At 43.6% G+C, this 123,579-nt stretch overlaps 1 protein-coding gene and 1 long non-coding RNA gene across 3 annotated transcripts; both read right to left on the bottom strand.

Moving 5' to 3' along the window:
• Positions 1–5,487: 5,487 nt before the first annotated feature.
• On the bottom strand, positions 5,488–17,834 carry LOC106567516 (uncharacterized). 2 transcript variants are annotated; one of them, XR_014380114.1, is made up of 4 exons: positions 16,279–17,834; positions 8,120–8,306; positions 6,810–6,856; positions 5,488–6,322 (listed from the first exon to the last, which is right to left on the bottom strand). It is a non-coding gene; the product is annotated as an uncharacterized LOC106567516 (long non-coding RNA). The 2 variants fall into 2 exon arrangements; XR_001320088.3 differs by having other exon boundaries at positions 5,491–6,322; positions 8,125–8,306; positions 16,279–17,833.
• A 2,182-nt stretch (positions 17,835–20,016) lies between these two features.
• Positions 20,017–97,085, bottom strand: LOC106567515 (PDZ and LIM domain protein 4). Its single transcript, XM_014136837.3, has 7 exons — positions 96,748–97,085; positions 73,647–73,798; positions 47,208–47,295; positions 33,337–33,611; positions 32,393–32,568; positions 21,625–21,778; positions 20,017–20,966 (listed from the first exon to the last, which is right to left on the bottom strand). The coding sequence occupies exons 1-7, from the start codon at positions 96,838–96,840 to the stop codon at positions 20,762–20,764; spliced, it is 1,143 nt and encodes a 380-aa protein (XP_013992312.1). The 5' UTR covers positions 96,841–97,085; the 3' UTR covers positions 20,017–20,761.
• Between the last annotated feature and the right edge of the window lie 26,494 nt (positions 97,086–123,579).

The raw sequence follows: 123,579 nt of genomic DNA, 5'->3' as shown, positions 1-123,579 counted from the left end.
GGGTTTTTGCTCCTCCCTTGTACTTGATTGATGAATTAAGGTCACTAATTAGGTACGAACTCCCCACACCTGGTTGTCTAGGGCTTAATTGAAAGGAAAAACCAAAAACCTGCATTTGCTAGGCCCTCCATGGAATGAGTTTGACACCCGTGCACTATGACATTGCAATCAAGAACCTTGTTTGGTTCCAACTTGCACCTTTATTTTAAAATATATTTGGTGTGACATTACAACGTTCCCATGTGTGTAGAACATGAATGTCTTATATTCTGAGAACATGGCAATCATGTACTGTGTATGTTTGGTGTGACGTTGATGGAGAATCTCCTAACCCTCAGTAAACTGGACACATACAGTATGTTCTTGCAACGTCCAATGAAACATGTCTAGAACAATAATATCTTATATTGTGAGAATATGGCAATCATGTACTGTGTATGTTTGGTGCGACGTTGATGGAATATTCTCCTAACCCTCAGAAAACGAAATGTTCAAATAAATGTTCTTGCAACGTCTCATGAAGTGTCTGGAACATTGATATTGTATATTCTGAGAACATGGTAACCATGTTCTGGGTAAGTTCTGTTTGACATTAAGGGTATGTTCTCCTGATTCTAATGCCAAAGATGCTAAATAGGTTCTCTGGAGGTTTTTGCTAACATACATAGAATGTTCCCGTAACAAACGGAAAACTGGACACTCAAACATCTGGGGAACATTACTGGTAACATTACAAAAATATTCTCTCTCCCTAGAATAGTTTGCTGGGAGGGAATAGGGTGTAGGGAATAGTTTGCTGGGAGGGAATAGGGTGTAGTTTGCTGGGAGGGAGTAGGGAATAGGGTGCCATTTGGGACACAGCCTAAGACTTTGTAGGAAAGGCCTCTGACTGAATCAACATCCAAATGGTCTTATGGTGCATTGGATATGTGTCAATAGCCAATTGGCAGAGAGTAGGAGCAACTTCGTTGATTTGCCTCTCTCCTCTGAAACCATGGAGCTGACTAGAAAGCAAGTAGTGTCCACATTCGCAGGCTTCTTCTCTCTGACATCCGCCTCTAACGTCTGCTGCTGTGTCAGTGTTCATGATGAAAACACCACAGTAACGTTAAACTGTTCGTTAGAGCAAAACATTCAGATACCAAGGACAAGTCAGGCATTAGACATTGATGGATTCCTTTTTGGCCCACGGATGGTTATGTTGAATCAGGGAACTTCAATCAACTTTGGTTGAAGTGGGCATGAAAGGGGGGTAGCTAGGGTGTGGATGTTGGTTATACACACGTTTTACAAGAAACACGAAGACACAGTTTCCACACACACACACACACACACACACACACACACACACACACACACACACACACACACACACACACACACACACACACACACACACACACACACACACACACTCCTTGTTGGGACCAAACAATGAATTTCCATTCAAAATCCTATTTTCCGTAACCCTTCACCTAACCCTAACCCTAACCTTAACCCTAACCCTAACCCTACCCTACCCTTAACCTTAAACCCAAAACCTTAATCCTAACCCTAACCCTTAACTCTAATTCTAACCCAGAACCTAACCCCTAAGCCTAAAATAGCCTTTTTCCTTTTGGGGACAGGCGAAATGTCCACACTTGTCCGAATTTTCCTTAATTGACTATCCTTGTGAGGACTTCTGGTCTCCACAAGGATAGTAAAACCAAACACACACACACATTACAACTGTGTTGGTGTGTGAGGACCATGATAGATCCTTAGTGAACTGGAAACAGAGGAACTTGAATCTCTCAAGCCGCTCCACTACAGCCCAGTCGATGTGAATGGGGATGTGCTCAGCCCTCCATTTCCTGTAATCCACGATCAGCTCCTTTGTCTTGCTGACATTAATGGAGCGTTTGTTGTCCTGGCACCACACTGCCACGTCTCTGACCTTCTTCCTATAGGCTGTCTCACCGCCGTCGGTGATCAGGCCTACCACAATTGTGTCGTCAGCAAACCTAATGATGGTGTTGGAGTTGTGTGCGTCCAGATGAATAGAGAGTACAGGAGGGGACTAAGCACGCACCCCTGAGGAGCCCCCGTGTTGAGGACTAGTGTGGCCGATGTGTTGTTGCCTACCCTCAACACCTGGGGACGGCCCGTCAGGAAGTCTAGGATCCAGTTGCAGAGGGAGGTGTTCAGTCCCAGGCTCATTAGCTTAGTGATGAGCTTGGAGGGCACTATGGTGAGCTGAGCTGTAGTCAATGAGCAGCATCCTCACATAGGTGTTCCACTTGCCCAGGTGGGAGAGGGAAGTGTGAAGCTCAATATTGATTGCATCATCTGTGGATCTGTTAGGTCGTTATGTGAATTGGAGTGGGTCCAGGGTGTCTAGGATGATGGTGTGATGTTATCCATGACCATCCGTCATGGCTGTGGGTAGATTGATGGTAGATAGAGCTTCACCTGGCTTTTTTTATACACAACACACGCAATATTTTTTTTTTTTACATTCTTTCAGAACTGCCCTTAACCAAACATCTCTCTCTCTCTCTCTCTCTCTCTCTCTCTCTCTCTCTCTCTCTCTCTCTCTCTCTCTCTCTCTCTCTCTCTCTCTCTCTCTCTCTCTCTCTCCAATAAAATAAGTTGTGTACCGTGATCTACTGTCAGGTATCTCTGCTGCCAGAGACTTAGCACAGATAAATGTGCTAAGTCGGCAGGGTAGCCTGGTGGTTAGAGTGTTGGGCTCGTAACTGAAAGGTTGCAAGTTCAAATCCCCGAGCTGACAAGGTACAAATCTGTTGTTCTGCCCCTGAACAAGGCAGTTAACCCACTGTTCCTTGGCCATCATTGAAAATAAGAATTTGTTCTTAACTATCTTGCGTAGTTAAATAAAGTTAAAAAAATAAATAAAATGTTTTCTGAATTCATTTAAATACTTGTCTATAGAGCAGGGGTGGGCAACTCCAGTCCTCAAGGGCCTGATTTGTGTCACACCTTTTCTCCATCCCTAGCAAACACAGCTGATTAACCAAATTGCATTCTAAACTGAAGATCATGATTAGGTGATTATTGGAGTCAGGTGTGTTAGCTGGGGCTGGGGCAAAACTGTGACAGCAATCAGGCCCTCGAGGACTGATTGGGGGAGATGGGGTTAGAGGGGGTGATGGTATAACTGACATGTCTCTCAGCGATGCCCTTCCTGGGCAGGATGTTGATTCGTAGCAGATATAAACAATGTGGCACCAGGATATGTCGACATATTAAAGAAGTAGATCCAGGGAAATTTGAACCAGTGTGTGGAACACCTGTAGTAACAGGTGGAGCCTGGCTGGGTGCTCCTCAGGGCTCAGTACTGGGTCCCATGCCAGGAGTTTGGAGCGGTAAGTGAAAGCACCTCAAGGACATCAATTAGCAGAGCTCCTCTGTGCCCGAGCAGCATGTCTGGATCCCTGCCTTCATGCTCTGGTTCTGGTTCTATTAATCCAGCCACCTCATAATTACCCTGCAGGGTATTACAGCATCCTCTCTACTGGCATGCCATGATTTGTGCATTCTCACAATAACAACTCATTGTTTCAGCAAACTCTCCCTCTCCCTCTTGCTCAATGTTCACATTTTCAGCCTCCCAGGGCTGTGATTCTCATTTTGCCATTGGCTGGTAATGACTTCATGCTTTCTAACATAATATACTGACTTGGTTTTACTCAGGCTGTCTTTAGGAAACCCCAGCACATCTGCGGAGGGCTCGGCCATTATGTCATATTAACTCATCTATAATTACACCACTCATGTCATTTCGAAGAGTAGCACTCTGGATGAGAAGTATTGAGGATTTTTGTGTTCTGGATGTACATCCAAGAGGTTATTATCTTTTCATGAACTTCATATTGTGGTCAGTGTTTTAGTTGCTGCAAAAGCAGGAAGAGAGAGAAAAACATAGTAGTCATACCATGCAAAATCATACATTCCACGTAAAAAGACTATGCTCATTCTTATCAGTAGTGTGCAGCTTGGAAATCTCATGAATAAAAAGCAAGGCTAAATTAGACTAAGGCCTAGATTCAATCCATAGCGCTGAAGATCCACAGTATAGAGAGATTGAAATGTAAAGACAATGTTTCCGCATTCGCGGAGACTGCATTCATGGTAAACGCTGCATATGTCGGCTCAATCAGAAATGACCTTTGAATGTAAATTGCCCTACTGACTGAATCTAGCCCTTACTCTTCAAGCACGCGAAGTTGAAACTTGTCCAATTGTGTGATGCTTGGAGCGACAGTGTCAACAGGGGCTAAATGACAAAGGCATACATATCATTCTTTCTCTTTCCTCTGTCTTTAAGATCGAAAACACTCCCTGCTGTACTTTTATTTATTTAACTAGGCAAGGTAGTTAAGAACAAATAATTATTTACAATGACGGCCTACCCTGGCCAAACCTGGGCCAATTGTGCGCCGCCCTATGGGACTCCCAATCACGGCCGGATGTGATACAGCCTGGATTCGAACCAGGGACTGTAGTGACGCCTCTTGCACTGAGATGCAGAGCCTTAGACAGCTACACCACTCAAAAGCCTAGACATACTAGGTCCAGACATGACAGCTCAGGCAATTGTATCACGGCTATCTTCTTTTATGAAGTTGATGCCAAGTTGTTGATGGAAAGGGAAGCCTTGTCTCTTTTCTCATAGTGGCAGAGAGGCCAAGGTGGCAGGCCCACGGTTGGCCTGTTAATCTCAGTGCCCGCTGGTTTGGCACTTTTCATGCAGTTGCTATGGACACCACTAAAACACTTCACCCGCTGCTCTGAGAGAGAAAGGGAGAGGAGGAGAGAGAGGAGGGGTAGAGGCAGAGTATATGAGTGTGAAAGACAAAACAGAAAGAGGGGGGTGGAAGCAGAGAGAGAGAGAGCTTGTACAAGAAATAGTCAAAGAGAGAAAGACATGCAGAGAGAGGGAGAGACTGAGATTGAAAGAGAGGGCGAGCGAGTTGGTACAGGAAAGAGTCAGAGAGAGAAAGACATACAGAGAGAGAGAATTATATAGAGAGAGAAGCTCCTGCCAGTATTGTTCCTGAGAGGGGACCTCCGGCCGTACAGTCTTTTCTGGCCTAATGTTTGGGACAGCTGAGCTGGTCTTTCCTGTTTCCTGTCTCCATCAGTCCATCCCTGACTGGCCACCCCCTCAGACAATCTGCAGGAATTTGAGGAAAATACTGACTCATACTCTAACAATAATGACCAAAAAAGCTGTTTCAAAGGTTAGTGAAAGTATCTATGCTCTGTAATGTGTATGTTTGACAAGGAATCAGACTGCACATTGTCACTGATAAATGTACAACTTCGATACCAAAATATTAAATTATTCTCTAATTACAGTAAATTTAAATGTGAATATTTGGGATATATTGTACTTGTTTGAGAGCACTTGGATGATGGTTTACTCTATCTAAGCAGTGTTGTCATAGATTGGGAAAGGAGAAACAACAAGTGGGATGATCTATGAGAATGGGATTTTTTGGTGAAAGGTACTCCACAGGAGAGGATGTGTTCAGTATCATCCCATTTGACTAATTTCCTCGTATTTTAGCCAAGTTTGGTAGAGCTGACAACTTTCTCAAACCTAAAGCCATCTGTTTGGTTTTTATATCCAGTTTTATGTACATAACTATAAGAAGGTGGATATTTACTGTATTGCATGTGTTTATAAACACATAGCTCAACTCATAGATGGACCTCAGCCACTCTCAGACCTTGGCTGCTCGCGCAGGATGTAAACAAACTCCCTAGGATAGATTCCCTCTGTGTCATATTAACCACAGGGCAATGGATGATCAATGTGTACTTAACAATGCCAAAATACCATATGCATTCATGCTTGTTCCACTGATGGACAGCATTCCTTTCTATTATTCTTCTCTGGTAATGTAGTTTCTTTTCCCAAGCGTTAAGGGAGGTCAAGATCCCCCGGCCTGTGAAAGTTTTCAAACCCAGGACATTCTTTATTCTCAATCCCATTTTGATGAGTCTAAGAGCACAGCTCCCCCCAATAAGAACTAGCCAAACATTTGGAGGTTCAAGGGGTCCTTTATAAATCCTCATAAAGCAGTGGGTGGAATAAACATGGTTACAAATCCAAGCCAAACGCACAAGATGGGGCGTGATGCTCCTCTAGCCGTGTTATTATTGCGTTCTTGCATTGCACCGTAATGCAATCTAAACCCAAGTGTTATTTGCAAGGCGTGTAAGTATCAAATAAGCAAGCGTTCTCTTATGTTGTGTGACAGGCGTACTGGAATGGAATTTGGTTGCATCTCAGAAATGTCCCCTGATACTGAAAAGAGAGAGAGAAATAGTTAATATCTACAACCTCTCTCTTCATCAACCAAACTATGTTTACACACCATTACAGTACTGTACGTATTCATTTCAAACATTTTGGAAATTGAACTATTTCAAAGAATGATCACAGATTAAGATAATTCCACCTCATTAGAAACTCTTTCATCTTTGAAGTTTTGCTGCGTCTTTCAAGCTGCATTGTTCTGATGGTGGATTGGGAATAACAAACGTACCACTCTTTAATACCCTAGCATCTAGAGCGCTTAACCCCAGGTTTCACAGCAATGTGATCTCAGGGCAATTCGTATTATTCTGTATGTAAATCTGTGACAATCCGTTTAAAATAATATTTTACGTTAGGTTACCTTACGAAGGGAATAGCGGTCATACAAAATCATACAAATTAGAGGACGTATAGTATCATACGTCTGACTCGGTCGTAGAATATTATACGAATTGGATGATGTAATTTATCTTACCTCTTGGAGGAGTATAGTCTTTATCTGAGACCAGGTTGCTTGTTGCGCTGTAGCAACAAAGGAGAATTACGTTATGTGCTAATGGACACATAGACACGTAACGATACGATACACAACAAAAGTTAGGTGAATTCACGCAACAGGATAGTTGAATTGGGTTTCATTTACAATAAGGGTTAGGAGAAGGGTTAAATTGCTACAGTTGAGCCAATTGCAACTCGAACATGCAACCTTTGGATTGCAAGACTGTCACGGATTACACCCACCCATCCTCTTAGACCAACCTCCCTACTTTTGTTTCTGTCTCAAGTAACTACACCATTAGTAGGTACAGTATCATACGACTTGGAGGTGCTCAGGAATAGGTCAAGTATATTTTGTATGGCTCTGAGGCCAGGCTGTTCACAGGCACCCATCCAATAACTCACTACAAATCACAACTGTTAGAAAAAAACTGGTTGGTACCATATGGAAGGGGAGGAGAGGAATGGACTGAAGAAAAGGAGAGATTGAGTGACTGAGTGAATGATTGAGGCCTGGTTTCAGACACTAAATGGAACAAAGCCCAACAGTGGGCTCCATAAGTACAATGGACTGACAGGAATCCTGCACATCAAGTGAATGAGCTGGGTTCCTATTTGATCCTGTTCATCAATTACACCAGGGGAATGTGGAGGGAGAGGACAGGGAACCACACACCTAATGCTTTCCAGATACAGCACTTTAATCTCCCTCTGAGCCTTGGAAGAATATATTTATTTGTTTAGGTGTTAGAAGTTAGAACCCTCCAGCTGAATCAATCTAAGACAATATCACTCGATTCAATGAAAGATAATTAGCTTAGATGTTGTATACGCATCAAATCAAAATGTTATTGGTGACATACACGTGTTTAGCAGATGTTATTGTGGGTGTAGCGAAATGTTTGTGTTTCCAGCTCCAACAGTGCAGCAATATCTAACAAGTGATATCCAACAATTTCACAACAATACACACAATACACACATCTAAAGTAAAGGAATGGAATTAAGAATATATAAATATTTGGACGAGCAATGTCAGAGCGGCATAGACTAAGACACAGTAGAATATAATATAATACAGTATATACATATGAGATAAATAATGCAAAATATGTAAAGCATTTTAAAGTGACTAGTGTTCCATTATTAAAGTGGCCAGTGATTTCAAGTCTATGTATATAGGGCAGCAGCCTCTAAGGTACTACTGATGGCTATTTAACAGTTTATGGCCTTGAGATAGAAGCTTTTTCAGTCTCCCGGTCCCTGCTTTGATGCACCTGTACTGACCTCACCTTCTGGATGATAGCGGGGTGAACCGGCAGTGGATCTGGTGGTTGTTGTCCTTGATTATCTTTTTGGCCTTCCTGTGACTTCGGGTTCAGTTGGTGTCTGGAGGGCCGGTAGTTTTCCCCCGGTGAAGTGTGGATTCCGATTGGTCAGACCAGCATTGAACAGTCCTTGTTTGAGTTTCTGCCTATAGGAATTGAGGAGCAAAATGGAGTCGTTATCAGATTTGAAGGGAGGGCAGCGGAGGGCCTTGAAGGCATCCTGAAAGTTGGAGTAGCAGTGGTCGAGTGTTTTAGCAGCGCGAGTGCTACAGTCAATGTGTTGATAGAACTTCTGTAGCGTTTTATACAAATTTGCTTTGTTTAAATGACCAGCTACAATAAATGAGGCCACAAGATATGTGGTTTCCAGTTTGCATAAAGTCCAGTGAAGTTCTTTGAGGGCTGTCGTGGTAACGGCTTGAGGGGCAATATACACGGCTGTGAGTATAACCGCAGAGAATTCTCTTGGGAGATAATACGGTCGATTGTGAGGTATTCTAGGTCGGGTGAACAAAAGGACTTGAGTTCCTGTATGTTATCACAATCACACCATGAGTAGATAATCATGAAACACACACACCTGCCCTTCTTCTTCCCGGAGAGATATTTATTCCTGTTTTTGCGATGAATTGAGAACCCAACTGGCTTTACGGATTCAGACAGTATATCCCAAAAGAGCCATGTTTCCGTGAAACAGAGTATGTTACAATCCCTGATGTCTCTCTGGAAGGTATTCGTTGCCGTGAGCTTGTCAACTTTATTATCCAGAGACTGAATATTAGCGAGTTCTTCCTGGCTGTATGTAATAACACAAAAGATTTTTGGGACAATAATGTAAGAAATAACACATAAAAAACAAAACCCTGCAAAGTTGCCTATGAGCTAGAAGCACGGCTGCCCTGTCTGTTGGCGCCATTTTCAGGCGTTTTGTTGACGCCAAGCGCCAAGACGGACATTTTGTTGCTAGGTTTGAAGCTCTCACAACACACTCCTCACATCAAGTTTATTCTGATGGACAGTCAGCTAGCTGATGCTGAACTAGTGATGTTGGCCACAATACACAACACAGACAGTTACTGAGAGACTTGAAGTGTTTATTTTCTGATCAGGCTCAGTGTTTAGAGTAGAACTGAGATTTGTTGAAACACTAGCGCTCAGAATTATTTCCATGGAGTAAAGGTCTCTCACTCTGTGTCTCTCCCTCTCTCTCTGTCACGTAAAGTATCTACATTACTACATACAGTGCCTTCGGAAAGTATTCAGACCCTGTCACGTTCGTCGTAAAGATGGGACCAAGGCGCAGCGGGAATGTGTATGCTCATCTTCTTGTTTATTGAGAAGAACACGAAACAAAACACTTAATCAAAACAACAACGACGAAAAAACAGTCCTGTGAGACATACATCTGCACATGGAACTACCCACAAAAACCCATGAAAAAACACCCCTACTAAATAGGACCTTCAATTAGAGGCAACGAGAAACAGCTGCCTCCAATTGAAGGTCAAACCAATAAACTAAGCATAGAAATAGATAAACTAGACACAGACATAGAAATAGACTAACATAGAACATTGCCCAACAAACCCCGAAACACATTAAACAAACACCCCCTGCCACGTCCTGACCAAACTACAATAACAAATAACCTCTTTACTGGTCAGGACGTGACAGACCACTCAACTTTATCCACATTTTGTTACGTTACAGCCTTATTCAATTTTTGTATTTTTTTTAATCCTCAGCAATCTACACATAATACACCACAATAATAAAGCAAAAACAGGTTTAGAAATTTTTGCAAATGTATTAAAAATAAAAACAGAAATACCTTATTTACATAAGTATTCAGACCCTTTGCTATGAGACTCGAAATTGAGCTCAGGTGCATCCTGTTTCCATGTATCATCCTTTACGTGTTTTTACAACTAGATACCTGTGGTAAATTCAATTGATTGTACATGATTTAGAAACGCAAACACCTGTCAGTTTCCAAGATGGCGTAACAGTTCAGACGTCTTTGTCTTGTCGTGTCTCGTGTATATATATTTTTTTCCTCCGTGTATATTTCGTATAATTTTTTTCTATTTTTAACCTCAGTTTCAACATACTCTCCTGCAACCCGCCTCACCCAATGTGGTATGGATCTGCTATTTTCTATACTTTAGAACCGGAACCCCCAACAGAAGCTAGCCAGCTAAGTAGCTAGTAGTAGGTTAGCCACTGCTAGCGGTCATCAGCAAACCTTAGCCCGGTCAACTCCTGCCAGTCTGCACAGCGCGATTCAACCTAAAGCATACCGGACTGCTTTTTCTCCACATCTCCGGTTTCCTACCGCAAGCTCTGAACCTTTTCACCTGGATTATCGCAGCTAGCTAGCTGCTATCCGAGTAGCTACCCCTTGGCTAACATCTCTGTTCCGAAACAAGCACCAGTGAGCCTGGAACTAGGCCCATCTCCCGGCTAGCTGAAGAGGTCCATCAGCCACTCCTTGGGCTACAATACATATTCTGCCAATTGGCCTGGACCCTTTTTACTGCCCGACACGGAGCCCCGCCGATCCATCACGACTGGTCTACCGAAGTAATCCGCCCGAGAGGTTTCAACAGGCTCCGCCGTCGCAACGTCCCCTACAGGCCCATCCGCAAGCCTGTTAGTCGTGGCCCGCTAGCTGTCTAGATCTGTCTAGTACTGTTAGCTGAAGAGGATCATCAGCCAATTTCTTGGGCTACAATACCTATTTTGCCTATTGGCCTGGACCCTTTTACTGCCTACATGGAGCCCTGCCGATCCAACACGACTGGTCTGCCTACGTAACCGTCCGAAGGGGCTACAACAGACTTCTTCCGTCGCGACGTCCCCCTAAGGTCCTTCTGCTAGCCTGCTAGCCCCGGCCCGCTAGCTGTCTGAATCGCCGTGTCTCCAGCTCGCCTAGCTACCCACTGGTCCATAAGATCACTCGGCTACGCATGGTTCTCCCTATTGTCAATATGCCTTGTCCATTGCTGTTTTGGTTAGTGATTATTGTATTATTTCACTGTAGAGCCTCCAGCCCTGCTCAATATGCCTTAGCTAGCCCTTTTGTTTCACCTCCCACAAATACGGTGACCTCACCTGGTCTAAATGATTTCTCTAGAGACAAAACCTCTCTCATCGTCACTCAATGGCTAGGTTTACCTCCACAGTATTCACATCCTACCATACCCTTGTCTGTACATTATGCCTTGAATGTATTCTTCCGTGCCCAGAAACCTGCTCCTTTTACTCTCTGTTCCAAACGCACTAGATGACCAGTTCATATAGCCTTTAGCCGTACCCTTATCCTACTCCTCCTCTGTTCCTCTGGTGATGTAGAGGTTAATCCAGGCCCTGCCGCGCCTAGCTCCACTCCCATTCCCTAGGTGCTCTCATTTGTTGACTTCTGTAATCGTAAAAGCCTTGGTTTCATGCATCTCAACATTAGAAGCCTCCTCCCTAAGTTTGTTTTATTCACTGCTTTAGCACGCTCTGCCAACCCAAATGCCATAGCCGTGTCTGAATCCTGGCTTAGGAAAGCCACCAAAAATCCTGAAATTTTCATCCCTATCTATAACATTTTCCGACAAGATAGAACTACCAAAGGGGGCGGAGTTGCAATCTACTGCAGAGATAGCATGAAGAGTTCTGTCATACTATCCAGGTCTATGCCCAAACAATTCAAGCTTCTACTTCTAAAAATCCACCTTTCCAGAAACAAGTCTCTCACCGTTGCCGCTTGTTATAGACCACCTTCTGCCCCCAAATGTGCCCTGGACACCATATGTGAATTGATTGCCCCCCATCTATCTTCAGAGCACGTACTGTTAGGTGACCTAACCTGGGACATGCTTAACACCCCGGCCGTCCTACAATCTAAGCTAAATACACCTCTGCTGTCTTCAACCAGGATCTCAGCGATCACTGCCTCATTGCCTGCGTCCGTAATGGGTCTGCGGCCAAACGACCACCACTCATCACTGTCAAATGCTCCCTAAAACACTTCAGTGAGCAGGCCTTTCTAATCGACCTGGCCCGGGTATCCTGGAAGGATATTGACCTCATTCCGTCAGTAGAGGATGCCTGGTTGTTCTTTAAAAGTGCTTTCCTCACCATCTTAAATAAGCATGCCCCATTCAAAAAAAATTGAACCAGGAACAGATATAGCCCTTGGTTCACTTCGGACCTGACTGCCCTTGACCAGCACAAAAACATCCTGTGGCATACTGCATTAGCATCAAATAGCCCCCGCGATATGCACATTTTCAGGGATGTTAGGAACCAATATACACAGGTAGTTAGGAAGCAAAGGCTACCTTTTTCAAACAGAAATTTGCATCCTGTAGCACAAACTCCAAAAAGTTCTGGGACACTGTAAAGTCCATGGAGAATAAGAGCACCTCCTCCCACCTGCCACTGCTCTGAAGCTAGGAAACAGTCACCACCGATAAATCCACGATAATTGAGAAAAACTATTTTCTACGGCTGACCATGCTTTCCACCTGGCTACCCCTATCCCGGTCAACCACCCTGCACCCCTCACTGCAACTTGCCCAAGCCTCCCCATTTCTCCTTCACCCAAATGTTCTGAAAGAGCTACAAAATCTGCACAACTACAAATCAGCCGGGCTAGACAATCTGGACCCTCTCTTTCTAAAATTATCCACTGCAATTGTTGCAACCCCTATTACTAGCCTGTTCAACCTCTTTTTCGATTCGTCTGAGATCCCAAAATATTGGAAAGCTGCCGCGGTCATCCCTCTCTTCAAAGGGGGAGACACTCCAGACCCAATCTGTTACAGACCTATATCTATCCTACCCTGTCTTTCTAAGGTCTTCGAAAGCCAAGTTAACAAACAGATAACTGACCATTTCGAATCCCACCGTACCTTCTCCACTATGCAATCTGGTTTCTGAGCTGGTCATGGATGCACCTCAGCCACGCTCATGGTCCTAAACGATATCATAACCGGCATCGATAAAAGACAATAATGTGCAGCCGTATTCATTGACCTGGCCAAGGCTTTCGACTCTGTCAATCATTACATTCTAATCGGCAGACTCAACAGCCTTGGTTTCTCAAATGACTGCCTCGCCTGGTTTACTGTGTCAAATCGGAGGGCCTGTTGTCCGGACCTCTGGCAGTCTCTATGGGGGTGGCACAGGGTTCAATACTCGGGCCGACTCTTTTCTCTGTATACATCAATGATGTTAACTAACCTCCATACGAGCTTCAATGCTATGCAACTCTCCTTCCGTGGCCTCCAACTGCTCTTAAATGCAAGTAAAACTAAATGCATGCTCTTCAACCGATTGTTGCCCGCACCTGCCCGCCCGTCCAGCATCACTACTCTGGACGGTTCTGACTTAGAATATGTGGACAACTACAAATATCTAGGTGTCTGGTTAGACTGTAAACTCTCCTTCCAGACTCCCGTTAAGCATCTCCAATCCAAAATTAACTCGAGAATTTGCTTCCTATTTCGCAACAAAGCATCCTTCACTCATGCTGCCAAACATACCCTCGTAAAACAGACTATCCTGCCGATCCTTGACTTCGGCAATGTCATTTACAAAATAGCCTCCAACACTCTACTCAGCAAATTGGATGCAGTCTATCACAGTGCCACCTGTTTTGTCACCAAAGCCCCATATACTACCCACCACTGTGACCTGTATGCTCTCATTGGCTGGCCCTCGCTTCATATTTGTCGCCAAACCCACTGGCTCCAGGTCATCTATAAGTCTTTGCTAGGTAAAACCCCGCCTTATCTCAGCTCACTGGTCACCATAGCAGCACTCACCCGTAGCACGTGCTCCAGCAGGTATATTTACGTGTCACCCCAAAGCCAATTCCTCCTTTGACCGCCTTTCCTTCCAGTTCTCTGCTGCCAATGACTGGAACGAATTGCAAAAATCACTGAAGCTGGAGACTCATATCTCCCTCACTAACTTTAAGCATCAGCTGTCAGAGCAGCTCACAGATCATTGCACCTGTACATATCCCATCTGTAAATAACCCATCCAACTACTTTATCCCCATGTTATTTTTTTGTTACTCCTTTGCACCCTAGTATCTCTACTTGCACATTCATCTTCTGCACATCTATCACTCCAGTGTTTAATTGCTAAATTGTAATTACTTCGCCACTATGGCCTATTTATTGCCCTACCTCCCTAATCTTACCTCATTTGCACACACTGTATATAGATTTTTTCTATTGTGTTATTGACTGTATGTTTGTTTATTCCATGTGTAACTCTGTGTTTTTACTTGTGTCGCACTGCTTTGCTTTATATATAAGTTCCCACAGTTAACAGTGCATGTCAGAGCAAAAACCAAGCCATGAGGTCGAAGGAATAGTTTGTTGCACTCCGAGACAGGATTGTGTGTAAGCACAGATCTGGGAAGGGTACCCAAACATTTCTGCAGAACTGAAAGCCCCAAGAACACAGTGGCCTCCATCATTTTTAAACGGAAGAAGTTTGGAACCTCCAAGACTCTTCCTAGAGCTGGTCGCCCGGCCAAACTGAGCAATCGGGGGAGAAGGGCCTTGGTAAGGGAGACGACCAAGAACCCGATGGTCACTCTGACAAAGCTCCAGAGTTCCACTATGGAGATGGGAGAAGCTTCCAGAAGGACAACCATCTCTGCAGCACTCCACCAATCAGGCCTTTATGGTATAGTGGTCAGACGGAAGCCACTCCTCAGTAAAAGAGTAAAAGGCACAACAGCACGCTTGGAGTTTGCCAAAAGGAACCTAAAGACTCTCAGACCATGAGAAACAAGATTCTCTGGACTGATTAAACCAAGATTGAACTATTTTGCCTGAATGACAAGCGTCACGTCTGTTGGAAACCTGGAACCATCCCTACGCTGAAGCATGATGGTGGCAGCATCATGTCGTGGGGATGTTTTTCAGTGGCAGAGACTGGGATACTAGTCAGGATCAAGGCAAAGATGAACAGAGCAAAGTACAAAGAGATCCTTGATGAAAACCTGCTCCAGAGCGCTCAGGACCTCAGACTGGGCCGAAGATTCACCTTACAACAGGAAAACAACCCTTAGAACATAGCCAAGACAACGCAGGAGTGGCTTTGGGAGACGTGAAAATAGCTGTGCAGCAACATCCCCATCCCCATCCAAACTGACAGAGCTTGAGAGGATCTGCAGAGAATAATGGGCAAAACTCCCCAAATACAGGTGTGCCAAGCTTGTTGTAGCATGACACCCAAGAAGACTCAAGGCTGTAATCGTTGTCAAAGGTGCTTCAACAAAGTACTGAGTAAATGGTCTGAATACTTATGTAAATGTGTTATTTGAGTTTTTTATTTTAATATATTAGCAAACATTTCTAAAAACCTGTTTTTGCTTTGTCATTACGGGGTATTGTATGTACTGTAGATTGATGAGGGGGAAAAAATATTTGGTACATTTTAGAATGATTCTGTACCTTAACAAATTGTGTAAAAAGTCAAGGGTTCTGAATACTTTCCGAATTTAGTGTTTATGTGCCTCTGGTATTTACATTTTTTATTTTTTATTTAACCTGTATTTAACTAGGCAAGTCAGTTCTTATTTACAATGACCCTCTACAAAAAGACAAAAGGCCTCCTCCGGGGACGTGGGCTGGGATTAAAAATAAAATATAGGACAAAACGCACATCACGACAAGAGAGACACCACTACCTATTTGTACAAATGACCTTGACTAACCTGTACCCCCACACATTGACTCGGTACCGGTACCCCCTGTATATAGCCTTGTTATTGTTATTAATTTTATTGTGTTTATTTTTTTTATTTTCTTTTACCCTAGTTTATTTAGTAAATATTTTCTTAACTCTATTTATTGAACTGCATTGTTGGTTAAAGGCTTGTAAGTAAGCATTTCACGGTAAGGTGTTGTATTCAGCACATGAAACAAATCAAATTTGAGTTGAAACTACGTCAAGAGAGACCTAAGACAACAACACAGCATGGCGGAAACACATGACAACAAAGCATGGTAGCAACACAACATGGCAGTTGCACAAAAGATGGTACAAACATTATTGGGCACAAACAACAGCACAAAGGCAAGAATGTAGAGACAATAATACATCACGTGAAGCAGCCACAGCTGTCAGTAAGAGTGTCCATGATTGAGTCTTTGAATGAAGAGATTGAGATAAAACTGTCCAGTTTGAGTGTTTTTTGCAGCTCGTTCCAGTCGCTAGCTGCAGTGAATTGAAAGAGGAGTGATCCAGGGATGTGTGTGCTTAAGGGACTTTGAACAGAATGTGACTGGGAGAACGGGTGTTGTATGTGGAGGATAAGGGCTGCAGTAAATATCTCAGCTAGGGGGGAGGGTTTTATAAATAAGTATCAACCAGTGGGTCTTGTGACGGGTATACAGAGATGACCAGTATCTCTATTATTAAAATAGATTCCACTTAATTGTACATGCTACTGTGCATTGCAAATATATGAATGAAAAGTGTACTGCATTTTAACTGTAATGGTGAAAAATGTTAAGCTTCTGTGAAAGCTTTCTTTTATACAAAGTTGGAAGTCTTTATCATGTTCTCCATGCTTGATTAAAGTATGAGACGACTTCCTAAACGCCATGTTCCTTGCTGCAGCTGTTTGGGGATTGACTTGTGACCAGCAGCATAACATATGTGTCACCAATGTGGAAAATGTTACCCTATGCCTGTTAAGATGAGTGTTCAAAGCCTTGGATTAGTCACTAACTGTTGGCCACGTTGCTAAACCACATCACTCTTATATTGACTGAATCATTTAAATTAATGACTGGGACTCCAAAACAGACCAATTTCTCTTCCTTCTCTCTCCCTCCCCCTGTATCTCTCTTCCTCTTTTTCGCTCTCTCCTTCTCTCCCCTTTTGCTCTCTCTCTCCTTCTGCTATCTCTCTCTCTCTCCCCTTTTGCTCGCTCTCCTTCGCTCCCCCTTTCTCCCCTCTTGCACTCTCTCTCTCCTTCTCTCCCCTTTTGCGCTCTCTCTCCCCCCTTTTGCTCTCTCTCTCAAGGCGTTAAGACATATTTAATGGGGTATGAAGGGCTCCCCTGCCTTCTGCTTCTGATTATAGTTAACCATTGAATCTCAGCCATACATCACAACTGTATGGTAAACTTGACATTCGATCTTAAACAAACCACAAACTTCTCATATTACATCAAGTGCCACTCAATTTTCTCCAAAAACATTTTGTGGGGGTAAAATGTGAAGAAAATCATTATGTGTAGGTTTTGGATGACACCGTTTGAACATAATCCAAAAAGGCAGTTTTGTGTTCAAAGTCTGCTTGTAACAAATTGAAACATGGAGTACTTGTTGTCACAGGCCCTAGGACGTGGATGTCTCTGGGTTTGGATCAGTCAATTTGTGTTCATCCCAAATGGCACCAACCCACTGGGCACACACTGTTTGAATCAACGTTGTTTTCACGTCATGTCAATGAAATTACGTTGTACCAACGTGAAATAGAAGTTTAATTGACATCTGTGATCAGTGGGAAAGCAGTGCACTATGTAAGAAATAGTGTGCTATTGGAACGCAAGGCATTGACTCCAAGCTGTAGGTCTGAATAGATGCTGTGGGTACAGTGCTTTGTCATAGCCAGGATATACAAATCCACAAAATGGAACCCTATATCTATGTAGTGTGTCCACAGGCAAGCTAAAGTACTACTCTCCAAACATTTCACAATAAATACAGCATGCCTGTAAAAGAAAGTCTCAATCATGGGTATGATTTTAATACTTTTTTCACTTTATTATATCTTAAAAAAGAAATAGAAGAAACCAGAACAATATGTGTCGACAAAACAATAAGTTAAAAATGAGAGGATTCTGTGACTTAACACGGTAAGCACTTAAATGACACAGACGTGTGAAGGCAGAGTGACAAGTTATGTTTGTTAAACAGCCATGACGAAACAAATATGTACAATTAGAACTAAAACACCAACATCATGACAACATAATTTCACATAATTTACAAAGAACTACTGTCCTAGTTGGCATTGCAGTAGCTAAACATTAGGGTCACGGTGGATATCGAATAACAAGCACTTTGAGATTTGAGTTTTTCATTCAAATTAAAATAGCACTTTTCATGCAACTATTTCAGTTCACTGTTTGCTGTCCCTAAGGCTGCATGATTATGTACATGGCCACATATGTAAGTGATCATAATTCATCCAACACTTTCAGGGGTAGAGACTTTTTGCTCCTAACACAGATATTTTTGTCACTTCCAAAAGCACATACAGTACCAGTCAAAAGTTTGGACACACCTTCTTATTCAAGGGTTTTTCATTATTTTTTTTTTTATTTTTTTTACATTGTAGAATAATATTGAAGACATCAAAACTACGAAATAACACATATGGAATCATGTAGTAACCAAAAAAGTGTTAAACACATATTCTTCAAAGTAGCCACCCTTTGCCTTGATGACAGCACTGCACACTTTTGGCATTCTCTCAACCAGATTTACCTGGAATGCTTTTCCAACAGTCTTGAAGGAGCTCCCACATTTGCTGAGCACTTGTTGGTTGCTTTTCCTTCACCCTGTGGTCCAAGTCATCCCAAACCATCTCAATTGGGTTGAAGTCGGGTGATTGTAGAGGCTAGGTCATCTGATGCAGCACTCCATCACTCTCCATGGTCAAATAGCCCTTACACAGTCTGGAAGTGTGTTTTGGGTCATTGTCCTGTTGAAAAACAAATGATAGTCCCACTAAGCGCAAACCAGATGGGATGGTGTATCACTGCAGAATGCTGTGGTAGCCACGCTGGTTAAGTGTGCCTTGAATTATAAATAAATCACAGACAGTGTCACCAGCAAAGCAACCCACACCATCACACCTCCTCCATGCTTCACGGTGGGAACCACACGTGGAGATCATCCGTTCACCTACCCTGCGTCTCACAAAGTCACGGAGGTTGGAACCAAAAATCTCTAATTTACACCAGTCTAATGCCCATGGCTCGTGTTTCTTGGCCCAAGCAAGTCTCTTCTTCTTATTGGTGTCCTTTAGTGGGGGTTTCTTCGCAGCAATTCGAAAATGAAGGCCTGATTCACACAGTCTCCTCTGAACAGTTGATGTTGAGATTTGTCTGTTACTTGAACTCTGTGAAGCATTTAATTTCTGAGGCAGTTAACTCTAATTAACTTATCCTCTGCAGCATAGGTAACTCTAGCTCTTCCTTTCCTGTGGCAGTCCTCATGAGAGCCAGTTTCATCATAGCGCTGATGGTTTTTGTGACTGCACTTGAAAAAACTTTAAAAGTTCTTGAAATGAACCTTCATGTCTTAAATGAATGATGGACTATTATTTCTCTTTGCTTATTCGAGCTGTTCTTGCCACAATATGGACTTGGTCTTTTACCAACTAGGGCTATCTTCTGTATACCACCCCTACCTTGTCACTACATAACTAATTGGCTCAAACACATTAAGAAGGAAAGGAATTTCACAAATTAACTTTTAACAAGGCACACCTGTTAATTGAAATGCATTCCAGGTGACTGCCTCATGAAGCTGGTTGAGAGAATGCCAAGAGTGTGCAAAGCTGTCATCAAGGCAAAGGGTGGCTACTTTGAAGAATCTATGATATAAAATATATTTTGATTTGTTTAACACTTTTTTGGTTACTACATGATTCCATATGTGTTATTTCATAGTTTTGATGTCTTCACTATTATTCTACAATGTAGAAAATAGTAAAAATAAAGAAAACCCTGTAATTAGTAGGTGTGTCCAAACATTTTACTGGTACTATAAATCCCCTCCCTCCCTACCCTCCCTCCCTCCCTCCCTCCCTCCCTCCCTCCCTGGAAATGTAGAAGTGTGATTCATTCAGTGGACCTGGCTGTGACTAGATATATGTTAAAATCAAACAAGAAATAAATGTATATTATTCCCATATGTTTCTAGATTCACGGGTTGGATTTCAATATTTTCCATGCCCTTGTCCTGCGTCTTTGCTCCCCACAGCTTTTTAAAAGCTGCTACAGTGGAGAGACAAAAGGCTTTCTCGTGTGGCACTGGATTGCACTCCAACAGATGTAAAAAAGCTGGGGTTCTTTAATTGTAGCAGTAACAGTATGAGAAGCAGTGAAAGGTGAATTCCATTCTTAGTCAGGTGCTTGACCCTATTCCATTCCACTAACTGTATTGTAGTCGGCAGAGTTAAAAATAGAAAACCATCCCAAGATGTGAGAGGTCATTCGGTTGAATATTGCTTATGTTTCAACATCATCTAAAAGTGCTATTGACACAAAGAAAAGCCCGCAATTTGAGTAAAATAGGTTGAATAAAACATAGTTTTTTTTTTACTCAGCAGGTGTAAAAATGTTAATCCGTCCGAAATAGTGTGAAAGAATTAAAGAGAGACTTAAAACCTTTGGAAACTCCATTTTCTCACTCTCTAGTATCCAACTCTAAATGGATATTTCCTGGCAACAGCTTGGACATGTAGTGCATTGGAAGTGGAACACATTTATACAGGCTGGAAGCTGTGGATAAGACTGCAGGCACATGTCTGAGGGGGGCTGTGTGAGAGTCAGACAAGTTCAGACCAGTTCAACCTTGGAGTTGGGGTAGACGGCGACCACGTCATATCCCTCGGGAGGCTGTACGCGGGCCATGGCGTGGGTCTCACAGTACAAGTTCTCCTCGATGAAGAAGTAGCCCCTCTGCTTGAGGTTCATGCCGCAGTCATCACACATGAAGCACTCTGTGTGGTACAGTTTGTCTCTGGCCTTCACGATGGTTCCCCTATACGGACAGAACATAACCAGGTTGTTAGTGTCATGTCAAAGATAAGGGGTTTTCAAGGTTATATAAATAAAGAGCTATTTGATTAGCATTCATTTTCTTATTTAACTATGTCACTGTGCATTCAAGTGACCAGTATTCTATTCATGGATCTGGGTATTTGCATTACCAATAAGGATTACATAGCTTCACAACAGCCAGAACTCATTGGTTGAATTTGAATCTCCCCTGTATCCGGGCCTTTATCCTAACCACTACTGCCTATAACAGTAGGTAAATGCTTTAGTGCCCTGCCTAAAAACCCCTGTGTAAACAGTCTATATAACAGATCCATGGTACTAAGCCTCCACAACAGTCTCTTGTTCAAATGACATCACTGTTTACCCATGGTGCTTTAACAGTGTGGGGATTACTGGCATCTCTGGGTTCCTGAGGAGGAGGGCGTGGCACAGAGGTTTATTCATTCAAAGTGCTATATGGAGATCATTTTCCCTCTCTGTTATTAGCTTGGGCCTGTTGTAGCAGGACTAGATAGCATCCCAAAATGCACCCTATCCCCTGTGGTCTATGGTCAAAAGTAGTGCATTTTATAGGGACTACGGTGCTATTTGTGACACACTCCTAGTGTGCAGCGTCATCTCTGTTTTTTATGACTTACACTATGCCGTTGCCACAGCGCGTGCACTGGGGGAGTTTCTGTAGGCCGGGCATGGGGCCCATGTGGCCGGGGATGGGGCTGCCCAGTTTAGGGACTGGGGATCGGTCCGGGGACCTAAGGCCTCTCACTCCAGACATGTCAGTGGGGGACACACCTGTGGACACAGACACACAAAATAACACCTCAGTTAAATATATATATATTTTTTTAATTAGCATTATTATTTATTCAACTTATATAGCGCAGTTAAGACACGTTTAGATATTGTAAATCAACTTACAATGGGGAGATGTTTCCTCTAGGTACAGATCTAGGATCAGCTTCCTGTCCCCCAATCCTAATCTACGATATCAGTTGGATAAAATGCTAAACTGACCCAAGATTTAGGGGCAACTTCACCCTATACCAGTATATGAGAGCTAGAAAGGCAGCAGTCAGCCATGGGTGAAAGCATGGAGATGGAAGAATGAATGGTGTTCACACTTGGCTCAGGGACGCACCAAGGTCAGCTACTGTCCACAACAGACATCACTCCTCAGTAAGCACTCCCTTCACTGGTGTGTTAACCTCAGAGGGCATGGCAGGGGTACAGGCAGAGGGCCAGGGTGGTGCTCACACGCTGTCAGCCTCTCTACCTCTTTCTTTCTCTCACTCTACCATACCCTCCCCTCTCTCTCTCTGTACTGTATTACCTACAGTATTGCTCCCCCTCCCCATACCTCTATCTTCCTTTCCCTATCTCTACCTCTCACTCCCTATCTATCTCCCTCCATTCACATTTCTGGGATACCAGGGCTGATGTGAGATCCTGGCACACAGCAGGAACACATCAATTAGGAGAGGAGAGAGAGGCAGCTGCCTGGCAGAGCAAATATTTCACATTCTCATCACACCAGAGTGTCACAATCACACTCTCCCTGAACCACGGGAGTGATGAGGTGCCAGCAGGCCCCATTGACCCAGCACGCCACTGCCTCTGGCTCTGGCATGGCCTACCCATCACACTGGTGAACTACCTGGCACAGAGAAGTTTACATCACTCCAACACTTAAACACTAATGATGTGACCGTTTAAAAGGTTGGAGTAATAACGGGGTCTATTTTTACTGTAATAATTGCTGTATTCAGCCTGGTCTCATAGCCTAGACGTAATATAGTAAATGTAAATCCGGGACACTCAAATTAGTATATGTTATATTTGGTATGGTTACATAAGACAGATGCTTACTTAAGGCAAAAATGGAAGTAGGGTGGTTGGTCGGGGGGGATGGGTAGACGTATAACGCAAATGTCTAGCAACCCAAAGGTTGCATGTTTGAATCTCATCATGGACAACTTTAGCATTAGCAACTTTACTTAGTACTTTTTAGTTACTTCGCAACTACATTTTGTTAATAAAATAATGATAAAAAAATACTCTTTCAAAATGAAGATGTTGATTTAGTTATGGATCCATAACAAATTACTATGGGAATACAGTTGAAGTCAGAAGTTTACATACACCTTAGGCAAATACATTTAAAATCAGATTTTCACAATCCCTGACATTTAATCATTGTAAAAAGTCCCTGTCATAGGTCAGTTAGGATCACCACTATATTTTAACTTTTTTAGGATAGGGGGCAGCATTTGGAATTTTGGATGAAAAGCGTGCCCAAAGTAAACTACCTGCTACTCAGGCCCAGAAGCTAGGATATGCATATAATTGGTAGATTTGGATAGAAAACACTCTAAAGTTCCCAGAACTGTTAAAATAATGTTTGTGAGTATAACAGAACTGATATGGCAGGTGAAAACCTGAGGAAAATCCATCCAGGAAGTGCCATTATTTTGAAATGGCTGTTTTTCCAATGAAAGCCTATCCACCATTTAAAGGGATAGGACCCAAATTCTGTTCCCTATGGCTTCCACTAGTTGTGAACAGTCTTTAGACATTGTTTCAGGCTTTTATTCTGAAAAATGAGGGAGAATGACCACATTGAGTGAGTGGACCCTGGGATGTCCCCAGAGCTGGTAACTGCACGCGACTGAGGGCGCACCTTTTTTGTTTTTCTTTTATATTGACGACGCTATTGTCCGGTACAAATATTATCGATTATTTAGGCTAAAAACAACCTGAGGATTGATTATAAACATCTTTGACATGTTTCTACGAACTTTACGGATACTATTTGGAATTTTTGTCTGCCCGCTGTGAACGCATTTGAGCCATTGGATTACTGAACAAAATGCGCCAATAAAATGGAGCTTTTTGGATATAAAGAGGAACTTTATCGAACAAAATGAACATTTATTGTGTAACTGGGAGTCTTGTGAGTGCAACCATACGAAGATCATCAAAGGTAAGTGATTCATTTTATTGCTATTTCTGACTTTCGTGACTAATCTACTTGGCTGCTAACTGTTTGTAATGTTTTCTGTGCTGAGCACTGTCCTCAGATAATCGCATGGTTTGCTTTCACCGTACAGCCTTTTTGAAATCTGACATGGTGGCTGGATTAACCACAAGTTAAGCTTTATTTTGATGTATTGCACTTGTGATTTCTTGAAAGTTAAATATTCATAGTAATTTAATTTGAATTTGGCGCTCTGCAATTTCACCGGAAGTTGTCGAAATGAGACGCTAGCATCCCACTGATCCACATGAAGTTTTAAGAATGTGAATTGTCAGAATAATAGCAGAGAGAATGATTTATTTCAGCTTTTATTTCTTTCATCACATTCCCAGTGGGTCAGAAGTTTACATACACTCAATTAGTATTCGGTAGCATTGCCTTTAAATTGTTTAACCTGGGTCAAACATTTTGGGTAGACTTCCACAAGCTTCGCACAATAAGTTGGGTTAATTTTGGCCCATTCCTCCTGACAGAGCTGGTGTAATTGAGTCAGGTTTGTAGATCTCCTTGCTCGCACACGCTTTTTCAGTTCTGCCCACAAATTTTCTATAGGATTGAGGTCAGGGCTTTGTGATGGCCACTCCAATACCTTGACTTTGTTGACCTTAAGCCCTTTTGCCACAACTTTGGAAGTATGCTTGGGGTCATTGTCCATTTGGAAGACCCATTTGCGACCAAGCTTTAACTTCCTGACTTATGTCTTGATGTTGCTTCAATATATCCACATAATTTACCATCCTCATGATGCTATCTATTTTGTGAAGTGCACCAGTCCCTCCTGTAGCAAAGCACCCCCACAACATGATGCTGCCAACCCGGTGCTTCACGGTTGGGAAGGTGTTCTTCGGCTTGCAAGCATCCCCCTTTATTATGGCCAAACAGTTCTATTTTTGTTTCATCAGACCAGACCAAAAAGTGCAATCTTTGTCCCCATGTGTAGTTGCAAACCATAGTCTGTCTTTTTTATGGCAGTTTTGGAACAGTGGCTTCTTCCTTGCTGAGCGGCCTTTCAGGTTATGTCGATATAGGACTCGTTTTACTGTGGATATAGATACTTTTGTACCTGTTTCCTCCAGCATCTTCACAAGGTCCTTTGCTGTTTTTCTGGGATTGATTTGCACTTTTTGCACCAAAGTACATTCATCTCTAGGAAACAGAATGCGTCTCCTTCCTGAGTGGTATGACGGCTGCGTGGTCCCATGGTGTTTATACTTGCGTACTATTGTTTGTACAGATGAACGTGGTACCTTCAGGCATTTGGAAATTGCTCCCAAGGATGAACCAGATTTGTGGGTGTCTACAATTTTATTTCTGAGGTCTTGGCTGATTTCTTTTGATTTTCCCATGATGTCAAGCAAAGAGGCACTGAGTAGGTAGGCCTTGAAATACATCCACAGATACACCTCCAATTGACTCAAATTATGTCAATTAGCCTTTCAGCAGCTTCTAAAGCCATGGCATCATTTTCTGGAGTTTTCCAAGCTGTTTAAAGGCACAGTCAAATTAGTATGTAAACTTCTGACCCACTGGAATTGTGATACAGTGAATTATAAGGGAAATAATCAGTCTGTAAACAATTGTTGGAAAAATTACTTGTGTCATGCACAATGTAGATGTTCTAACTGACAAACTATAGTTTGTTAACAAGAAATTTGTGGAGTGGTTAAAAAAAAGAGATTTAATGACTCCAACCTAGGTGTAGATGAAAACTTCCGACTTCGACTGTATACAGGACTAAGATTGAATCCTACTAAACCGGCTCCAACCCTCGTCGGGTGTGGCAGGGCTTGCAAACTATTACGGCCTCCAAAGGGAATCCCAGCCGCGAGCTTCCCAGTGACGCGAGCCTACCAGACGGGTTAATTGCTTTTATGCTTGCTTTGAGGCAAGCAACACTGATGCATGCATGAGAGCACCAGCTGTTCCAGATGACTGTGTGATCATGCTCTCCGTAGCAGATGTGAGTAAGACCTTTAAACAGGTCAACATTCACTAGGCCGCGGGGCAAGACAGATTACCAGGACACGTACTCAGAGCATCCGTGGACCAACAGGCAAGTGTCTTCACTGACATTTTAAACCTCTCCCTGACCGACTCTGTAATACCTACAAGTTTCAGGCAGACCACTATAGTGCCTGTGCCCAAGAACGCCAAGGTAACCTGCCTAAATGACTACCGCCCCATAGTACTCACATCTATAGCCATGAAGTGCTTTGAAAGGCTGGTCATGGCTCACATCAACACCATTATCCTAGAAACCCTAGATCCAATTTACATACCGCCCCAATAGATCCACAGACGATGCAATCTCAATTGCACTCCACACTGCCCTTTCCCACATGGACAAAAGGAATACCTACATGAGAATGCTGTCCATTGACTACAGCTCAGCGTTCAACACCATAGTGCCCACAAAGCTCATCAATGAGCTAAAGACCCTGGTACTAAACACCTCCCTCTGCAACTGCATCCTGGACTTCCTGACGGTCCGCCCCAGGTGGTAAGGGTAGGCAACAACACATCTGCCATGCAGTTCCTCTACATGTGTGCCCCTCAGGGGTGTGTGCTTAGTTCCCCCCTGTACTCCCTGTTCACCCACAACTGCATGTCCAAGCACGACTCTAGCACCATCATTAAGTTTGCTGAAGACACAACAGTGGTAGGCCTGATCACCGACAACGATGAGAGGAGGTCACAGTGTGGTGCCAGGACAACAACCTCTCCATCAATGTGAGCAAGACAAAGGAGCCGATCATGGACTACAGGAGGAGGACGGCCAAACACACCCCCATTCACATCAACGGCGCTGTAGTGGAGCGGGTCAGGAGCTTTAAGTTTCTTGGTGTCCACATCACCAACAAACTGTCATGGTCCTAACACACCAAGACAGTCATGAAGAGGGCATGACAAGGCCTATTCCCCCTCAAGAGCCTGAAAAGAACTGAGGTCCCCAGATCCTCAAAAAGTTCTACAGTTGCACCATCGAGAGCATCCTGACTGGTTGCTTCACTGCCTGGTATGACAAATGCTCGGCATCAAACCATAAGGCACTACAGAAGGTAGTGCGTGTGGCCCAGTACATCACTGGGGCCAAGCTTCCTGCCATCCAGGACCTCTATACGAGGCGGTGTCAGGGGAAGGCCCAAAAAATTGTCAATGACTCCCGCCACCCAAGTCATAGACTGTTCTCTGCTACCATACGGCAAGTGGTACCGGAGCACCAAGTCTAGGTCCAAAAGGCTCCTTAACAGCTCCTACCCCCAAGCCATAAGACTGCTGAACAATTAATCAAATGGCTAACCGGAATATTTGCTTTGACGTCCCCCCCTTTAATTTGTACACTGCTGCTACTAAATGTTTATTATTGATGCATAGTCAGTTTAGCTCTACCTACCTGTACATATAACTTAAATTACCTTGACTAACCTATACCCCCGCACATTGACTCGACATCGGTACCCACAGTATATAACCTTGTTATTTTTATTGTGTACGTTTTTTTACTTTCATTTATTTACAAAATATTTCCTTATCTCTTATTTTGTTGTTGGTTAAGGGCTTGTAAGTAAGCATCTCACAGTACGGTCTTCACCTGTTGTATTTTGCACATGTGACAAATACAAATTGATTTGTGCACAACACATCAGCTGTCTGTGACCAGGTGAGAAAACCTTTCCAAGCCAAACCTTCATATCATAATCGGTAACCACTACACACAGTTTACATTGTGGTCACCATATTAACGTCATAGTCAACATACATATTAGAACTGATGCATTAGTAAAAACGCTATAATCATGCTGTACAGTGTACAGTCAGCAGCAAACACTTTAGCAGTTACACCGGAGGGCCCCGATGGCAATACATTTATAAAACCAAAAGGTTACCTTGACTTGGAAGAGTTCCAGTGTTGGATAGCCACAGCCAGCTAGCTAAACATAGCATCCTTCCCTTTTTGAGCCGGGTATTTGAGTAGGCTAAACCAGCTTTTTTCATAAAGACTACTGACATGTAAGGGGTGCGTAACCGGTGGCAGGGAAGTCAGACTCAGGAGAGCAGAACTTGGTAATACCCGGAGCAGTTAAATCGCAAAACCAACGGCATAAAAATAACAAGATATGGGTAGATATGGGGGGAACAGAGGGTTAAATACACAACAAGTGATTGAGGGAATTGAAACAAGGTGTGAGAAAAAACAAGACAAAACACACGGAAAATGAAAAGTGGATCAATGATGGCTAGAAGACCGGCGATGGCTAGAAGACCGGAGCACCGCCCGAACAAGGAGAGGACCCGACTTCGGCAGAAGTCGTGACAGTACCCCCCCTTGACGCGCGCCTCCAGCAGCACGCCGACGCCGGCCTCGGGGACGACCCGGAGGGCGAGGCGCAGGGCGATCCGGACGGAGACAGTGGAACTCCCGCAGCATTGAAGAGTCCAACACGTCCTCACCCAGCACCTCTCCTCTGGACCGTAACCCTCCCACTCCACGAGGTACTGAAGGCCCCTCGCCCGATGCCTCGAATCCAGGATAGAGCGAACGGAGTACATCGGAGCACCTCAGACTCCTGGAGCGGGCCAACCACCACTGGCTTGAGAAGAGACACATGGAACGAGGGGTTAATACGGTAATCAGGGGGAACCTGATTACCGTAACCTTTAACAAAACTTGTTCACTCTCCTCAGGACTTTAAATAGCCTCACAAACCGCGGACCCAGCTTCCGGCAGGGCAGGCGGAGGGGCAGGTTCCGGGTCGAGAGCCAGACCCAGTCCCCCGGTGCGAACACCGGGGCCTCACTGCGGTGAAGGTCTGCACTGGCTTTCTGGTGCAGCATGGCCCGCTGGAGGTGAACATCGGTGGCGTCCCATGTCTCCTCCACGTGCCTGAACCAGTCGTCCACCGCAAGAGCCTCGGTCTGACTCTGATGCCAAGGCGCCAGAACCGGCTGGTACCCCAGTACGCAGTGGAAGGGGGAGAGGTTAGTGGAGGAGTGGCGGAGCGAGAGCCTTTAGAGCCTTGACGACAGCCAACAGTTCCTGGTCCCCCACATCATAGTTTTTCTCCGTCGGGCTGGGCTGAGAGAGCACGGCTCCTATCCCAGCCTCGGACGCGTCCACCTCCACTATGAACGCCAAGGAGGGATCCGGATGGGCCAGCACGGGAGCCGAGGTAAACAGAGCCCTCAGGTGACCAAAAGCCCTGTCCGCCTCAGCCGACCACTGCAAACGTACCGGGCCCCCCTTCAGCAGTGAGGTAATGGGAGCCGCTACCTGACCAAAACCCCGGATAAACCTCCGGTTGTAATTGGCAAACCCTAGGAACCGCTGCACTTCCTTTACCATGGTGGGAGTCGGCCAATTACGCACGGCTGAAATGCAGTCACTCTCCATCTCCACCCCCGAGGTGGAAATGCGGTACCCTATTAAGGAGACGGACTGCTGGAAGAACAGGCATTTCTCAGCCTTGACGTACAGGTCATGCTCCAACAGTCGACCAAGCACCTTGCGCACCAGGGACACATGCTTGGCGCGTGTAGTGGAGTATATCAGAGTGTCATCAATATACACCACTACACCCTGCCCATGCAGGTCCCTGAAAATCTTGTCTACAAAGGCTTGGAAGACTGATGAAGCATTCATCAACCCGTACGGCATGACGAGGTACTCATAATGCCCTGAGGTCATACTGAATGCCGTCTTCCACTTGTCTCCCTCCCGGATACGCACCAGGATGTAAGCACTCCTGAGATCTAGTTTGGTGAAGAAGTGCGCCCCGTGCATTGACTCAATCGCCGTGGCGATAAGAGGTTGCGGGTAACTGTACCTCACCACGATCTGATTCAGGCCTCGGTAGTCAAAACACGGGCGCAGACCTCCCTCCTTCTTAGTACTTGGTGGCAAAACCCTTGTTGGCAATCACAGAGGTCAGACGTTTCTTGTAGTTGGCCACCAGGTTTCCACACATCTCAGGAGGGATTTTGTCCCACTCCTCTTTGCAGATCTTCTCCAAGTCATTAAGGTTTCGAGGTTGACGTTTGGCAACTCGAACCTTCAGCTCCCTCCACAGATTTTCTATGGGATTAAGGTCTGGAGACTGGCTAGGCCACTCCAGGACCTTAATGCGCTTCTTCTTGAGCCACTCCTTTGTTGCCTTGGCTGTGTGTTTTGGGTCATTGTCATGCTGGAATACCCATCCACGACCCATTTTCAATGCCCTGGCTGAGGGAAGGAGGTTCTCACCCAAGATTTGATGGTACATGGCCCCGAAAATCGTCCCTTTGATGCTGTGACGTTGTCCTGTCCCTTTAGCAGAAAAACACCCCCAAAGCATAATGTTTCCACCAACATGTTTGATGGTGGGGATAGGGTTCTTGGGGTCATAGGCAGCATTCCTCCTCCTCCAAACACGGCGAGTTGAGTTGATGCCAAAGAGCTCCATTTTGGTCTCATCTGACCACAACACTTTCACCCAGTTGTCCTCTGAATCATTCAGATGTTCATTGGCAAACTTCAGACGGGCATGTATATGTGCTTTCTTGAGCAGGGGGACCTTGCGGGCGCTGCAGGATTTCAGTCCTTCACAGCATAGTGTGTTACCAACTGTTTTCTTGGTGATTATGGTCCCAGCTGCCTTGACATCATTGACAAGATCCTCCCGTGTAGTTCTGGGCTGATTCCTCACCGTTCTCATGATCATTGCAACTCCACGAGGTGAGATCTTGCATGGAGCCCCAGGCCGAGGGAGATTGACAGTTCTTTTGTGTTTCTTCCATTTGCGAATAATCGCACCAACTGTTGTCACCTTCTCAGCAAGCTGCTTGGCGATGGTCTTGTAGCCCATTCCAACCTTGTGTAGGTCTACAATCTTGTCCCTGACATCCTTGGAGAGCTCTTTGGTCTTGGCCATGGTGGAGAGTTTGGAATCTGATTGATTGATTACTTCTGTGGACAGGTGTCTTTTACAGCTGCGGTTAGGAGCACTCCCTTTAAGAGTGTGCTCCTAATCTCAGCTCGTTACCTGTATAAAAGACACCTGGGAGCCAGAAATCTCTCTGATTGAGAGGGGGTCAAATACTTATTTCTCTCATTAAAATGCAAATCAATTTATAACATTTTTGACATGCGTTTTTCTGGATTTTTTTGTTGTTATTCTGTCTCTCACTGTTCAAATAAACCTACCATTAAAATTATAGACTGATCATTTCTTTGTCAGTGGGCAAACGTACAAAATCAGCAGGGGATCAAATACTTTTTTCCCTCACTGTATACAGTGTAAGTGGTGGATTCTTCAGTGATTGGTATGCTGGGGAGTTCAGTGTAATAATAAGCTGAGAATCTTGTCATGCAAACGTCTCCTCTCCTCTCCTCTTGTTTTCACCCTCCGCACTGTCTGACACCACAGATGGTCAAATCAGAGCCTGTGGGGCTATATCATAACAGCGCCTCATGTTTGCGCTCCATTGAAATCCCAGGGATGCCGACATTTTCAAAACAAGAGCGTATTCCTTTTAAAGGATGAGGATGACAATATCACATGCAGTCAAATGCCCCTCTCCGTCTAAAGGTCAAAGCAAAAAACTCCTTCAGCAGAAGATAATGTAAGCATTCCCACAGACAGAGAGCAACAACCGGAAACAGGCAGACAGAGCTTTAGGGCGAGTCTTGTATAAGCCCCAAGGTGTGTAAGCATCGCACCAGAAGCTTAAACCCAGTGTCAATGACGCCTTTTGCGGTCGTGAAAAAAAGAACAACTGTGCAGGAGGCGAATTGGTGCCGTTTAATCTAATTCTGTTAAAACCATTATTGACTTTTCGCTCTTCCTTAATCCCTTTTCACACCTGCAAGTGATTAGCACCAAATTCAAAGAATAACATGGGACTGGTGTTGACACAAAACCATCTCAATGATCTCCAATAGACAGCATGACTTGTTCCTGGGGATAAGCCTGTCTGTTTGGGTTCTCCTTGAAGAGGTGAGATCTGGCCACGACACTGACGAAAACACAACGCATTACTTCTAAGGAAAACTGTGAAAAAAGTTTGAAAGAAACACCAGGAAGTCATTTCTCTGTTTATTGTCTTTCATAAGGCTGTGTTGCAGTAAACTTTCTTCCCCCCCCTTTATCATTTGACTTTCAGCTCTCTCGGCCTATAAAAGGAAAACTATGCCAACGCTCCCTCTCCTCTTAGGGACAACACGTGCTACAGTGCACATACAGTCATGTGGCTGGAAAAGATCACACGCTCCACTTGCAGAAGAAAACTATTTATCTCAAATATACAAACATACATCTAACATACATAAACAAGCATGTTGTTTAGGTAAACTGTAGGGTGAATGAAGACTCATATAGAGCAACAAATAAGGGTACCTCCATCCTCTGCCTCCAATATGCCTTGTAGGTATTTGAAGGAGCCGGATTGTTTGGGTGCAGAGACTGGCTCCTCTGGGTCCTGCAGCATCTTGTACACGTCTGACTCTGTGGTGACTTCGAAACTATGACCGTTTCCATTACGGCCCATAGGAGAACGCATCGGAGGCTCAGGGCTGAAAGAGACGAAGACAAACAAATATAGTTGTTTTCAGTTTGAATTCAGTGTGACCAACAGCTTCTGTGACTGAAATGTCTCCACTAACTGTTGCACTGTTCATCAATTTAATTTGTGAATGCTGTGACTTATTTTGGGGGTAAAATAAATGCAGTTTAAAGAAGGAAAAAGGGATACCTAGTCAGTTGTACAACTGAATGCATTCAACTGAAATCTAGAGTACAACACATGAAAACATGATACAACACTTATTTCCAATGTGGTCCTCACATTGACATATTCACATTGACATGGTGTATCTACCAGAATATCTTGAAATTACTGTAAAGGTCCTTTTTTCCATTGAAGTAAACTATGCTGCAGGTTCATCCATTCCACCTTGGTATTCCTAGTCCAAACAGGAGATAGACCCCATTTGCTGTTCACAGTCTTTCCACAAAACCCACCAGAGAGAATCCTCAAGCTCCATTAGGCCAATAGTGTATAACATTTAGCACTGCTCTGTGAATATCAGCACGGCTGATCTATATTTTCTGATCCTGTCAAGATACAGTGCACTTGGTTTTCCTCCACTCCGGAGGGACCCTACAAGGTAAACTTCACTGTGAGGCCCTGGGAGGGGGAAACGTGTGCAGTCAGCACAAACAGCAGGGCCCAGAGGACATCTCTGGGCGCTGTAGGTTGTAGCCTAGGAGAACACACACATTTATCACACATCCGAGAGGCCATGCGATAACAAATGGATTTTCCACTCCACATGCCTTACCTGTGAGGGGAACTCAGGCTCAGGCCGCCCATTTGTTTTGGCAAGACCCTGTCTCTGTCTCCGTTGCTGCCGTTGTTGTGTGCGTACAGGCTGGTTGGGCTGTTGTACTGCGCATTGTTGGACTGCTTGGTGGTGCCGTTGTTGAGGTGCGGCAGCTCGGGAGTGTAGGCGGGTTTTCGGCTGTAACCGCTGCTATTGTTCCCCCTGCTGTAGCTGCTGCTGTAACCACTGGTGTAACCACTGGTCATTGGTCCAGTGCTAATGGGTCGGAAATTCTAGAGAAGGAAAGAGCAGAGGAGTCATTAAGAAAAGTATGGTTATTCCCAATGCACTTCTATGTCGTTGTCATAGTCTATTCATGGCAACATTAAGGTGACTGTTTTCACAGAGGCAAAAACATTTTGCATGGACCTGCGTCAACTATCCAACGACGTAACCAAATATTAACTGCAGATACAGACTTCCACGAACTACACTGATAATCGACAGTATATTGCATGTGACATGCGTGTTCATCTATCCAGCCAAGCCACAGATAAGGATCAGTTGCAATATTTTGTTTACGTCATCACTTTTCTAATGGCTGGTTTTAGTGGTATGACTGTCATCCAAAATAAAGTGACTTAAAGGCTGTTGTGGGCTGCACACAATCTAGATCCTCTGTAAATATGTAATCTAAACTGGAGTGACTTGTTTAACGATTGCGCAATAAGAGTACTGAAGACAAAGTTGTCATTCCTCACAGCTAGCCTGTTGATTAACCTGTGTGTTCACATTGGGTGGTGGGTTAGTTTGAGTGGTTGGCCCCAGGAAGCGGAGGTTCACAGGCTCTCTAGGCAGGCAGGCAGGAGATGTGGCCTGGTCTTTGTTCCCTGGCCCAGACCACCCATGCCTGGGCCATCTCTAATCACCACTCTGCTGGGCCCTCGATCCCACACCCCACATCCCTACCCCAAGCTGCGTCGCCAACCCTGGGCTTGGTCCATACCTCCAAGCCACCTCCCCTCTCGGCAACAACAGTAAAAGAGAGGCAGAGCAAACATTTGAGTGTATTGTATTACCAAGTGTTCCTGCAGCGACAGTAAACTTAGCCTTTTTACGATGTGTGGATGGATTCCAGCGCCTCCTTCAAATAGTTACAATAGAAGCCACAGAGCCCCGAGATCACCAAGAGGAAGAGTGAGAGGACTGCTGAAAGGCTTGGCAAACACTTTGGCTATACCATACCCTATTGAGAGTGAGTGCAGATTACATCAGTGATGATTTACTGTATCAAGCACGGCAAAATGAACACAAAGGTTTTGATATTGCCTATTTACAGTAGAGTGGTCGTTTTCACATAAACAGATGGAGCTAGGGAGAGGTAGAGAGAAAAGCCGGCTTCAAATCCTTGGCACAAGGGCCGGCGCCAGAACGAATCAGTTGGACGGCTATTTGATTTCCATATGGGGGCATGTTTTTTTCACTGGACTTCCTATGTGTGCATGTGCTCGCTTGTGCACACATTTTTTAAATACCATAGGCGGAGTTTCAAGTTTGGGAAAGCTTACAACTTAGACTACAATTTCTACCGATCTGCGTGCCAATTATGGTTTTCACATGTGCATTTTCGTTTCAATAATAACTTTTACATTTTTCTAAATCCTTGTCAAGTGGTTAATCATAAAAATCTGAATTAAAATGATAAAAATCTAAAAGTAAAACTTAAACTAATGTGAGAGCACCAGCCTCTGCCATATGGACACATTGATAAACCATGATCCATTGGCGGCTAAAGAAATGGAACTGTATTCTGGGCCCTATATTCAGGGCCCTCTATTCTGGGCCCTCTATTCTGGGCCCTCAGAGTTCTCTCGCCAGTGAGCTCGGGACAGACAGCTGTTTTTGTGCAAGGGAAACATGTTCAGGTATTTTATGACTTTTCGACTGGACATACGTATATGATCATCAGATCATGATATTTTGGTCTTTCACACCGAGGCTTGGTGATTATCAAGGCCAGGAAAGTGTTGTAAAGATTTTTCAGATACTGTGAGGAACTATTATCATACGCACTGGATGTAAAAAAAAAAATGACTTTGTTGACTTACTGTGTGAGGTAAAGAAAAATTACTTGCGAAGCTCAGCTTATTAGTTGTGGAAGTAGTGAGTTAACGCTTAGCTTACAATTTCGGGGCCCCGCAAATCTATCTTCTCACAAAAACACCTGTAGCATCTGAACAGTCTACAAAGTTTTATGGACACTCTATTGAAATATGAGACTCTTATGAACACGATGGCGTTCTCCGTTTTGTTCTAGGATGCCCACAAGCCTCACAAGACTTGTCTAAAGTCGGTACAGCCTCTTCTGCTAACTTCTGCCTGTAGCGTCCAAATGGTTTGGGCTACAAAGTATTATGACCATTCTATTGAATGTTGAGACTCTTACGAACACAATATCATTCTCTGTTTTGCTATAGGACACCCAGAAGCCTCAGGAGCCCCCAAAATTACTATCTGTTGTTCCACGCGTTTCTGTTGGACTGACGATGTATGTTATAGAGCTTACTGTCTCACGTGGGAAAACGTCACACCTCCGCGTTATTGTGCTGCTGGGCTGTTTGTTGCGACTTGGCTACCTGCCAAACTTAGTTTTTTACTGTTTAATCAAGACACTTCATTTAACATATTTACCAACGTCTTAGTTTTTTCCACGCTCATCATTTTTCATTCAACTTTTTCACCCCGGACGCTTTAGTACCTGGATACCAACAACCGAGCAAGGCTACCAAGAGCTCAACTCATACAACGGTCTCTATAGAACTACTATAGAACTAAGTCCTTACTTCCAGCGTGTGAGTGTGACTCCAATTGTTGGCCAGTACATAATTGAACTGTATGTTTTGTATCCCCCAAGACTACATTCACTCCCGACACAGCTCTGAGAGGCTACACCAAATGCTAACACGCAGCCGGCCGGTGTGTAGCAAGGAACAGCCGGCGACCTGTTGTCACGGGGAAAGGTCCGATGGATAACTTCATTTGTGAAAAATGTATTGATCTTGATGCAGCTAAATAAATAATTATTACTCTTCATGAAGAAAAAAAAACATTTGACCAAGCACCTGGAAGGGAATAAGGATTCCATGAGACTATCGGCATCTTGTCCGCTACTGCACTCCTCTACTAGCTTGAACCAGAAAATGGCTGCTCATTGTTTGATTCCAGGTGAGCATAAATGGATGCGTGTCGGAACCAGAAAGAAGAAGAAGAATCATTCTTGGCGCGCCTGCCTTCTTCCCCCGTGTCCGGACTTAAGACTTTCAAATCGCTTTGAGCCCCTGTACCAGCTGTATTCTGCCAGAGACTTGGGTGTTCACTCCATGGCTGTGGATATCCCTTCAGCTACCTCTCCCTATCCTAGTCAATCAATTGCCTGGGCGCAGCCTGGACCACCGTGGCCCCCCTCCGCTGTGCCGTGCTCTCTGGATCAGAGCTCTGTCCCTTTGGCTGTTGTGGCCTGCACGCAGCTGGCATCTCAGCAGCCTTCTTCTCAGGTGAGTTTTGTGGCTCTGGCCTCGTAATCAGCTTCGAGACACGGCAGAGGCCAGATCATTCTCTCTATTGTGATAGGGAGTTCGATAGTGAGGCATATACCTGTACGTTTGTGTTTTCCTGGGACAAAAGTTCATGAAATCAACAGGTTGCTTCCCGAGGCTGTGCGTCAGTCACCGGGGGCTGATACTGTCATGGTTCATGTGGGGTCGAATTACATTATGAGGAGCAGCTCATAATCATATGCCTATGAACCAGAGTTATACTGTTAGCACGGAGGTGGTGTGCCATAGCAGGAAGTCCACTGTGTGCAGCTCACCCTGCACTAACATAAATAACCTGTGCATGTCTACCTCTGCTAAGCCTCCAAGTAAAGCAAGAAAAGCGAGTAAAAATCCCAGAAAAGTGTTACAAATTGCCCACGTTAACATATGTAGCTTATGAAACAAGTTCATGAAATCAATCATTTGCTAGTAACAAATGACATTCATATTCTGACAATCTCTGAAACTCACTTAGATAATACCTTTGATGATACAGTAGTAGCAATACATGGTTATGAGATCTACAGAAAATACAGAAATGCTAAAGGTGGAGGTGTGGCTGTTTATATTCAGAACCATATTCCTGTAAAGCTTAGAGAGGATCTAATGTTAAATACCGTTGAAGTAATATGGCTACAGGTTCATCTGCCTCACCTAAAGCCCATTCTGGTAGGATGCTGCTATAGACCACCAAGTGCTAACAGTCAGTATCTGGATAATATGTGTGAAATGCTTGTATGTGATATCAATAGAGAGGTATATTTTCTGGGTGATTTAAATATTGACTGGCTTTCATCAGGCTGCTCACTCAAGAGAAAGCTTCAAACTTTAACTAGTGCCTACAACCTGGTTCAGGTTTTCAATCAACCTACCAGGGTAGTTACAAACAACACAGCAATGAAATCATCAACATGTATTGCTCACATCTTTACTAATTCTGCAGAAATTTAATTGAAAACAGTATCCAAATCCATCAGATATATTGATCACAATATAGTAGCATAGGAAAACCAAAGATCCAAAAGCTGGGCCTAATATACTGTATAAGAGGTCATACAATAAGTTTTGTAGCAATTCCTATGTTGATGTAAATATACATATTTTTTTAACCTTTATTTAACTAGACAAGTCAGTTAAGATCAAATTCTTATTTACAATGACGGCCTATATGTGTTAACTGCCTGTTAACTGCCTTGTTCTGGGGCAGAACGACATATTTTTACCTGGTCAGCTCAGGGATTTGATCCAGCAACCTCTTGGTTACTGGCCCAGTGCTCTAACCACCAGGCTACCTGCCATGGTGTGTAATGAGGAGCAACCAGACTCTGCACTTGACACATTTATGAAATTGCTTATCCCAGTTGCTAATAAGCATGCACCCATTAAGAAAATGATTGTATAAACTGTTAAATCCCCATGGATTGATGAGGAATTGAAAAACTGTATGGTTGAGAGGAATGAGGCAAAATAAATGGTAAATAGGTCTGACTGTGCAACCGATTGGCAAACGTACTGCAAATTGAGAAATCATGTGACTAAACTGAATAAAAAGAAGAAGAAACTACACTATGAAACAAAGAATGATAGTAAAAAGCTTTGTAGCAGCTTCAATTACATTTTAGGAAAAAAGGCAAACTCAGCTCCATCATTCATTGAATCAGATGGCTCATTCATCACAAAACCCACTGATATTACCAACTACTTTAATGATTTTTTTCAAACTTAGGCATGACATGCCAGCAACAAATGCTGACACTACACATCCAAGTATATCTGACCAAATTATGAAAGACAAGCATCGTAATTTTGAATTCCGTAAATTAAGTGTGGAAGCGGTGAAAAAAGTATTGTTTTTTATAAACAATGACAAGCCACTGGGGTCTGACAACTTGGATGGAAAGTTACTGATAGAGGATGATATTGCCACTCCTATTTGCCATATCACCAATTTAAGCCTACTAGAAAGTGTGTGCCCTCAAGCCAGGAGGGAAGCAAAAGTTATTACTATCCCTACCTAAGGATAGTAAAGCCCCCTTTACTCGCTCAAATAACTGACCAATCAACCTGTTACCAACCCGTTGTACATTTTTGTAAAAAGTTTGACCAGATACAATGCTATTTTACAGTAAACAAATTGACAACAGACTTTCAGCACGCTTATAGGGAAGGACATTCAACAAGCACTTACACAAATGACTGATAATTGGCTGAGAGAAATTAATGATACAAAGATTGTGGGGGCTGTTTTGTTAAACTTCAGCGAGGTTTTAGACATTATCGATAGTCTGTTCTTGGAAAAACATACGTGTTATGGCTTTACACCCACTACTATATTGTGGATAAAGAGTTGCCTGTATAACAGAACACAGAGGTTGTTCTTTAATGTTAATGGAAGCCTCTTCAACAAAATCCAGGTAGAATCAGGAATTCCCCAGGGCAGCTGTCTAGGCCCCTTACTTTTTTCAATATTTACTAACGACATGCCACTGACTTTGAGTAAAGCCAATGTGTCTATGTATGCGGATGACTCAACACCATACACGTCAGCTACCATAGCAACTGAAATGACTGCAACACTTAAGAGCTGAAGTTAGTTTCAGAATGGGTGGCAAGGAATAAGTTAGTCCTAAATATTTAAAAAACTAAAAGCATTGTATTTGGGACAAATCATTCTCTAAACCCTAAACCTCAACTAAATCTCGCAATGAATAATGTGGTAATTGAGCAAGTTGAGGAGACTAATCTGCTTGCAGTGGTCCAAACATATTGATACAAAAGTAGCTAAGATGGGGAGAAGTCTGTCCATAATAAAGCACTGCTCTGCATTCTTAACAGCACTATCAACAAGGCAGGTCCTACAGGCCCTAGTTTTGTCGCACCTGGACTACTGTTCAGCCATTTGGTCAGGTACCACAAAGAGGGACTAGGAAATTGCAATTGGCACAGAGCAGGGCAACATGGATGGCCCTTGGATGTACACAGAGAGCTAACATTAATAATATTCATGTCAATCTCTCCTGGCTCAAAGTGGAGGAGAGATTGACTTCATCACTACTTGTATTTGTGAGAGGTATTGACATGTTGAAAGTACCGAGCTGTCTGTTTTATCTACTGGTGCACAGCTCGGATACCCATGCATACCCCACAAGACATGACTATGTGGCCTCCCAAGTGGTGCAGAGGTCTAAGGCACTGCATCGCAGTGCTAGAGGCGTCACTACAGACCCGGGTTCAATCCAGGGCTGTGTCGCAGCTGGCTGTGACCGGGAGACCCACGAGGCAATGCACAATTGGCCCAGCGTCGTCTGGGTTAGGAGAAGGTTTTGCTAGCCTTGATGTGCTTGTCCCATCACGCTCTAGCAACTCCTTGTGGCAGGCCGAGAGCATGCACACTGACTTCGATTGCCAGTTGTGCGTTTCCTCTGACACATTGGTGCGGCTGGCTTTCGGGTTAAGCAAGCATTGTTTCAAGAAGCAGTGCAGCTTGGTACGGTCGTGTTTTGGAGGACGCACGGCTCTCGACCTTAACCTTTCCCGAGTCCGTACGGGAGTTTCAGCAATGGGACAAGACTAACTACCAACTGGAGAGAAAAAGGGGTATAAACATAGGCACAGACACACGCGTACACATGGATTTTGTGTTGTGGATATGTGGTAGTAGAGTAGGGGCCTGAGGGCACATATTTAACATGTTGTGAAATCTGCTGGGAATTTATTGTAATGTTTAAAAAAAATGTATAAATGCCTTAATTTTGCTGGACTCCATGAAGAGTAGCTGCTGCCTTGGCAGCTAATGGGGATCTATAATAAATAAATAAATACAAATTCTATTGGCTAATAGCAGTAAAGCCAAATTCAAAGTTTCATCCAATATTATTTGATAGTTTAAGCGGTCTTAAAATTCCAAATCAAATAGCTAAATTATCCTTGTTATGACCATCTTAAAACAATTCCAAATGTTAATTTAGAACCCCCCCCCTCCTCCCCATCCCCTCTCCCCTGACTTAGACAGGGCTTAGACTCTAGAGGGTTAAGACAATCAGAACTCAGACATCCCCAAATGGGCACCTTCCTACTTCTATGTGTGCTCCTACTTCTATGTGTGCTCAGGCGCACACGCTCCTTCAATATTATCAGGACAGAGAAACCAGAGACATGCTCATTGCTCACATGGAGCACTCCAAACAAAAGACAATGAAAAAATTGACAAAACTCGTAAATGATGGTTATGAAATAAACCAAAACGTGTTTCTCACAAGTGTAGCAGGTTGTGAACTCTGCAAACAACGTTTCCATTCTAAGAATGAGAACTGTAAATGACTGTAGCCCAATTAACAGAAATATATGCAACCAAATTACGGAGATTAACGGTACACTTCATAGGCCTACTGGTGACATATGTAATGGGGAATTGATCAAAATAAACAGTCAAAGGGCAAACAATTCACACAACAAAACAATGAATGGGCAAGAATAGGTGGGAGACAACTGAGCGCATTCTGGAGAGCTGAGTGCATGAAATCTGGAGAGCTGCGGCATATCTTCGCCAAAATTATACTCAAGACACATTATCTTCACATATATTTTAGATGCTTTTCACTGACAGTCGCAAATAATCAGCTAGGTCTATTGCCACGCGGGCTTCATAGGCCAATGCGTTTGTGAAACTATCCACAGCAAAAAATGTTTTAAAGAAGCTAATGATTCTCTGTGGCTACGTCATGCTGTCTGGCCAAGTATTTTTGATGATTTTATTTAAACAATTAATTCTAATTATATAATTTTGTCAAAACAGGAATTCACTTTAGGGGAAGCCATGATCTGAACAGTGCTCTGTGCACATGTCAACTTTCCTTTCCAATTCGCAAGTGGCTGCCCTGAAACCAGAGATCTATATATAATGACGAGTTTCTCATGTCTCTCCCCTAACAATGGGAGTCGTTGTCCCAAAGGCGGGAAGGCAGGCGGGCAAGCTTAGGTCTGCATATAAAGCCCATAGAAATGCATTGGGCTTATTCTGGATAGATTTTGGTGAATGAGCCCTCCTGCTTCTGGATAGATTTTGGTGAGAGTGAGCCCTCCCGCTTCCTCTCTTCCTCTCTGCTGAAATGATCTCACTGAAGAAAGCATCCGAGCGAGCAAAACATCGCCCCTCTGTTTTACTACTGTATATGTAGCCCATGTATCTGATGCGGTCTGGCTAAAGAGTACGACATGCCATACTATTTTTGTCCAATCATCATCACATACATGGTCTACACATACTGAGATGGAGGGGCGCTGTTCAATTCGCTCGGATGCTTGATCTGAGATTGATGCGTCTTTCTGTCCATATTTCTGATCCATATTTCAAATATTTACTTGGAAGGATGGGCCCCCTAAAGTTCCCCCATAAAGCCAGCCCTGCTTGGCACACATTTGTTGCGTGTTTCTGTCTCAGTTGAACGCTGAGACTACTTTAGATGGCACACTTTTCCATAATATGCAATGTTGGCCTCGTGTCTGCAGCAAATAGATACAGTATTTGCGCTCAGTGAATAGCAGATTTATAAGGCAGTACATCTGGTGAATAGCTTTTAAAAGTGGCAGTTTGGTAACATTCAGGACCTGTAAGTGCTTTCAAGTTGCTCTTAGGTATGTATGGAGGCTACCATTATTTTCATTAAATAAATCACAGAAAGCAGACTGTCCCATTAAACTGATTTATCGTACCTATGCCGGTCTGAAGTGGTGATTTTAAAACAGCACACATAAAATATATTTAATGGGAACTGTAGCGACTGGTGACACTCCTTCCACATAGAGTTCCTTCCACATAGAGTGTGTGCTTTGTTAAATCATATCTCATCACCAGATAAATCACTTAGTAACCTTATCTTGTTTTTCAAACTAACGCAATCAAACCTACAGTTCCAAAATGGGAAAGACTGCTGAAGAAGAAAAAATATTTTTGTCAGAAGATAATCTTTGAAATACTCTCACATTCTTTGAGCCTTGACTACGACTAAAAAATAAAGACTTGGAGAAAGCAGTATTTATGAGAAGCAGTTCTGTCTGCTCGTAAATTTAGACCGTCATTAGATTTCACTGACCTTTACAATGGTGGCCAAGCATGGCCCTTGGTTCTGGGTGACTGGCTGCTGAGCCTGTGTGCCTAGACAGGGGGGGAGGAGCTCTGTTGGAGTTATGCCTTTAGACTGGGGCCCGTTTAGACAGAACCACAGGACTCCTGGGGAAATCAGCCTGACTTAAAGCTCCTCGTATTAATAAGCGCTGAGAAAGGAAGGGGAGGGCGAAGGAGATTTACTGCTGCTACCTCAGTCGACAGACTGCAGAATTTGGTCAGGGAGAGGTAGAGGAGACCAGGAGGAGGAGAAGGAGGAGGGGGAGAGGTGGAGGAGAGCAGGAGCAGGAGGAGCAGGAGGAAGAGGAGGAGGAAGAGGAGCCTAATTGAAACCATATGTTTGCTTCTGACTGGGCCCTCAGCTCCCCTCTCTCTCTCTCTCCGATTCAAGTCCCCCTCCCCCTCTCACAGTAATCCCCAGACCTGGGCAATTAAACTTTTCACATGGCGCTCTGCACCGCTAACCAAACAAACCAGCTCGTTATTGTCCCTGTTCCTATCCCAGAGTGCAGGGCTAAGAGAAGCTCGGGGACGGTGGGTCCAGGGCTGGCTGGAGGCAAGCAGACAGACAAGGGGCTAGCTAGCTCTCTGCTCTCCATGGCCCCATCCGCTCCACAGCGTGCTGACAGAGGGAGAGAGAGACCTCTCTGGGCCAACCCAAATACAGATTGTCATTTCTGGGGATTACCGTCTGATTAGTACTACTTCACCCAGGACTAGAAACAAACAACAAAATAAGTTGGGTCACAAGTTTATGATCTGAAGTCCTGGATGAATGTGGTGCAGTGAATGTGAACTCTCAATGGCACTGTGTTGATTGGATATATTTGTTTTTACAGAGAACAAGGTTTTAATTGAACTGCTAAACATATTTGACAGAGGTAGAGTATGACCTCTATGGAACAGCGCATAAAATCACTATAGAAAATAACCTATAAGCACATCACAATTAGACTCTATTGGCAGGGTTCTGTAATGTTATTTATAAGGCAGACGATCTTATGTGACAGGTATACTGGAAGACCAGCGGACTTGTTCCATTCATAAAATAGATTCTGTATCAAACGGATTCTATGAAGTGAAACTAATTCCAAGCAATGAAAGAATTACAGTCTTAAGTCATGTATGGACCCTCGCTGTCAGCTCTCATAAATTCCAGTAAGGATAATCCTCTCCCTCTTGCCAGCTTGGCAGTACGGCTTGAGAATGGAACCTTAGTGAGTTCCAGCGTTTCCGCATTCTAAAGCACCATACTTTCCAAGGCCACTGCTAAAGACACAACGGTGATTTTATTTAGCTTGAAGGAAATATGCAGAATAGCATACAGTGGCTAGCTGTGGCCACCTGTAGACCTACTTCAACATACTGTAGACCACAGGCCTATTCTCCCTTATTTATTCTAATAATAATTTCAAAATGAGTCATTATCTTCTCCGGTAATCTTACAATATTCTTGTCTGTTGATGAGTAAAATAAGTTTATGGAAACAACCAATATCTTCCTCCTGTTTTTCACCTCTTTCCAGTATGAGGATGCCACAAATAGCTTTAGTTTCGTAACTGTTCAGGTTTAGATCCAAAAATGTATCATTCAACTGTATGAGAATCTCCCATCTTCCCCTTGTTCAAGGAAACATCTCACCACTTCCTTGTGTCACGTCCTGCTAGCTAGAACTCCCATATGCTGGTAGGGAGTTTACATGTGGTGTCTAATGTGTCTGGAGCACCATCAGCATTGTCAGATGCCGGTAATCTCTTTCAAGGTAAATTACATTATACAAGCCTGGAGGAGGAAACAACCATGGTTATTTATTTCAAAATCGAATCAGAATCAAATCAATGTTTATTGGTTGCGTACACAGTTTAGCAAATGTTATAGCAGGTGCAGTGAAATGCTTATGTTACTAGCTCCTAAACGCGGTAAAATGTGAAACAAGTACACAAATAATCAAAATAAATTAATCAAGTGTCGTAACGATCCCAATTAAAACCCCAAATAGCACTGTAACAGTAATCCAAATGTAATCTACGTATATACACCAGATTAATTTACACAAGAATGATATGTACAGAAGTAGATATATTAGAGCCATTTAGAGAATACAGTACATAAATACACAGTGTGAAACGGGAAGTGTCCAGTGGTTTAATGTCTCTACAATACGGGACAGCAGCGTTGGCTGTGTGTGACTGCGTGAGTGCTGTGTGTGACTGTGTGAGTGATGTGTGTGAGTGTATGTGCATGTGTTTGTGAGTATGAGGTGTGTGTGTGTGCTAGTTTGTGTGTATGTGTTTTGTGTGAATGAGTGTGCATCACCTAGTGATGGCTGTTCAACAGTTTGATGGCCTGGAGATAGAAGCTGTTTTTTAGTCTCTCTGTCTTAGCTCTGATGCACCTGTATTGTCTCCGTCTGCCAGGCGGTAGCTGAGTGAACAGTCCGTGGCTAGGGAGACTGAGGTCCTTAATGATCTTCTTGCCCTTCCTTTGACACGAGTGCTGGAGGGCAGGCAGCGGGCCTCCGGAGCTGCGTTGGCCCCACCATTCTCTGGATAGCCATGCAGTTGAGGGTGGTGCAGTTGCCGTACCAGGTGGTGATGCAGCCCAACAGTATGCTCTCAATTGTGCATCTGTAGAAATTTGTGAGGCTCTTTAGGGGCCATACTGAATTTTTTCCTCCGCCTGAGGTTGTATAGGCGCTGTTGCGCCTTCTTCACCACGGTTTTGGTGTGATGAGACCATTTCAGGTCCTCATTTGGCCTAACTCAAGGGACCAACCAACCAACCAACTGTTTCCCTTTCATGTTAACAAGCCTCCACCTAAAGCAAATGAAGCAAATGCAGCTAATGGTACTTACTCACTTTGCCGTTTTTAGCTCTCAACTTTAAGTCTATTAAAAAGGAGCCCGTCTTTTAGTAGAGAGTAGAGTGGATACAAGGTTTCCAAACCTCCCTCTGTAATTTATCCAGGAGGTAGAGCAGTATTCTCCGATTATACACACACAGGAGGTACTGCTAGCATGCCTGTCTCCGTTTATATACAGAGTTTGAGTTGATAGTTCCCCTTCGCTCAGACTTCAGCTTGTGTCGAGATGGTGAAATACAACGTTCCCAATCCCCAGGACCCCTCCCAGGGAATCTGCCTGTCTCATTGGATTGCCTGAAGGCTGTATTACGGTGGTCTTTCACCTCCTTTATCACTAGGAAGATTTATATGTTATGACTACCATGCTTGCAAGAGCAGTATATCAACCATGTACTCCAAGACCATTAGGAATATTTAGAATAAGGATCAGTGGCTTTGACTTAATAGATGTCACACGTGTTAAAGCAATAAAATGTCTATGCGGCTTTCTGAAGACAAAAAAAGACTATGTAAACTCAGGCGCAGCTACATGGAAAATACATTCACCATATTCACCTCAGGGATAGAATTCACTTGTTCTGTATTGAACCTTCCACCATTCGTATAGCTCTTTCATTCAAATGTCCACCAGCCTGTCTACTGAAGCGGAACTCAATACATCTGTCTGCTGTGTATAGTGTCAACATTCAATTGATGAAGTGATGAAATAATTTCAGGCCTTTGTGTGACCATTCAGCCCAGTTTACAGGGATCGCTACACTGAAGAGACTGGGACATGGGAAAGTGCCCCAACATGACAACCAACGGCAACAATAAAAGATGAATGGTCACTTCTCAGAAGTCCCAGCCACAATACGCTCATTGTCTGCTTGTTTTGGTTACGCTTTGCCTCACTCTCAGTTCAGTATCGGAAAACGCTGCAAAGTTCACCGGCAACGCCTCGGCTTGCATCTGGATAATTTATTTCGGGATCGAAATGCTCTGGATCGACGCGTACGACAGCGTGTTCCAGTTTCCGCCAATATGCAGCGCCATTGAAGAGGAGTGGGACAACATTCCACAATCAACAGCCTGATCAACTCTATGCGAAGGAGATGTGTCGCGCTACATGAGGCAAATAGTGGTAACACCAGATACTGACTTGTGATCCATCCATCTACCTTTTTTTAAGGTATCTGTGACCAACAGATCAATATCTGTATTCCCAGTCATGTGAAATCCACAGATTAGGGCCTAATGAATTTGGTTCAGTGTATATAATCGTATCTATGGCTCTTATTTGCATGTAAACAAGTGCAGCTCATACCTGTGGTGACTCAGACTCCAATGTGGCCATGTATGGACTTGTCTTGCCATCTTCAATAACATTTGGAGACCAGACGTTGTTTCCTGACCTGAAAGACAATACCCAGGAAAGAGAGGCTAGGGTTAGATAAACAAGGACTCTGTATCTATAAAATACTAAGGGGCTTTTAAAGTCGTCATATCTGCTCCTATCAATTTGTGTTCACAGGTTATTTGCTCACAGCAGTCACTAAGAATATGCTATTAAATTCTGTTATTACTGGATATGATTATGCTAGAGTGGAATGAAAATGGACTAAACTCATGACACAGACACCATAATACAGTTAAGTAAGGGAAAAAAAGATGATGACTTGAACTTTCGTATTAAATATCACTAACCACTGCTAAATATTACCGGGATATGGTCCGGGGATGAAATATTTCACTGTGTTCCAAAATAAGCTTCACTTCTTCATTTTACACAGTATCAAGTGTCAGGTTTCTTCTCAGCATGTGTTTTTGTTTAGCAGGCGTAACACTGGCAGCTGAGTATGACCACATTCCAATACATTTTAGTGATAAAGTCATCTCTACTGCACATCAACAGGAAAACTATCGCATGAACTCACAACCCTTGGCAAAACTTTCTCATGATTCCTTTTTTATTCATTTCAGTACCACTCAATATAACAGTCTGTGAATACAAACTGTAGGACTGAACCAAGCCTAGACAGTCAAAAATATTATCTGTGCACACCAATCTTTGCCTTGCAAAACATCCTGTGGCGTACTGCATTAGCATCAAATAGCCTCCACGATATGCAACTTTTCAGGGAAGTTAGGAACCAATATACACAGGCAGTTAGGAAGGCAAAGGCTAGTTTTATCTAAACAGAAATTTGCATCCTATAGCACTAACTCCAAAACGTTCTGGGACACTAAAGTCCATGGAGAATAAGAGCACCTCCTCCCAGCTGCCCACTGCTCTGAGGCTAGGAAACACTGTCACCACCGATAAATCCACGATAATTGAGAATTTCGATAAGCATTTTTCTACGGCTGGCCATGATTTCCACCTGGCTACCCCTACCCCGGTCAACCACCCTGCACCCCTCACTGCAACTTGCCCAAGCCTCCCCCATTTCTCCTTAACCCAAATCCAGATAGCGGATGTTCTGAAAGTGCTGCAAAATCTGGACCCCTACAAATCAGCCGGGCTAGACAATCTGGACCCTCTCTTTCTAAAATTATCCACAGAAATTGTTGCAACCCCAATTATTAGCATGTTCAACCTCTCGTTCATATTGTCTGAGATCCCCAAAGATTGGAAAGCTGCCGTGGTCATCTCCCTCTTCAAAGGGGGAGACACTCTTGACCCAAACTGCAACAGACCTATCTATCCTACCCTGCCTTTCTAAGGTCTTCGAAAGCCAAGTTAACAAACAGATCACCGACCATTTCGAATCCCACCGTACCTTCTCTGCTATGCAATCTGGTTTCCGAGCTGGTCATGGGTGGACCTCAGCCACGCTCAAGGTCCTAAACGATATGATAACCGCCATCGATAAGAGATAATACTGTGCAGCTGTATTCATTGACCTGGCCAAGGCTTTTGACTCTGTCAATCACCACATTCTTATTGGCAGACTCAACATCCTTGGTTTCTCAAATGACTGCCTCGCCTGGTTCACCAACTACTTCTCTGACAGAGTTCAGTGTGTCAAATCGGAGGGCCTGTTGTCCGGACCTCTGGCAGTCTATGGGGGTGCCAAAGGGTTCAATCCTCGGGCCGACTCTTTTCTCTGTATACATCAATGATGTCGCTCTTGCTGCTGGTGATTCTCTGATCCACCTCTATGCAGACGACACCATTCTGTATGCTTCTGGCCCTTCTTTGGACACTGTGTTAACTAACCTCCAGATGAGCTTCAATGCCATACAACTCTCCTTCCGTGGCCTCTAACTGCTTTTAAATGCAAGTAAAGCTAAATGCATGCTCTTCAACCATTCGTTGCCCGCACCTGCCCGCCCACCTAGCATCACTACTTTGGATGGTTCTGACTTAGAATTTGTGGACAACTACAAATACCTAGGTGTCTGGTTAGACTGTAAACTCTCCCTCCAAACTCATATTAAGCATCTCCAATCCAAACTTAAATCTAGAATCGGCTTCCTATTTCGCAACAATGCATCCTTCACTCATGCTGCCAAACATACCCTCGTAAAACTGACTATCCTGCCGATCCTTGACTTTGGTGATGTCATTTACAAAATTGCCTCCAACACTCTACTCAGCAAATTGGATGCAGTCCATCACAGTGCCATCCGTTTTGTCGCCAAAGCCCCATATACTACCCACCACTGCTACCTGTATGCTCTCGTTGGCTGGCCCTCGCTTCATATCCGTCGCCAAACCCACTGGCTCCAGGTCATCTATAAGTCGTTGCTAGGTAAAGCCCTGCCTTATCACCTTAGCAGCACACACCCGCAGCACGCGCTCCAGCAGGTATAATTCACTGGTCACCCCCAAAGCCAATTCCTCCTTCAGCCGCATTTCCTTCCAGTTCTCTGCTGCCAATGACTGGAATGAACTGCAAAAATCACTGAAGCTGGAGACTCATATCTCCCTCACTAGCTTTAAGCACCAGCTGTCAGAGCAGCTCACAGATCACTGCACCTGTACATAGCCAATCTGTAAATAGCCCATCGAACTACATAATCACCATATTATTTATTTTTCTCCTTTGCACCACAGTACCGCTACTTGCACACTCATCTTCTGCACATCTATCACCCCAGTGTTTAATTTGCCATACTGTAATAATTTTGCCACTTTGGCCTATTTATTGCCTCACCCCCCTTATCCTACCTCATTTGCACACACTGTATATAGACTTTCTCTATTGTATTATTGACTGTATGTTTGTTTATTCCATGTGTAACTCTGTTGTTTGTGTCACACTGCTTTGCTTTATATTGGCCAGGTCGCAGTTGTAAATGAATACTTGTTCTCAACTAGCCTACCTGATAAATAAAGGTGAAATAAAAAAATAAAAAAATCCATAGACAGTGATGGCTGTACGCCGGTCTTCGTCAAGCATGAAACTTGACTATAGATACTCGAGAGCTTGGGACTATAAGGTTCTATCTGCAAAACAATAATTCTAAGATGAGACAGTTGGCTTTAAAGTTCCAAAACCCTCATTGCTTTGAATGGTGTCAGCTATTTTTATCTTGCATTCTTTTTAACATAAATTGGGGGATTTAGAGTACTACGGTGCCTTCAGAAAGAATTCATACCCCCGAATTCCAAATTTTGTGTTACAGCCTGATTTCTAAAGTGAAGAAATATATGGTTCGCATCCATCAACACACAATACCCCATAATGACAAAGTTAAAATATGTTTGACATTTTTGCTAATTTATTGAAAATGAAGAATCTCATATACATAATTAGTCACACCTGAGTCATCTTTGGCAGTGATTACAGCAGTGAGTCTTTCTGGTTAAGTTACAGAGATTTCCACACCAGGATTGTACAATATTTATAAAAATTCAAGCTCTGTCAAGTTAGTTGATTATTGCGAGACAGCCATTCAAGTCTTGCCATAGATTAAGCTGATTTAAGTCAAAACTATAAATAGGCCACTCAGGAACATTTAATGTCATCTTGGTAACCAACGGCAGTGTATATTTGGCCTTGTGTTTAAGGTTATTGTCCAGCTGATAAGTGAATTCATCTCCCAGTGTCTGTTGGAAAGCAGACTGAACCCGGTTTTCCTCTGATTTTGCCTGTGCTTAGCTCTATTACATGTCTTTTTATCCTAAAAATCTCCATAGTCCTTGCTGATGACAAGCATACCCATAACATGAAAATATGAAGAGTGGTACTCCGTGATGTGTTGGCCCCAAACATAACGCTCTGTATTCAGGACATAGTGAATTTATTTGCTACATTTTTTGCAGTTTTACCTTATTGTAAAACAGGGCGTATGTTTTTGAATATTTATGTACAGGGTTCCTTTCACTGTTGTTTAGGCTAGTATTGTGGAGTAACTACAATGTTGAACCATCCTCAGTCCTTTTACAGCCATTAAACTCTGTAACTGTTTAAGTCACCATTGGCCTCATGGTGAAATCCGTGAGTGGTTTCCTTCCTTTCCGGCAACTGTGTTAGGAAGGACGCTTGTATCTTTGTAGTGACTGGGTGTATTGAGACACCATCCAAAGTGTGATTATCCTGTTAGGGCTAGGGGGCAGTATTTGCACGGCTGGATAAAAAATGTACCCGATTTAATCTGGTTACTAATCCTACCCAGTAACTACAATATGCATATACTTATTATATATGGATAGAAAACACTCTAAAGTTTCTAAAACTGTTTGAATGGTGTCTGTGAGTATAACAGAACTCATTTGGCAGGCAAAACCCTGAGACATTTTCTGACAGGAAGTGGATACCTGATGTGTTGTATTACCTTTAAACCTATGCCATTGAAAAACACAGGGGCTGAGGAATATTTTGGCACTTCCTATTGCTTCCACTAGATGTCACCAGCCTTTACAAAGTGTTTTGAGTCTTCTGGAGGGAGATCTGACCGAACAAGAGCCATGGAACGATGATGGCCCATTAGACACCTGGCGCGCGAGTTCATGTTGGGTACCCTCGTTCCAATACGTTATAAAAGAGAATGCATTCGTCCACCTTGAATATTATTCATGTTCTGGTTAAAAAAGGCCCTAATGATTTATGCTATACAACGTTTGACATGTTTGAACGAACGTAAATATATTTTTTCCCCTCGTTCATGAAGTGAAGTCCGGCGGGCTTAGATCATGTGCTAACAAGACGGAGATTTTTGGACATAAATGATGAGCTTTTTTGAACAAAACTACATTCGTTATGGACCTGTGATACCTGGAAGTGACATCTGATGAAGAGAATCAAAGGTAATGGATTATTTACATAGTATTTTCGATTTTAGATCTCCCCAACATGACGGCTAGTCTGTATCGCAACGCGTATTTTTCTGGGCGCAGTGCTCAGATTATTGCAAAGTGTGATTTCCCAGTAAGGTTATTTTTAAATCTGGCAAGTTGATTGCGTTCAAGAGATGTAAATCTATAATTCTTTAAATGACAATATAATATTTTACCAATGTTTTCTAATTTTAATTATTTAATTTGTGGTGCTGACTTGACTGCCGGTTATTGGAGGGAAACGATTTCCTCAACATCAATGCCATAGTAAAACGCTGTTTTTGGATATAAATATGAACTTGATAGAACTAAAAATGCATGCATTGTCTAACATAATGTCCTAGGAGTGTCATCTGATGGAGATTGTAAAAGGTTAGTGCATCATTTTAGCTGGTTTTATGGTTTTGGTGACCCTGTCTTTGAATTGACAAAACATTACACACAACTCTTGTAAATGTACTGTCCTAACATACTCTAAATGTATGCTTTCGCCGTAAAACCTTTTTGAAATCGTAAAACGTGGTTAGATTAAGGAGATGTTTATCTTTCAAAGGGTGTAAAATAGTTGTATGTTTGAAAAATTTGAATTTTGACATTTATTTGGATTCAAATTTGCCGCTCTTGAAATGCACCTGCTGTTGATGGAGTGCACCACGGGTGGGACGCTTGCGTCCCACCTAGCCCATAGAGGTTAATAACTTCACTATGCTCAAAGGGATATTCAATGTCTGCTTTTTACCAATAGGTATCCTTGTTTGTGAGACATTGGAAATCCTCCCTGGTCTTTGTGTTTGAAATTCACTTAGACTGAGGGTTAAACACTATAATTCACACTGAGTGAGTCCCTGCAACTTATAATTGTAATGAATACTCAGGGAGAAAAAGGTGTAGATTCACATGCAGGTGTTTATGTTTCCAGGTGAGTAACTAACACGTGAAATCAATGAACAAAAATGAAAGACAGGGCTACATTCAAGAACAAAGAAACAGAACACAAGGTTAACTAAGAAAATAAATGCAGTACCCCCCCCCCCCCCCCCCCCAAGGGAGGCTCCTGACGACCCAACGGCACCGGAGCAGAGGCGGCCGCCTCCCTTGGGGGCGAGGTCCAGCAGGCTGGTTCGACAAGGCCATGGACTGACCCGACGTTCTACATTGAGGCGGATGTCCAGTGGGTCTGTTCGGGGGTCGACCCCGAGGAGCGGGATGATCCGGATGGTTACGGTGGAATGCCCGAATCATCTCTGGGTCGAGGATGTCCTGGTCGGGGACCTAGGACTGGTCTTCAGGCACATAACCTTCCCAGTCCACTAGATAGTGGATGTGACCTCTCAGGCGTTTGGAATCAAGGATGGCCTGAATGGCGTAGGCAGGTTCCCCTCCGACGTCCAACGGTGGGGGCGCACTGCAGGATGGACTGTAGGTGACAAGGTTTTAACAGAGACACATGGAAGGACAAGGAGATTTTATACTGACGGGGGTAACTGGAGGTAGTACATGACAGGGTTGATGCGATGGGTTATCTTGAAGGGACCAATGAAGCGAGGACAGAACTTTTTGCAGGGGAGGCGGAGCCAGATGTCTCTGGTAGAGAGCCACACATGCTGTCCGGGGTGAAAAAGTGGTGTCGGTTTGCGGCAAAGCGTTTCTGGGTATTAGAGGCTTCCTACAGATGCATACCAACTCACTATGCCGAAACCAGTCATCGACAGCTGGGACAGTGCCAGGCTCCGCCTCCCAGGGAAACATGGGGGGGGGGGGGGGTTGGAAACCAAGTACACACTGAAAACGGAGTAAGGCGGAGTGATGAATGCATGAGTGAGTTCTGAGTGTATGCGTCCCAGGCCATATACCGACTCCAGTCATGTGGCGAGGCAGAACATTGTTGGCGGAGGTACTTCTCCATTTCTTGGTTCAGGCGTTCCGTCTGCCCGTTGGTCTGGGGATGGTACCCGGAGGAGAGGCTGAGGATGACCCCCCCAGTCAGTCACAGAAGGCTCACCACACCTGGGAGACAAACTAGGGCCTGCGGTCAGGGACGATGTCCTCCGGAATGCCATACAGACGGAACACCTGCTGGAACATACTCAGCTAATTCCATGGCGTTAGGTAAATGAGGAGGAACCACACACATTTTTGAAAAACGGTCTACTATGACAAGGATGGTGGTGTTACCAGAGGATTCAGGAAGGTCTGTGATGAAGTCAACTGCTATGAGGGACCAGGGTCTGTGAGGGATTAGCAAAGGTTGAAGCTTACCAGAAGGGAGATGACGAGGGCTTTGGTTTGGGCTCAGACTGGACAGGAGTACGTAATCCCTTACGTCGGATGCCAGTGAGGACCACCAGAATTTACGAGCTAGAAGTTCGGTGGTTCATGTAATGCCTGGAAGTCCTGACCCCAAAGACATGTGACACCAATGCATCAGTTGGGGGTCTAACAGCTGCTGGTACATAGCTCTTCCTAGCTGGTGTCTCAGGAGGAGCCAGGTCTGACGTTAGGGCTTCTTGTATGGCAGAGTGAATCTCTCACTGTACCGGTCCCATAATGCAAGAGGAAGGAAGAATGGGTGTAGGGTCCGAGTTACTAGTCGGAAGGTCAAACTGGTGGGATAGTGCATCAGCTTTTAAGTTTTTCTTTCCAGGGATGTAAGTAACATGAAAATGGAAGCGTGTGAAGAGCCCAGCGAGCTTGTCTGGAGTTTATCCTCTTGGCCCCTCTGATATATTCTAGAGTACAATGATCTGTTAGGATGAGGAAGGGATGTTGTGCGGCCTCCAGCGGCGCCACTCCTTGAGGAACAAGCTTGATGGCGAGGAGTTCTGTCGTAATTCCTCTCAGAGGAGGATAACTTCCTGGAGAAGAAGGCACAGGGATGTGATTTGAGGTGTTCCCACCCGCTGAGAGATTATGGCTCCTACTCCAGAGGCATCCACCTTCAGGGTGAAAGGAAGGGTTGGATCAGGTTGGCGAAGGACAGGAGCTGAGGTGAAGAGGCGTTTCAAGTTGCTGAAGGGTCCGGGGTCTTTTGGCTGCTAAGGTCAGTGAGGGGAGCAGCAGTAGAACTGAAGTTCAGAATGAACCGGCAATAGAAGTTGGAGAACCCAATGAAACGTTGGAGTTCCTTAACGGTGGAGGGTTTTGGCCAGTTACTGACGGCGGTGACTTTGTGCTCATCCATGCTGACCCCTCCAGGTGTCAGTACGAAACCGAGGAAGGTTACCGAGGTTACATGGAAGGTGCTCTTTTCAGTATTCAAAGGTTATTGTCAATGAGCCGTTGAAGAAACTTTTGCACATGCTGCATGTGTTCCTTCTGGGAGTGGGAGTAAGTCAGGATGTCATCAAAGTAGACGATGAGAAAGTTGTTGATCATATACTGGAAAACCTTGGTCATAAAGGATTGGAAGACAGCGGCCGTAGGGCATGACCAGGTATTCGTAGTGCCCTTGTGCGGTGATGAAGGCCGTCTTCCATTCGTCGCCTTTACGTATACGGACAAGGTTATATGCCCTTCGCAGGTCGAGTTTTGTATAGATGTTGGCGCGGCCCACTTGTTCAAGGGTCGCTGGGATCAAAGGAAGAGGGAAACGGTTCTTGATCATGATGTCATTCAGAGAATGGTAATCAATACATGGACGGAGACCACTGTCCTTTTTTCCAATGAAGAAGAAGCTGGACGCAGTCGGCGAAGGAGGACGAATGAAACCGTTTGAGTGCGTCAGTGTAGTTCTCCATTGCCTCCTTTTCCAGGATAGGTGGTAAACAAGGCCCTTCGGTGGGGACACTCCAGGAAGTAAATCAACAGCACAGTCCCCTGGGCGATGTGGTGGCAGAGTGGAGGCCTTGATTTTGCTGTACTGGTTGGATTCAGATGGTATGGTGGGTGGCACTGCAGAGGCCTCAATGGTGGTGGCTCTGCAGGGTAGGTGGAGACAACTGATGAAGCAGCTAGAAGACCAGGACAGTAGTTCACCTTGTCGCCACGAGATGGCAGGGTCGTGACGACAAAGCCAGGGGTGTCCGAGGATGAGTGGCTGTTTGGGGGATGAGAGTTCCATGAGTTGAATGGTTTCAGAGTGGAGGACTCCAATCTGGAGGGTGACACTGTCAGGTGCATAATGAAGCCCGTGCCACATGGCTGCCTGTCCAGGGTGTTAATCCTTAAGGGAGGGGTGACAGTGTTAGATCAATGTCAAGCTCTTGTACTAGCTGGTAATCAATGAAATGACCTGCTGCTCCCGAATCTATTAAGCCATCTACGTACTTAGTAACCCCCTTCATGGTTATCAATACTGGGATGGAGAATTGCTTCTGGGAGATATTTAGAAGTAAGGACATGCCTACCTGCATGGCAGCAGAGGGACCCTTCTCATCTTTCTGTGGGGGTGGGGGGGGGGGGGGGGCGAACAGGGCAATGGCTGAGTAGATGATCTTTCCCTCCACAGTATAGGCAGAGCCCTTCTTGGATCCGCCTTTGACATTCGATACACGGGAGTGGAGCATGGCCCAACTGCATGGGCTCTGGAAGACTCGGACGAGATGGGGGAAATCATGGAAAGAGAAGGTTTCGGGTTCCTAGGTGGCAGAGTTTGTCGGCGATGAATTGGCCGATGGAGATGGAAATACGAATGTATTGATTTAAATCCTGAAGGTCACCTCCACAGGCCACCTCCGCCTGAAGTTCCCTGTTGAGCTCTCGTCGGTAGATGGTAAGTAAAGCAGCCTCACTCCATCCACTCCCTGCAGCCTTTGTGCTGAACTCGAGGGCATACTTGGCAGCTGAATTGCATCCTTGTTGAAGTTCTATGAGGAGGTCTCCTATAGGACGACCGGAGGGAGAGTGATCGAATACCTCTTTGAAGAGGGTGTGGAAATGGGTCTCGGATCCGAGTTTTGTGCTGTTGGTGGCCCAATCCAGGGCTTTGCCTGTGAGTAGAGACAAAATCCACCCTGCTCTTTTCGGTGGCGAAGTTAGTGGGGTTGTGCTCAATGAATTTGCTGCATTGTATCAGAAATCCCTGACATTTCCCAGGTGAACCGTTATATTTTCCAGGCATGGATATGAATGAAGGAGGGCCATGGGTTACGATACCTGGCATTGGAGGAGTAGGGATAGGCTGGCGGAGAAGATGGCAGATTTCCTCCATACAATCCTCTTACCGGGTTAGGCGCCGCTGTATTTCACTGAATCCATTCCGTTTTTAGGTGAGGTATTCTGTAATGAATACTCAGGGAGAAAAATTTGTAGATTCACGCACAGAGCACGGCAGGTGTTTATTTCGCCTTCGCAGGAGGCAGGAATCGTGGTCACAGGCAGGCAATGGTCATACACAGGTAGGCAAAAAGGCAGGGAATCAAAACTAGGACTGAAGGCTATAACTGGTTCTCACAAACGAGCTAAGAAAAGGCTTCGTAGAGTCAAAACGAACAATACCTCATAAAGGCACAAACAGAATGAACTGAACTAAATAGGAGCTGATGACACTAGGCGAGTAAGTAACACAGGTGAAATCAATGAACAAAAATGAAAGACAGGGCTACGTTCAAGAACGCAAAGAAACAGAACACAAGGTTGACTAAGAAAATAAATACAGAACCTTACAATAATGTGACTTGTTAAGCACATTTTTACTCCTGAACTTATTTAGGCTTGCCATAACAAAGGGGTTGAATACTAGTTGACTCAAGACATTTCAATTTTCATTTTTAAATCATTTTTGAACATTTCTAAAACATAATTCCACTTTGACATTATGGTGTATTGTGTGTAGGCCAGTGACCAAAAAAACTGCAATTGTTCAGGCTGAAACGCGACAAAATCTGGAATAAGGCAAGGGGTGTGAATACTTTCTGAAGGCACTGAAGGTAGATAACATTGAACAGAACAAGACTATGACAATAACTCAATTTTGACAAAAACGCAGATAGAATCTTATAGTCCCAACCTCCTGTACTGTGTCTAACACGAATACAGGCACAGCTATTTGTAGCGTAATCCCACAGTATTCCTTGTTATTAGTTTAGTTCACCATGCTGAGCCAGCCACCTGAGTGAACAGAAACAACAGGATGGTAAGGGGTCAAAAAAGTATTGTGTGCTCTCTGTGTCAGGTGACTGTACAATAAACCCCATTGTCTTTCATTTATCACAAAGTATTTTGCCTATCATGGCTGGGCCCATCCATGTACTGTAAATACAAAATATTTAGCCATTCTTATACTGTATTGTACTTGTTTCCTGTGTTAATACAATAGACTAGTCTTAATTTATGGCCTGCGCTCCACACCCCAGACATGGAGAAAATTGCTTCAGCAAGATTTAGAACTTCCTATAAAACCATAGGGTTATAAAAACGTGCAATACAAATGAAATGACATTATATAGCTTGTTTAATGGCACACCTATGGGAAGGGGGATGTAAATGACTATCGCCTCCACATAGAGAAACAGACTTCTGAGGGAGGAGTTTGTAATGCTTTTTGGAATTCCTGAATCATGTCGGGGGGGTCCCGTTGCTAGACCATTTGCTGTTACAGTATATGGGCCAACCGCCCAGCTTTCAAAAGGGCAATACCATGACATCACAATGGCCCCAGCGAGGCAGCAGAGTGCAATGTGCGTGTGCAGAGGAACAAAGACGTTTCCCTCCGCTCATTCTTCACCTGGTCAGTCGGTCAGTAATCTCACCAACCATGCACGTGAACGCAGGCAGGCCTCTGGAGCAGGAGGCAACAATGAGGCCTCAGTTCTCCACTAGTGGAAACTTCACAACTGAAGGATGAGGTCACTCCGGATTCAGCTGGCAAGGCTGTGGCGGGTGAGGCAATGCCTCAGAAATTATCACAGAGGTGTTCGTATCAAGGCTGCTTTATGGGTACGTGTTTGATGGATGAGCTGCAGACAGCGTGGGACGATCTATGCCTAGGACATCTATCCAACCCTCCCTCTTTTCCAAGAATACAACACTTTATATCCCAGGATGTTTGTTTCCTTGGATACATAATAAGAATTCATATTATGAATGCTCTATTGAGCAAGTCAATTGGTGGCATATTACATTTGCTTTAATACAAGGAACCATAGAACATGTCAAGGAGGACATACACTATATATACAAAAGTATGTGGACACCCCTTCAAATAAGTGGAATCGGCTATTTCAGCCACACCCGTTGCTGACAGGTGTATATAATTGAGCACACAGCCATGCGATCTCCATAGACAAACATTGGAAGTAGAATGGCCTTAAGAGCTCAGCAACTTTCAACGTGGCACCGTCATAGGATTCCACCTTTCCAACAAATCATGGCATCCTACAGCTGCCCCGGTCAACTGTAAGTGCTGTTATTGTGAAGTGGAAACATCTAGGAGAAACAACGGCTCAGCTGTGAAGTGGTAGGTAACTCATGCTCACAGAACAGGACCGCCGAGTGCTGAAGCGCGTAAAAATCGTCTGTCCTCGTTTGCAACACTCAGTACCGAGTTCCAAACTGCCTCTGGATGCAAGGTCAGCACAATACCTGTTCGTCGGGAGATTCATGAAGTGGGTTTCCATGGCTGAGCAGGCGCACACAAGCCTAAGATGACCATGCGCAATTCCAAGCATCTGCTGGAGTGGTGTAAAGCTCACCACTATTGGACTCTGGAGCAGTGGAAACATGTTCCCTGGGGTGATAAATGATGAGCAGGTGTCCACATACTTTTGGTCATGTAGTGTAGATTTATGAGTGGAAACTTTGAGAGAGGCAGAGAGACTGACGGAGTAGGCAGCAGACAATGTGATACGCACCAATAGGACAGGCACAATGGAGCATATTGTTTTTCGTGATCCAGTTTAGCGTGTCCCTCCAATATTGAGTCAGTGTGTGAGGGATTAGTGGAGACGGTCTGCGAGCGATCAGAGCCGTGCAGACCAACGGCCTTTTACTCTCTCCTCGTTGGCCTCCAGTGCCAAGAGACAACTGGTCAATGAGCACGCTTTTATTTCACGTCAAATTGAATATCCTTCTCCTACTCCTCTTGCTCATAAATGAGCGTGTGTGTGTGTATATCACTGTCGAATAAAGACGATAGAAGTCTCTCAAATGAAATGGCCCAATGTCAGGGTATCATTATGAGTTTCGACAAGCCTTCCCTTCGGTCAGATTTTCCGCTGTCTGACTCTGCTGGTTTTTAATTTCCTGATTTGGTTGAGGCGGTGGATATGGATGGTTTATTTTGGCTGTGCAGGGATTTCATGCTGCATTGACTAAAGGGGAGAAACTACCCTCAGAACAAGATGCTGATCAACAGCATTACCTCTTGCCAGATTGAGGCCTTCCTGTTGTTATCAAATGCTTCTCAACTCCTCTTGATCCCTAACTGAAACCAGTTTTTTTAATAATACACTGTTATAAATCAAAACCATCAAGCTGCTACTTCGTTATTGGTGTAATATGAGACGAGATCAAATGTAGTCTCTGGTCTCGGAGACAAAGTGGTTTTTAAAACCACACGTATGGGGTCTTCTCACCAGACCTGGGGGTCACTTAGTAGATTATTGGTCTGTGAGATGACAAGATCAGTGACTGCACCAAAGCTGTAGTCTCCCCTCCCGACTCCACCGGATCCCTTAAAGTGCCATTTACGACCACAACAGAAGTGGAGGACAGGGGAGGGATTTTCCCGATCTTTGGCTGTTTATTTTCTCTTTCCTAGTAGGAGTACTATATTTACAATCCCTGTCCCATTCATAATTCCTCAGCTCTGACTCACTGTCCAGGCAGTCAGACCAGGAAATCAGAGGCACCTCCACCAGGCTATCTTTCTCTCTTTCTCTGTTTCTCTCTCAAATCAAATCAAATATTATTTGTCACACACACTGAATACAACAGGTGTAGACCTTACTGTGAAATGCTTACTTACAAGTCCTTAACCAACAATGCAGTTTTAAAAAAATACCACAAAAAAAGTAAGAGATAAGAATAACAACTAATTAAAGAGCAGCATTAAATAACAATCTCCCCCGGTCTCCCTCTCTCCCTACTGTCTCTCTCCTTCCTCAGGTCTCATTACTTCTCTATGTTGAACCTGCCAGCCCAGCAGGGCTCTTTCCACAGGCTCTGACCACTCGTGGAAACGAATAACCGTTGTCTGTCTCGCAGCTCTTCGTAACCACCACTGCTTTCTTCAAGGGAAAGAGGGGGGATCAGTGAGGAGGGGGAGAGGAGGAGTGTGGGCGTGAGGAGGGAAGACTCAGGGGTTGGGAGGTGAGATTCGCCACAGCTGGTCCATGTCTTCATTGAGACTCAATAGGCTGAAGATATACAGGCCAGCTAAGGGAAACTTGACATGTTTCAATAAGACCCTGGCCTGCCGGGTTTCTGTCCGCCCGGCACTGACACCATAGTGAAGTTGGAGCAGGGCCCGTTTAGAAACAACCTTTTGATCAGGCTGCTAGAAATACTGAACCAGCAGAGCCATTTTGCCTCACAGCGCAGTCCCGAGGGAACCTGTCATGGACTGGAAATGGAGCAGCGAAGTTGGATGGGTTGAAGTGGTGACTCAGTGTCAAGCTTCACTAAAGCTGGCCAGTTGCTCTCTTCCTCCTCCTCTCTCCTTCCTTCCTTCCTTCCAACTGATGTGTGACAAATGCATTAATAACACTATTTCTTGATTCAGAGGCAGTGTCATTTACAAAAACAGATGCTCTTCCAAGCCCAGGTTTATTGAACATTTATTAATTTGACTCTTGCTTTTACGAGGCTCTCTGGTCAACTACCAAGGGCTCATAGGCACTTTAAAAACGGGTTATGAAAAAAGTATTTTAAAAAATAAGGTCATGAAAGTAATGAATTCAGTGGCATAAGTAAGACATTCTTGTACATAATGCCTCATGCTCCGCTGCAGCCAATGTAATTTGGTTTAACAAGCAGACCTTTAGGCTTATATACAGTATTTATCCAATGGCAGCACCAGAAAATTACAGGCCTCAGCAGCCTGACAGTTTGAGTCCTTTATAGCTGAGACTTTTAATGAGGGCTTGGTCTGTTGTTCTCAAAAATATTATTTTCTGGGTAAGTCAACTTGGCCCCCGCCTCTTCTGGTCATTCCAAACAAAAATATTACTTCATTTTGGTTGCACTAGTTCAATACTCTCCCGTGAACATTACCCAAGTCATTTTACATATAGCACAACATTCCTGTTGTCAAGAAATTAATCATGTCAGCTTTATCCATATTGAGACACGCAAAATCTCCCCTCCCTTGTGCTTACTGTAAGTGTGAATGGAATTTCCCTTCCAACTTCCAACTGACTGAGGTTACATGCAGTTAAAATATGTATAAAAAAAAACATGACATAAAGTGAAGGACTTGAAGTGCCCTATATCCTCTAGGTCTAGGAGAGAAATCCAATGCTAAGCTACATGATGCATGCAATCTATGTAATTGAATTTCCATCCACACACACAGTGAAAATCTGGGCCGTAAAATAACATTCTTATGCCCAAGTGGATTCTCTTGCTCTCGCTCCCTTGCTCCCTCCTTCCCTCCCTTATACCTCTCACTGAAACTAACTGCACATGTATGCTAGCCGCTCATTTCAGCTGGGGTTGGAGAAAAGTGTACATACTCATCTGCGCAACACACACTCCCTGGATTCAGCAGCCCTGGCCAACAGCAATTACCCAATGGTGTAGTGAAAAAGGTCACATACCAGTAAATACCAGGGCTGCTGCTGTGTTCACCATGCCGTCATGTGACCTGAATTTAAAATGTTCTCATTAAGCCATGGAGAATAGTAAAGAATGCGAAAAAGCATTAACTTTTTTGCTCCTGCAGGAGTGGTTGGTTGGCATTTCATCTGTAATCTCCAGTCATGGTTTCCCTAATCATTTGCTCATGACTGATTGAAAAGTGCATGAATTTCATAAGGTAGAGGCTAATAAACATTTTTATTGATGCAGGTTATGATTAAAGATCAGTCAAGATCCATTTAAAAGCATGAAAGTACATTTATGTAAACTCGACATTGATGTGGCTTTCTACAGCAGCGGACCCTTCGGTTCCCACTCGAGATTGCACTAAACTCAACCTCGTGTATCCTTAAATAAATGTCCTACTCCTATGTGGATATACTGTACCACTTAACGCTCATTCTGATTTACGGACCGCTTCACAGAGAGGCCGGAGCATTTCGAGGGAAAGCACATTCTGGATTCTACACAGAAACTGAAAGTTTCTTCTGACAGGATAAAACTTTGAGCTCAAACACATCTCCATGTCTCCTGCTCATCTGATGGATCAGGTTACCCATGGATGTGGAAATCAGGCTGATTCTCCTTTCCTTTCCACTGCATGTGCAAAGTCTGCTCCAGGCTGACGAGTATCATTCTGGGTCTAATGTTCACTTCACTACCCTAGAAGGAAAGAGGACATTTTCATCCTGGATCTGTTGTCATCCCAAACCTATTCCAAACCGCAGTAGGCTACTCTTCTCATCTGGGAATTTCAAACCGTCTATTGGAAAGCTGAGAAAAATACTAATCTTCCACTCTGCTTCATCCCCATTTCTGAGTTCTCCCTTCTAAATGGCAACTGGCTGTTTAGACTGATGATTTCCATTGAAATAGAGAATTTGCTGTGTTGCATTATATTATAATGCTCCTGTCCTCTCCAATACCAAAGACTCATCCCCAATGTTCCTGAACTAAGAATTATGCATTGCTGTAAGCAGTGGAAAAAGCCATTTCACCCATTATAAGCTGCTGAATATACAATATCAATCTAACTGTTCAATTAGGAGTCCATGCTCTGCCACAATGTGTATGCCTTACTGAATGTGATGCAAGGGTGCTCTGTTGGGGTAGAGAATTGATCACATTGACTGGCTTCCACGAGTGATTGAAAAGAGCATTATACACTCTATTTAAAAAACTATGTGGACACCCCTTCAAATTAGTGGATTTGGCTATTTCAGCCACACCCATTGCTGACAGGTGTATAAAACCGAGCACACAGCCATGCAATCTCCATAGACAAACACTGGCAGTATAATGGACTTACTGAAGAGCTCAGCGGCAGTCTGACAGACAAATCTGCCAAAAGAACTCTGCGTGCCCGGATGCATAGGGCCAACTGTAAAGTTTGGTGGATAAGGAATAATGGTCTGGGTCTGTTTTTCATGGTTCGGGCTAGGCCCCTTAGTTCCAGTGAAGAGAAATCTTAATGCTACAGCATTCTAGACGATTCTGTGCTTCCAACTTTGTGGCAACAGTTTGGGGAAGGCCCATTCCTGTTTCAGCATGACAATGCCCACGTGCACCAAGCAAGGTCCATACAGAAATGGTTTGTTGAGATCGGTGTGGAAGAACTTGACTGGCCTGCACAGAGTCCTGACCTTAAACCCATCGAACACCTTTGGGATGAATTTATTTAACCTTGTTTTAACTAGGCAAGTCAGTTAAGATCAAATTCCTAAATACAATGATGGCCTACCCTGGCCAAACCCTAACCCGGACGATGCTGGGCCATTTGTGCGCCGCCCTATGGGACTCACAATCACGGCCGGTTGTGATACAGCCTGGAATCGAACCAGGGTCTGTAGTGACACTTCTAGCACTGTGATGCAGTGCCTTAGACCTCTAATCGCCCAACATCAGTGCCAAACCTCAGTAATGCTCTTGTGGCTGTATGGAAGCCCGGCAGTAATGTTCCAATATCTAGTGAAAAGCCTTCCCAGAAGAGTGGAGGCTGTTATAGCAGCAAAGGGGGGACCAACTCCATATTAATGCCCATGATTTTGGAATGAGATGTTCGACAAGCAGGCATCCACATACTTTTGGTAATATAGTGTATATAAACACAACACGCAACAATTTCAAAGATTTTACTGAGTTACAGTTCATATAAGCAAATTACTCAATTTAAATAAATTCATTAGGCCCTAATCTATGGATTTCACATGACTGGGAATACAGATATGAATCTGTTGCTCACAGATACCTGAAAAAAAGGTAGGGCTCAGATCACACACAGCCTAGTGTATAGGTCCTGGATGGCAGGAAGCCTGGTCCCAGTGAATAATGGCGCCGGAGGGGATGGCTGCCGTTTTACGGGCTCCTAACCAACTGTGCTATTTTGTTTGTTTTTTCGCATTGTTTGTAACTTATTTTGTACATAATGTTGCTGCTACCATCTCTTATGACCGAAAAACAGCGATTACTCACCTCGAACTGGACAAAGATTTTTTCTTTAATGAGTCTGACGCGAAGAACTTACTAAAGACCAGGCTCAAATCCCTGTAATTCGTGTGAAGAAAAGATTGAAATACAGGGGGTGGAGATTGGGGTGCAAGCTGTAGACCACACTATCTACCAAGAGAGTTTTCATCTATATGATTCGTAGCCGTCTATTTACCACCACAAACCGATGCTGGCAATAAAACCGCACTCAATGAGCTGTATAAGGCCATAAGCAAACAATAAAATGCTCATCCAGAAGCGGCGCTCCTACTAGCCGGGGACTTTAATGCAGGCGAACTTAAATGAGTTTTACCTAATTTCTACCAGCATGTCACGTGCAACCAGAGGGAAAAAAAGACCACCATTATTCCACACACAGAGACGAATACAAAGCTCTCCCTCGACCTCCATTTGGCAAATCTGACCATAATTCTGTCCCCCTGATTCCTGCTTACAAGCAAAAGCTGAAGCAGGAAGTGCAAGTCACTCACTCAATACGGAAGTGGTCGGATGATGCAGATGCTACGCTACAGGACTGTTTTGCTAGCACAGACTGGAATATGTTCCGGGATTCATCCAATGGCATTGAGGAGTATTCCACCTCAGTCACCGCCTTGATCAATCAGTGCATTGACGACGTCATCCCCACAGTGACCGTACGTACATATCCCAATCAGAAGCCATGGATTACAGGCAACATCCGCAACGAGCTTACAGCTAGAGCTGCCGCTTTCAAGGAGCGGTACACTAATCCGGACACTTATAAGAAATCGTGCTATGCCCTCAGACGAAGCATCAAACAGGCTAAGCGTCAATTTAGGACCAAGATTGAATCCTACTACACCGGCTCTGATGCTCGTCAGATGTGGCAGGGCTTGCAGACTATTACAGACTACAAAGGGAAATCCAGCAGCGAGCTGCCCAGTGACGCGGGCCTACCAGACAAGCTAAATGCCTTTTATGATCGCTTCGAGGCAAGCAACGCTGAAGCATGCATGAGAGCACCAGCTGTTCCCGACGACTGTGTGATCACGCTCTCCGTAGCAGATGTGAGTAAGACCTAAATTCACAAGGCCGCAGGGCCAGACGGATTACCATGACGTGTATTCAGAGCATGTGCGGACCAACTGGCAAGTGAACTTCATTGACATTTTCAACCTCTCCCTGACCGAGTCTGTAATACCTACATGTTTCAAACAGACCACCATAGTCCTTGTGCCCAAGAAAGTGAAGGTAACCTGACTAAATGACTACCGCCCTGTAGCACTCACGTCAGTAGCCATGAAGTGCTTTGAAAGGCTAGGGCTTCCGGGATGATGGTGTTTTTAATAAATGTTTTATTTATTGAATATTCGAAACATACAATATACTTGCAGTGAAGCCTACATCATACCAGTCATCCAACAGATTCTCATTCAGAGTGACACACAGAAGCATCCAGGGTCAATGCCCTGCTCAAGAGTACGTTGACTGATCTACTACCAGGCCAAAAAATGTGAACCCGAACCCTTCAAGATCCCCCCCACAGTTCCCCAATAGCTGTCCCTCAACCATTCGAGACCCCTCCCACAGTCCCCCCCCCCCCAAGAAGAAAAATAAAAATAAAAAATACAATTAATTCCATTCCCCACCCCCAAGAACCCCCCAATGCACCAAGAATCAAGATAATGAACTAAAGAGAAAAAAGGAAAAGACAGAAGAAAACAGCAAACAAAAATGCCAAAAAATTATAAATAATACATTTAAAACAAAGGACATCAAGGACAACTAAAATCATAACAATGCCAACTATATACACTGCTCAAAAAATTAAAGGGAACACTTAAACAACACAATGTAACTCCAAGTCAATCACACTTCTGTGAAATCAAACTGTCCACTTAGGAAGCAACACTGATTGACAAATTTCACATGCTGTTGTGCAAATGGAATAGACAACAGGTGGAAATTATAGGCAATTAGCAAGACACCCCCAATAAAGGAGTGGTTCTGCAGGTGGTGACCACAGACCACTTCTCAGTTCCTATGCTTCCTGGATGATGTTTTGGTCACTTTTGAATGCTGGCGGTGCTTTCACTCTAGTGGTAGCATGAGACGGAGTCTACAACCCACACAAGTGGCTCAGGTAGTGCAGCTCATCCAGGATGGCACATCAATGCGAGCTGTGGCAAGAAGGTTTGCTGTGTCTGTCAGCGTAGTGTCCAGAGCATGGAGGCGCTACCAGGAGACAGGCCAGTACATCAGGAGACATGGAGGAGGCCGTAGGAGGGCAACAACCCAGCAGCAGGACCGCTACCTCCGCCTTTGTGCAAGGAGGAGCAGGAGGAGCACTGCCAGAGCCCTGCAAAATGACCTCCAGCAGGCCACAAATGTGCATTTGTCTGCTCAAACGGTCAGAAACAGACTCCATGAGGGTGGTATGAGGGCCCGACGTCCACAGGTGGGGGTTGTGCTTACAGCCCAACACCGTGCAGGACGTTTGGCATTTGCCAGAGAACACCAAGATTGGCAAATTCGCCACTGGCGCCCTGTGCTCTTCACAGATGAAAGCAGGTTCACACTGAGCACGTGACAGACGTGACAGAGTCTGGAGACGCCGTGGAGAACGTTCTGCTGCCTGCAACATCTTCCAGCATGACCGGTTTGGCGGTGGGTCAGTCATGGTGTGGGGTGGCATTTCTTTGGGGGGCCGCACAGCCCTCCATGTGCTCGCCAGAGGTAGCCTGACTGCCATTAGGTACCGAGATGAGATCCTCAGACCCCTTGTGAGACCATATGCTGGTGCGGTTGGCCCTGGGTTCCTCCTAATGCAAGACAATGCTAGACCTCATGTGGCTAGAGTGTGTCAGCAGTTCCTGCAAGAGGAAGGCATTGATGCTATGGACTGGCCCACCCGTTCCCCAGACCTGAATCCAATTGAGCACATTTGGGACATCATGTCTCGCTCCATTTAGTCCAGGTCTGAGAGGAGATTCCTCAGGAGACCATCCGCAACCTCATCAGGAGCATGCCGTGGAGGCCACACACACTACTGAGCCTCATTTTGACTTCTTTTAAGGACATTACATCAAAGTTGGATCAGCCTGTAGTTTGGTTTTCCACTTTAATGTTGAGTGTGACTCCAAATCCAGACCTCCATGGGTTGATCAATTGGATTTCCATTGATTATTTTTGTGATTTTGTTGTCATCACATTCAACTATGTAAAGAAAAAATTATTTAATAAGATTATTTCATTCATTAAGATCTAGGATGTGTTATTTTAGTGTTCCCTTAAATTTTTTGAGCAGTGCACAGTGGGGCAAAAAAAAATATCCAGAAAATCACATTGTAGGATTTTTTATGAATTTATTTGCCAATTATGGTGTAAAATAAGTATTAGGTCAATAACAAAAGTTTATCTAAATACTTTGTTATATACCCTTTGTTGGCAATGACACAGGTCAAACGTTTTCTGTAAGTCTTCACAAGGTTTTCACACACTGTTGCTGGTATTTTGGCCCATTCCTCCATGCAGATGTCCTCTAGAGCAGTGACGTTTTGGGGCTGTCGCTGGGCAACACGGACTTTCAACTCCCTCCAAAGATTTTCTATGGGGTTGAGATCTGGAGACTGGCTAGGCCACTCCAGGACCTTGAAATGCTTCTTACGAAGCCACTCCTTCGTTGCCCGGGCGGTGTGTTTGGAATCATTGTCATGCTGAAAGACCCAGCCACGTTTCATCTTCAATGCCCTTGCTGATGGAAGGAGGTTTTCACTCAAAATCTCACGATACATGGCCCCATTCATTCTTTCCTTTACAAGGATCAGTCGTCCTGGTCCCTTTGCAGAAAAACAGCCCCAAAGCATGATGTTTCCACCCCCATGCTTCACAGTAGGTATGATGTTCTTTGGATGCAACTCTTTGTCCTCCAAACACGACGAGTTGAGTTTTTACCAAAAAGTTATATTTTGGTTTCATCTGACCATATGACATTCTCCCAATCCTCTTCTGGATCATCCAAATGCTCTCTAGCAAACTTCAGACGGGCCTGGACATGTACTGGCTTAAGCAGGGGGACACGTCTTGCACTGCAGGATTTGAGTCCCTGGCGGCGTAGTGTGTTACTGATGGTAGGCTTTGTTACTTTGGTCCCAGCTCTCTGCAGGTCATTCACTAGGTCCCCCCGTGTGGTTCTGGGATTTTTGCTCACCGTTCTTGTGATCATTTTGACCCCATGGGGTGAGATCTTGCGTGGAGCCCCAGATCGAGGGAGATTATCAGTGGTCTTGTATGTCTTCCATTTCCTAATAATTGCTCCCACAGTTGATTTCTTCAAACCAAGCTGCTTACCTATTGCAGATTCAGTCTTCCCAGCCTGGTGCAGGTCTACAATTTTGTTTCTGGTGTCCTTTGACAGCTCTTTGGTCTTGGCCATAGTGGAGTTTGGAGTGTGACTGTTTGAGGTTGTGGACAGGTGTCTTTTATACTGATAACAAGTTCAAACAGGTGCCATTAATACAGGTAATGAGTGGAGGACAGAGGAGCCTCTTAAAGAAGAAGTTACAGGTCTGTGAGAGCCAGAAATCTTGCTTGTTTGTAGGTGACCAAATACTTATTTTACACCATAATTTGCAAATAAATTCATTAAAAATCCTACAATGTGATTTTCTGGATTTTTTTTCTCATTTTGTCTGTCATAGTTGACGTGTACCTATGATGAAAATTACAGGCCTCTCTCATCTTTTTAAGTGGGAGAACTTGCACAATTGGTGGCTGACTAAATACTTTTTTGCCCCACTGTATATATATATAGAGAGAAAAAAAGCACATTTTGTCATCCATTAAAATAACATCAAATTGATCAGAAATACAGTGTAGACATTGTTAATGTTGTAAATGACTATTGTAGCTGGAAACAGCATATTTTTTTAATGGAATATCTACATAGGCGACATAGGCCCATTATCAGCACTCCTGTGTTCCAATGGCCCGTTGTGTTAGCTAATCCAAGTTTATCATTTTAAAAAGGCTAATTGATCATTAGAAAACCCTTTTGCAAATATGTTAGCACAGCTGAAAACTGTTGTGCTAATTAAAGAAGCAATTAAACTGGTCTTCTTCAGACTAGTTGAGTGTCTGGAGCATCAGCATTTGTGAGTTCGATTACAGGCTCAAAATGGCCAGAAACAAATAACTTTCTTCTGAAACTCGTCAGTCTATTCTTGTTCTGAGAAATGAAGGCTATTCCATGTAAGAAATTGCCAAGAAACTGAATATCTCATACAAAGCTATGTACTACTCCCTTCACAGAACAGCGCAAACTGTCTCTAACCAGAATACAAAGAGGAGTGGGAGGCCCCGGTGCACAACTGAGCAAGAGGACAAGTATATTAGAGTGTCTAGTTTGAGAAACAGATGCCTCACAAGTCCTCAACTGGCAACTTCATTAAATGGTACCTGCAAAACACCAGTCTCAAAGTCAACAGTGAAGAGATGACTCCGGGATAATGGCCTTCTAGGCAGAGTTGCAAAGAAAAAGCCATATCTCAGACTGTCCAATAAAAAGAAAAGATTAAGATGGGCAAAAGAACACAGACACTGGACAGAGGATTAAAATGAAGGCTCTCAATTAAGGCTTTTTTTGTCTGCCCAATGCAATCGCAAAGTAGTCAAGACTGACCACTTGGAAATAAATCTTAATCACCAAAGCTTTAATAAAATATCAAGATTGAGACGAGTAAAACAGTGAGCTGACATTCCCTTTTTATCAATGCATTTCTCCATGGGGAGAAATGATGGTGCCTGTAAGTGTGACATAGCCTATTTAAAACAAGGTGTTATTTCATTTTGAATAGAATTTGATTAGAATTCTCTTTTTAGGCCTTATCAATAATGAATTTAACCTTGCTTATTGACAATGTTTGGCATGTCCATGCTCAGCCATAATGCAATTAACAGTAGGCATAGCTCCTATACAGTGGGGGAAAAAAGTATTTGATCCCCTGCTGATTTTGTACGTTTGCCCACTGACAAAGAAAGGATCAGTCTATAATTTTAATGGTAGGTTTATTTGAACAGTGAGAGAGAATAACAACAAAAATATTCAGAAAAACGCATGTCAAAAATGTTATAAATTGATTTGCATTTTAATGAGGGAAATAAGTATTTGACCCCCTCTCAATCAGAAAGATTTCTGGCTCCCAGGTGTCTTTTATACAGGTAACGAGCTGAGATTAGGAGCACACTCTTAAAGGGAGTGCTCCTAACCGCAGCTTGTTACCTGTAAAAAAGACACCTGTCCACAGAAGCAATCAATCAATCAGATTCCAAACTCTCCACCATTGCCAAGACCAAAGAGCTCGCCAAGGATGTCAGGGACAAGATTTTAGACCTACACAAGGCTGGAATGGGCTACAAGACCATCGCCAAGCAGCTTGGTGAGAAGGTGACAACATTTGGTGCGATTATTCACAAATGGAAGAAACACAAAAGAACTGTCAATCTCCTTCGGCCTGGGGCTCCATGCAAGATCTCACCTCGTGGAGTTGCAATGATCATGAGAACGTTGACGAATCAGCCCAGAACTACACGGGAGGATCTTGTCAATGATCTCAAGGCAGCTGGGACCATAGTCACCAAGAAAACAATTGGTAACACACTACGCCGTGAAGGACTGAAATCCTGCAGCGCCCGCAAGGTCCCCCTGCTCAAGAATACATATACATGCCCGTCTGAAGTTTGCCAATGAACATCTGAATGACTCAGAGGACAACTGGTGAAAGTGTTGTGGTCAGATGAGACCAAAATAGAGCTCTTTGACATCAACTCAACTCGCCGTGTTTGGAGGAGGAGGAATGCTGCCTATGACCCCAAGAACACCATCTCCACCGTCAAACATGGAGGTGGAAACATTGTGCTTTGGGGGTGTTTTTCTGCTAAGGGGACAGGACAACTTCACCGCATCAAAGGGACGATGGACGGGGCCATGTACCGTCAAATCTTGGGTGAGAACCTCCTTCCCTCAGCCAGGGCATTGAAAATGGGTCGTGGATGGGTATTCCAGCATGACAATGACCCAAAACACACCACGGCCAAGGCAACAAAGGAGTGGCTCAAGAAGAAGCTCATTAAGGTCCTGGAGTGGCCTAGCCAGTCTCCAGACCTTAATCCCATAGAAAATCTGTGGAGGGAGCTGAAGGTTCGAGTTGCCAAACGTCAGCCTCGAAACCTTAATGACTTGGAGAAGATCTGCAAAGAGGAGTGGGACAAAATCCCTCCTGAGATGTGTGGAAACCTGGTGGCCAACTACAAGAAACGTCTGACCTTTGTGATTGCCAACAGGGGTTTTGCCACCAAGTACTAAGTCATGTTTTGCAGAGGGGTCAAATACTTATTTCCCTCATTAATATGCAAATCATTTTATAACATTTTTGACATGCGTTTTTCTGGATTTTTGTTGTTGTTATTCTGTCTCTCACTGTTCAAATAAACCTACTATTAAAATTATAAACTGATCATTTCTTTGTCAGTGGGCAAACGTACAAAATCAGCAGGGGATCAAATACTTTGTTCCCCCACTGTATCAGTGCGAATGCTATTGAAACCATGCAATTACTTAGAACAAAGCGGACTGCAAATGGGTTCAAGTTAACCTATTTAGCAAAAATGGGATAGGTCTAGATTTTGTTATTTCATTTCTTTAAGCCATTTAACAAACTATAACATTGGAATTGGAGTTGATTTCAAGACCATACATAAAAGACCATAAATACACAACCTGAAGCAGCCACATTTTTGGGCTCCCGTGTGGTGCAGCGGTCTAAGGCACTGCATCTCAGTGCAAGAGGTGTCACTACAGACACCCTGGTTTGAATCCAGGCTCTATCACAACCGGCAGTAATTGAGTCCCATAGGGCGGAGCACAATTGGCCCAGCGTCGACTGGGTTTGGCCGGTATAGGCCGTCATTGTAAATAAGAATTGGTTCTTAACTGACTTACCTAGTTAAATAAAGGTAAAAAAAAGTATATATATTTCGCCAAGGAGCATGTTCTGACTGGCCAGTGAGGGGCCAAGCCTTGATTCACCCACAACTTGTTTATTCATTACAACCCAGCCCTTTTGCGCCAGCACCAGCAAATGCACCGATTATAGTGATAATAGCAAAAATATGTCTGCCCTGAACCTATAGTGCTACCGCGTATGCATAGATTTACCATGGCGTTATGTTTGTTCAAATAGAGCCCACAGTCACACTCCCATGTAGACATACCTGCTGATGGCCAGTGTGAGCTCCCCCATGCAGGCTTTGATCCTGTTCTGGGCCTCCATGTGTGTCATGGTCTCTGTGCTGTCCCCATTGATGACCAGGATGGTGTCTCCAGGACACAGGTCCCCCTGTGCTGCCTTACTGCCCGGTGTCACCTTACCACCAAACAAAAGAGAAAATATTAGGGTGGATGTGCCACACCCAGCCAAAATACAATAATACAGCCGGTCTATTCAGGCTGTAATGTGACCCACCCCAGAACTATAGGTTTACATGTTCTAATGCCAGTTGCAGTGAGTGACACAGCAAAATTAGAAAACAGGCAGTTAAAGCGTTATTGGTAAGCCTGGGAGTTTGAACTCTTTGAAGTTTGACAACATTAAAGTGAGTGTCAATACAGTGATAGCAGTCAAGGCAGCAGGTAGCCTAGTGGTTAGAGCGTTGGGCCAGTAACCAAAAGGTTTCTGGACCGAATCCCCGAGCTGACAAGGTAAAAAATAATCTGTTGTTCTTCCCCTGAAGAAGGCCCTCTGTTCCTCGGTCGGCAGTCATTGTAAATAAGAATTTATTTTTAACTGACTTGCCTAGTTAAATAAAGGTTAAATAAAAAAATTGCCTCCATGTTTTTATGACATGCAAGTGCTAAAACAATTAAATTCAACAGTGGAAGATGAAACACAAAACGTGCCTCACTACTTTCATGAGTTATATAAAATAAAATGTTTTGTGTGAAATCAGGGTGATGTCAACTGAAGTCCATGTCTGTTTCCCAAATGGTACTCTATTTCCTATATAGGGTACTACTATGACCCATAGGGCTCTGGTCAAAAGTAGTGCATTATATACAAAATAGGGTGCCATTTGAGATGCACTAAGCCCATGAGTGCTGTCCATCAGAACACACACAAAGCCTCTGTCTAATACTAGGAGATACATTGCAGGTTCCTTTCCGTCATCTCTCACTCCAGATATATAAAGCCCCTGTGGATGTCTTTCTGGGCCTCATAAGAGGGGCGGGGGAGAAAGAGAGAGAGAGAGAGAGAGGGGGAAGAAAGAGAGAGCGAGAGAGAGAGAGAGAGAGAGGGAGAGAGAGAGAGATTTCTCCTCCTTCCTCTGGGTACATTTTACCTTTACAGAAACAATTGTTTACACATGACAGCAATTTTCCATAATTATCCCCCTCTCTCCCTCCATCCTCCCATCTCTTTCTGTGCCTGCATCACCGGACATCTGGATTTGGCAGTTAAACGAAACCACCAAGCATCACGATGTTCCGTCCCCCTCATACAACCAGGCCAGTCTTACTCTATGACCTGCCCGTATGAATGGATTATTTTACCTCCCCTGCAACATGTCAACTTTCTGTTGGACCGAGCCCAAACCAATCTATACATCAGGCCGAAGGAAGATGTTTAGTAACCGGTCACACAACTAATGGATCTCCGGTTTGTTAAATGTCAGACGCACTATTCTGTAATCAATGTCTTCAAGTGTTTCACAGACATTAATCTTTATAGAAGAGCAATCACAACGTGATCTCATAACAAATATGACCTATTACCCTGAATGTTGTCGGCAAGTTACATTAGGATGTATTATCATTGGAACCAATGGTTGAAACGCAACTTTGTGTTAAAGAACATTTTGACCAAATAAATTAAATAAATGGCAGCCAACTGTTTAATGATTTAAGTACATGAACTGTGAAAACAATGTTAATGTCTCACATTATGCAAATGAAATTGCATTTGAACAATGACCTGAAGATTATCTACATCACCTCACATTATCTACAGAGGAAAAAGTGCTTCTGCAACAGGAGAGCAGGCTGGCACACTGAGCAGTGCTTTGCTTTAAATAGAAAAGCACGTAAATTCATTGTCCATGAAAAACTAATAGCTGAGACGTGTTTCAGTGTTGAATGCAAAATCTACAGTCTCTGACTCCCTTCTCAGTCACAGGCAGTCTCAGTTTCAGTAAACTGAGGGGTCACTGCCGTGGGATCTGACTAGGTCTGAGTAAACAGAGCTACAGTTCATTCGGAAAGCATTCAGACCCGTTGACTTTTTCAAAACAAATTTACATCACAGCCTTATTCTAAAATGTATTAAAATGTTTTTTTTCCTCATCAATCTACACACAATACCCAATAATGACGAAGCAAAAACACGTTCTTAGACATTTTTGCAAATAAAAAAGGAAAAAGGAAATATAACATTTACATAAGTATTCAGACCATTTACTCAGTACTTTGTTGAATCACCTTCGGCAGCGATTACAGCCTTGAGTCTTCTTGGGTACGAAGCTATAAGTTTGGCACATCTGTATTTGGTAAGTTTCACTCATTCTTCTCTGCAGATCCTCTCAAGCTCTGTCAGATTGTATGGGGAGCGCTGCTGCACAGCTATTTTCAGGTCTCTCCAGAGCTGTTCGATCGGGTTCGGGCTCTGGCTGGGCCACTCAAGGACATTCAGAGACTTGTCCCGAAGCGAAATCTGCGTTGTCTTGACTGTGTGCTTAGGGTCATTGTCCTGTTGGAAGGTGAAGCTTCACCCCAGTCCGTGGTCCTGAGCACTCTGGAGCAGGTTTTGATCAAGGATCTCTCTATACTTTGCTCCATTCATCTTTCCCTCAATCTTGACTAGTCTCCCAGTCCCTACTGCTGAAAAACATTCCCACAGCATGATGCTGCCACCACCACCATGCTTCACCGTAGTGTGCCAGGTTTCCTCCAGACGTGACACTTGACATGCATTCCAAAGAGTTCAATCTTGGTTTCATCAGACTGAGTCCTTTAGGTGTCTTTTGGCAAACTCCAAGTGGGCTGTCATGTGCTTTTTACTGAAGAGTGGCTTCCGTCTGGTGACTCTACCATAAAGGCCTGATTGGTGGAGTGCTGCAGAGATGGTTGTCCTTCTGGAAGGTTCTCCCATCTCCACAGAGAGCTCGGTCAGAGTGACCATCGGGTTCTTTGTCACCTCCCTGACCAAGGCCCTTCTCCCATGCACTGATAACTGTGGGACCTTATATAGACAGGTGTTTGCCTTTCCGAGTCATGTCAAATCAATTGAATTTACCAAAGGTGGACTCCAATAAAGTTGTAGAAAAATCAAGGATGATCAAAGGAAACAGAATGCACCGGAGCTCAATTTCGAGTCTCAAGGCAAAGGGACTGAATACTTATGTAAATAAGGTATTTCTGTTTTTAATTATTAATACATTTGCAAAAGGAAACAACCAGTTTTCACTTTGTCTCTATGGGGTATTGTGTGTCGATTGATGAGGACTTTATTTATTTAATCCATTGTAGAATAAGGCTGTAACGTAACAAAATGTGGAAAAAGTCAAGGAGTCTGAATACTTTCCGAATGCACTGTATGTTGTGGATGATGTGGCTTTGCTGCTATGTCACAGTGTAGGAGGTTGTGTTGTTATTGCAGAGAGACAAAGACCACCTCAGGGTCAGGCCATGAATGGCCATCCAGACATGACTCACTCACGTTCCCTCACTAAATCTCCACAACAGGCCTTTAATTATCGCCAATACGAAACATCTCAGAGTCCAGACCCCTTCTTAGGCATATTTAACTGACTTTGATTGCATCAAGATTCAGTGCGTTGCTGGAGCAATCTAAACAATCTGAGTCACTCTATGAGGTGGTCCCTTTACAGAACGACACAGTTAATCAGTAACACATTCTGTCGGTGGTTAGCATATGATATTATAATGTCACACAGATAAACCATGGGGCCTGCCAAAAACTGAGCTCCCCCAAAATAGGAGTAGTTTTTTTTTCTAGGATACTGCAAGATTAACAGTTTTGGTGGGGTGTGAAAAAGGGGCAGGGTCATAGTATTGTGTCGTGTCATCATCGTGTGCCAAAATACAGGCGAAATTCATCTGAACCGTTAACTCTGTGGTCCCGATTGGCTGTTAGGCAAGGTTACATACTTTGCCATATACAGGCTCACATAGTGCAATAGAGGAATAATGCTGGCAACCGGACAAACAACCACTTTTGTTTGCTTGCTTGTTGGATGATGGAAACTAAGGTTATTGCCTTGGCCTTGAGGACATTTGGGGAAAATCATTACTTTTTAGGTTACAAAATTCCCAACGCCGTTTGATTGTTGCACTCTAACAAAGAAGTTCAAATGTGCCAGTGCCATAAACAATGGAGCAGCTGTTGAGTAAATGCATTGGCTCTTTCTTTAATGAGAATGCAAGGCCAGGGAGAGCCTGCTTGATCTTCAATGCAGCCGAGGAATAATGCCGTCGCCCATTATGCTGCGTGTACGACCGCGGCGTTAGTCATTGAGTGTAATGTTCTGAATCTAATTTGTGTAGCCGAATGTCTGTTCCTTCCTTTGCAAGTGAAAGTCCACTCCTTTGCGGTCCATTGACCAATATCCATCTCCTTTCTTTGTGACGCTTCACTGAGTAATACGGTAGTACGTGCCTGAATTGTATATATTAATTTGCCATTTGTATGAAGGTAATTGAAACCATTTTGAATGTGTTAAGTGCTGATAGAAGTGGCAGCTATTTGTGCCTCGTGCTAGAGGTGCTCATGTCACGTTTTTCAAACCTGGAGGAAGTGGCGGCAGGAAAGTCTTGGCCGACAATATGTAAGTAAATCTCATTTGGCTGTATGTCACATGGCTCATCTTAGGTATGTGGCACAGTGACAGACAGAAAACTTTGGGGCACAGGGACAATGTGTTCAGCACTATGGTATTAGGGAAGCACCGATCATAAAACAGCAAGGGAACGAGAAAGGCCTGTAAATCAAATTTAGGAGGAACTAGGAGGAGAAAGGAAGAATCTACTGTACAGTGGGATCCGGCATTATTGACACCCTTGATAAAGATGAGAAAAAATTACTGTATAAAATATATATTTCAAGTACTGAACTACTGTATACTGAACAAAAATATAAACACAACATGTAAAGTGTTGGTCCATGAGCTGAAATAAAAGATTCCATACATTTTCCATTGGCACAAAAAGCTTATTTCTTTCAAATTACGTGCACAAATTTGTTTACATCTCTTAGTGAGCATTTCTCCTTTGCCAAGATAATCCATCCACCTGATAGGTGTGGCATATCAAGAACCTGATTAACAGCATGATCATTACACAGGTGCAACTTGTGCTGGGGACAATAAAAGTCCACTCTAAAATGTGCAGTTTTTTAACCCAACACAATACGTCTCACGTTTTGAGGGAGCATACAACTGGCATGCTGACCCCAGGAATGTCCACCAGAGCTGTTGCCAGATAATTGACTATTCATATACCATAAGCCGCATCCAACATCGTTTTAGAGAATTTGGCCGTTCGTCCAACCGGCCTCACAACCACAGACCACTTTAACCATGCCAGCCCAGGATCTCCGCATCCGGCTTCATCCCCTGCGGGACCAGCCACCCGGACAGCTGATGAAACTGAGGAGTAGTTCTCTGTAATAAAGCCCTTTTGTGTAGAAAAACAAATTCTGATTGGCTGGGTCTGGCTCCCCAGTGGGCGGGCATGGCTCCCAAGTGGGTGGACCTATGCCCTCCCAGGCCCACCCATGGCTGTGCCCCTGCCCAGTCATGTGAAATCCATAGATTAGGGCCTATTGAATTTATTTCAATTGGCTGATTTCCTTATATGAACTGTAACTTTAGTTGATTTTATATTTTTGTTCAGTATATATTGAATGTTCAAATAATGGGGAAATTGCTCAGAGAATTTGTAATTTTTTTTCTAGATTTTGTTTAACAAGTAATAAAAAACATTCTCAAAACGGTAGGGATCAAAATGACTGACACCCCTGTTGTCAATACCTTTAAATACTTAAATTGCGAGGATAATGGCACTGAGCCTTTTTCAAAAATGTTTAATGATTTGGAGAACACATTGGGAGGGATCTTAGACCATTCTTCCATACAAAATCCTGCCAGATTCTTGATATCCATTTTCTGCACATATGAACTGCCCTCTTCAATTCAAACCACAGGTTTTCAATGGGTTTTCAAGTCTGGAGATTAAGATGGCCATCGCAAAATGTTTTGTGGCCAATTAACCATTTCATTGTGGATTTTGAAGTGTTAATTGGGTTATTGTCTTGCTGGGAGATCCACTTGTGGCCAACTTTCAGCCTCCTGGCAGAGGTAACCATGTTTTTGGCCAAAATGTCCTGGTACTGGGTAAAGTTCATTATGCCATTGACATTAAAAAGGGCCGCAGGACCAGTGGAAGCAAAATAGCCCTAAAACATGAAATATCCACCACAATATTTTACAGTAGTTATGGAGTTCTGCTCATGCATTCTCATTTCGACGACAAACTCACAACTGGTGTGCGTGGTCAAAGAGCTAGATTTTCATGTCATGTGACCAAAGCACCAGTTCCAATCCAAGTGCCAATGCCGTTTAGCAAATACCAGGCATTTACATTTGTTGGATGACATGAAAATATAGCTCTTTGGCCATGCACACAAGTACCAGGTCTTGTTTTGAGGTGTTTTGACTGATGTAATGTCTATGCTAATATGGCTCAAATTAGCTAGCTAGCTAACCAACAACTGAAACTTTGTATCTGAGAGACAACTGCTCATTGTGCAAATTGATTTATGTTTTTAAACATTTAGAGACTAAATATAGTTTACACGTTGTCAACAGTCTAAGTCAACCCTGTCTGTTTTGCCCCATAGTTGCACCCACGTTGGTTTTGTTGCTAAACAACCAACCCGTCTATTAAAACGGGAGTTTATTTCACGTAACAGGGTTGACCTTAAAATGAGAGACAGGGTTTTTTTTTTTTACCTTAAAATGAATCACTAATCACATGAAATAAAGAATATTCTTCAGAAATGACTTTGTCAACGCAACAAAATAACTAGAGATTTACAATGATGGTGACAACTTAGAAATGTTGTGATTAAGTACGTAAAATCTTCCTAGAGTATATATCTTCACAGAGTATCCTTAGACGGACATGTCAAAAGGCAGAATTTTGACACTTCAGCAAGTCTTTATTTATATATATTTTTTAAAAACAGATTTATAGAATTTTCCATGTGGTCTATTTTAAAGGGCACTTCATTTAATACAGGGATGGGTAACTCCAGTCCTCAGGTGCCGGAGTGGTGTCACTTTTCCCCATCCCTAGCAAACAAAGCTGATTAAACTAATTGCGTCCTAAACTGAAGTCAGGTGTGTTAGCTGGGGCTGTGTCACGCTTGTCATTGGAAATGGATGACCAAAACGCAGCAGGTATGTGTATGCTCATCTTGCTTTTTAATAAATACAAAATGAACACCAAAATAATAAAGAACTAGAACGAACGAACAACAAACAGTCTGGCAAAGCATAAAGCTCAACACAGAACAATCACCCACAAATAACAAACACAAACACACCCTCATATATGGGACTCTCAATCAAAGGCAGATAGACAACACCTGCCTTCAACTGAGAGTCCCAACCCCAATTAACCAAACATAGAAACAGACATACTAGACAAAATCATAGAATACCTGAAAACCAAACAGTGCCCAAAAACCCCGAAATACTTAAACCAAATGCCCCTTCAACAAAACACACCACCCCGAACCACATAAAACGAATACCCTCTGCCACGTCCTGACCAAACTACAATACCAATTAACCTTATACTGGTCAGGACGTGACAGGCTGGGGCAAAAAAAGGGGGGACACCAATCAGGCCCAAGGACTGGAGTTGCCCATCCCTGATTTAATATAACATATTTGTGCACAAATTCTAACAAAAGGCACTCATTTCATGGAAGGACCCAGATACATTCCTATCTCTGATAAAAGATAACTTCAGAGGAAAGGAAAATATAACAGAGTCCAAATGTCGGTGAAGTAAATCTCTCCTTGCATTTGAAAGAAGGAAACTCAGACATTGGGGGGAGTCAAATACAGAAGACTTAACTGCTCAGATAATATTTCTCTGATAAAGTAAACATCAGTGACCCCATTCAGTAGAGAAAATACATAAGAACATTGATTGAAATGTCAAATATATAGAAAAGGTTTGATAAACCTTATGCACAGGATCTGACCTTGGCATAAGTGTATAGATCTACTACTGTATAGCCTTCCTAGCTAATGTTAGTTCCCAGAACACTTTGGGAAACTTATTTGTCAAATGTCCAAAGGAGAATCTTTAGGGAAATCATACATTTTCAGGACCACACAACAGGACATACAGCTTGGACTGGAGCGTTTTAATGGAAACTCGTGAAAAATTCGTAACGAGAAACACATTTTCGTTTTTATTTACATGACATTGAGCTGTGAACTACTGTCCAAGAGGAATTCTGTTTATGAATTAGCACCATTAGCTGGTCTTGACTTATGTCACCTCTTGCATGGGAGTTAAATTGACATTGATTTAACAAGGTTTTATACCCTAACTGATATTTTCTGCACATCCCTTCAAAATGCTTTGACAATTACATCAGAGATCTGGCTGGCTCCCTTGGTTGGCAATTTAGATGCATGAGTCCTACGGACTTCCCACTCACAACTCAAGCCCAATTAGCACCTTAGCTACAAACCAGCTATTGCAATCGGGATGGTGTACTGGGACCCAGAATTTCATTGTTTAAGAATGCAGGTGTTCTAGATCATTAACTCAGAGATATGCAAAGGCATATCTGCAGTCTGTGTAAAATAGAGGGCCGCTGAGGACCTGGATTGAAATTATTTACACCCTTAATAAAGATGAGCAATAATGACTATAAAATAAGTTATTCAAATACCGAGCTATATCCCCAAAAAAACTGAAATTATATTATTTTATACTAATAAAATTGCTCAGAAAAAAATATGAAGTAATACTTTTTTAATCAAAAAAGTTATGGGTCAAAATGATTGAAACCCCTAAAGATTCTTATAACTAAAGTAGTCATAAGTGTCGTATTTGGTCCCATATTCCTAACACGCAATGACTACAAGCTTGTGACTCTATAAACTTGTTGGGGGCATTTCCAGTTGGTTTTGGTTGTGTTTCAGATTATTTTGTGCCCAATGGAAATGAATGGTAAAAAAATGTATTGTGTCATTTTGGAGTCACTTTTATTGTAAATAAGAACAGTATATGTTTCTAAACACGTCTACATTCATGCGGATGCTACCATGATTACGGACAATCCAGAATAAATTGTGAAAAATGTTGACTGAGAAAGGTACAGAGGGTCAAAGATCATACCCCCAAGACCTGCTAACCTCCCCTGTTATTGTAATGTTGAGAGGTCAGCATGTCTTGGGGGGTATGATCTTTGACCCTCTGCATCTACTGTGGTTTATACAGTGCCTTCGGAATTTATTCAGACTGCTTGACTTTTCCACATATTGATACGGTACAGCCTTATTCTAAAATTGATCTTTTTTTAAATCCCACTCAATCTACACACAATACCCCACAATGACAAAGAAAAAACTGTTGTTTTCTTTATTCAAATGTATAAAAAAAATAAAAATAAAAAACGGAAATATCACATTTACATAAGTATTCAGACCCTTTACTCAGTACTTTGTTGAAGCACTTTTGGCAGCGATTACAGCATTGAGTCTTCTTGGGTATGACGCTACAAGCTTGGCACACCTGTATTTGGGGAGTTTCTCCAATTCTTCTCTGCAGAGCGTCTCAAGCTCTGTCAGGTTGTATGGGGAGCGTTGCTGCAAAGCAATTTTCAGGTCTCTCCAGAGCTGTTCGATCGGGTTCATGTCCGGGTTCTGGCTGGGCCACTCAAGGACATTCAGAGACTTATCCTGAAGCCACTCCTGCATGGTCTTGGCTGTGTGCTTAGGGTCGTTGTCCTGTTGGAAGGTGAACCTTCGCCCCAGTCTGAAGACCTGAGCACTCTGGAGCAAGTTTTCATCATGGATCTCTCTGTACTTTGCTCTGTTAATCTTTCTCTCTATCCTGACTAGTCCCCCAGTCCCTGCCGCTGAAAAACATCCCCACAGCATGATGCTGCCACCACCATACTTCACCGTAGGGATGGTGCCAGGTTTCCTCCAGACGTGACGCTTGGCATTCAGGCCAAAGAGTTCAATCTTGGTTTCTTCAGACCAGAGAATCTTGTTTCTCATGGTCTGAGAGTATGAGTGACTACCGTTTGGCCACTCTACAATAAAGGCCTGATTGGTGGAGTGCTGCACAGATGGTTGTCCTTCTGGAAGGTTCTCCCATCTCCACAGAGGAACTCTAGAGCTCTGTCAGAGTGACCATCGGGTTCTTGGTCACCTCACTGACCAAGGCCCTTCTCCCCGATTGCTCAGTTTGTGGGTTGGCCATCTCTATGAGAAGTCTTGCTGGTTCCAAACGTCTTCCATTTAAGAATGATGGAAGCCACTGTGTTCTTGGGGACCTTCAATGCTGCAGACATTTTTTGGTACCATTCCCCCGAACTGTGCCTCGACACAATCCGGTCCTGGAGCTCTACAGACAATTCCTTCGACCTCATGGCTTGGTTTTTGCTCTGACATTCTCTGTCAACTGTGGGACCTTATATAGACAAAGGTCTGTGCCTTTCCAAATCAAGTGCAATCAATTGAATTTAGCACAGGTGGACTCCAATCAAGTTGTAGAAACATCTAAGGATTATCAACTGAAACAGGATGCCCTCGAGCTCAATTTCGAGTCCCATAGCAAAAGGTCTGGGTTGTTTTTTATATTGGAGTTGACTACATTAGACACTTTCATTGTGTGTTATCGTAAGCATTTCACTGCAAAGTCTACACCTGTTGTATTCAGCACACGTGACAAATAAACTTTGATTTGATTTGATATGGAGTGGATCTGATGTTATTTTAAGCACTGTAGATAAGATACTTAGGTGCTTACATTTGTCATATTTCACACATGTACAAGTGAGAATTGGAAATGTGTTTTTTGCATATCCCACTTTAAACTTCATTCCTTGACAGGAGTCACTAGAGACTCAAAGCAACAAGAGGATAGAACACATGTCAAACTTTGCTTGTTAGGGTGAGGTTGCAGAAACAATGGAATGGAGAGAGGGGTCAGAGATCAGCCATTATTGATGGCGACCCTGGAGCAATTACGGTTAAGTGCCTTGCTCAAAGGCACATCGACAGATGTTTCACCTAGGGGAATTGAACCAGCAAACCTTTTGGTTACAGGCCCAATGCTCCTAATCGCTAGGCTACCTGCCACCCTGTGATTGTCAGTGGGCACGTCCCAAATCACACCCTATTACCATAGTGCACTAGTTTTGACCAGATCCCTATGGGCCCTGATCAAAAGTAGTGCACCACATAAGGAATAGAGTGTCATTTGGGATGCCACCAGTGACATCTGCATCTGCCATGATTAAGGTCTGCCTTTTTATAGTGCCAGCAAAGCAGTTTGTGTATGGGTCTAACTGGCCTAAGGAAGATTTTCTGAGAAAGCCTTGTCTAATAATGTCTTGGTACAATAAAAATCACAAGCATGATATCAGATGATCAGCACTTGCAGTGCACAAAGTCATGGTACTGTAAACCCTTGAAAGCAACATTTTTTTTTCAAGTACGCTTAGCAAAGATGTCAATGGCCTAGAACAGCAGTTCCCAAACCTTTTATAGTCCCGTACCCCTTCAAACATTCAACCTCCAGCTGCGTACCCCCTCTAGCACCAGGGACAGCGCACTCTCAAATGTTGTTTTGTCGCCATCATTGTAAGCCTGCCACACATACACTTTACGATACATTTATTAAACATAAGAATGAGTGTGAGTTTTTTGTCACAACCCGGCTCGTGGGAAGTGACAAAGAGCTCTTATAGGACCAGGGCACAAATAACAAATAAATAATAATCAATAATGTTGCTCTTTATTTGACCATCTTACATACAAAACCTTATTTGTTCATCGATAATTGTGAATAACTCACCACAGTTTAATGAGAAGGGTGTGCTTGAAAGGATGCACATAACTCTGCAATGTTAGGTTGTATTGGAGAGAGTCTCAGTCTTAAATCATTTTCCACACACAGTCTGTATTTAGTTTTCATGCTAGTGAGGGCAGATAGGTAGAGTGCGTGGTTGCAAAGGGCATCCGTGTCTTAACAGAGCGATTTGCCAAGGCAGGATACTCAGAGCAGCCCAATCCAGAAATCTGGCAGTAGCTTCTGATTCAATTCAATTTTCACAGAACTGCTTGTTGCAATTTCAATGAGGCTCTCTTGTTCAGATATCGATAAGTGGACTGGAGGCAGGACATGAAAGAGATAACGAATCCAGTTGTTTGTGTCATCCGCTTCGGGAAAGTACCTGCGTAATTACACACAAAACTCAGTCAGGTGCTTCGCTATATCACATTTGACATTGTCCGTCATCCAGCTGTAAGGCATAGAATTCACTGGCTTGTATGTGAAGCAGTAATTGTTTCAAAACATCTCCTGCCATGTCACTGATGCGTCATGAAACAGTGTTGTTTGACGAAGACATTGTCTGTATAGTTCTTTGGCCTTTTCCTCCAGCATTGTCCCAGCCATATCCGCGGAAACAGGAAGAATTAAGTCCTCCACAATAGTATGGGGCTTGCCTGTCCTAGCCACTCGGTAGCTCACCATATAAAACGCTTCTAGCCCCTTCTTATTAATGGTATCTGTTGCTTTTATACATGTCCTACTACTCGAAAATCGTCTTAATTCTCGCTCAAAAAACGCCTGTGGCTTATTTTCGAAAATGGTATGTTTTGTTTCTAAATGTCTGCGCAAGAGTGAAGGTTTCATCGAGTTGTAAGATAGTACTTTTGCACATATAACACACTGTGCCTGAGGAAAGGCACTACTCCCAATATAAGTGAACCCCAAATCAATGTAGTTCTCATCATATTTGCACCTCTTCGATGGTCCACCGTCCCTGTCTGTTGTTTGGTGCTTTCCCAGGTAAGTGGGCAGTAGCTCTTCGGCTGCATCAGATTCACAACTGTCAGTGTCCATGCTAGCTGGGCTAACAACAAATGTAGAATTACTGATGCTAGCATTGGATGTGCTCGTGGAAGCAGAACAACTTGTGTCATCAACAGGTGCAGTACTGCTGGTATGTGTCTCTATGGACGCAGGCCTTACTTTTTTTGGTTTTTACCATTTATCCATTATCGAGCAAACGGAATGAGCAACAGCTACGTTTGGCTACATACGGACCGTTAGTGGAATTCCAGCGAGCGAGTAACGGTTAATGTGATTGGATGTTAATTATTTGACTAGGCTACCTGAATATGACATTGTGTTGTTATTTTTCTGAACAGTAGATGGTTTCATTTTATTTTTTCCAGTGAAACGAGGCTACTCAGGCAAGAAAAAAACCTCACCCAAATGTCTAGTCCCGTTGGAAAATATAAATGAACGGTTTGAAAATGTGAAGATATTCCCAGTTTGGGAATATCTGGCCTAGAACATGAAAAAGGCTACTTCAGGTGACCTTGAGTCAGTCTCCCCTCGTGAATCTAAAAATTACACCCCTGGTTGCAGTGGTAGTTAAAGAGTCTGGAGGCTTGCAGCTGAGACAACACCTGGAATCCCTCAGTAGCACCACAATCTCTGATGAAAAACAAATGTCAACGCCCGGCCCACTCCAGGACGCCACCACTGTTTACCCTGACTGACTATTGGCTACTGCCAAGTCCCCTGCTGGCCCCCTGACTCTTTCAGAACCTTAGAAATCGACCATATGACACATATTGTGAGGTAAAGTAAGGGTGTTGATGAGCTTTTAGTCAGTTATGAAAATGTGTATATATATATATATTTATATATATATTGTATTATACATTTATATTATACAGGATTAAAGCTTATTATATTGATATTATTTGACCTCCACAGAAAGCTACTGTCTTGTTAGTAGCCTCATCATAATGTGGGTGTTGAAAAAAGTACAACAGATATGCCAACATAGACAGTCTGTCCTGTGCCATGTAGCAAAATTGTAGCAGGTTTGTTTGGGAATTCTTGACAGAGCAGAATTATGTGGTAACAGTCACATTTCACAATGAAAGCATGGCAGCACGCTACACTTCATTCATTCAACACTAGGCTACTTTCCCATGCGAGAGGGCCTCACCACTTCAAATTGTATAATAAATGGAAAGTGAACAGAACACCTAATAGATACAGACTTTGTGGGTGTTTGGGCTAACAAACAGCAGCCATAACGACACAAAGTGGTGAGTCTGGCACACTTGATTAAACTTTGAAGCATGAGCTGCTGGATAGTTGCAACACAATCTCACACTCAATTCGTGCAAATATGTACAAAAAGTATTTCAGCAGATTTAGTGCATTTTTGTGTGGCTAAATTGGTGTGAAAAGACACATTTTTGTGCGACCTAATTTGTCGAAAAATACACAAATTTTTGTGCCACTTCATTCACAGAAAAATTATTTTGGGGGTGGCAATCTTCGGAACAATCTTTCGAAAGTTATTAGAGCAATGCACGATGTGCAATGGTCTTATACACTGCCTTTTTTTTGTCTCCCACGTATTTATGTAAAGAAACAAACGGGTTAACAAGCCCAATATTGTTAATCAACCAGGTTGTCACCAAAATAATTATAATATAATAGTAGCAGTTTTGTATTTTTATTCATGCCAATACTGTTTTCTCTGCTTGTTTTCAGTTAATACTTTGGGATACTGGGGCACTTGTAGTAGCCCTACATGATTTCCTTCATAACGCATTTCATTTTTCAGGGAGCCTACATTACACCATTTTCTTCAAAATGCATTTAAGACAAGTGTCACGTCCTGGCCAGCATAAGGGTTAATTGTTATTGTAGTTTGGTCAGGACGTGGCAGAGGGTATTTGGTTTATGTGGTTCGGGGTGGTGTTTTTTCTAAAAGGGCATTTGATTTATGTATTCTGGGGTTTTTGGGCACTGTTCCTTGTTTATGTAATTCTATGTTTAGTCTAGGTAATCTGTTTCTATGTTGAGTTAATTGGGGTGGACTTCCAATTGAAGGCAGCTGTGTGGTGTTGCCTTTGATTGGAAGTCCTATATTAGTTGGGTGTGTTTGTCTGTGTATTTGTGGGAGATTGTTTCTTGTTTAGCGTGAGTGAGCATAACAGGGCTGTCTGTAAATCGTGAGTTTATTTTGTTATTTTTGTATGTTCGTTTTGAGTTTATTAAAAGTTCAAAATGAACTATCTCAACTCTGCTGCATATTGGTCCTCATTTTCTGACGATGATTTCGCCATATCGTCTGACGACGAAGAAATCCCTGACAACAAGGCTCCACTTTTTAGTGTACATTACACAATTTCTTTCATAATGCATTTTATATAAGGCTATGTCGAGTTTTATGAGGGTTGCCAGATTAGAGAAAAACAAATAGATACACCACGGTCAAAAGTTAGAACACCTACTCATTCAAGGGTTTTTCTTTATTTGTACTATTTTCTACATTGTAGAATAATAGTGATGACATCAAAACTATGAAATAACCCACATAGAATCATGTAGTAACCAAAAAAGTGTTTTATATTTGACATTTTTCAAAGCAGCCACCCTTTGCCTTGATGACATATTCGCACGCTCTTGTCATTCTCTCAACCAGCTTCATGAGGTAGACACCTGGAATGATTTCAATTAACAGGTGTGCCATGTTAAAAGTACATTTTTGAGCCAATCAGTTGTGTTGTGACAAGGTAGGGGTGGTATACAGAAGGGAAGTTAGGAACCAATACACACAGGCAGTTAGGAAAGCAAAGGCTAGCTTTTTCAAACAGATATTTAGATCCTGTAGCACAAACTCAAAAAAGTTCTGGGACACTGTAATGTCCATGGAGAATAAGAGCACCTCCTCTCAGCTGCCCAATGCACTGAGGCTAGGAAACACTGTCACCACCGATAAATCCACAATAATTGAGAATATCAATAAGCATTTTTCTACGGCTGGCCATGCTTTCCACCTGGCTACCCCTACCCCGGTCAACAGCCCTGCACCCCACACAGCAACTAGCCCAAACCTCCCCCATTTCTCCTTCACCCAAATCCAGATAGCTGATGTTCTGAAAGTGCTGCAAAATCTGGACCCCTACAAATCAGCCAGGCTAGACAAACTGGACCCTCTCTTTCTAAAATTATCCACCGAAATTGTTGCAACCCCTATTACTAGACTGTTCAACCTCTCTATCATATCGTCTGAGATCCCCAAAGATTGGAAAGCTGCCGCGGTCATCCCCCTCTTCAAAGGGGAGACAGTCTAGACCCAAACTGCTACAGACCTATATCTATCCTACCCTGCCTTTCTAAGGTCTTCGAAAGCCAAATTAACAAACAGATCACCGACAATTTCGAATCCCACTGTACCTTCTCCACTATGCTATCTGGATTCCGAGCTGGTCATGGGGGCATCTCAGCCACGCTCAAGGTCCTAAATGATATCATAACCGCCATAGATAAGAGACAACACTGTGCAGCTGTTTTCATCGACCTGGCCAAGGCTTTTGATTCTGTCAACCACCACATTCTTATCGACAGACTCAACATCCTTGGTTTCTCAAATGACTGCCTTGCCTGGTTCACTAACTGCTTCTCAGACAGAGTTCAATGTGTCAAATCGGCAGGCCTGTTGTCTGGACCTCTGGCAGTCTCTATGGGGGTGCCACAGGGTCCAATTCTCGGGCCGACTCTTTTCTCTGTGTACATCAATTATGTCGCTCTTGCTGCTGGTGATTCTCTGATCCACCTCTACGGAGACGACGCCATTCTGTATACTTCTGGCCCTTCTTTGGACACTGTGTTAACAAACCTCCAAACGAGCTTCAATACCATACAACTCTCCTTCCGTGGCCTCCAACTGCTTTTAAATGCAAGTAAAGCTAAATGCATGCTCTTCAACCGATCGCTGCCCGCACCTGCCCGCCTAGCATCACTACTCTGGATGGTTCTGACTTAGAATATGTGGACAACTACAAATACCTAGGTGTCTGGTTAGACTGTAAACTCTCCCTCCAGACTCATATTAAGCATCTCCAATCCAAATTTAAATCTAGAATCGGCTTCATATTCCGCAACAAAACCTCCTTCACTCATGCTGCCAAACATACCCTCGTAAAACTGACTATCCTGCCGATCCTTGACTTCGGTGATGTCATTTACAAAATTGCCTCCAACACTCTACTCAGCAAATTGGATGCAGTCCATCACAGTGCCATCCGTTTTGTCACCAAAGCCCCATATACTACCCACCACTGCGACCTGTATGCTCTTGTTGGCTGGCCCTCGCTTCATATTCGTCGCCAAACCTACTGGCTCCAGGTCATCTATAAGTCTTGGCTAGGTAAAGTCCCGCCTTATCTCAGCTCACTGGTCAACATAGCAGCACCCACCCGTAGCACGCGCTCCAGCAGGTATATTTCACTGGTCACCCCCAATGCCAATTCCTCCTTTGACCACTTTTCCTTCCAGTTCTCTGCTGCCAATGACTGGAACGAATTGCAAAAATCACTGAAGCTAGAGACTCATATCTCCCTCCTTACATTTAAGCATCAGCTGTCAGAGCAGTTTACAGATTACTGCACCTGTACATAGCCCATCTGTAAATAGCCCATCCAACTACCTCATCCCCATACTGTTATTTTATTTTATTTTTTTGCTCCTTTGCACCCCAGTATCTCTACCTGCACATTCATCTTCTGCACATCTATCAGTCCAGTGTTTAATTGCTAAATTGTAATTATTTCGCCTCTATGGCCTATTTATTGCCTTACCTCCCTTATTTTACCTCATTTGCACATACTGTATACAGACTTTTTCTATTGTTTAATTGATTGTATGTTTTTTGTATTCCATGTGTAACTCTGTGTTGTTGTTTGTGTCCCACTGCTTTGCTTTATCTTGGCCAGGTCGCAGTTGTAAATGAGAACTTTCTCGACGGGCCTTCCTGGTTAAATAAAGGTGAAATAAATAAATAAAGAATTGCCCTGTTTGGTTAAAGACCAAGTCCATATTATGGCAAGAACAGCTCAAAAAAGCATAGAGAAATTACAGTCCATCATTATGTTAAGATATGAAGGACAGTCAATCTGGAAAATGTCAAGAACTTTGAAAGTTTCTTCAAGTGCAGTCGCAAAAACCATCAAGCGCTATGATGGAACTGTCTCTAATGAGGACCACCACAGGAAAGGAAGACCCAGAGTTACCTCTGCTGCAGAGGATAAGTTCATTAGAGTTAACTGCACCTCAGATTGCAGCCCAAATAAATGCTTCACAAAATTCAAGTAGCAGACACATCTCAACATCAACTGTTCGAGGAGACTGCATGAATCAGGATTGCTGCAAAGAAACGACTATAAAGGACACCAATATTAAGAAGAGACTTGCTTGGGCCAAGAAACACGAGCAATGGACATCAGACCGGTGGAAATGTATCCTTTGGTCTGATGAGTCCAAATTTGAGATTTTTGGTTCCAACCGCCGTATCTTTGTTATACGCAGTGTGTGTCAACGGATGATTTCCGCATGTGTATTTCCCACCGTAGAGCATGGAGGAGGGGGTGCTTTGGTGTGGGGGTGCTTTGCTGGTGACACTGTCTGTGATGTATTTAGAATTCAAGGCACACTTAACCAACATGGCTACCACAGCATTCTGCAGCGATATGCCATTCCTTCTGGTTTGGGCCTAGTGGGACTATAATTTGTTTTCAACAGGACAATGACCCAACATACCTCCAGGCTGTGTAAGGGCTATTTGACCAAGAAAGAAAGTGATGGAGCGCTGCATCAGATGACCTGGCCTCCACAATCCCCCGACCTCAACCAAATTGAGATGGTTTGGGATGAGTCGGGCCGCAGAGTGAAGGAAAAGCAGCCAACAAGTGCTCAGCATATTTGGGAAGCTGGTTGAGGGAATGCCAAGAGTGTGCAAAGCTGTCATCAAGGCAAAGTGTGGCTATTTGAAGAATCTCTTTGCTTACTACATGATTCCATATGTGTTACTTCATAGTTTTGATGTCTTCACTATTATTCTACAATGTAGAAAATAGTCAAAATAAATTAAAACCTGGAATGAGTAGGTGTGTCCAAACTTTTGACTGGTACTGTAAATATTATGTATTTTCACTGAAGAAAGGAATAATTAATATACACATTACTGTAAATAAATGGAACCTACTTGTTATACAATGGAAATGGCTATCGGTAAATAAATGGAAGCCATTTACTATGGGTTTCACAGCCCTATAATAATAATAATGATATCACTTTAAAAAAGGTTTATTTACAATGTATGGGTTATAAGATGTTGGGATTAGTGGCATAGAAGAGTCTGAAATGAATGAAATACCCTCACCCTAAGCTATGTTCAATGTCAGCAGCAATTTCCAGTGAGAAATGCTCAGTCTGAAGCTTGGGTTTTGTTTTATTTAACCAGGCAAGTCAGTTAAGAACAAATTCTTATTTACAATGCCGGCCTAGGAACAATGGGTTAACTGCCTTGTTCAGAGGCAGAACGACAGATTTTTACCTTGTCAGCTCAGGGATTCGATCCACCAACATTTCGGTTACTGGCCAAAGGCAGTGTAGAACACCATTGCCCAAAATGCGTTGCTCCAATAACTTTCAAAAGATTGTTCCGAAGTTTGCCCCTTAATAAATGTTTTCCTATGAATGAAGTCACACATAAATGTGTGTATTTTTCTATGAATTAAGTCACACAAAAATGTGTGTATTTTCCTACGAATTAAGTCACACAAAACGCACAAGAATGCACAAAATCTGCTGAAATACTTTTTGTACATATTTGTAAGAATTTAGTGTGAGATTGTGTTGCAACCACAAGTGTCACTGTGCACACACACCACACACACACACACACACACACACACACACACACACACACACACACACACACACACACACACACACACACACACCACACCCCCCCCCCCCCCCCCCCCGTTTCCGCCTGGCAACTTCAGACTACAGGCGTACACTATTAAAACGGACATGATACATGATGAGCACATCCAAATGAAGAAACTCTCCTGGCACTGTCCCTGACCGTGAAGAGACCTGGGACTGAGCCCCTGTCAGTCTGCCCTCCAGATTCGCTGCAAAGTTCTGCTGCGTAGCCTCGGCAAATACCTTGCATAGCCTACAGTATCTTAAAAAGTCTAACAGCTAGGTCTATATGACGAGAGGGACGTTCAGAAAAGAGGGGAACAAAACGTCTGTGTGTAAAAGAAACTACGGACCTTATCCATGGTTCTTTATTAACAGTATCCCCCCCTGGCAAGTATCCTTCTAACGACTGTAGGTTGATTATCTTGTGACCCTGGAGACCAGGAGCTATGAGTGTGCATATGTCCGATGTCCAGCTGCCCTCCAAATTTTCTACGACACTGCTATTTTGCAGCCCATTATAAACCAAGACTAAACCTACAGCCGTCCACTAGATTGAGTACCCATAACCTGTAGACTAACAGTAGGTTAAAGTGGGCAAGTGAAAGTAAATTAGACTATAGCATATCGGCCTTATAGGCCTATCCAACAGCTGCGAGAGGAGTGAAGCAAGGATTTTAAGTGTCTGTGGAAGGAGAGGCAACTCAAGGATCACTCCTACAAAAGCAGCATATAGGCGCTGTTTAAATATATTCATGGGTGGATTCTCCCATTCTTGAAATAATCATTGATCTAAATATACAGTATATATAAGATAAATGGTGATCAATGATCATAGTCTATAGACATAATCACTGATCCGACATGACTTGGTTGGTAGCCTAGCGTAAAATCTCCTTTCACACATCTATTGGTGATGTCTTCAAGGATGGGAGGAATGAAGGATGCACCGGTTATCTCAAAACAGGGGCATAGTCTCCATTATAGGCTTGCATTTGTCTCAGCTATACCGCAAACTTAGGCTACTTGATCATCGTATAGAGGCTAGTGTCAACTCTAGACCTATAACAGGCTATAATAATGGACCGTAAAATTGCTGTCTCAGACGTGGCTATGCAGGCTGCAAGGTGTCTTCCATCACAATGGTTCGGGGGTAGCCCGAGAGCCAGACAGGGACTCACAATTCTTCTCGATGCAATCTGTTCATTCGGCTACATTCACAAGATAATAAACCTAGGCCTATGAGGCTACTTCACTGGAAATGTGCATAAAACACCATGCCATTTTGCACAGATTTGTAAATTAACCTTCCGTTTCAACATAATAGGCTAGGCCTAGCTGTTAGACTCTCTATGCAAAGTGTTGGCATAGGCACAGGGGATTAAGGATAACGTTGTAGCGAATTTGAAGGGCAGCCTGCAGGGACTGATGCACACAACTCCATGTGTTCCCAGTCAGTGACAGTAAGAAGAGAGTAAACTCCATTTGGTGGCCTGACAACGCACCATGGCCGTTAGAATGGTATAGCATTACTTTGGGGATATCTGGTGTGTGTGTGTGTGTGTGTAACTTCACCTAAAAGGACCACATTAATTTACCACTTTATTGTATAGTGTAGGCAAGACTAATCTCTCCCCAAATTGAAGTGGTAGCGTCCAAATGAACCACAAACTTAGAAAGCACCCGTTTCCCCAGCCACACCAATATAAAAAAATATATTTCACAAATGAATCAAAATAAATTAGAAAACGATTAAAATCTCAATTTTACAGTGTAGAAAAATGTGAATTTTAAAACAGTTTTCTATTATTCAATTTAAACAAGTAGATCAGAAAATGGAGAACTTGAGAAATGTAATCTAATATTCTATTATTCAATTTGAAGGAGGGCATTAGATCATTAGACTGGTAAGCATTACATGGATCCCCATCTGTATACATTTTGGTATTATTCCATGGCAAATAGCCATCTGAATTCACAATTAGGGTAGTAGACGGTAACTAGCCCCTGGGGTAACTTCCCCCCTGTAATTCATATAAAGACCATAGGATGTCCCCAAATTACTGTTCTTGCTTAACAAAAAATGTCCTCTGTGTCATCACAACTTTTTGAGATATTTCAACAAAACAATTTTGTGATAAGTTGATCAAATTTTTTGTAGATATATTCCAATAAGGTTAGATTTATAATTTGTTTTTAATATACAAGAAGGAAAGCCTTAAGATCCCCCCCCCCCCCCCAACTAGCCCCTGTTTCTACCTGTCATTTAGAAAATGACTAGCCCATTTGCGCTAGTTTATGCTAACTTGCTAGCTAGCAACTTCACTAGCAGTAAATGCTAGCCAGCTAGCTAGTTAGCATAATATGCTAGGAGTACTAGCTAGCAATCTTATTACCAGATCGTCTGAGGTAAAATACATAAAAAAAGGATAACACAACTTAATTTCAGTTGTAAATGTTTCCACTAGTGACTGATAGCTTTACAGTTAATGCAACTTTATAGCCTTTTAGCTATTTTACAAAGTCTTTTATGTCATATAGCTAGATAGCTACCTACATTTTTAAGAGAGAGCTTTTTAATTGACATCTCTCCCCCCATTTTCAGTCACAGGTGGGGACTGGATTAGGTGTGAGCAGTGCAGGATGTGGGCTCAGGAGTTGTGCTCCAGTTTTACTAGTGACCAGTTTTACTACTGACCTAAAGGTACAAATTACAATCGTGCAATAGCAGAGCATAAGAGTTGCCACATCAATTTTACACTGAGTTAAGTTATTGTTATTAAATATTATATTCCAATGTCATTTAATGGTATTATTTATATTCAATTCCAATGATTTACCCCGGTAGGAGATTATGGCATAGGGGTTTCACACAAGTGTGTTGAAATCCATTTAATCAGTTTTACATAGAAAATCTTTTTTTTAAAACACCCCTTTTCTAAAAACAACATATCATGAAAAAACAAAGAAAGTGTAAACTGTAGCCATTTATTTCCCTTTATAGTTTATTTGCCTAACCACATACCATTTTTTTTCAAACGTTGCTTTTTTTGTGTCAGCAATTAGACATTGTTCTTAGGTGGGGCTTGGGGCTAGTTACCCCCTAGTACCCTATGCGTTGGTGCCAAATTAGGCTACATGAAAGACATTAGACCAAACGCATTATGAGGGTAAAGCAATCCTATTTCGACATTAGAATAAATACATGGGAACACATTTACATACCCTCGAAATAGTTAACGGTGTACTGAAGTCCCTTCCACCGACCAGTCGAAAACCCCAAGGTGAGGGTCCATTCAATGTCACGGTGTGGGGCATAGCTGATCTATAAAAAATAATATCCGTAAGAACTGTGCGATAAACTGTGCGAAATAACTAGGTCCACTACCTAGGAGCTGCTTGGCAACACTGTCTGTCGCAAAACTTTCTACCCTACTTGATTCAACCTTAAAGAATGATGTCGTCTCTGACGTGTGATGGGGATTTGCGCTATGAAGACGCTTGACTGCCCGCCTCGTACAAAGTTGACTGAATGGGAGGGACGTGAGCGCAACGAAACGCTTGCCTGACGACTCACCCTGAATTTAATTCCGCTGCTTAATCGATCGTTACAAAGAAACGTCAGTTGACCGGAGTGATGTGGATGTGTAGCCAGGCAAACGCGGCTCTATGGAAACAAGTCCACTCTTTATGGGTTGAGGATGACAGACACACTAGTCTAGAAGTGCCTACTGTATTTTTTTTACTAAAGAAAAGAAAAGTAAATGATTGGGATGGCTACTATAAAACAGTTCCCAGGGTCCAGTTAGGTGTGTGTATGTGTGTGTGTGTGTGTGTGTGTGTGTGTGTGTGTGTGTGTGTGTGTGTGGGGGGGGGGGCGAGTGTGGGACAGCATTATTTGTTCAAAACACCCCCATCACCATTACTCAGACTACGGAGAGAAAATCCATTGTGGACTATAACCTACCCAGATAAAGCAACTGAACAGTAGATAGAACTGAAAAATGATCATGTCAGCAGCTGAGATTGTTTGAAAAAATTACAATGTGGATGCATTCAAAAACACACAATGTCAATTTATTATGGGATCCTCTGGTCTCTTCCCTCATTTCCCCAGGCAATTATACAGTGACTCACAGAGTATGATTTCTCTGTGTGCGTCTATGACCTCATAGACATTCCAGCATGGCTAGGCTAGCCCTGTCTCCGAACAAAACAGACATGGGAAGTGAAGATGTGTCTTAGTGTATACTGGTGAATACTATTGAGTCAGAGTGAGTCAGAGGGAAACATATCTATACCTGCCTCAGAGTAGCCTGACTGATGTAACTGATGTCTAATGATAACATTTTGAATGGTATTGGACAGTGTGTGTGTGCCTGCGTGCGTACGGACGTGTGTGCATGCTTGCGTGCGTGAGTTTGTCTGTGATCACAGTCGTTGGCAGCATTTTGCTGTTCTGTCTCTTTTCTCAATCTAATATGATTCAATGGGTTTGAAAGGTATACACACTGATTAAAAGGAATGTGATTGTCAATGAGAGCCTATCAAACCAGTGATATTTGAAGTGTCCTACATGCTAAGGAGCCATAGTACACTTGGAGGACACTGAGATGAGTCATTTGTGTTGCAAACTGGAGCTGTTCAGCTCTATCGCAATGCCAGTGTCTGGAGAATGACTTAATCTCTGTCAATGCAAGTGTTGAACAAACTATTGGTCATCAACCCTTCTGTTTCTAAACAAGATATTTGAATTATGCCCATTCTTCCTTTTAAACACAGTCGAAATGTCTCATCACCACCAGTTTAAGGCCTTGTGTATGGCCTGCAGATGTACAATAGGTAACATTTTCGCGTAAAGTAAAAAATCAAAGGTTTGTCTTTGTGTCTCACAGCTTGTTTGAGAGATTTATGTCGCCAGCGTTGCGGATGCTTCGTGGTACAGTATGAGACAGTATTACAGACAGTGGGAACAATGGTGGCACTGCAAATTCACTGTCTAAAGGTCCCATAGGGAAATTAAAACATTTATGGAAATGATGCAGTTTAATTCATGTGGTTAGAAAATGCTGAGTGGAACATTAGAAGCAGATGTAATGGTTAGACAACCACAGAGCTAAATGATCTCTAGTTAACCTCAGTTTATAGAGTAGGCCTATACAATGTGCCCATCAGCCACGACTCATCAGGAGAGGGAGTTATGGTGATAGTGACAATGAATAGGAATGTGATGATGGTAAAGATGAAAAGGAACTATTTGCAGCTTTTCCCTGCTTGCTGAGGGTCAATTTACTTTGCTAAGCATCACTGTATTTGAAGAGTTTCATTCCAAAATACTATATAACAATTTTCAGAAATATTGGTAAATTAGCTTTTATTGTTTAAAGAAATTATGAAAGATGGGTGTGTTTTTTCATTATCTAATCATGGCATGGGGTTGATCAATGACAGACATGTATTTGCTTAAAATCTATCACTTCACACTGAGAACACACTGGTTGTCACACCCTGACCTTAGAGAGCCTTTTTTTATTCTCTATTTGGTTAGGTCAGGGTGTGACTTGGGTGGGCATATCTATGTTTCTATTTCTTTGTTGGCCTAGGTATGGTTCCCAATCAGAGGCAGCTGTTTATCATTCTCTGATTGGGGATCATACTTGGGCAGCCGTTTTCCCACCGGTGTTTGTGGGTCATTTGGCTCATTTATTACAGGGAGATTGAAGACAGTGATCGTGACACTGGTTAAATCAATGTTGTTTCCACATCATTTCAACTAAATGATTAAGGACATGATTCAGGACATCAATATTATAAAGATTTCATTTACAATAATATGAAATTTGTATGTAAAACATTTACATTTTACATTTTAGTCATTTAGCAGATGCTCTTATCCAGAGTGACTTACAGTAAGTGCATTCATCTTAAGATAGCTAGGTGAGACAGTGCATTCGGAAAGTATTCAGACCCCTTAACCTTTCCACATTTTGTTACGTTACAGCCTTTTTCTAAAAAGTATTAAATAATTATTATCCCGCATCAATCTAAACACAATACCTCATAATGACAAAGCCAAAACAGGTTTTTAGAAATGTTGCTAATTTATATATATAAACAATTTTTACTTTGTCATTATGGGCAATTATGTGTAAATTGATGAGGGAAAAAAATATATTAATCAATTTTAGAATAAAGTTGTAATGTTACAACATTTGGAAAAAGTCAAGGGGTCTGAATACTGCGCTGTACCTGTCAAATATACAGTATACGGACATTCCATTCCAGCTAAAGAAAAGAGCGTTTTGTAAAAAAAAAATAATAATAATACGTTTCTAAAATCTATGAGTAAAAAATCTGAGAAGAAAAATATTTAACACACACACGTGAAGGCACCCATAAGCAATCATTTTTGAGAAAAAAACAAATGTGAAACATTATGGATATAGCATTTTGGAAATAAACTCTTCATATGTAATCAAAAAGTTGTGTTTTTCAGTCACCCATACACACACCAGGTGTTCCAGTTGAATGTTTAACGTAGCGCTTAGTTAAGGTTCCCGGAACAATAAACAGGTGTGAGTGGATCTCTGAGCATGCACATGAATATTTTATTTAATCAAATGGAAGTAAGAGCAAGGTCATGTGTCAATGTGTTTGTTTTAACCCAAGGATCAGGCATCACTGTAAACACTACACACGCACATACACACACTAGTTATACACAAACTAGTTATACATGCATAGGAAGATAGGCTACTTTAATAGTCTACTAAAGAGTTCATTTGAACCCTGTACTCTGATAACCTCTATCTTGGCTTCAGCTGCATCTCACCATATAAACTTTTAATAACACCAAGCCCTCTCATTAACTCCCGCTTGTGGATGCTTCAAATAAACCATGACCAAAACCCCTGTTAGTGATGGAGGGAGAACCATATAGACTAGACTTGGCTATGATGCAGGTTCTGGCTAACACACACACACACACATGCACGCACGCACACATATACCACCCCGGTGCTGGATTCTCGCTGCTTTGTTCTTCCCTCAAAACTATACAACTGAGTGCCACTGATGCCAGCTCTCTCCCTCGCTCGTCAACGGTGGCCATCTTGGATGAGTGGTCCAAACAGATTGTGTAGCAGCTGGTGGTCAAAGAGCTGTGGTTAATCATTTGATTAACAAACGCCACAGTAGGTCATTCATTGGATTGGGACTTTTATAATGTCCACTGACATCTCAGATAGAGGGGTGAGGAAAGGAGAGGAAATTATGTCATTATTATCTTTGCTAATCAGGTCAATTTTAGAGGTAGGTCAAACAGTAGTTTTCATAAACAAACAGATACAGTATGCATGCTGATTTAGCTTCCATTATGTGTACACATGCTTGTTAGGTAACACTTGTTTAATCCAGTGAACTTGACATTACAAATACATGATACACTGCACCAAATGGAAAATTAGGAGTAGGCCTAAGTAACATTACTGTAAACCAACAAAGTATTTTGCAATTACACCAATTAGCAGACAGTGGGATTAATTATAGTAAGCATTCTAAATCTCATAATAAGCATTAACGATCAGTGGTTGAAAATTATTAAGGCATAGCTTAAAGGCCCAATGCAGCTGTTTTTATCTCAATATCAAACCATTTCTGGGTAACAGTTAAGTACCTTACTGGGATTGTTTTCAATTAAAATTAACAAAAATAATTTGTTAGCCAAGAGCAATTTCTCAAGCAATAACTTTTCTAGGACTGTCTGGGAGTGGTGTGAGTGGGGAGGTGAAAACGGGAAACTTGCTGTTATCTGCAGAGAAGTTTGGAACTCTCCTTCTTATTGGTCTATTAACTAATTTATCGCCTGGTGATGTCACCAGGCAGGCTCAAATTCCATCCCACCAAAACATGCTGAGATTTCAGGCTGTCTATTCAAGCAGCTCTTATACTAAATCAAATCAAATCAAATTGTATTAGTCACATGCGCCGAATACAACAGGTGTAGACCTTACAGTGAAATGCTTACTTACGAGCCCCTAACCAACAGTGCAGTTTTTTTTAAATGGATAAGAAAAAGAGATAAAAGTAACAAGTAATTAAAGAGCAGCAGTAAAAAAAGGACATTATCATAATTTTCACAATTTTACAGTTTTATTCCAACCTCATAGTGTGGAAATACACAGATTATTAGGTGCACCACCCCGTTCACGAAAATGTTTCGCTCCTACAGAGAGTGAGTCACGTGGCCATGGCTTGCTATGTAAAGTAGGCAGACAGGCATCGAGGCATTCAGTTACTGTTTGATTGGATGTTAAAATGGGCAAAACGAGTGACCTAAGCGACTTTAAATGTGATATGATCATTGGTGCCAGGTGCGCCGGTTCCAGTATCTCAGAAAGTGACAGTTTCCTGGGCTTTCACACACAACAGTGTCTAGGGTTTACCGAGAATGGCACGACAAACAAAAAACATCCAGTCAGTGGCAGTCCTGTGGGCAAAAACAGCTTGTTGATGAGAGGTCAAAGGAGAATGGCAAGAGTCGTGCAAGCGGGCCACAAACACGCAAATAATGCTGCAGTACAACTGCGGTGGGCAGAATGGCATCTCGGAATGTACAACTCGTTGGTACTTGTCACAGAAGAAGAAGCGGCTCCAGTGGGCACATGATCACCAACACTGGACAATTGAGGAGTGGAAAAACATTGCCTGGTCCTAAGAATGTCGATTCCTGTTGCGTCATGCTGATGCCAGAGTCAGGATTTGGCATAAGCAGCATGAGTCCATGGCCCCATCCTACATTGTGTCAACGGTACAGTCTGGTGGCCATGATGTAATGCTGTGGGGAATGTTTTCCTGGCACACGTTAGGTCCCTTGATACCAATTGAGCAATGTTTCCATGCCCTGAATAATTCAGGCTGTTCTGGAGGCAAAGGGGGTCTGACCAAGTACTAGTTGGGTGTACCTAATAAACTGAAAACACAGAAAATCACGTTTTTGACTGCACTGGGTCTTTAAAATCTGGTGTGAACTTTTCTCATTGTATGTAAAGCAACAAACAAATTACACACATATTTAATTTGACTGTGACAGTTTAGGGGAAAGCTCTAAAGGAAGGACAGTAACCAGACAATTCATCTCGAACAAGTCCTTTCAAACCGCCAGACACAAAATGGACTCCTAAAGACCAAACAACATTATCTTTGACAAGCCGCAGTACAGAAACAGGTGTTCAGGAGCATTACAGATTATACATTACACAGGCTACAAACCAAAAGGAAGCGCTTGATGTGAATGTTTTACAGGGAATTCGTGGTTAAAGTACAATAGACGTTATTCTCTGATACATTTAAGGAAAGTAGCTGATTTCAGGAAAACGTAGTGCTGAAGTTAAAAGTGACATTGTAAGCCCTATGATTACACAGACGTATGACTAAGGAGATAAGCATGAGCAGTGTAGAAGTGGGTGGACATTTGTTGTTCTTCAGTACTCTAGTGATGCACAGGTCAGCTGTTTGTTCCAACTAGCTCTTACAGTCTCATATCAGAATTAGAAGTTGAACATCAAATTTCAAAGTGTGTAAGGTTAAGTTTAGGCATGAACTCAAAATGTTTAAGGTTAGACTTCCGGCAGTGGCGAAGCTCTAACAAGACGTGTCACGGTTTACCTGTTCATTAATAGTGAGTTGTTAGTTTAAACATCTATTGTATCGCCAAAGCAAAAGATGCCCAATATGTCAAAGCCTCAGACGAGGCATGGAAAAATGCCCCTCTCTGAAAGCCCTTCTTCGGCCTCGGCGGATGCTAGCTCGGAAGAAGCATCAACATGGTTCAGAATGGAGATGGACAAGGGTATAACAAAAATCCAAGAGACACTTTCTGAACGCCTCAGCAAAATGTATAACTGGTCGATAAACTCCACGAAGACCAGAGAGTCACAAAGGGACGAGTGACAAAGTTAGAAAAAGACCATGCTGACCACCAGGCTGCCATCCTGGATGTCCGCGAGGAAGTGGACCAAAAATACAAGAACTTGGAAGATGCCATCTCTAAACTCGAGGAGAAATTTGATTATTACGAATATTTACAATGGCGCTCGAATTTGAGACTTCAAGGTTTCCCGGAGGCCATGGAGGGAAGCGACACGATCTCCTTTCTACAGGAATGGATTCTCAAAATTCTGGATCTACCCCCTCCCGCGCACCCACTGGAGATCGAGAGGGCCCATCGCACCCTACAGAGGCGGCTGCCTGGCCATGTTGCACCCAGGGCATTTGTCATAACATTTCTACGGTACCAGGACACTGTTCGCATCCTTTCTGCTGCCCGAGCAAAGGGAGAGCTCAAGTACGGAGATGCCAGAATCATGATCTTTCCGGATCTTTCTCCCATAACGTTACTACACAAGAGGAGGATGGCTTTCTCCCCACTGAAGAGACTTCTGCGTCAGGCTGGCTTGGCATACGATCTGCGCTACCCAGCGACTTTTTGGATCAAAACCAAGAATGGTGAGCGTACATTTGACTCTGTGAAGATGGCTGAAACATACATGAGGAAAGAACTTCCTGACTTGTTCATGTCTACTACACCCTGAGGAACTGTATTTTGAACTTGGATACAGTGGGTAGAGAACTGTTAGCACATGAGGAAACAACAAAATCACTCATATGATTGACTGGTTGACTGGCTTGCTGGCTGGATGGCTGGCTAGATGGCTAGCGTGAAAATGACTGGCGAGGTAAAGTTGGATCATAGCTAATGTTGGCTGTGCTATTTAGCCAGCTCACTAAGTTTACAAGGGTGTAGCTATAGCTACTATACATCCACACTATGCCAGGCAGTTACATTTTTGCTGTATACTTTTATTTTACGCAGAGCAGTCCAGTCTGGTTTGGTTAAATAGTTATGTGGCTTTTGACTGGGTTTCAAGCCTAACTATGTTGTTTAAATTACTTCAGGGAATTTTAGCTACTATTAAATTTGCTGGCTTGTTTATTGTTTAGATGTATGCTAGCGTTAGTGATACCGAGGCAGGGATAAGTTACTCACTGGCTGGCCGCCTAATTGCCAGCTAGCTGATAGCTTTATCCCTGTGTATGTGCGTACATGTGTGTATATATAATATTTTGGGGGGGAGGGTGAACTCAGGAGGATGATGATTGTTTAACTACTTGCCCCTATTTCATATTTGAGAGATGATAGTTATCGTCTGGTAAAGGTTTTCATTTATACATCATAGCTTGATGGCTTTTCTCCTGACCTGCTGGGGTGCGTTTGTGGTCATCGCTTTTGTCGCCGCGGTGCACAGGTTTCAGGGCGCATTGGGGAATGAATGCCGATTGGTTGACATTTGGGTGTGCGGGTAGGCTCTGTTCGTGACTATGAACGCATGTTGTTGTTGTTGTTGTTGAGACATGCTCATGTGGGGCTAAATAATCCAGTCATTATTGTTGTAATCAAATTGTATATTGTTACTTGACTAACAATATTTTCATGCTACAAGGAACAGTCAATGTACTTCTAATTCCATATACATATAATTTAGAATTAACCTAATTCAAGCGATGCTATGCATAGCAGGTACATCTAGCTTATAGACTGGTGTCTAAGGGTATGGGTTCTTTAACTCCCTCAGTGTCACGCCCTGACCTGAGAGAGCCTTTTTTATGTCTCTATTTAGGTTTGGTCAGGGTGTGATTTGGGTGGGCATTCTATGTCTGTTTTTCTATGCTTTGTATTTCTTTGTTTTGGCCTGGTATGGCTCTCAATCAGGGACAGCTGTACATCGTTGTCGCTGATTGGGAGTCATACTTAGGCAGCCTGTTTTCCTTTGGGGTTTGTGGGTAGTTAATTTCTGTTTAGTGTGTTAGGATACCTGACAGGACTGTTTGGCTGTCGTTTGTTTTTCTTTGTGAAGTGCCTTTTTCATCCAAAATAAAAGATGAACAAATTCCACGCTGCACCTTGGTCCTCTTCTTCCAAAGACAGCCGTTACAGAACTACCCACCAACAGAAGACCAAGCAGCGTGGTTTGGAGCATCGGGGGGAAGGATGTACATGGGAGTTGGAACATCAACTCTGGGAGTACAAGCGAAGGGAGCTATGGGAACCTGAGAGGCAGCCCCAAAACATTTTTTGGGGGGGCACACGGTTAGTTTGGCAGGGCCAGGGTTGAGCCCTAAGCCAACTCCTCGTGCTTACCAGAGGCAGCGTGGTACTGGTCAGGCCCAGTGCTATGGGGTGATGCGCACGGTGTCGAGGCCGAGTATCCACAGGCCGGTGTGCTCGGTGCCAGCGTCCTGCATTTGCCGGGGGGAAGTGGGCACCCAGCCAGTACGGGCGGTGCCAGTCCTGCGCTTGAGACCGCCAGTGCGCCTCTACGGTCCAGTGTATCCTGCTCCCCGCACTAGCCCTGAGGTGCGTGTCTTCAGTCTGCCGCCTCCAAAGCCAGCACCACGCACTAGGCTTCCAGTGTGTCAGCCCAGTCCAGTACGTTCTGTTCCCACTCCTCGCACTAGCCTTGAGGTGTGTGTCTCCAGTCTGGTACCTCCAGTACCAGCCCCACACACCAGGCCTCCAGTGCGTCAGCCCAGTCTAGTACGTCCTGTTCCCGCTCCTCGCACTAGCCTTGGGGTGCGTGTCTCCAGTCTGGTACCTCCACTACCAGCCCCACACACCAGGCCTCCAGTGCGTCAGCCCAGTCCAGCTTGTCCTGCTCCTGCTCCTCGCACTAGCCCAGTGGTGCGTGTCCCTAGGCTGGCGCTTCCTAAGCCAGCCCCACGCATCAGGCCTTCAGTGCACAGTCCCCGTCCAGAGCTTCCGGCAACAGTGCCTTGTCCAGAGTGTCCGGCAACAGTGCCTCGTCCAGAGTGTCCGGCAACAGTGCCTCGTCCAGAGTGTCCGGCGACAGTGCCTCGTCCAGAGTGTCCGGCGACAGTGCCTCGTCCAGAGTGTCCGGCGACAGTGCCTCGTCCAGAGTGTCCGGCGACAGTGCCCCATCCAGAGCTTCTGACGACAGTGCCCCGTAGGGAGACGGCCCTACAGTCCGGAGCTCCCAGAGTCACCCTACAGTCCGGAGCTCCCAGAGTCGCCCTACAGTCCGGAGCTCCCAGAGTCGCCCTACAGTCCGGAGCTCCCAGAGTCGCCCGCCTGTCCTCCGGCGCAGCCAGAGTCGCCCGCCTGTCCTCCGGCGCAGCCAGAGTCGCCCTCCAGTCCGGGGCCTGCGGCGAGGGACCCCACTCTAGAGGCGCCACCTAAGTGTGGTGAGCCAGTGGTGGAGCGGAGTCTGCGTCTCACTCCAGAGCCGCCACAGCGGATTAATGCCCACCCAGACCCTCCCCTATAGATTCAGGTTTTGCGGCCGGAGTCTGCACCTTTGGGGGGGGGGGGTACTGTCACGCCCTGACCTGAGAGAGCCTTTTTTATGTCTCTATTTAGGTTTGGTCAGGGTGTGATTTGGGTGGGCATTCTATGTCTGTTTTTCTATGCTTTGTATTTCTTTGTTTTGGCCTGGTATGGCTCTCAATCAGGGACAGCTGTACATCGTTGTCGCTGATTGGGAGTCATACTTAGGCAGCCTGTTTTCCTTTGGGGTTTGTGGGTAGTTAATTTCTGTTTAGTGTTTTGCACCTGACAGAACTGTTTGGCTGTCGGTTTCTTGTTTTTTGTTTAAAGTGTTTTATCTTTAATAAATTCATGATGAGCACTAACCACGTTGCGCCTTGGTCTACTCTCTTCAACGACGGCCGTTACACTCAGTTGGGGTGGGGGTTGGGTGGGTTTGTGGTAGGGTCAGGGTACTAGCTCACGAGATGTTTACTACTTTATACTTTTATCATTTCATTTTGTACAAGTTGTATACACTCAACGCAATTTTGTTTCTTTCCTTTTCCCTATTTCTTATTTTCTTCAAAGATGTCGGCACCTAATAACTATACATTTATGACACTTAACATGAGGGGTACTAAATGCCCAGTCAAGCGCAAACGCATTCTGAATTATCTAAAGCAGCATAAGGTTGATATAGCTCTTCTTCAGGAGACACACCTGACTGACTCTGAGCATGATAAACTGAAGAGAGAGTGGGTGTGTCAACTGTACTATTCATCTTTCACCTCTCGGGCAAGTGGGGTGGCCATACTCATTAATAAGCATTGCCCCTTTCAGATACAATCTCAGATTAAAGACAAAGGGGGCAGGTTTGTGATCATTCAAGGTTTCATTAACACTGAGCCCATTACCATTGTGAATATGTATGGGCCTAACCATGATGATCCTAAATTTTACCAAGACATCTTTTTGAAGATAACATGCCCATCATCAGAGATAATAATGGCAGGGGATTTTAACTTGGTACTGGACCCATCCAGTGATAGATCTTCCTCTAATAGTATCAGCCTCACACAGGCAGCTAAAATGTTAAAAGTAGAAATTAAACATTTTGGACTTGTGGACCTATGGAGATTTCACAACCAAAAGGTTAAAGAATACTAATTTTACACCCCTGTCCATAACAGTTACTCTAGAATTGATTTATATCTTATTCCTGCAGCCAAGGGAAGTTTAACTACTGGGTGTAAGTACTTACCAAGATGTACTGTATATCAGATCATTCTGCCCTGCTGGCTTCAGTACCAGACAGTAAAACACAACCACCCTCAAGAAGATGGAGGTTTGGCACATACTTACAAAATAATCCCACATTTGTAACATTTCTGAACACTCATATAAACATTTTTTTTAGCACCAATAACAACTCTGCCTCCCCTCTAATTTTATGGGAAGCTCTCCTTGCATATCTGAGGGGGCAAATCATATCCTTTAGTTCAGGTGCTCATAAGAATTATAAGGCTCAAGTAGATTCGTTGGAGAATGAAATTAGAGATCTAGAAAATTAACATAGTGTCACGCCCTGACCATAGAGAGCCTTTTATTCTCTATGTTGGTTAGGTCGGGGTGTGACTAGGGTGGGTAATCTAGGTTGTTCTATTTCTATGTTGGCCTGGTATGGTTCCCAATCAGAGGCAGCTGTTTATCGTTTATCGTCGCTGGAGGTTCCGGACCGTGGACCGTCGCTGGAGGCTCCGGACCATGGACCGTCAGAGGAGGTTCCGGACCTTGAACCGTCGCCGGAATCTCTGGACTGTGAATGCGCACTGGAGGCCTAGTGCGTGGAGCCGGTGTAGGTGGCACCGGACAGGTGACACGCCCTTCAGGGCGAGTGCGGGGAGCAGGCACAGGACGTACCGGACTGGGGAGGCGCACCGGAGGCCTGATACGTGGGACCGGCACAGGTTGCACCGGACTGGTGACACGCTCTTCAGGGCGAGTGCGAGGAGCAGGCACAGGACGTACCGGACTGGGGAGGCGCACTGGAGGCTTGATGCGTGGGGCCGGCACAGGTTGCACCGGACTGGTGACACGCTCTTCAGGGCGAGTGCGGGGAGCAGGCACAGGACGTACTGGGCTGTGGAGGCGCACTGGAGACCGGGTGCGTAGGGCCGGCACAAACCATACCGAAACGATGATGTGTAGTTGCCTGTGAGCACTTCTCTTGCGTCATGTTTCGTTTGTTCGTTTATTGTTTTGTATTTGCTGAAGTTTCACTTTATAATAAAGATGTGGAACGCTACGTACACTGCGCCTTGGTCCAGATCTTACAACAATCGTGACAGAAGATCCCACCACAACAGGACCAAGCAGCGTGCCCAGGAGGAGAGAGTATCCTGGACTTGGGAGGAGATTTTGGATGGGAAGAGATCCTGGACTTGGGAGGAAATCCTGGCAGGACAGGATCGCCTTCCTTGGCGGCAGATGCAAGGAGAGAAGGGAGGACAGCGACGACGCCGGGGTTCGCAGCCACAAGGGGGGGGGGGGGGCACACGGGGTGGTCAGTGGAGCCGAGGAGCAAACCAGAGCCAATCTGGGAGAAGAGGGAGAAATTGGAGGAGAGTGAACGGAGAGAGTCAGAGACCGTCAGTGAGTTGATGGAGAAATTGGAGGAGAGAGAAATGAGAGAGTTGTTGTGTTGGTGTATGATGCACGACATTCGCCCTAAGGAGCGTGTAATCTGTTTGATGCCACCTGAGCCAGCTCTCCGTACTCGTCCTGAGGAGCGTGCTAGCAGTCTGGTAAAAACTGTGCCAGCTCCACGCACCAGGTCTCCAGTACGCCTCCACAGCCCTGTACGTCCTGTGCCAGCTCTCCGCACTCGCCTTGAGGAGCGTATCATTTGTCCGGTACCATGTGTGCCGGCTCTACGCACCAAGTCTCCAGTGCGCCTCCACAGCCCAGTACGTCCTGTGCAAGCTCCCCGCACTCGCCGTGCGAAGTGTGTCATCGTTTCGGTATGGTTTGTGCCGGCCCTACGCACCCGGTCTCCAGTGCGCCTCCACAGCCCAGTACGTCCTGTGCCTGCTCCCCGCACTCGCCCTGAAGAGCGTGTCACCAGTCCGGTGCAACCTGTGCCGGCCCCACGCATCAAGCCTCCAGTGCGCCTCCCCAGTCCGGTACGTCCTGTGCCTGCTCCTCGCACTCGCCCTGAAGAGCGTGTCACCAGTCCGGTGCAACCTGTGCCGGTCCCACGTATCAGGCCTCCGGTGCGCCTCCCCAGTCCGGTACGTCCTGTGCCTGCTCCCCGCACTCGCCCTGAAGGGCGTGTCACCTGTCCGGTGCCACCTGCACCGGCTCCACGCACTAGGCCTCCAGTGCGCATTCACAGTCCAGAGATTCCGGCGACGGTTCAAGGTCCGGAACCTCCTCTGACGGTCCACGGTCCGGAGCCTCCAGCGACGGTCCACGTTCCGGAACCTCCAGCGACGGTTCCCGGTCCGGAACCTCCAGCGACGGTCCCCGGTCCGGAACCTCCTCTGACGGTCCACGGTCCGGAGCCTCCTGCGACGGTCCACGGTCCGGAACCTCCAGCGACGGTCCCCGGTCCGGAACCTCCTCTGACGGTCCACGGTCCGGAGCCTCCTGCGACGGTCCACGGTCCGGAGCCTCCAGCGACGGTCCACGGTCCGGAACCTCCAGCGACGGTTCCCGGTCCGGAACCTCCAGCGACGGTTCCCGGTCCGGAACCTCCAGCGACGGTCCACAGTCCGGAACCTCCAGCGACGGTCCACGGTCCGGAACCTCCAGCGACGGTCCACGGTCCGGAACCTCCAGCGAGGGTCAATGGTCCAGAGCTTCCAGGCAAGGTGTCAAGTCCAACTCCTAGGCCGGAGCCTTCCTCAGCGCCGGTGCCCAGTCCAGGCACGGCGACCAGCCCAGCTCCAAGGCCGGAGCCTTCCTCTGCGCCGGTGCCCAGTCCGGGTGCGGGGTTCAACCCAGCTCCATGGCCGGAGCCTTCCTCTGCGCCGATGCCCAGTCTTGGCACGGCGTCCAACCCAGCTCCAGGGCCGGACCCAGGGTCTGGGCGGGGGTTACGACCTGCACCGGAGCCGCCACCAACGCTAGATGCCCACCCGGACCCTCCCCTATTGAGTCAGGTTTTGTGGCCGGAGTCCGCACCTTTGAGGGGGGGTACTGTCACGCCCTGACCATAGAGAGCCTTTTATTCTCTATGTTGGTTAGGTCGGGGTGTGACTAGGGTGAATAATCTAGGTTGTTCTATTTCTATGTAGGCCTGGTATGGTTCCCAATCAGAGGCAGCTGTTTATCGTTGTCTCTGATTGGGATCATATGTAGGCAGCCATTTCCCCACTGTGTTTTGTGGGATCTTGTTTTGTTTATGTGTAGTTGCCTGTGAGCACTTCACTTGCTTTACGTTTCGTTTGTTCGTTTATTGTTTTGTATTTGCTGAAGTTTCACTTCATAATAAAGATGTGGAATGCTACGTACGATCGTGACACATAGTGTAACATTTGACGACTCAACTCATCAAAAATTTGACTCAAAGCGATTGGACTATAACACCCTGATGACCCATAAAGCGGAAAATGCTCTTAGGAAAACAAAACTATTACGAACATAGAGATAAAGCAGGAAAGTTGCTTGCTTGGCAGATAAGACGAGAGGATGCTAGTAGAGTTATTAGCTCTATTAAGCTACCCAATAACACAGGTGTTCACAGTCCTGAGGAAATTAATCTAGTCTTCAGGGAGTTTTATGAAACATTGTACAAGTCTGAAGGGGATGCCCCTGCCACAATGCATGAGTTTTTGAACAAACTCAATTTACAAACTTTAACTGATGAGGATAGAGAGCACTCGGAGAAAGAGATTACATCAGAGGAAATTAGGGAATCCATTTTCAACACTTCTGGGGGAAAATCACCAGGGTTAGACAGATTCCCTATTGAATTCTATTGATGCTTTTTACCCAAACTAATTGAGCCTCTTTGCAGTATGTTTAATTATGCCATAGAGACAGAAAAGCTCCCAGACACACTTGAACAGGCACTGATCACAGTTTTTTTTAAACCTGGGAAAGATCCTCTGCTTTGTGGGTCGTATAAACCAATATCTCTATTGAACACTTCATATAAGACTCTTGCGAAACTCATAGCTCTTAGACTGGATAAGGTTTTTCCGGACTTGGTTGATATGGACCAAACAGGCTTTGTAAGAAACTGCTCATCTCCTGATAATATCAGAAGATGATTTAATATTATGCATTATGTAGAGAATGACCAAGAACCTGTAGTGGCGGCTTCATTAGATGCGGAAAAAGCATTTGACCGCATAGAATGGAACTACCTGTTTGAAGTTTTACAGAGGATGAATATTGGACCTAAGTATGTAGGTCTGATTCGATTACAGTACAAATGTCAGGTAGCTCAGATCCTGACTAATGGAAACATTTCCTCACAGTTCTCCCTATCACGTGGCACAAGACAGGGTTGTCCCGCTAGTTCGCTCCTTTTTTCTTTGGCTATAGAGCCACTGACAGAAGCTTTTAGATCTCATCCATCCATCCATGGTGTTCGTATAGGTGGGCATGAACATCTGGTCTCGCTATATGCCGATGACATTTAGCTTTTACCTCACTAAACCAGAAATGTCACTCTGAACAATAGTTGACATCCTGAAAGTATATGGGACCTTTTCAGGATATAAAATAAACTTATCGAAGAGTACAATTATGCCTTTTAACAGTGCAGCTATGCAGAACCTAATCTTAGAACAGGTGTTTTCTTGGAAACCACAGAAAATGACATATATTGGATTGCAAATTCCTTCTGAAATTATTAAGACATATCAACTGAACTATACTCCACTTCTCAAAAAGGTTGGGGAAGAATTGGATAGATGGCAGGATTTACCAATTTCTCTTATTGGGCGGGTCAATTGTGTAAAGATGAATATATTACCAAAATTCTTGTACCTTCTCCAAACCTTGCCCTTTCCTATTCCCAAAGTTTTTTTCAAACAACTTAATGGGAAGGTTTCTTCATTTCAGTGTAAAGGGAAACCCCCCAGAGTGAAACTCAAAACTTTATGCAAACCATACTCAGAAGGAGGACTTACTCTATCTGACTTACAGTTGTATTACTGGGCATCTCAGTTAAAGCTTGTGTGGGTATGGCAAGATACAACAACAAGTTCACCCTCCTGGAGACAGATAGAGGAGGAGTGTCTGACCCCTGCTACATTTATTATTTTATTTTATTTTATTTTATATATTTTTTTTTATTTTACCTTTATTTAACTAGGCAAGTCAAATTCTTATTTTCAATGACGGCCTAGGAACAGTGGGTTAACTTCCTTGTTCAGGGGCAGAACAACAGATTTTTAACTTGTTAGCTCGGGGATTCAATTTTGCAACCTTTCGCTTACTAGTCCAACACTCTAACCACTAGGCTACCTAAAGCTTTGCTAGGTCTCATAAACAACCCTTTCATTAAAAACACTTTAAATATATGGATTGAAGTCTGTAAACAAACAGAAGGGCTTAGATCTATATATGAACAAACACCTTTCTATAATAACCCCATCTTACCCAAAACCCTGAGAGATGGTATTACATTTTCTTGGTTCAACAAAGGAATTAAAATATTTGGTAATCTCTATAGAGATGGTGAACTACTATCCTTTCAACAACTGGCATCTCATTTTCAGTTACCTCAAACTCATTTCTTCAAGTACCTACAGGTTAGGCATTATATTGCCTCTCAGCAGGGAGGTAGGATTCAGCCCATGAGTAAACCTATTACTGGTAAACTGTGGCTGAAAAGGAAAGGGGTAAAAGGTTTCATTTCTTGTACTCTAGGCTTCAAGCTCTGTTGGGGAACGATGAATCTCTGAAAGCCTGCATGAAGTGGCATGATGACCTTGGTCTCATTGTTGAGGATGAGAAATGGGGAAAGCTCTTTTTAGATGTTCAGAGTCTTTCATTTAACACAAGGCACAAGTTGATGCAATTCAATATTTTACATAGGGTCTACTTTACACGAGAGAGACTGTATAAGATTAATTCTAAATATTCAACATTTTGCCCAAGGTGTAAAACGGGAGTGGGCACACTTATGCATATGTTTTTGTCCTGCCCTGAACTAAGCAATTATTGGAAAGACATTATTCAGATCTTATCACAGGTCACTAATATGACGGTACCACTAGATCCTTACCTTATTCTTCTTGGAGATGATTGTGTTCTACCAATTAATATTTGTAGCAAAACCATATTCATTAAATTGGCAGTCATTGCAGCCAATAAATGCACAGCTATTATATGGAAGAGTGACACTCTGCCAACCAAGCAGATGTGGCTAAAAAATAACATACAATTTACGTAATAAACCCTTTGAATTTACCGATGTCTGGGGAGGACTTTCAGCAGTTTCTAGAGACGTCACATTAGCTGCCTCATTACTACTTTCCTCATTAACGTATTATTATTATTTGTTTTTGTGTTGAATCATTTATTGTCTAGCATGGAATGTGAAGGTCATTCTGTTTATTTTGTTTTTGTTAATCAGTGAAGCTAATACCGGTAGAGGGGAGGGAGAGGGGTGTTCCTGTGTTGGGGAGAGAAGGGTTTTGGCACGATGTCACAGTATCCACCGAGGATGGCGCCCCTCCTCGGTCGGGCGGCGCTTGGCGGTCGTCGTCGCCGGTCTACTAGCTGCCACCGATCTATGTTTCTGTGTTCTTTGGTTTTTGTCTGCTCTAGCCCGCACCTGTCTCTTGTCTGTCATTGGTGGGGAGGTATTTAGTTTGTTTCTTTGGGTTCGTCTTTGTGCGGGATTGTTTGTTTGTCATCGGGCAGGTCTGTGTACGTTCTGTGCTTGTTGCAGACGGTAGGCAATTAAAGTCACAGTTATGAAAACTTAGGACACTAAAGAGGCCTTTCTACTGACGCTGAAAAACACGAAAAGAAAAATACCCAGGGTCCCTGCTCATCTGCGTGAACGTGCCTTAGGCATGCTTCAAGGAGGCATGAGGACTGCAGATGTGGCCAGGGCAATAAAATGTCCGTACTGATCGTCCTCGCAGTGGCAGACCACATGTAACAACACCTGCACAGGATCGGTACATCCGAACATCACACCTGTGGGACAGGTACAGGATGGCAACAACAACTGCCCGAGTTACACCAGCAATGCACAATCCCTCCATCAGTGGTCAGACTGTCCGCAATAGGCTGAGAGAGGCTAGACTGAGGGCTTTAGGACTGTTGTAAGGGAGGTCCTCACCAGATATCACTGGCAACAACGTAGCCTATGGGCACAAACCCACCGTCGCTAGACCGCTAGACAGGACTGGCAAAAAGTGCTCTTCACTGACGAGTCGTGGTTTTGTCTCACCAGGGGTGATGGTCGGATTCGTGTTTATCGTCAAGGGAATGAGCGTTACACCGAGGCCTGTTCTCTGGAGCGGGATAGATTTGGAGATGGAGGGTCCGTCATGGTCTGGAGGGTCCGTCATGTGTCACAGCATCATACGACTGAGCTTGTTGTCGTTGCAGGCAATCTCAATGATGTGCGTTGAGATATCCTCCTCCCTCATGTGGTACCCTTCTTGCAGGCTCATCCTGACATGACCCTCCAGCATGACAATGCCACCAGCCATACTACTTGTTCTTTGCGTGATTTCCTGCAAGACCGGAATGTCAGTGTTCTGCCATGGCCAGCGAAGAGCCCGGATCTCAATCCCATTGAGCACGTCTGGGACCTGTTGGATCGGAGGGTGAGGGCTCGGGCCATTCCCCCCCAGAAATGTCCAGGAACTTACAGGTGCCTTGGTGGAAGAGTGGGGTAACATCTCACAGCAAGAACGGGAAAATCTGGTGCAGTCCATGAGGAGGAGATGATTTTGACCCCCCCCCCCCCCCTTTGTTCAGGGACACATTATTATATTTATGTTAGTCACGTGTCTGTGGAACTTGTTCAGTTTATGTCTCAGTTGTTGAATGTTGTTATGTCCATACACATGTAAAGTTTTCTGAAAATAAACGCAGTTAACAGTGAGAGGACATTTCTTTTTTTGGTGAGTTTACATGGACACATTCAACCATAAATGTTTCAACTGGAATATAGAGAAGAGGATTCTAAACAAAGACTTGGATTTATCCAACATTAGAAGCTCAGCTACAGCCGATGCCAACACCAAAAGGGCAGATGACAAATATGGTGCCTAGCTAAGTAAGTAATTTTTCCTGCAAACCACCTAGCTAGCTTTAGTTTATCTACTGAAACCCATATTGTGTATTGGTGGCTAAAATGCTACTGTGTTACAATGGGGGAAAATCTAATGATTGTTCTATTTGCTATCTTAGCTAGCTAGGTAGCTAACTAAGTTAGCTATCTAATCAACTACCGATAGCCATATCTATGCCAAAAAATAAAGCCTATAATTTTTTTGTCGTAGATATGGCTAGCTATTAAACAGCAAGCTACAACATTACAACCAGCCACCTAAAGTTAGGTTTACCAGCAAACGTTAGCACCTGACTGGAGTTGGCTAACTAGTTAGCCTGATGCCTGCTAACTTGTTATGGGCCACAATTCGCATTTGTAACTTGTTAGAAAACATGTACTGTGCCTACCTACCTAGGCTCATTTGTACGGTCTGGTCACTGTGCAAAAGTTGAGGGTTATGCCACATTTATATATATTAGGCTAGATATTGTTGTAAATGTAATCTCTGTGCCTGTGCACATGTATGCATGTTCAACTAGTCTACCCTAATGTTAATGTTAGGCTGGCAAGGTTCAACTGTTGAGCAAACTGTACAATATAGTATCATTTTGTTTGACAATACCGTGTGGTGCCTGGGATTCTTCCTGGAGTGGATTCTATTCCTGCATGTGTCATTGTGGCGGAACTGTATCCCGTGAACTGTATCCATCTCGAGGTATTAGACATTATGCTGGATTTCAAGCAGAAGACTCATGAGTAGCTGAATGGCAGTTTGATCATGACAACACTCTTCCCACAGCTTTACAAGTTTTCCCTGAACTGACTGTATGTTTCTTTGGAATGGCAATTTCATCATGACCACCTCTTCCATCATCTGCTGACCACCAGTTCTATTAGCTACAGATTGTTACACCAGATAATATGAGTTAATCAAAGATTTTTGGTATACAATTCCTGGGAGTTACGGGACAGGTACTGTTTGGTGAACACGGATAATTTTCGACCTACCTTAGCGATGCCGTCTTCGTCCTCGATTCGGGGAAACAGGAGTCCCATTAAATGTCAGTGTCCAGTTGCAGGGGGTCAATTTGAATTTAGAAAAGGCTCCGTTTATTAAAATAAATACTTTTTTTGCTCCATAAGGTAATCCAACAATATGTGCGCCGCCATCGTGTCTATTTCAAGTCTTCTGGCTCAATGATTGAGACAGGTCTCTGTCATCATGACATGCAGTACTTTGGGGGTGGACACCCATCTGTCTTGATCAATGAGAGAAGACTTGAAATAGACAAGGTGTCAGCAAATATCTTTGTGTAAATCTCATTATCTGGTGTAACAATCTGTAGCTACAGTTCTCCGTACTTGTGTGTCTTTACACCGGAGACACATTCAGACACACTGAACTGTACTATACATCAAAACATTTTGCATGTTACTTTTACCATATAACATTCTTGTTGAATATCCAGTTCTCTTGAGTTAGCATTAAATATTGTACACTCCCCTGTATTTTAGATTTTGACAAATAAACAAACATTCTTTGGATAGCTGAATGCCTAGCGTCCGTTTCATGCTACAGAGCCCTGTACAGCTTATATAAATATATTCTGTGAATCAATAAGGGCAGACAAATTTAGGAGATTGATAGAAAATATCCATATATATTTTATGGTGGTTCTACATCAGGGCTCTCCAACCCTGTTCCGGGCGAGCTACCGTCCTGTAGGTTCTCACTCCAACCCTAATCTAGCACACCTGATTCTAATAATTAGCTGGTCGATAAGGTGAACAGGTAACAACTAGGTTTGGAGTGAAAACCTACAGGACTGTAGCTCTCCAGGTACAGCGTTGGAGAGCCCTGATGTAGAACCTCCATAAAATAAATATGGATATTTTCTATCAATCTCCTAAATTTGCCATGGCCAGCGAAGAGCCCGGATCTCAATGTAAATTGTCCGGTGGGGATTTTTATGAATTGTTCAGCAGTCTAATGGCTTGGGGGTAGAAGCTGTTGAGGAGCCTTTTGGTCCTAGACTTGGCGCTCTAATAGACATGGAGTCGAAACTTTATGATTCTACCAGCGAATTGAAAACATGCTAGTTCTAGATTGTGCTTTGGAGAATTGTGATGTTTCTGATAAAAACGTTAAGGTTGACAATATAGTAATGACTATATGCCATGGCAGAGCCAGGGTGAAATTCCCTTTTAAGTCCGAAATCTTACGGTTAGTCATTAACTCCGACTGGTAAAGGTTAAGGGTTGGGATAGGCTTAAAACTAAAATCTGAAAAACAACTTTCTATTGCTGGATTTGAACCTGCAACCCGAAGAATCAGACGCTTATGTACATCTGCCACCCCGATCCACAATGTCCTTGCAAAACCGAAACCTACTTGAAAGTTACAGCGCTCACTGTTGCCCCTAGTAACCGGTTTCCATGTAATCTCCAGATGTCCTCAGACACGAATGTGATAAAGTGCAAACCTGAGGACCGCACCAGACCCTAACACGGAACCCAAACCGGCTGCGCGCGTGCGCTATCGTGCATACATTTATTTTGTCCCCCTACACCAAACGCGATCACGACGCGCAGGTTAAAATATCAAAACAAACTCTGAACCAATTACATTAATTTGGGGACAGGTCGAAAAGCATTAAACATGTATGGCAATTTAGCTAGTTAGCTTGCACTTGCTAGCTAATTTGTCCTATTTAGCTAGCTTGCTGTTGCTAGCTAATTTGTCCTGGGATATAAACATTGAGTTGTTATTTTACCTGAAATGCACAAGGTCCTATACTCCGACAATTAATCCACACATAAAACGGTCAACCTAATTGTTTCTAGTCATCCCTCCTCCTTCCAGGCTTTTTCATCTTTGAACTTATATGGTGATTGGCATCTACACTTTCATAGTATTACCATGACAGCCGGCAAAACAGTTTGTCTTTTAATCACCCACATGGGTATAACCAATGAGGAAATGGCACGTGGGTACCTGCTTCTATAAGCCAATGAGGAGATGGGAGAGGCAGGACTTGCAGTGCGATCTACGTCAGAAATAGGAATGACTTCTATTTTAGCCCTTGGCAACGCAGATGCTCGTTGGCGCGTGCGCGAGCAGTGTGGGTGCAATAATTGAATAACATGGATTTCTAAATTTATTTTGCAACACTCGTGCACTAGACGTGTCCGGTCTGGTCAGCATGTAACTCGCAAAAAGAAAACACGCTGTAGGCTACAGTCAGGCCTTTTAGACAGTCCTATGTTTCTGCTGAAAATGTCCGATATTTTGGTAGGCTATTTGTTAGTCAACTTGTCTATAATTAGTTACATGCAGCTTCACTTCTGTCATTGTCCTAGAAGACTAAACAAACCCATAATCACCAGAATAATGTCAGAAATCGATAGAATGAATGCTTCAATCCAGTTGAGATCAGCAAAGTTCTTTCCTTTTTCATCGCCGGTTCTCTCCCACAGCAAACACATTTAGGGACCAGGGAGAAAATGCAATAATCATTTTTTTTTAATAAATATTTTCAGTGCAACATTTCCAAATGGCATCAGTTTGACGGGTTTTAAGGAAATTAAAAGCTGTTAAAATGACCCAACATGTTTATGATAAGATTTGAGCTCTGCTTGGATGCATATTTTATATGGTTGAAATACTATCAGCTTTTATGACGCTGATAAAGATATCACTGATACCTTTACAGGCTGCCACCTAACTGCTCATTCATTCTCTCAATATGCTGAAATAAATAAATAATATTTCTCCACTCCTGTTCCTGAGTCAAAATGTAAGTTTGGGGTATCATTTTACTGCATGAAATGCTTAATTCTGCAGTAGTTGATATTATATCAGTGAGAGTCAGTGTCCAGTCATTGTCCAGATTTTAGTTAGGCAACTATTTCATTTAAAGGCCCACCTCGGAGGGCGTTCAAGTAATTCCTATTTCAAGTCAAATCCTGTCCTAGAGCGGAAATTCTCGTTTAGGTTCTACCTCAAAGACTGACGCAGGCTGCAAATACATATTCAGGAATTGGGGGTGGGAATGTTGGGGTGATTTCCACATGTAGCAGAGAAATAACAACAAATAGGGAACAGACTGACAGTTGTAGTGTAACTAGCTAGCATGCTAACCTTAGCCAGCTAATGAAAGTTATGTGAGTACCTTTTCAGTTAATGGGTAAGCTCTGGCCATCGTCTTTCAGCTCGAAAAGGTGAATTTCTTCTGGTGTGGGCGTTTAACCCATTTGAACAGTACAGTTCCCTCGAAGTGCCATTTTGAAGTCCCCATCTTGCGACTGTCTATTTTTATACCCCTCATAATCATCACACATAACATATCCGGCACTGCTACCTCTTTTACCACTTCACCAAATATTTCCCAAACATTAGACTACTTTACTGGCTACTGTACTGGCCTTCCTTTATATTTATTTTCAACTCTCCATTTCACAGCTTTACTCTTATTGAATTAAACTCCAACATTGTCCTTTTTGTCTCAGTGGATCAACTTTAACTTTTTCTGCCCGAGGTCACAAAAGCATTTGGCAAGGAGCGTATTTGTCGTGCTACAATTAGACCCTAAAGCAGGGGACGATTTTTGGTCAGGGGGCCGGAACATAATTACAAATACTTTGTAGACTGCAAATTCACCGCAAGAATTTTATAATAATTATAATTATTATTTTTGCTCAGAAAACTTGTGGGGCCAAATAAAATATGCGACAGTTGGCGAACCCTGCCCTAAAGTTTAGGCTTAGGCTAGGCACTAATGGCAGATACTGTAGAAATTATGAAAGAAAAACCTCAATGCAGCCTATAGATATGAATTGCATAACATTATACATTTATGGATTTTTAATGCCCGCCACCCACCTGCCCTTCATCCACACAATATTTCATGACCCTAAACCCGCCCAACCCATGCATCATTAGTCCCCTCCCCTTTAAGTCACTCCAACAATCCACAACTGACAAAGCAACTGACAAAGCAGAGTCAGAATGGAAGTGGGATAACAGTTGTCACAGTAGAGTCAGCCAGACTCAGCTACATCTTAACCAGTCTAAAGTGAAGTGCCCACACAGGACACAGGACAGGACAGCAGGGTGTTTGACACAAGTCTGGTCCTGCATTTGAGATAGGCAATTATACAGTAGAATTAGCAGGAAGGCCAGGCAGGGTCACGGTCTTTCACTGAGAGTAAGAGCTCTTCACCTGTGAGAGAAGAGCAGGACAATGTCCGCACACAGGAGTCGTGTTACCTCCAAGGCCCAGCCATAACAGAGGTAGTTAGCTAGTAGTGACTTCCCCTCAGGTCATGTCTTTCCCAACGGAGGTGTGTGTGTACAAATGGCTGGTACAGTAGCTGTAGCTTTGTCCATAATGTGAGAGCATACCTTTGAGGGGCAGTCAGCAGAAACCTGGTCTACAACACTGGATGAAATACTGCCGGACTTCAACAGCTGCCACGTTTAAAAGAGCCGATGAAGGAGAGAGAACAGAACAACAGGGAAAGGACTAGTTAAACCAGCGAGGGGTCCCTGTTTAGACAAGGAGTTTGGTATTAGCCAATCACGGTTAACAAGGTTTGTTTTTCTCCCAGATATATTTTAAAAACCATCTGTGAAATCACCGGCCTACTTTCAAAGACAAAGCAATTGAGAGGGTTTGAAACAAGAAGAAAAAACAACAACAGTGAGGCTGAAAAAAAGCACTGTCTGTCTGTTTATCCTAGTGTCCCTCTCTATCCTCCGATAACAGAGGGCAGGTTCCAGCCGAGGAGCCACGGTCAACAATATCCCAAGGAGGTGACATTCATCCTCCCCATGCCCAAGCCTTTGGTCTAGCCTTCCTCAGAAATGCCAAACAGCACTTGTGAGAAAGGAACAAAGGGTCTGCCAAAGGTACATACCTACAGGAAATGGCTTGTGTCTGGTTTTTATTTCCACAATCCATTTTTTGGGATGCCGTACCTGCCTCACCGACGAGCCTGGTCTCATAAACTACACATAACATAGTACATGTAAATCTGGGACACTGAAATGAGTATGATATGTTATGTTTGATATGGTTACATAAGACAGAAGTTTACTTCTCCACAAAAATAAAAGTAGGGTGGTTGGTCGAGGTGGATGGGTAGGCATATAATGCGAATGTCTAGTTAATCCAAAGGTTCCTGACTCAAATCTCATCACGGATACCTTCTGCAACTACTTAGCACGTTTTTATTTGATTTAAAAACAAATATTTAGGGGTAGAACAGATTTAATATTGCAGATAGATTGTGGCTTTACAAATGCATTTGTCTGCATCATTCCTCATACATGTTTTTTGTAAATAATTGCCCTCTAAAAGTATTCAGACCCCTTGACTTTTCAACATTTTGTTACATTACAGCATTATTCTAAAATTGATTACATTGTTTTTTCCCCCTCATCAATCTACATACAATTCCCCATAAAGACAAATCAAAAACAGGTTTAAGATTTTTTTGAAAATGTATAAAAAATAAACAACTTAAATATCACATTTACATAAGTATTCAGAACCCTTTACTCATTACTTTGTTGAAGCACCTTTGGCAGCGTTTACAGCCTCGAGACGTGATGCTTGACATTCAAGCCAAAGAGTTCGATCTTGGTTTAATCAGACCAGAGAATCTTGTTACTTTTACTGAGGAGTGGCTTCCGTCTGGCCACTCTACCATAAAGGCCTGATTGGTGGCATACTGCAGAGAAGGTTGTCCTTCTGGAAGTTTCTCCCATCTCCACAGATGAACTCTAAAGCTCTGCCAGAGTGACCATCGGGTTCTTGGTCACCTGACCAAGGCCCTTCTCCCCAGATTGCTCAGTTTGCCCGGGCAGCCAGCTCTTGGCGATTCCAAACTTCTTCCATTTAAGAATGATGGAGGTCAATGTGTTCTTTGGGACCTTCAACACTGCAGACATTTTTTGGTACCCTGCCCCAGATCTGTGCCTTGACACAATCCTGTCTCTGGACTCTACAGACAATTCCTTTGACCTCATGGCTTGGTTTTTGCTCTGATATGCTCTCTCAACTGTGGGACCTTATATAGACAACTGTGTGCCGTTCCAAATCATGTCCAATAAATTGAATTGACCACAGGTGGACTCCAATCAAGTTGTAGAAACATATCAAGGATGATCAGTGGAAATAGGATGCACCTGAATTAAATTTAGAGTCTAATAGCAAAGGGTCTGCATACTTATGTAAGTCAGGTATTTCGTTTTTTTAATGTTTTCACTTTGTCATGATGGGGTATTGTGTGTAGATTGCTGAGGATATTTTTTTATTTAATCCATTTTAGAATAAGGCTGTAACGTAACAAAATGTGGAAAAAGTCAAGGGGTCTGAATACTTCCCGAAGGCACTGTGTATATATATATATATATATATATATATATATATATATATATATATATATATATATATATACAGTACCAGTCAAA

The sequence above is a fragment of the Salmo salar genome, chromosome 13 (genome assembly GCF_965601325.2).
Source record: "Salmo salar chromosome 13, fSalSal1, whole genome shotgun sequence".
In the NCBI taxonomy this organism is placed as follows: Eukaryota; Metazoa; Chordata; class Actinopteri; order Salmoniformes; family Salmonidae; genus Salmo; species Salmo salar.
Note: the sequence above shows the minus strand (reverse complement) of the source record. Positions and strands in the feature narration are given on the sequence as shown.

What these genes read in the sequence shown, in the direction of transcription:
- LOC106567515 (XM_014136837.3), bottom strand. Translation starts at nt 96,840, where the DNA reads ATGCCCCACACCGTGACATTGAATGGACCCTCACCTTGGGGTTTTCGA. An exon ending in CACCGTTAACTATTTCGAGG is followed by an intron (nt 73,799 to 96,747) that starts GTATGTAAATGT and finishes TTTGGTGGTAAG; the next exon opens with GTGACACCGGGCAGTAAGGC. An exon ending in CGCTGTGGCAACGGCATAGT is followed by an intron (nt 20,967 to 21,624) that starts GTAAGTCATAAA and finishes CTGTCCGTATAG; the next exon opens with GGGAACCATCGTGAAGGCCA.